Here is a 134120-nt window from a genome sequence, read left to right on the forward strand (position 1 = left end):
GGATACTCGGATCACCTGTTTAACTGGACCATTCTATCTTGCACATGCAGGACGACTTTAAAACGACATAATGACGAAAATAGATTGTGTAGACAATTCAGACCAGTTGTTATATTTCCATTTTTGGCGCACTGGGAAGAAATTCGTGTTATATCAAGATATATGAGAAACTAAAACACCAAGTAAAGCGATCTTGCCATCCTCACATGCAAAAAAAAAAAAAAAAACAGAAAAAAAAAGATCTGAAGGCTCGGTGCTGTCGTATATGGAAGAACACATTATTAAACACTGAAATGCACCTTATATCGGCACTATAGATCAGGAAACCTTGCAAACAACGAGAGAAGCTGTAGTGGTGTAACCCCAAGTGGCTCCTGGGTATAAGTTTTGTTCTTAAAGAGTGAATAAATCCGTCTTTATACTTAAGAATATCGAAGATAGTATGGGCATACATCGAAGAAAATGTGGCATAACACACACTTTCTTCGATGTATGCTACCAACAGGAGACTACAAGAATTAAAGGAACTAATAGTTTTTCACTTTCGTCATGTGCACTGTGAGTGTACTAGGAACATTGAAGGTTATTTTTTGAGAGTACTAACTGCCTCAGATAGGCATATTTTGTGATTATGTTTTGTCATTATAGATTTACTATGTTTATTTCTGTTTTGTAGTAGCCTGGTACATTTTGTACATTTATATTTTTGTTGTTGTTTGAAATGAAAGTAAATAGATGAAATGAAATGAAGAAATTAGTCCTGCATCAAAATTGTTCCCTTCCAAAATATGACAGGTTCAAATTAACATTGTGTATAATAGCGTTGCAAAACGTACATCACAATACATGTACAACGTAAACTCTCGAGACGATAATAAGCAAGGCACGTATATTCTTGAGAAGGTCACTAGGATAGTGAGCACAGTCAATGAACAACTGACTACAAGGAAACTGCAGAAAATTCTAAGGACAACTTGACTAGGGAGGTGATGGATTCCCCTGATTTGATTATTTTTTCGCCGACACAAATTATTGATTGTCTTATTTTCAAACAAATTCGGATAAACTAAATAGGCCTAGAGATTACTCTCCGGATAATCACATTTTGCCTATATATAATGGTATGATATTTACATAACTCGCTTATTTGATTAAAAAAAGATCCTCTTAAAACCATAATTCAATCTTTCTTTACGCACCTTCTCTTGGTCCTGTGTTCGAACATGTTCCTGCTGTCTAGCTCGACGGGGACCCCTTTCTTCAAGACAGTTATATTCTTGTAAAGATGGCTGGACCCTCGTTACGTGTCTTCGGATGGTATACCGGTAGGACTGTATGGCCTGTTTAAGATGAACCCAAAAGAGATCGTATTCAAGCACCAGATTATTTACTGTTGTAAAGAGAGCGCACACTCGGAAGCTCTGATCCGCACTGGTGGACCGAGATCCCGGACAATAGCGAAATTCCTGTGCTCTCGGGGCTCTTTTATTCTCTTTTGTAGCACGCATCGATCGAGTGAAGAGTACTCGAGCTCACTGCGACTGTGCGAGGCGACCTATCTCTTCCGCAGCCTTGGCGCACGCCCCCCCCCCCCCTTTTCCTTCACTGGGGTGGGGGAAGCTCGTTAGCGCATTGTAAGTACAAGAGTGTGTGTCAATAATCATTTCCACAAACAAGCAAGCACAATCTATATACATGTCCGACGTCCTTTTATTATCCATAGGTCTATTTGTATTTTTGAAGATTATTGGTTTTTGCAGCTTACTGTTTCAATTTCTTCACAAGAGTTAAGCTAAAAAAAAATGGAAAAAAAATGTATTGGACGAACTCTTTTTAATACAGTCCTCTGAATCATCAGCCACAATCTCAATGATAACTTCCGGTGATAACCGCGCGTTTCACTGTATGTCAATATTATGACAAGCTGTGTCATAATAATTGGCCTACACCATGGCAGTTCCAGATTTAATACAGAAAAATTTACACAAAACTAGGCCTAAAATGATATACATAACATTATAACCACAGATAAAAAAAAATTACATCTTCCTTTTCCCCAGTTTCTGCATTTTTTTTTTATTTTTTATTTTTTTTTGAGTAAGTACGGATTTCAAAGGGGATTACTCAGTGAGTTCCGCGTCGGCATAACAAGTGTGATAAACTTAACGCTCACTCACACACGCACGCAAAACACTGCGGCAGGAAAATACAACTAATTACTAATAAAAATGATTTTAAAAATGAATAAATGAATAAAATATACTATAACACTGGGCAACAATTTTTAACTTTTTGAATGTTGTCTTGATTTCTACAACTGATTCAGGGTATTTTTGTAGTGCTGAATCAGGAAATGGCATCCGTTTCTCTCCATCAGGTCAAGTTTTTGTGTTAACCCTTTGAATACTCAATTCTGTAATTCCCATAGACTTTGTACAGGGACCACTCGGTTCAAGTGCATGGCCAACAGGTTAAATTGATTTGAAAAAAAAAATAGATCTTGTGACAAAATCGATTACATTTTTGTGGTATTATCAGCTGATTTTTGTCACATATCACCCTAAATATATTTTTAAGAGAAAAAAATGTTTTTCCAACAACATATATTGATTACCTGATCTTAGAAACATCAAATACTGTAAACTGAATGGTAGGCATTGATAAAGGTAAGTATACGCGTAAATTGCATGTTGCTTCACCATTGTTCAAACTTCAGGGCTTGAACTTCCGTTTCTTCGAACTCCTGGAATGCTCAGCATCAGGGAGGTCTCTCTTCAGAGTCTAACATTAGTCAGCCATCATGACTGCGTCCCAGCGACCCTGATACCTGGTCTCCATCTCTTACATGTCCTGATGGAATCTCTCTCCCTGCTCGTTACTCATTGAACCCAGGTTCTCAGGAAACCGGTCCATATGTGAAAGTAGGTAGTGCATCTTGATGCTCATGTTGCAACCAAGGTTTCTGAAAGCAGTCAGCATGTTGTTGACAAGTTCTGCATAGTTTCTGGCTTTAATGTTGCCAAGAAAGTTCTTCACTACCAGAACAAATGCTTTCCAAGGTTCCAGTTCCACTTCATTCATTGAGTTTTCGAACTCTGGATCTCTGATGAGCTGACGGATCTGAGGACCATCAAAGATGCCAGCTTTATTTTTCTCCATGGACAATCCTGGAAAAGCCTGGCACAAGTAAGTGAAGCAGTCACCATTCTTGTCCAGAGTCTTGGTGAACTGCTTGATTAAGCCGAGCTTGATGTGCAGCGGTGGGAAGAGTATTCTGTCTCGGTCCACCAGAGGGTTGTTGATGACATTCCTTTCTTTGCAAGGCACCAATTCCTCTCGCACAGGCCAGTCCTTCTTCGTGTAATGCTGAGCACGGTCCCTACTATCCCACATGCACAGAAAACATGGGTACTTGGTGAAGCCACTCTGTTGTCCCAACAAAAAGTTCACCATCTTCAGGTCAACACAAATGAACCACTTATGCTGATCATAACCAATTTTCTCCAGCACATACTTCACCGCTTCATACTTCTCCTTCAGTGTAGTTGAGTGAGCGATGGAAGATTTCAAGGTTTTTATGACACTACAAACTGATCCCTTTTCGACATAATCACCCAGAACTATCGGACCCGAATACTTTTTATCATTAGAATAAACAGTTCCAGTCAAAACAACTAATCAAAATGGCATTTTACCCCCACCGACTTCTTCTAAAATGCTCCACACATGCGTTAATGTGAACAAAAACGTAAAAAAGGACATGTGGCCGTAGCTCAAAAACTTGACCTGATTGAGCAAAACCAATGTGATTTTTGGATTCAGCGCATCAGGTTTACCCTAAATCAGCTGAAAAATCGCAGACAACAAATTTGTTGTTGACCAGTGTAATGAATAGGTAAAAACAAGTCATTTGATACGTTTATCAACAGGGAGATCCTTCAGGATTCGCTCTAATTATTTCGTGATGCGCTCTACTGTGGAGATGAAGGATGACAAGTTATCTGGTTGAGGAATTTCTTCGAGGTCTTAATGAAACAGCTAAAAGGGTATGACCCGTTTTGTTCCCAATGAGCTGTCGAAATCACAGGAATTACTTTCATTATGTGTTGTCACTGAGTATCATTTCAACACCGCTGACTTCATTCTCTGACTCGGCAACTGACAATTCATAAGCTGATAGAATGAGTGCACAAGTTAACATTTATATCAAATTTATACTTTTGTTAGAGGAAAGTTTTTCATTAGAAGAAAGCAGCGGCTAAGCGGCTCCGATCATCCAGTTTATCATAGTCATGTACCTTTTTTCAATTCAAAATTCAATTCAAAAACCTCAAACCACGTGATTATTTTTCCCTCTGTTTTCCTTCTCAATTGCATGGCAGCGACTTAGTGTATGGATTTAGTTATATTTCGAAAGTCTTAGTTTATGTAAAGGGGTTTTATAACTCTGTTTTTAGGTTTTATCATTCGTGTATTTTGCATTATTACGTTTGGGATGAATGCACCCTACAAGCATTGCTTTTCTCTTTTATTTAGTATTCCTCCATGTCTCCAATATTTTCATATAATTATTCAAATTGTTTTGCAAACTTATTAATTTCGTTCATTGTACATTGTAATGTCAATTTTTCTCTCTGAATTCTGTAAAAAATTCATGTTTATGTTGGAAATGGAAAAAAAATATATGAACGGATGAACGAATAAAAGTTTACGTCAAAGGGATATATTGAGAGAGAGGGATGTATACGTATTTATCTATACGTACATATACATGTATGTATATACATACATAATACTCTGCGTGTGTGTGTGTTTGCTGTATCATTGATACAGCAAACACACACACACACGCAGAATATATATATATATATATATATATATGTATATATATATATATATACATACATACATGTATATGTACGTATAGAAAATTAATATGCACGTATATTATATATACGTACCCTAATCCACTCTAAGAATTATAAGAATTAATGGTAAATCAAATCTCTATATACACACAATCAACCACAATGACCGCATATATGCACAAACATACATGAAAGTAGGCACACACACACACACACACACACACACACACAATTATTACCATGGCACACATACCTAAAAAAAATACCAAAAAAACTTATCACACCACGTGTCACTTTATTGCGCAATACCACGGAGCTATACGTGTTGTTGTATTATAAGCTTCATGAGTGTATACAGTTTCCCTGTTCTTTTTACAAAGGACTGCAAGGTGGACCATCCAATTCAAGTCAGAAATTTCGACATAATAGCAAGACAACAACACTTTACAAACAATAATTGTTAACGCTTTTGTGTTATGATCCGGACGCTTACCGCGAAATGCCAAATATGCACCATTATAACCACCAATCGCGCTCGAATACCATAGTAGCCCAAAGGGGGAAATCCCTATAATAGTCCTCAAGAACGAATCAAATCGCTCAATGCATGCACCAGTGGAATGTTACGTGCAAGTATAAAGTGCAGAAACAATCTTGTCATTTACAGGAATGTTTATAGCACATTGTCATAAAGAACAATAAAACAAACATTCATTACTTTTCAAGTTCATACATAAAGTTGCTGGCGGAGTCTAATGCTGGGACGGATTTGACCTTCTTCCAAACACAAAAGAGACAACGATTTCCTTGAAGGATTATAATATGCATGGCAGGAAGGAAATCGGACTTTTGCAGAGTATAAGCCTTCATTAATGACTCTACACTTTAAAAGTAGGGGCATTTTTTTTTTATGTCGAGAGCCTGATCGAAGGAAATGAGGGCAGACATTTAACACTTGTGGATATTTTTTGAAAGTTTCCATAAATCATTATGTCATCAAAGTGTGAGCCCATAGGAGCATTGCGGTGTCGTGTGACGTGACTGATATCATTTAATTTGTAATTTCTCACTCACTTTAACAAGATGAAATAGAAATCTTCGTAAACATCGCAGCTTTTTTCCCAACCCTCTCGTTACAGCACTGTGATGCGATGTTACGCTTGGATTACCGTATAAGTTGCATGACTTTTAGTGTGGTATGAATATCATGGAACATCGACAAATTGCGATTAACGTTGATATCCACGTGTATTGCTTTTGCTATTGAAAAAAAAATGATGAGGTTAGTAACATATTGTTCGTTCCGTACAGTACCGAAAAGGGCAAACGTTGAAATAAACTCATTTTAAGCCACTGTTTGCCATTGGGAGCGGTGATTAAAAAAAAAAAAATGTTTGAGTCATTTTGATGCATGTGTGTAGGTCAGTTTATAACAAATCATCCTATCATACAAAAATTCTGCAATAAAGCCTAAAATATAAGGAGATAATTACTATTTTTCTCTATAAACCATATTAGTGTAGGCGTTTTATCCTAGAGAACAATTGTAATAAATCTATTGTCCACATTTTGTAAATTAGCAATACCTAACATTGATTGTACTGATGAACATTACTATTGTTTCTATCCCTATAACTCACATTTTAAAACTGTTTTGAGACACTAAAGCTGAGTTCTTGTTTCGATAGAAAATAATGTCTTTAATCTGTTAGTTCAAGAATGGAATATGGATTAACTCGGAGTTCTGGGGACTCCGATCACTTCTTGCGCTATCGATAACACAATAGAAGTGGATTATCGAAGACACAAACATGCATATTATACAAAGGAACTGTCGTATTTGTTTCTGGAAACTTATAGAAAAAATCGCAATTTTCAAGGGACCTTCTGATTTTCTTTAAACTTCTTTAGAGTGATGTGTTCCCACAATATTTCTGCTTTCACCGTGCACTAAACCCACATTTACGTTTGGAGAAAAAAATTCCCCTTTAAGCACACAGGCGAGGCTATCGTGTACGAATGCAACACTGATCTCCAATATTCAAACAGATCTCAGTATAGAATGCAATGAAATTTGGAAGATTACTGTTTACTCACCCATAGAGGGCGGACGCGTGTCAACGTGCTAACGTGACCATAGGTGTCATGAACAACGAAATAAGTTGTAAATTACTCCTCATATGATAATAAAGTCAATTTCTATTAATCATCATAGATGTGTCCGATATCGGCCCTTTTGTTCGTAACCGAGTGCTTCCACGTTTATCTCACATGTTCTGGCTCTCTGAAATCTCTCTGAAAATTTGCCATGAGAGAAGCTATGCTTGCTCGTTTCTTCGTTTTTGTTATATAGAATAGATATGACAATATTTATTGTCTTGGACAAACAACAGATGGTAATAGGTTATTATGTCAGCTAGGCCTTGCAGCCAAACTAATGAAATCAACCCAATTAAGTGGCAGTCCAAAATATTATTGATATCATGACAGATGCATTGGATTTAACGCCAAGATTCTATCAAATTTAATAGTTATTTGAAATGTTTAAAATGATTTATGTCATTATCTTGGCACATTAAATTCACTTTTTGTTGTTTATTTCTTTCCTCAACAAACATCAATTGGTTGACCTTTGACCTTTACCGGCAATGGATGCTTATGGCAACAAGAAAGTTCTACCCAAAATAGTTCTAGATAGCAACAGCGAATGAATACAAACTTGATTCCCAGAAAAGGAATCTTGCAGCTAAGTGGCTCTTTCTAAGGGAGACAAAAACAAACCGGTAACAGTTTCAATTCATATAAAATGACCTTTTCCCTGTACTACACTGAGTGGTGATCTCCTTTCTGTGTTGAATATTTATCCTTGATTTATTTCTGGCTTTAAATGAAAACAAAGAATCTGGCCATGTGTTCAGTAGCTTCATGGGTCTGACTCACTTTCTTCTTAGTAAACTCTTTATTGAAAAAAAATGAAAGTAAGGACATCGTATAACATCTTCACATCCTTTCTTTCACTCCTCATTATTATTATTTTTTTTTTATAGATTGAATGACTCAGTTACTACACTTTCAGTATCGATGCACCTTTGTTATCTTCTTGCGTTTTTTCTTTTTTAAACAAAATCCCCATGTGATATAGCCATATTACGATAATCATCAATATCATTGTTTATTAGCATTGCAATATAGTATCATATCATTGTCATTAGTAGTATAGTAGTAGTAGTAGTAGTAGTAGTAGTAGTAGTAGTAGTAGTAGTAGTAGTAGTAGTAGTAGTTGCTGTTGTTATTGTTGTAGTCGTAGTCGTAGTCGTATATACACTGCAAAAAGTCCGGTGTTAGATAGTGAATACCGAGCTGGTGTTAAATTTTCGGTGCTCATTTATGGTGTTAAATTAACACCTCCGGGTGTCATTTCCAAATTTTAAACTGTTTTTTGAAGAGTTTCTTAGTAACTGCACTTCTTGTTGATTTTTAATTTAAACAAGACGATCAAGAATTTTACATTAAAATACTAGATTTTTGAAAAAATTTGAAAATAAATTTACACCAAAGTAACACCAGCTGGTGTGGTCTCTTATTGAAGCTGGACGGGTGTTAAACCATTGATATTAACACCAACAAATATCAAATCAACACCATGTGGTGTCATTTTTTAATTAACACCAGTACAGTGTCAAAATAACACCAGGTACAGTGTCAACTTAACACCACGAAGTGTCAGGTGAACACTTTTCAACACCATCACAGTGCATTTTCAACACCTGTGGGTGTGGTCCTTTATTGAAGTTTGATCGGTGTTAGATTTAACACCCGTGGTGTTAAATCTAACACCGATGTTTTTACAGTGTAGTAGTAGTAATGATGATACTACTACTACTACTACTACTACTACTACTACTACTACTACTACTAATAATAATAATACAGGGTAGGCCTACTTATAATGTTTCAATTACATGACTGATTTGCTCAAGCGCATTGAGAAAAATGAATTATGAAATTAGTGTAGCAGAGGAAAGGTCTATCATTATCAAGAATAAGACACAAAAAAAAATCCACTTGACGAAACATCTGTAATCATTTTCATTCTCTGACTCCCTTTCTCTTACTTTTTTCCTTTTTTTCGGGGAAGGAGTCTATCTTGCCTCTTTATCTTTTTTTTTTCTTTTTTTATTGTGCTGTCTGTTGGAAAGATTTGTATATACAGATATTACTCGAATGTTTCTTTTGCTTCTCACATCTTATCTTTTTTAGTGATATTTTCCTCCTAGAATACAAGCATCAAATTACGTCTATTGCTGTTGCATTGTCTCTAGAAGTGAAAATATTTGCATTATTGTCAAGGAGAAAAACCAGTTTCTCATTGGCCAGTCTGGTCAGAGAGAGAGAGAGAGAGAGAGAGAGAGAGAGAGAGAGAAAGAGAGAGAGAGAGAGAGAAACGTGGGTTTGAGCCCTGAAGGGAAACATCAGCCAATATTCATGTATTTTTCCATGCAGCAAGTAATTTCAAACGAACAGAACCATGGACATTTTGTCAGAGAAAAGATTTAAAAGTGATGGAACTTGTCAAAGTTTTAGGTGTTTTTCCAGGAGACAAAGGCCTATCCGCCACACTCACAAATAAGCGAATGAGACGAGGCGACAATATCACTCTTTCCTTACACACTGTGGCTATGATTATTATTCATCGAATAATTATAAGAAGATATTGATTGAGCGAATAAAATTGTTTATGCCATGACTCCAAAGCTTCAAAATTGTTTGATGTAAAAGATAATGCAGTGGCGGATCCAGAGGGGGGGGGGGGGGGGGGGGGGGGCGCATTGGGCGCGCCCCCTCTTTATTTTTTGTTAAAACAAAAGAATACCAATAAAATATGGGGGGGGGGCCTCCACCTTTAATTTTGTAAAGGCGCCTCCCCTTTACGGAATTCCTGGATCCGCCTCTGTAATGTGTACTTTACAATTGATAAAAAAACAAAAACAAAAGGAAGTTTGACGCAGAGTTGAACTCGTGCATTTGAGAGAGGTCTGACCTTCCAAACTTATATACGTGTCCTATTGTACACCATAACTGTGATGAATAAAAATGAAAAAAATGACAGCAATTCAGAAATGCACGGATATTCTTGTAGATCTTACAGACGATGTGTAACCCTTGGTGGACTTTAATTACCAACTTTCGGAGTAACAAACCCTCGGAACAACTGAACTTATTTCATTTTCGGATTAACGAACTTTCGTAATGACGAACTTTCGGAACTATAAAAGGTGATAGTCAGAGAAACACCAGACACATAGGCCCTACAAGGAATCTTAAATTATGCTACCAGAATCGAACTATCAATCGATTATGACTGTATTCGCGAATGCTAAATATGAATAAATATTGTTCATTTTGACAAAAACTGTCATTGAGGATATGACCTTTTGTTAATGTCGTCAATCGCAGATTGATGAGCATCACATTTATTTGAAGCATTCAATGGTGTATGTTTTTTTTTTTCTACATGGGCCTAAAACCTTTCAGTTTCCCTCCATGTCTGACATGCAGTGGTATCCGGTCGGATCATGCAACTCATGTAACTTGTTTTCATGTTTTTGTGAACACAAAGTGGAAATAGATTCAAAACAAATAAAAAGTCTAATCAAACTCAATTTTTTCAACCTGCACTGTTAGAAAAAAATCAACAAGGTTGTTTAAAATTTTAAACAACCACAAGTTAACCGGTGAATCGCTCAACTGTTGTTTAAAAATTAAACAACACGTAGTTGTTTAAACTTTTAACCCTTTGTTGTTTAAAAATTCTAAACAACTGTTGTTTAAAAGAAATTTAAACAACTGGGTTGTTTAAAAAAGTTGTTTAAAAATTTAAACAACTGTTGTTTAAAAGTCATTTTATACAACTGGGTTGTTTAAAAAAAGTTATTTAAAAGTCTAAACAACTGTTGTTTAAATGTAATTTTATACAACTGAGTTGTTTAAAAAAAGTTGTTTAAAACTCTAAACAACTGTTGTTTAAAAGTCATTTTATACAACCGGGTTGTTTAAAAGTAATTTTATACAACTGGGTTGTTTAAAGCAAATATTAAATATTCATGTTTAGAATTTAAACAGTTCTTAATCCCATATTACTGTACAACTCACTTGTATATAAGCACAATAACACAAATGTTTATGTTTTTGGCCAATTATATATTTCAGCACATTTTCACTGTCTATATCACTGACAGCGTATCATTAGAAAACCTTCAATCGGTCAATCTGTCCATCGATGTGCAAACTTGTTGCAAATAACAAATAACAAATTGAGCCAATCAAGAATTGTCTCATCCATTTGCAGAATATATACAGAGTAGCAATTCTTCTTATACAGTTAACCTTTGATAAGTCGAAGTTCTCGAGAACCAAGAAAAATGTGTCGAATTGCGCGGATTTAGTAAAAATATGCAGTTTGACTGCAGAGGAAAAATCACGAGCTATTGTTATGCTTGAGTTAAGTGATATCCCAGCTGAATTGACCTCGACTCATCTAAAGCTTAGTGTATTGTCAAATGTACATTTTGATTCCACTTACATACAAATGGGGTGCTTAACGCCGTAAAAATCACATTTAACAATATTTCAACTAAACTGCAATGGCAAATTGAATTTGAAACATGCAATAATTAAAGAATTAATTACTATGCATAACATGGATGTGTTCAGCTTGAGATTATGTGTACAACTGTACCTGTGCCACATTAAATATTTTGTTGGTTCATTTCTCATATTGTGTGGGTGCATGGGGACCATCAGTTGCCCTCAGATGGGTCCAAAAGGGCTAACTGAATGAACAGTACACAGACAATGTAATTTTTCAGAATGCTTTTACAGTCCAATGCAGACCTTACAGACACATCATCCAGTTTTATAGTGATCATACCCTGACAAGACAAGATAAATCTTGAATGAGTCTTATTTCCTGGAATAATTATCTGATTTTCTTAGAACCACTGACTTTGTTCTTGAAGTGTTTGCCACTATTACATGCGCTTGGAAATCTCATAAGCGAAGCATAATGGAATGGCCCTCTAAGGATTTGCTTTTCTGTCCCAATACTGTACTTTGTTGCCCCACTAAGAAAATATTACTGAAGGTATTGCACTACACAGCTTCTCTATGAACTAGATCATTTTTAACAATGTTCAATTTGATGTAACAACATTTTGAATCATTTCAGTTGCAATGCTTTTGGGGAACATCTGCAATAGTAAGTCAGAGGTTATTAGTCAACTTTGTCAATTAAAGTTCTGATGACCACGAAAATCTCATTCTACGCATCTAATCTTCCTGATTTGAAGAGTTCAGGTGTGTCCTGATCTCTCTCACAGAATTGGACGTCACTTTACCAGGCATTTTGTACACAACTGTCTCCAAGCACTGCCAGGCAGCAAAACATTGAGCCTGGTACTCTACATCTAGGACATAATGCATTTTGAATGCACAGTCCACAGCCTTTGTCAAAGTTGGAAACAAGAATCCCTGTCTCTCTACAATAGGGAGTTTTCGCAAGCAAAACGCGGCCGGGAGTTAAGCGTGTCGTGTGCGAAATTTGCTTCTGCACATGATCAAATCCGAGGAACGTCCCGTCCGGGGGAAAACGAGTACGGTACTTGGCCAAAATAGCGTTCGGTCCCGATGCTGGGCAGGAGTGAGCCAGCCAGTCAGCCAACCAATCAGCAATCTTGTCCCCACGCCTCCGTCCTGTACAGGAAAGTGAAACTGCATAGATATGGGGACGGGAGTCAAGAGTACGGGGACTGTCACAAGTGATCGCTTCCTCGTATTCTCGGTCTTCGCGTCGTGTAGCAAAAACTTCCTAATGACAAAGGTTTGCAGTGGCTTCTTCCAGGATCCTCCCATCAGCAAGATGAAGGGCTGTGGTCTCTGCTTCCTGTCAATTTGTCCAATGTAGAAAGCCAGGTCTGTGCCCTCCTGTAAAATGAAATGGAAGTGGAAAAGAAACATGCATAATAACATCTCGATAAAATCTTGAAATAATCTACGCAGAAGTGTTCGGTTGAGGCATTGGTATAATGAAGTCCATCAGAACAGATATATTTCCCACACCTCTCCAATGTTCAAGGTAGAGTTCATAATAAAGTGCCTAGCCAAATTCTGCAACATCTCATTTGCAAACATATACCCTAAATTGGGTATTTTATGTAGTATATAACATCCATGTATTACATTTTCTATTCTTGCAAGGGCTAACCATGACCTGGCTGAATGAATTTTCAACTGTGTGGCCTATGGGAACTTCTGAAAGGCAATTAATTTTATTGCTGGCAAGCCCAGGCAAAAAGTATTCTCAAACAAAAACTACTTCTGAATTGCATTTCATTATTTTGGGTAAGTTACTCTTTCCAATACTAGTAGTATAACAATTTTGTCCACTTACATTGTAGGAACATTAAGGAGTATGCGAGGTCTTTTTTCTTTTTGGTATGGGGGGGGGGGGGGGGGGGAGAGACACCCTGTATCACATTGGATGTATACGAGTGGTATGTAATATATTTCCAGCATCTTGCAGAATATAATGATACCATAGGTCAAGTGCAATATTTATTGATGAATGGAATATTCCTTGTTGGCGACATTTGGGACCAATTTTGCATTTCATGCGAATGTTTTCCCCTTTTTATCAAAATTGAAAAGGACATATTGATATTGGACAAGTGTGTGATTGAGCAGTCAGGCACAAAATAAAGAAAATATGTATGTTGACTATGTAATATAAGATTTTTTTTTTCATTAAAAAAAATTATTGTGATTCACAGCATACATTAGCAACATAGTAAATTTGCATAAATATGTAGAATCAATGGACTAAACTAACAAATGAAACAGCATAAACTGGGAATTTCTGTAACTATGGACCACAGCTTGATGATTTTTATATTTTGTATTGCAATGTAAAGTCCATCTCATCATTTTAATAAGAGGGCAACACATCACTTGTTTTAGAAGATAAGCCTCCGAACAGTTAGGTACTTACAGGTTGAAAGTCGTAGAATAACTCCAACGACTCCTGAAAGGAGCACTTGCCCCACACCCCAGCAGTCCAGCCTCGGCAAACTAGCGGCAGCATGCTGAATGCAAGCGTCTCTTTTTCCTCTATGGAGCAAAATGTATGACACAGGGGGAGTATTTTGAATGATAAGTACAAATATACCCTTTAAAAATAACACAATTAAGGCTGATAAAGAGAAATGCTGACAAGTATCAGCTCATATTCAGATGCTAGCTTAGGTACTTATATTGTACTTGATTGCAACCAGGATTACTAACTGTGGTGGGGGGGGGGGGGGGGAGGGCTGTTTTAAAGTTGTTTGGAGGGTATTGTAGAAAATACTACACATTTTGAATGAGGGACTGATTCTGGCAACGGCATTTACTACCAAGACGGCAAGTAATTGTGGATGAGTAGAGCCAAACTTGTAAGGCCAAGCATTAGAATTATAATGCTGTAATAATCATCATGCTATTCTACAAAACAGCAATCAGAGTTACCATGAACTTGGATGAAAGAAAGTTGAATGGTGTTGACAGCCAGTGCGTTAATAAGAATAATCTTGCTCTACTGTTAAGTGCTTAACAAAGACTATTGCAATATGAATGACATTTGGGCTTTTGCAGGAGGTTCATGTCATATTCTGGCATTGCATAAAGCAAGATCAGTTGATATAGATTAGCAAGAGCAAGGGATGTTCAAGGTCCAGTGATTTTTATTCCAAGTAGTAGGAAAAAGAATGCAAAAACTTCAATAGTTCATAAAAGACTTCTCTGTTAATGTTATCCTATAATGACAAAAGCTTGATTATCATGTGAGTTGATCAGGCAGTGGAGAAGAAAAGGGGAATGTCGAATCGGCAACAAAACCAAATACGGGAACATGACATGCAAGTTGAATGATGGACAAAGCAGAGTCATCAAGAGCCCGGATGATCTCTTTGATATTGGCTTTGAAATTACAGATCCACTTCAGTTTTTGCAGGTTTTTGCGAAAGTCTTAGAAATTAATTAACAAGCATTGAATGAATTTTTCGATCGAACAATTCTTTTTTATATGTGACCGTGCACCTCAAAACGAACATAAAGTCGCACACACTGATTTTGCGTGAGGACTGAAAATAAGTGAAATGGGTCAACCTAGCCGAATTTGAATTTTTCATATTTTCTAAAAGAGTGGGTCTTCTTTTACATTATGCTAAAATTTGGTATCATAAAACGGGCAGGAAAGTGTGTTTTTTTAGCAGTTTATCTCAAACATTTTTGGTAGAATAGTGTAATTAGGTGTGTCTTTAGAATCCCTTTTTCATTTCTGAAAAACCTTGTCCACACTCTTCACTTTCAACTCTAATAACTTTTGAAAGGATAGTGCTACTGCTTAGAAAGTTGGCACTATTTATGGACAGAATGTGTTAATGAGGCATGCTTAATTTCAGTTTAATTTGATAATCCCTTCACTGTTGTTACTCTGGTGGTTTACTTCCTGTTTTTGTCCCATTCATCGCACAGCCAGCACGGTTTGGTAAAGATTAAGCGCTTGAATAGACACTGTACTTCCAGAGCCTCTTTTCTCAGTTCACACTTTTCCTGAGTTTGTGCTTTCTTTCCAGTATTTACTTAGATAGGTTAGAAGAGTCCATTTGATTTGAGTTATACAGCATTTTAAAGCTTAATTTAAAGTCTGCTCTTTCAGAATATGGTCTTAACAAAAAATTCATGTCTGGCGACTTTTTGTTTGTTTTGAGGTGCAAGGTCACATATAGTCATGTACATACTGTAAGTATTTTGTTAATGTTGTTAATAAATTCACCTCAACTCAAATGCAAAAAAGGAAAGGGTGGTACTGGGGCTGTAGATGATCTCTACACAGAGCAATACTATTTAAAATGTACCTTGGGAAAGGCCATCGGTGTCACCCGTGTGACGAATAAGCAGCATTTGCTACGATGGACATCTTGATTCCCCATACTAGAGTACTTTGTCAGCATACATGGCCATGCTGCAAACATCCTGTCTTCAGCCATGATCTCCTGGCTGAAGTCTTGCTTGATCTGTACAAATTAGCCAACAAGATTGCATTTGTAATCATATTAAGGGTGGCCCTGAAAGAATGCTATAAACCAAATGGAAAAAAATATATAATACTAAAGTTAATAACAAAAACATAAATGATGGAGTGAATTATGCATGATCATTAGCTTCTGCAAAAATGTTCATTCTATAAACATTTTTCTCACCAGTTTGTGTGAATTTGCACAATGTGCTTCGTTTGGCATGGAAATCTTGACAGACTGAGAAGAAAGCTCCTAATCTTTGCATAGAAACTTATTCAAAAGTGACAAAAGTGCCAAAAATTGGTTCCAAACCACCTACCTACACGAAACAAATAGAACTCTACTAAGGTGGTACGTGTGGTGCATAGACTATATTGTGCGTTAAAAACACCACAATCTGTTTTCTGTCTTTATCTTCATTTTCTAGTAGGGGTTCTAGGCCTTTTTTTCTACTGGAAGCTTACGTAGACCTTAATTCATCGAGCATCATTGATGGCAATGATGCTCAGTACAGAATGAATTGCTCCAGCAAAAGTACCAGAACTTAACTTGCACTTTAGTATTGGATTTTAGGGGGTTCGTTATGTTTACAGTAGATTTTGGTTATACGGTTGGACCTACTACCCATCGACCGCCTAATGTTTATTTGCTTGATAAGAATATTTAACACTGAAATTCATGCAAAAAACCTGACCTACGTGATTGAGAAAATCCAGAGCTAGGCTATCAGTAAATGCCTTTGTTCCCTTTTTGATTCGAAGTTTCAGTGCAAAAATATCGCCGTCGAACTTGCGGGGCCTCGTTTCAGCTCCCCGCGGTAACGCTCCTTATTGAGATCGACCGCTGTTTTTGCATTGACAATGCACGCAAACCGAGTTGTGAGCACCGTGTTGTACGAAGCTTTTTAGAAACTTCCATACTATAGACATTACATTACGATTCGGTAAAAATATTTATTCGAAATTTTGTCCTTGATTAAAACCATTATTAGCATTAACTTTGTTAATGAACGGTGAATTTTCGCGTTTTCCCACACCATCCTCATCAACAGTCAAAGCTAATCCATGTTTATGTGCTTTGCGTGCAGTGAAGTGCGTACTAATATTAGCGTTCAGTGCGCCAATTAACACACAGTCGGTTTATTACAAAAGGGTGGTCGATGTAGGGCTATCATACAGCCGACCATAAGTTCTAAATTATGAGGTAGGATTACTAGGAAATGATCGAGACAGGTCATTGTGTAATTATGAACTTAGTTAGCACTAGCAGTCTAAAATATAGGCCCTAGCCCTTGACTAGGCCCTAGCATTGCCTATAGCTAGGCCCTAACCGTCACGTTAGACCCTGGCTATGACTAACTAACTTGTTAGATTTCTACATCATTGAACTCGGACACTGCGCCTATTATTGTGCATGATGTGATACGGTGCCTGTTACAATACAACTTAGAATACTGTAACAAAGGTTACAACGAATAGGCTACGTACTGTACCGTGTCAACAATGGGAATATTCCGTACGCTGATTTAGATGATTAGTTTTTGTAAAAGAAATTCGTATTTTATGTGAAGTTTTGAAAATGTATGTAAGGATTGAATTATGCAAGTGTTTATACAAGCACCAACTACGAGTTGGTTGAAAACAGTACATAATGTACGTACCGGTACAGACGACCTAACTTAACGTTAACGTTAACATTAACAGTTTGTTAGATCTAGGGCCTAACGTTACATGCATGATGGCGAGGCGTAGCGCAGCCCGGCCAAGAATCCAAACTTTAAGCGTGAGCCGTGACTGGCTTCATACATCATGCAAATTACAGATGGGCATGAAGAGATGTAACTATCAGTTAAATAAATACCTTAAATACCTTGGAATGACTGGCAAAGTTCTTCTCTAGCTAGACCTCATTTGCTGAGAATGTTCGTGACTCCATATAGCTGCATTGCAGTCATCGTCACCGCCGTCCATCATGATGAATAGCCGCGCTACTGTATAGCTAGCTATAATACATACATAAACGTGTGATGTACGTGTGTGTGTGAGGCGCGGTGGCCACCCGGCGGCGGCGATCGATTGCGACGAAGGCCAAGGATACATGCAGGCCCGCTGATTGGTTCATGACTATCACATGACTTTTGCCCATCCATTTCTAAACAACGATGTTTAATTGTTTGGACAATCATTCCGAATTGTTTTTAAACAACCGCTGTTTAAGGCAATCAAGCTCCAATTTTCTATATTTAAACAACATTGTTTAGAATTTTAAACAACAATATTTTAAACAACGAAATTTTACACAGCGTTCTAACAGTGTGTAAACATGATTACACGACGCAATTATTGTCCTTCTCCGGATTTCAATTGACCTCAAGCATTACAAAAACGAACGAACAAATGCATAAACACAAACAAACAAACAAACAAACAAACAAACAAACAAACAAACAAACAAACAAACACACACACACACACACAATTAAAAAGGGACCTTGCACATGTTATAAAACAGGCAAAAACAAAGTTGGTCGCTGAAGGCCAAACTTTTACACAAAGTTCACCGGGCGATATAAAGCTCAACCGCGAAGGCCGAGCGAGTTAGGATCGAGGCTATCCAGACATGAATTGCCTCTTATGTCTCTTCTTTTTTCTTTCAGATACACTTTATCCAAGTGACACCAATTAGGAGGCGACTCTAAAATTAGTATTCTCCCTTATAGTACCTCCTTAGTCACACTGTCATGGTCACACTAAACCTCCATGATCAAAAATAAAGGAGGTTATGCACCAAGAATGGTAAACATGTACTTTCTGCATGTTCTGTGTGTTTGACTGTTGGCCATCTCGACGTTCTGAATAGAGCAATAACAAAACAATACAAAACGAAACAAATACCCCCCCCCCCTTGTCCAGTTTTTCAAAGGATTTTGTTTCTGGCCTACCACGTATGATAATGCCTTACATATTTTATTTTACTGATATATTCAAGCAACCATGTATAGGCCCTACATCCATGCAAGCAAATACATTGTATTCTCGAAAGTTCATGGTACAACACAAAACCATACAACATTCAAAGCCATTCAATCTAACGTCACTATGGTCACTACGGAAGAAAGATTATTTATATCTCTGCCTGTTTACAGAAATGGGATTAATCATTCATGAGCATGCACACTTCGTGATAAGGTATAGTCATTACATTGCATACGATGTCGTATCTAAATTGCATCTGGATGTATAGTAGGCCCCACTTGTGCATAATCATTCATCTATTAGGTAGATGACTCGAAATGCCGGGACTCAATGTGCATGTATTGCTTATCAGACACACGCCCTCTTGTGACGGTATTTGTAGTATATACCTCTGGCGTTCACTGACGAAACGCAACGTGTTCTCACGTGCGCCAAAATCACTCATCTGCTCATTATGGCGACATTTTCACACCTTCTTGTTTCCTGATAATAGGTCTACTCATGGTAGGTATCCTACATGACTTGAAACCCATAAGGTTCATATCAAAATATAATATGCTGACTTACCATGTAAAAGAAGAGCACTGTTTCTCACGTTCTTGATTTCTCTATAATACGAGAATATTGAATCTATAATGAAAGGAAGAGAGAACGAAAAGATAAACGAAGAAACAAAGGATTGACTGACTGACTAACTGATTGATTGATTGATTGATTGATTGATTGAGTGAGTGACTGACAGATTGAATGAATGAATGAATGAATGAATGAATGAATACGTGACTGAATGAATATATAAATGAATGAATGAGTGAATGAATGAACAAATTGAAGACCGAATCGATATAGAATAAGTGAATGAGAGAAAAATGAAAAAAAAAGAATAGCTTTGACTCGAATGAATGAATATATATCATGAAATTTATATCATTAACGCATATTGAATAAAACATTCTTTGAGTCATTTTTATTCAAAGGATGGAAAGGCAACAAACATTTTGATTCCCGGGAATGTATACCTGCAAAACTATCTTTGTCACTCATGTCCACTTCACGCACACTGCCAAATATATTAAAAACAATGCATCAAAGGAGAAATCATTGCAGTTTCAGGAGACCCTTATGAAATAATGTTACCATACATGATCACTTTCACTTTCAGCAATCGACTAAAAGAGGAATTCCAGTAGGCTGATCATCGGAAAGTAAAACCTTACAAGGGCAACTGTGAAATCATGTTCATCAAAATCGGATAGAAATTAGAGAAGTTATGACATCGCGACAGTTCGCTAATTCTGCTGGACAGTTCTCGTATACAGAATGTGCAAATGTAGTCATGAGTGAGCTCATGCTTTGATTTTAAACAAAACAGGAGAAAACTCAATCTTTCTGTTAGTGAAGTCAGATAAACATGAATGTTATTCAATTTCAGAATACTGATCAGTTATAAGATATTATCTGGATTTGAGACTTGGGCATAGATGAGCGTGTGTATAATACCGAAATGACTCTGATTTCTCTGATGTTATAGACAAAGAGTTATTATTTCAACTATGACTAAATTCTGGTTCTTCTCAGCAAAGGTGGTGATATTTTTTTATCATTGACTTGTCCACTTCATGTATGAGAACATGACAAAATACATTAAAAAGTGAACAATGTAACAAAATTCAGAATTAGCTTTCATCATCATCCATTTGAAACAAGTTCACAAAAACCAAAAACCAAAACAAAGCAAAACAAATCAACAAACCACACAAACCCGAATCAAGCCACGAGTGGGTTGAGTATTATTCAAATGTGATGAACTCTTACATCATTGCCCCCTGGTCAACATCTTAGATTCCGGATTTCACTGAAATTACACTGGAAATTTGCAATTGAAGTTCATTCATCTTGATAAAATTGAATTGAATTGAATTGAAATTGAAAATTAAAAATATATGACCGTGTCGATATAATAACTGACCTCTATTGAGAGTATTTGAGATAATACATCACCAGAAGACACTGAGAAATATCCTTATTAAGTTCTTTGCTGTAAGTGTAGAATGCAATAATATTGATACAGCATCCGTACATGTTTACGGTTAAGTTTTTGAATACAGAGACACGAAAAATACGCATTATTGTTCTGTACAAGATCGATAATACATATGCACTTCTGGCAGTATTAGACTAGCAATATACGGACCCCCAATTGATTGAATTCACCGCGAGGGGGTAGTAGTAATGAAACGTGAATGATTGACAGTTAACGTCACCACACCCATTGACAGCCATTTTGAATGAGAGGTACTACATCCGGTCTACCAACCGAGATCTCGGAAGTGGGTAAGTTCGAAAAAATGCCTTAATTTATCAAACAGAAGCAAAATACATTTGAAATGTTTGTGCTTTTGATCTTGAAATTAACATCGTATGTATTAAAAGCTGCATAATGTCGTGTCATAGGTTTGTAAATGCTGAAAAGTGATATCTTCTCTGAAATTGAACCGCCCACCGAGCGATTTACTGTACTGCGGCAGCACTCCCGTGTACGATCCGTGCTGCTGTCCGTCCGCGCGTGTACGGGGATTTCAGTGTAAAAAGCCGATCGCTTTCCTTCCCAGCGCATGTGCGCCGCGGCGCCTTTTGCTATATGAATGACGCCGCTTATTACTTCAGGGCGACCGTTAGCGTTAGCGTTGGCTTCCCCGATGTAGCGGTAGCTAGCTGGTAGTGGGTGGAGTGACGTGTGCTGTTCTCGTAGTGTGTGATGTGCGGAGCGGCTAGTCTGTACGATGAGTGTTCGGTTATGAATGGGGTGTGTGTTTGTTATGAATCATCTTGCATACCTTACTTGGACTAGTTGACTCCACCTATAACTTTTGAGGAGGGCAAAGCTGCGGAAGTCATTAAATGTCAGTCGATGGGATCACTGTAGCTACCATTATTACTGAGTAAGGCTTGAGCTGCAATAAGGTGTTTTGGCTACTGTCCGTGAGTCAGGCCAGATCGGAGAGCCTGATCTCTTTGGTAATTGGTTTGTGTCTTCCTTTTTCTGCAGGTGTTTTAACTGGTGGACAAAAATTGGATATCCTCTTGGTGCCTGGGAACCGGAAAGTTTCCCCAGTTTTCCTTTCCCTGCATCCTTGATGACAGATTCTACCTACTGGACAACAAGTATTATTGTCACAGTGGAACATCGCCATTAAAACAGTGACTGTTTATTGGGATCTTCTATTTTTGTTCGCAGCAGTAAAGGCCAACATTCAAGATGCCACGGCCAGGTGTAAGTTTTCATCTTTGCTACCCAGCTATAAATCTGTGATGGAACATATGGATTCTGTGTCATTATATAACGTTATATCACAATTCACATTTGTTTTTATTGTTTCTACATTAACACTCGAGATCACATTTTCCAGGTGAATTTGATTATGTAGACGTTCTACAATATATTTGTCAAAACTATTCTTTTCTAAGCATCTTTGGACATTATTTGGATCCCTTTTCTATGCAGCCATTTTCAGCAAACTAAGAAAAAAAAGTACTCTAAAAAATAAAAGTAATGACATTTTTTACACATTTTGTTTGGCATGAAACTAGTGTGAAAATTAGTAAAAGTAAGATTTGTTTTTTCCTCTTAAGCTTGTGATATATTAGATCTACACAATTTTGATATATATATTTTGATTCCGCTGAATTGAAAACACACTAATTTTTACTATATTCATCTGACCGGTGGAGCATGCAAATTTCTGCAGTGTTTATTCGGATAGAATATAGTAATGTATACATCATGCAATGAGTCAACTTTCCCCTTTTCATTTTGATAATGATTCTCCTTATTTGGTATGGATTGAGCCAAACTTGGGCTTTGGAAAAGGACGAATTGCCAGTCATACTAGAATCTGTAAATGGAAATGAAAATTTATGATTTTCTGTTCATTTGCTCGCAGTATACAATGTACAGAGTTTTTAACTTCATTCACAAATTGTGAAGCAGCTAATGATGAAGAAACTTCCTGTGACAATGACAAAATGATGCAGATGAGCTGCAACATAGATAGTATTCAAATAGTATGTAGAAGTCTAATCTTTCTTTTTTAGATTTCAAGTAAATCCATGTGAAATATTGAACCAACAGCAACCCAGAAAAAAAAAAAAGAAAAGAAAAAATGCCGAGTGCAGGTAGTGTTCAGGTTTGGAGATCTACAATTACGTAATTTCCAGAAAGATAATTCCCCACTAACTTTGGCATACTACTCAGCTTATGCACAGATGCAAACACACACATTCAGCAAAGATTGTAGTAAGATTTAAGGGGGGGGGGGGGGGACATAAGGAAGTCTCCCATAAATTTTATTATATGAAATATTAATGATTGATATTTTAATGATCAGTCCAATTATATGTGGAAAGGATGCGGACCATTAGTTTATGTTGACTTTTACAATGAATTGTGAGATGTGAGTCATTCATCAATTTTTCATTAAAATAGAATATATGATAATTGATCAATTTTTCATTAACATAGAATATAATTGATATTGGTTTTATGTTTGTGTCATTTAGGATTACCTCTAGAGCTTTAGTTTGACATACATTTTCGTAGTGAATGACACGTGAGTCTTTGCCTAAGTCCCAGTAATGTCATTTGATGTGTGGATTTTAATGGCAGGTCTCGGTTCGCGTCACCACCATGGATGCAGAGCTGGAATTTGCCATCCAGCAGAACACAAGTGGCAAGCAGCTCTTTGACCAGGTAAGAGAGAATAATGTAGCATATACAGTGTATACACACACACACACACACACACACACACACACACACACGTACACACACAAGCACAGCAAACATGGCATACATTCAGACACTCTAGATCCATTTCACATGCATGATATGCTCAAACATTCATACATGAGCATCATTCTTGATGGACTTCAGCGCATTGTATGAAGCCACTATTATTGATATTATTACATATGCCAGTATTTTATATGTTCGTACACACGCATTGATGCTTGTGTCTCTGTGTTGTGTATGGATCTATCTATCTGTGTTTATATCATAATATACACGCACAGACTTATTTGTGTTTCTCTCTTTGTGTGTGTGTGTGTGTGTGTGTGTCTGTCTGTCTGCCAGTCTGTCCATTCATGTATTACAAATGACCAACCTAAATGGCCTGTTCACAGCAAGTGAACTTCTTAACCTGTACACGTTCATTTCATGAAAGGTGAGGTAATGAACTAGATCTGGGCAATCGTGATATTACTGTAAAAGTGGAAATTTCCGCGGTGTTGAAATTTTCACGCATTGCACGCAACCAGAAACTAGCGCGAATATAAAAGCACGCGAATATTTTTGCTTGCCATATGTTCCAGTAGTTGACGTCTTGATTCCGCGGAATTAAAAACATGCGAAACTCTTCTAACCCCGCCGAGCGCGAAAATATCCACTTTTACAGTAATAGTTTGACACAAAAATGTCTGACAAGTAGTGTTTTACAAAAATTTCAGCTTGTACAGGTGTAATGAATACATGTTTTTATGGCCTTGTCCAGGTTCTTCCACACAAAAATAGTGTCAATGGAAAATACATTGTGAGAATGTGTGCCAAAACTACTGACAGCCGTATACACTGTACATGCATCAAGGATATTGAAATTGTGTGTTTGCCTGCCATTGGACGAGCGCACACTGATGCAGAGCTTGTTTAAAACTGTGATTGTGAGAAGAATTCTGAAAATGTTATGTTTTTCATCAGAGATTGATGTGTAAACAGCCCCATTTGTTAGAGGGTACAAGTGGAAGCCCCTTTGATAATGTGCTCTTTTGAGCGTAACAATGATACAAGGTAAGAGATGATTCTCTAAACGAATTGAAATGAGAGCTGGGATGAATGACATACCTGAACATTTTATTTCCTTTGAAAAGAATTTGATCCGCTCATGCTTGCATACATACTACTTTTAATGTTGAGACAAGTAACATCAACAAAAGCATGGCAATTACATACTATGTTCATGTTTGATATGGGCCTGTGTATACATACTCATCATCCTAAAAACAAGATGTAAAATGGCATTGCTTCTTGCCGGAAAGTATGAATGGATTTTACATTTTACCAGTTTGATGGTTGATGAGATATTGTAATCCCTTGTCGGCTCTCAAGTGGTTGCAATACTGGGATGTTGTTAGGTCAAAGGTCATGAAGGAGTGCCATGAGTATGAATGTATGGTACAATTCAGCAAAAAATTAACAATAAAATTTGCATGGCTGCCGGTTGAAATTGAGATTTGTAGACTAAAGAATGTAGGAGCAACAGTGACATCAAGTGTCTTGTTTTTAACAGTTTTAGGCTGAATCAAGACTAATGTGATTTTTTTTTTTTTTTTTTGGCAACATGTCTCTTGTGAGATGGAGTAAAGCAAAGTGGGCGTAGAACAGACAGCAGATAGTATGAGGGAATCTTGTATTCCCAAGGGCAGATGTTTCCAGCATCTTCTAGAACAGTTTGTCTAGCTCATTGATAGCAGTTTTTAGATGACATTCAGTCTTTATCTGCAGATGAAATGAAGAATACACATCACTGTACAGTAGTTTGAATCCTCTCTTATGTTGTCAGTTTGTTTTTTTTATCGAAGGAGATTCAAATCAATTCAGTTCATTTTAATCGTCCAATAAAAAACATTACAGGAAATTCAATGCGGGATTTTTACATATAAAAATAAATGACAAAGCACACTTGTATATACTGCATATATACATTGTATATATTGCAGTGCACATGATATATGGAAGCACTTTGCTACTATGCAGTGTAGGCTTTTTATTCTCATGAGATACATCGAGCAGAATTTAATTTGTCTGAAGGGGGAGAGGTAGGGTACATGACAAAGTAGAAATCTAACACTCTAATTTACTGATGTTTGCATTTAGTGAAAAATTGAGCTACCAACACTAGCTTTTAAAAGGCAGTTTGGTGTGTCTTTGAAGTAGTACATTATATTGTACATAATCATTTGCTCATCACAAAAATTTTGTGGCCAGAAGCATCAATTGGAGTATTGAAGTTCAATTGCACAGGCTTTTAGTTGCTGCAATATTGTAGACCTGGATTAGAGCTGCCAAGTCTCCTTAATTCTGTAGGAGGCTTCCTGTAAAGACAGTTTATGCAGTATATTATGTCGTAATGCCATAACAAGAGAATATACATTCCTTCTTAACTAAGGGAAATAACATTTGCCTAGACTGGAATGCATGTAACACACAGGTACAGTGTACGTATCTCCTATATTAATCATTGGAATCTCCCTTATTTTGATCAGTGAATGTTTAGAACCCTGCAATGTTAATTCAATTGTATTTATTGTCCAAGATTTTAGTGACCCAGTGACCCCACCATCAAGAAGTCATTGTGTCATCAGAGACTTCCGTAATGTGAGCCCTTGCTCATGCAACACACGCTATGTCGTGTGAGCGCAGAGTGAGCTATTGATAATAGGCATACCTGAACACTCCAGGCTTGAGTAATGAAATGTGTGCAGTGAAAGATTAAAATAGCATTAGTATGTTGAAAAGGTCAGGTATTAAAGAAAAACTGAGAAAAAAAAATCATTGAGTGAATGCAGCACTTGGCAAGCCACCTAAATCTTTGATAGTTGAGCCTGGGCGTAGCTGCCATTAAGATAATATATCGCAGGTTGCCTGATACAACGGTAGTACCTAGGATGAATACTATAAATGCTATTTGCATACTTGTAGGTTTGACATTTGTGTGCCATGTAGTACGTAGAAACCTGTTCTATAGCTGCACAGGCAGAGGCAGTTGTGTGGTGGGTAGTGGAAAAAGTAATTGTGTTTGGTTATTTTACATGCATCGTACATAAGAATTGACCTGAAAAAAAATTAAGGGATCTTCAGAGGATCGCGGTAGCTTTCGTTGCATACATGCAGAGTACTGTCGTATGCATCAGGATAGACTTCATTGGTCTCTATTAACGCAAACAAAAGAAGTGACTGCATTTAAAAGGAAGGATGCAGCATGTTGCGCGCTGATCTAGGTAAAGCATTACCATTAAGTGGAGGCAGTTTTATCAGTGCTTGTAAGTGGACATCTAATCAAACTTGATTTGATATTCAAATCCATTACTTGCAGAACAAAAGTGGCAAATTGATGTAATTTTTCTGTCAGATTTATAACAAAATACAGTTTTTTGTTTTTTTTAAATGCCTCTGCTGTGAGCCACTTATCTGTGATAATAAATGTTGACATTTTCGTACAAGTAATTTTTGTGTACTTAGCTGATACGGTGAATTTCATGTGTTGAACATGGAATTGTAAATATACGTATTTTAATCTCAAACAAAAACTTTTTGATCAGAAGTCTAATATTTCTTTGAAGTACTGTATGGGTGCACATACATTGTATTCTCAGACATTGTACTGTATGAGATAACCTTTCTGCATTATTTGATGGATTCACCACTCAATGTCGATACAGGGAGCAACTCCAAACAGTTTTCAAAACGTGTGAAAATTTGTGGGATAATTGTCGGATAAATGTGCCCTTGTCCAAGCTGATACCGTGGTCATCTGTCTCTCTTGCGCAGTTGAGGGTCAAGAACAGTTCTGTAATAGCCGCTATACTGAGGGTTGCTCTGAAGTCTGCTATGATAATTGATTCCACCTGATCTCTCAGTATCATGGTACTGTACATTCCTGTTAAATGTCAGATGACAGACTTGAGGAACATTGATATATTGTCAAAACAGTGATATTGCTATGAAGCCAATATGATGGATATTGTACAATCATATGATATATATCATGATCAAAATTTGTGATAAGTATCTCTGTATCTAACCCTGATATCAAACGGTATGAAAAGCACTTGTTCATGAATTAAGATTTAAGTACAGCATACGCCACATATTTTAGTGAATTTCGCGAGTAGGGTGCTATGTACAAGATGTATGTGCACATTTTAAAACCTGTGATAATATTGATTCTGATCCCAACATGAATGCGACATGCATTTGCACATTTCTTTATCCATTGGTGCATTCCATAATCACAAACTTAACAACTCACAAAATTGATAGGAAGTCTCGATTTGCAAAAATTAGACTAGCTAATAGGCATTGATTAGTACTATCTACTACTGCAGTCAGTAGACAGATACATGTAGATCCTACTGTTCAGCAAAATGATGATGTACAGCACTTTACCACCTTGCAGTTGAAAGTTAACCTCTCCCATAGCTTTATACCATGCATGTACACACCCAGTTTTTGAATCATTGAATTCTAGAACACATTTCTCAGAGGGAGACGGTTGCTATGATACCATTGTGATGTCAGTGCTTATTTAGTATCATGCCAGGCAGTCAAGATAACATGTATGATGAGGGAAAGTTACCTGCAACCATTGAAGTCAAGGCTACTCAACTGCGGAGGGCACAGGTTTTTAATTTTATGAGACTTTGTAAGGGAGGGAGAGAGAGAGAGAGAGAGGGGGGGGGGGAAGAAAATGGATGAGTTGTACTTTGAATAGTCTGTGTGTACATGTATGGTGTACACAGGACATAACTGTGTTTTCATGTTAATGCATCAGAGTTGTGTTTTGTGTGCAAGACCCAGTAGTGTGCATTGTTTGTGGGAGCTATCACCTTTCTAGGCTAAAGACAGAGGGGGTTGTTGTGCGCTGAAATAGTAATCTTTGCGAAGTATAGCCTGATCATGCATTATTCAAAAGAGCTCCAGTCCAAAGCTATAAACAGCAGTTGGGTAGCATAATGTGTGTAGGAATGTCACCCACGTAGTGGATTCATTAGTACCATGTTCCCCCAGAGTAGGTGGATTTTAAAATGTGTGTGCTCTATAGTTTGTTAACTTGCAGACAGGGAAAGCACTGTAGCATGTCATGAGCTTTATTCCATTATACAGTATACCAGCATTAATGAATGTTTTCATATGAGATGATATATTCCATCCATGGAAGGTATCATCAATGAAAATGTACATCTGTAGATTTTTATTGCTCAAAATGTCAATTTCTCAGGATAATTAACATATGTGTATGTTGACGTGAAGTCATTCAAACAGATACGGTGATGTGTTTTCGTAAAGTGCAATTCTGCTACACATACAAGTTGACTTTGATTCCATTGGATACAGAAAAATGAAAGTGACTATTTAGTAGAGTTTCATCCATATTTGACATAAAACAAGACAGATACGTACATGTATCCTCCACTGTTTCCTTGTAGTACTGCACATGAACTTCATGACTCATACAGCTGTATCTTATTATTAACCATTGGTGTCCTCTGAGTTCTGATTAGCACAGAAAACCACATACTAATACTAGTATCGAACACTCCGACCAAAGTGCCTGGCGCAGAAAGAGTTAAATGGGTCTCATGTCTTCAACTTCTTCATCCTATTCTCTTCAGGTGGTAAAGACGATAGGTCTGAGGGAAATCTGGTTCTTTGGTCTCCAGTACACAGATTCAAAAGGTCTGAGCACTTGGCTGAAACTCAACAAGAAGGTGAGACTCTCATTTTATGTATCCACATTTCCCCCCTCAAATCCATTTCCAGACTAACTGTCTCTGATGTCTAGACTGGTATTAACTCAGTTTTATTCTCTTGCAAAGGAGTATAAAGAAGGAAAATGTGTGGTGTTCAAGGAGTTTACAATTTTGTGGTCCAGAAATGTTTGCAAATTTGGTGCTGTACTGGACTAGCGCAAGAAAAACTACACGGACATTTTTGAGTTGTTGAAATACATGTGTGAAGATATCTGTATGCTCTCATCAGCAAGAATTATAAACTTCTGTAGTAAAGGTTGCTGAAATTGGCTTTTAATAGCACACACACACACACACACACACTGTAAAAAAGAATAATTGCACAAGAGTATTAGTGCTTTTAATGAATCTGTGTCTTTTCATAGCATTTTCAAATTGAAATTGGTCTTCCTGGTTTTGCAGAGAGGTACATGCATTTGTGTGTACTGTATGGTGGGAAAGAAAATGGTATGCCAATTTATTTGTCCGACTGTCCCATAGGTATAGAGCACTTACATATTTTATAGCTTCTCATTCCGAAAGGATCATTGACTATAAGAGACGATAGTTTATCATGAAACTTTAGTGCCCACCGTGTGCTTGGATGTTGGCGAGGTTTTGGTTTCGGAATTGTCTCGGGACATGATTGGCTAGGGCAATGCGCTACAAGGATGGAAGTCATCGAAAGCTTGACACGCGAGAAATTGAATGGTTTCTTCTTAAGGCTTTATATGTTTCCGTTCATCAGGTTTCTGGGTGTTCCTAGTTTGTAATTTTATATGAAGTAATGAATGATCTGTGTATTTGATAGCAGGACTTGTAATCATATTTGGTATGATTGCTGCCCGTTTGCAATTTTGCTGTTGATTGGACAGTCCTTAATGCTAACCAGGAAATGGTAGCTTGTGAAGTGTTGCCACTGTGAATTTACAACCTTTACTTCTACTTTCATACATATAGTGTACACATGACTGAGCCTACAACTTCATTTGTAGAAAGCATGAAAAGCTAAATCTTGTGTAGGTTTTGCCTGGGAAGTGTTTGAACTGCAGTGTGTGTTCAGAGAAACATTTTATACAATACAACCAGCAATATTTACATCATAAAACTTTCATGAATTGGAGCCGACAACCTTTTTTTTTCGTGAATTACTAACCATGAAAAAATTTATGAGTATTCTCATACTTTTGCATGGCACTATAATGGCATTCAGTGCATCATGTAGAAGAAAACTTACAATGCATTTACTTTTGTGAATCTCTGCTCCTTGTGAAATTTCACAGAAATTTCATGCATGCAACAAATTTTGGTTATTAAATAATACAGTAGTTATGGAGTAAGATGGTCCTTGGAATTACCCAACCTTCAAGGAATATACCCTGTCTGCAGACAAGATAGGCTGTGTATCATGACACTAGATTCCCTGTGATAGGACTCAATATCTTTTGTTCAGATGGCGCAGACTTACTAAGATATTCCCCGTTTGTTGTTCAGTAAGATAATTCTGATTGTTCGTCTGTCGTTACACCCAAATCTTGGTGGAATTATTGTTGACATTCAAAGATATCAGACTTTAATAGCTGACAAGAGTGGGCTGAAGGGAAGGGTTAAAGGACCTCACTCTGTCTTCAATACAATGAATCGTCAGGTGGCATTCCGATGTTCATCGAGAAGGAATGTCTCATAAATTTATTGCTTTTTCTATTTGGCACTTGTTCCACGAGGACCCAAAGCAATACACACGTTCACAAAATACAAACATGGTGCCATTTTCTTCTCTGGTACAACTGTACTTTGTAGTTCATGTAACAGTTGTTGCGGCATCAAAATATTTGGTATATTGATACTCCTTTACATTTTGGATTATTGAGTGTTATGATATAGGTTTTATTGCACCATGAAGATTATGGTGGGATATTAACATTTATAATACTGTTTCACTTTCTTTTTAAGCTGTAAATTCTCTCTGGTATTCAGATTACCTGCAGATTACAAATAATTCAAAGCTTGATGAGATGAGCTACATGTAGATGTCAAATTCTACAGCATGTTGAAGTTAACCTCAATAATGGAGTCAAAATGGAAATTTTGATGGCCCAAGAAAAATATTGGTATATAGTCTGCCGAAATAAAGCAAAAAGTAAAAACCCATTTTGAATTTCACTTGCCCAATCAGACCACCAAAAGATAAATTTGGTGCCCATACTCCTCAAGTTTTAGTGTCCCACGGCCAGTAGGCTACCGCCAATATCGAGCCCTGATTAAAGAATGGAAGATTTTGAGGAGCTAAAAACTTGAAAAAAAAAATAGGTATTTCTTTGTAGCAAAATTGTAATAGTTTGCTAAATTTTAATCTTTTGAAAGCCAACTTGATGTTTAGAATTGCAATGAAAAGTACAAAATATTATGTTTCCAACCCATTTCCAACTATTGTACATGCCAGTATTTTAATAGATGCCTGGAACAGCTGACATTGCGTTGAAATTGATGGGGTTGGGGAGGGCAGCTGAGGGCTGATGTTTCCACCCTTTCTTGAGAGCAAAGTTTTATGACAGAGCATCCTTCTGGTGGAATGGCATCTGAATTGAAGGTGCAAGATTATCAAGCAAGATTGCTGAATAATGGCAAACGTGTGAGATAACCAGAGTATGTGATACCATAGATCACAGTGTAGCATATTTGAGTTATGCTGGTACGTTTGTATTATATGTGGGACCATTTAAAAGCCCGTAGTACAAAGGTCAGCTTTTATAACATACCCACCCTGATAGCAAGGGGCAAAGTGTGCAGTCGCTCAAAAGCTTATCACAGCGGAGTGATAGTGAGTGTTGATTTTGAGCAGAAATATTTCCTTCAAGTGGACTCTTTATTAGCAGAAGATTTTAATGTCCATGCCAACAAAAGCACAAAAAATTACAATTAAAGCGAATCAGTATTGTACAAATACAGTCAATGAGCCCCTTGAAAATTTGATTAGCAGAATTGGGAATTGTGATTGTATCTTATGTGCATTTTAATTTTCAAGAGGAAAGCTGAAATGGTATCAATATCCTTAGATATTATTTGTGAAAACAATAGTATAACTTGATATTAAATCCAAATGATATTCAAATGGGACATTTGTTGGAGGTGATGAGTTTTGTAATGATGTGTGAAAATTTAATTTACAATTTTTTTTTTCAGAATCGTGAGAATGTGAAATAACTGAAAGAGGGTACATACAAATTCTTTAACAGTGTTTTCTAGTTTGAGAAATCTGAGTTGTGTGCCTGTTAGTGCCCCAGGGTGGGTGTATTATTGGATTGAACAGAAGCTACGAGAGATTGCAGTACAAAGTGAACACTAAATGCTTCAACAGAAATAATTATGGAAATCTGTGGGCGACTGGATTAATTCACCATACTCAGTTTTCCCATTTTCACAGTTGATTAATGAGAATCAAACTGTTTTTGAGCAGAATAAATTTGCTCATAGATATTTTGATAGTGATGGCACATTTCAAAAGTTTTGTAAGCTTTTGATTTTTTTTTTACATTCATTTTTTATTCACCATTGTTTTCCCACAAAGTTGATAGTCATATTCTGTAGTTTTATCAGAAATAGGTATTTTGTTGGGTTATTCTGCTTTGCAAGTCTGTTTTCACCTTGAATATAAAGTTCCAAATATTCAGATTCATAATTTAGATGTACGTGTATTGTCATAAACTTACCTTGTCAAAGAAGAAATGCAAACTGCAAACAATCAGGTATGATATTACACTAAATACACACTTGAACCATGAAGTTTTTGCCATGATGTACAATTGTAGCCTACCCTTGCATGGTTCATACATGTACAGTGTACAGAAGCAGCGGTGAAATAGGAATAACGTTCAAGAGCAGAATGAATGAGCCAAGTGCCCTACTTATTTAGCATGAGTTTTCTAACCAGTGAAGCAGTGAAGCAGTGGGTGGTGGCATTCCATCGCGGAATCGCCCAGTCCCACAAACTGAACAAAAGTAAATTGGTTCTCCCCTCCACTGCCTGTGCAGGACACTGACTCAGTACCGAGACTCCAAGGGGGGAAAACTGAGAAAGCACAACGCAAACTAACGTAGAGAAAATTATGAGAAAGAAAACTCTCGTGATATCTCAGTAGGGATCCAACCTCGGTATTACTTACGTTCTCCAGTGTTTCTGTTTTGTTTCTTCGACAGTCTGTCTTTTGTGTGCTCTTTTCTCTTTCTGTCGTTCCTTTTTTCCCCGTTTTTTCCCCTCGTGTTCCCACAGATGTTAGCCTTGGTTCAGAGACTCTTTGGATTTCTTTATTCTTTTGAAAAATGAAACCAACACAGTTTTTCTTGGTGTTGTAAAGTGGGAGTTTTAAGGGAAGACATGGTTTTCCATGCTTTAAGGCACTGTGTATATTGTCCGCTTGAATCATTTCAGGGGGCCCTATCATCAATCAAAAGAATGTGATTTTCCTTTTCAGATTAGGAGAAAAACTGGTCATGTATGAGGAGAAAATATGAACCTTTTTTTTTTTCTGGCTTCAAAGATATCATTAGCCGGAACAATTTAGAAACTGTTTTGCTGGGAAGGCAATAGCAAGTAAATGGTGAGTTGCAGGTGACACTACTGAAATTTAAAAAAGAAGAAAAAGTCATATGCTACAAGACCTGAGACAGGAAAGAGTGCCCATCTTAAATTCTGGAAGCTGCGGTGCAGTTTTAGTCTTGATGGATCATCTCTTTGAAAATATGAAACAGTGACAAGTGTATGGCTGCTTCAAATGGCAAATCATTCTCTTCTTTTGATTGTGTATGGGATACGTACCAGCAAAAATTATATGAAGTGCCACAAGTCATTTGAGCTTGAAAGCAATGAGGTGCTATAATGTACATCCTTGATGTATCAGGATACACAGCTAGCAATGTGCTGGCCTATGTATATCTTTAAATACATTAATATGAGCCCTCTTCCAGCCTGGTAACAAGATATCACTAATTCACCTGTTCAGGGATAGATACCCGATACTTGATACCGCATGCGGGTTTACAGCATTACTTATTTGTACATTGTATATCAGTATTCCAATCCTCAGGTGACCCTCATTGTTGAGTTTATGAGAAGAACTTTCATTGAGCTGGAATTTTATATGTGATTAAATGTATTCAAAAGTGTCATAATTTCATGATTCGATTCCAGAGTGATAACCATTTTTAGCTCACCTGAGCCGAAGGCTCAAGTGAGCTATTGCGATCGCTCTTCGTCCGGCGTCCGTCGTGCATCGTCTGTCGACCGTCGTGCGTCGTCCGGCGTGTGTAAACTTTTACATTTTCATCTACTTCCTGAGAATCCCTTGACCGATTTTCACCAAACTTGGCAGGTAGCATCCCTAGGGGGATTGGATCTCAATTTGTTCAAGTGGGCACCATAACCCACCTGGGGGGCCCCCAGAGGGGCCCAAACCCCCCAAAATTAAGGAATCTTAAAAAATCTTCTTCTCTAGAACCAGAAGTGTAGAGCTAAGTTAATACTATGAATTAGTACATTGATGACTGTAGTTTCAAGTTTGTTCATGGCGGAATCAGGGGTGCCCCCCTTGGGACCCAGGGGAGGGGGTGGGGAAGGGTCCTATTGGGGCCCAAATTGTACATTTTCATCTTTTTCTTGAAAATGCCACGATGAATTTTCACCAAAGTTGGCAGGTAGCATTCCTAGGGGGAAAGAATCTCATTCCCATCAACTGGGCACCATGCCCCACCTGGGTGGCCCCCAGGGTGCCTAAATTTGGACCAAACGTCTAAATGTTCATCTTTTTCTTGAAAACCCTATCACTCATTTTTACCAAACTTGGCAGGTAGCATCCCTAGGGGATAGAATCTCAATTCCATCAAATGGGCACCATGCCCCACCTTGGGGCCCCAGGGGTCCCACCCCCCCCCCCCTCTCCTGTAAGGAATCTTTACAGATTTTCTCTAGAACCAGGAGTGATTGAGCTAAGTTAATACAATGAGTCAGTATATTGATGACTGTTGTTTCAAGTTTGTTCATGGGAGAATCAGGGGTGCCCTCCCTCCCCACCCCCCTTGGGACCCAAGGAAGCGGGATGGGATGGGGGGGGGGGGGTCCAAATGCGAGCCTAAATTGTCATCTTCTTGCTGAAAACAACACAATGGATTTTCACCAAACTTTTCAAGTAGCAGATCTCAAAGTGTTTGAATGGGCACCATGCTTTCCTTGGGGGCCCTAGGGGGTCCAAACCTCCTAGATTAATGAATATTCAATAATATTTTTCTCTAGTTCTAATCAAAAGTGATAGGGCTTTAAGTCTTTTATTCACAAGCTGCATAATCCAACATTCTATAAAGTACAGTGTACTTGGCAGGTATTTTTACCAGTGTGATGGAATATGTAAATTATGGACACCATGCCCCCATTCTCAAAGCTACCCCCACCATAAGTTTCCAATGTTCTCAGGTAAGAGTCTGCAAGAATGCATGGAAGGTGAACTTGCGATACTCAGGTGAGCGTGTGACCCCCGGGTCTCTTGTTTTTTTTTTCAAAATTTTCGAAATTAAAGTGTTTTCCTTTTATGTAACCCCAAATTAACCCACACTTTGTTTTCCTCATTTGTTTGTTATCATTCCCTGTCACAGTCCATAACTAATTTGGGGCTTTTGATGTATTTCCGGCCACTGGATTCCTATGGTTTTCATGGTTAATAATGATATGTTTACATCAAACCCTCCATATGTCCTATCAGGTGTTCGAAATTTTGTGAGCCTATTGTCACGCTGGTGATAATACCTGTATCACCCCAAACTAACCTTTCAACCTACTGCTTCTATATGGCGGTGGCTTGTGTACACAAACTTATCTTGGGCTGGGCAGTTTAGACTGAACTCTTGGCAAACATTGAAGGATTGTTAACAAAGCCATTCCCGAGAACTAAGTACAGGTCATTTAGATTTGCCCAAATTGACCGTTGGTGATTTATACCTTTGCACTACTGGATAAGCGTTCTTGTTTGTGGCATAGTTTGTAGCATTATGATCATGAATCAAATTTTTTGCAATAATATTTTTTTTTCCATCTCGTGTTTATATGTGATATCCACAATGGTATGCACATTTTAAATCATCCCTATGAAAAAAAACAACAGTGTTCTTTGGACTTGAGATCGGAAGTGTTATGATGATAATACAGTTACCCATCTTGTGTGGAAACGCTTTACAGAGCCGCCAAATCTCCCTGAAAAGAATTCACTTTCCTCACATCCTGCCAAAATAATGTTTAGATAGTCTCCCTGTTTTGGAAATAATCATTGCATGTTGAGATGCATGCAAGACATCATTGAATGTTTTTTAAACAGATGCATGGCCCCATACAAATGCTGTGTATCATCATCATCTTCATCATCATCATCATCATCATCTTCATCATCATCATCATCATCACCATCATCACCATCATCATCACCATCATCATCATCATCATCACCATCATCAATACACAATGATTTCCATGAGGACTCTGTGGAGTCTCTCTAATATTTTAATGAGTGATTATGTGTGCAAACGTTAGCATGGTCGGGGTGGATGCGATACTCTGCAAAAACCATTAATGGTTTAAGTCATGCATTCATGCCCGATTGGAAAGGATCTGGCTGGGCTTTGCCGGCTTCCCTGCAGAGGATCTGTACAATGTACACAGTGGGTGTAACTGCAAAGGCAAACACCTGATCTTCCCATCACCCTTGCCCCTAAAGGAGGGGACAGTATTGCAGCAGTTTGACATGCAAACATGGAGGGAGGGAATCACTCATAGGCGATGATAAAAGTGGAGTGTGATTGAAGATGAATGAACACACAGTAGGAACACAAGTGCCCCCCTTTATATTCTAGTCGATGCACCCCAAGTTTGAATTCGAGGAAAGCAAGTAAATGTGTTTCTGGTTCAACTTAATACTACAAGTGTAGGTACAGATATACTATGTACTTACATGTGTACCCTATTTCTGCAGACCATGGGTGTACGTTTTGCATTGTTGTTTTTTTTTTTGTTATAGACAATACACAGTGGTGTTTTGTGACATAATTGATTACTTGAAACTTGTATACAGGTATTTTTTTGGGAAGTTTGAATTACGTGATCTACCATCCTAATTTACCACGGTATTTCGTAATGTCTTTTGCCATGTACAGTATATAACCATTCACACCGCGTAATATACCATGATATTTTCATTTAAATGTGAATGCACCTCCAGTGATAAGACCCTAAACTCTTCATATTAGCCCTCAATCATTTCCCCACAACAACCATTTTGATAATGAGAAAAGCAAGGCGAAACACATGCTTCATTCTCTGCTATTCCCATCGATTCGGTCTGTTTTTCCTCTCGTGTGGCCAGAATGGCAGGTTGTCATCAAAATCTCCTCTCATCTCATTAGTCAGTTCTGTCGAGCACACCCCCTTTCGTCAGAAAACAATATGTGATGACGACAGTCAGCAAATGGAATTGTGGGACACAAAATTATCTCCTGAAAAAGATGTCATTTCCTCCTTTATAATTGTCAACATCAGCTTTGTAAAGTAGACAACGGCAACAACAAAAACAGGAAAGACAAACATTACTGGTAAAAGAAAATGACTTTATCTTTCCCCTAATCTGTAGGTTTAGAAAAAAGTTTTAAAACTTTCGCTTTAATTCTTAAAGTCCATGACCTTGTGTGAAACTTAACATTTTCATTCCCGTAGCGTAGCTGTCATTTCTACAGCCAATTACCAGTACATAGATTGTAGGATTTACACGTGTACTATCATTCTACTTTGGAAGTGCAAATGTACTTCCTCTTGTGCAGTATTTCACCTGACATGAAATGATCAATGTATGTCTGAGAAGATATGATTTCCCAGTGTCAGCAAAGACACCAGGAAACTTCAGAGTTTGTGTCATAATTTCTGTCCACGATACTTTTTGATAGATAGACCAAAGAGCAGAAAAAATGAACAAAAAAAATTATCTTCCAAGTTGAGATACAATGTACCATGGTTCATAAAAGGAGACTAAAGTATGATGATTAAAAAAACAACAGTAAAAGAAGAACAGAGGAGTTGAATCAATATGTGGTAATTATTGTCCCTGAGCAAGCAGCACTGCAAGTAGTTGCAGGGGGCTGTTTTAAATGTGTTGTTACCATGGCAACCTATTTGTGTATATCATATGCGGGTGCTGAGATTGTCAGTGGCTAATCGTAAAATTATTCTGCCAAAAAAAAAAAAAATGGCAGCTTGTCACAATAATCCTTTCACATTTGCGTAGTGACAGGTGAGTTTTTGTGGCTGTTTTCTCTTTTTTTATTTAATAAAAATGTCAATTCTGGACATGGTAGTATTTGTATTCCTCTCAACCTCTCAAGAAGACCATATTTTAGTGTATGAAAATGTCTACTGTTGTGATGCAACACACTCACGTCCACTGTACACAATCTGCTGGATACTGGAATGAGTATGGGATACTGTTAAACCGGATATATTTCCAGAATGAAATCTTTGTGAATTTTAGGTGACAGCCTTTTTCGCAGTATGAAATAGTCGTGAATTGCTACTGGCATTCAGTGCATCTGTGTAAACAAGAACTTTTAAGGTTCATTTTACTTTATATTGTGAACCTTGGCTCCGCGCAAAATTCGTGAAAATTTTTTGTTTAACAGTAGGATGCTATATACTGTAAAAGTGGATATTTTTCGCGCGACTAATTTTTCGTGCTCGGCCGGATAAGAAGAGTTTTGCGTGTTTTTAATTCCGCGGTATCAAGACATCAACTACAGGAACATATGGCAAGCAAAAATATTCGCATGCTTTTATTTTCGCGCTAGTTTCTAATTGCGCGAAATGCGCGAAAATTTCAACACCGTGAAAATTTCCACTTTTACAGTACTAGTAGTCAGTTTGGGTTAGCATGCTCTGCTTGCTTCAGAATTCTTTGCCTTGGAATGTACCTGGTATGTTATGGACATCTTGGGTACATTGTATTGTGGAAGATAACTTGTTTTTGGCTTCAGTCTCTCCCCTCCTGTGTGATTTGTGGGTGCGTGGGTAGACAGGGGGCAGGGTCCATGTCAGTATGTTGACCTTCAAGATGCCCCTGGATTATGTGACACCTTGTGTATATATACCACGCCCTGAATGACAGTGATGATGTATGTGAACAGGAGCGTCATACTCTTGCCATGCTGTTGCTGTTGTTGTTGCCATGTTGTGGCTACAAATTCTTTATACAACGTAGATAGTGACTTCATTGGATTCATGGTTCCATCTGGTAGAGATACGTACCTGTACTTGTGTGGTGGGGCCGATGACATTCTGAGGCATCTATTTTCAGTATCCAAGATCCATCATGACCTCAAAAGGTGAAGGTTTTCCTAAAGTTGCAAAGCAGTGTGGGATGGAAGAAATCTCGGAGGAATTCAACCCATTGGTTTGCTGGATGTGATGAACTTACCCAACTGATAAACATGTCCTGTAGTCATGGTAATGTGAAAGTCATGAGTTTGTTAGGTTGTAGTTGCCCTCCATAACTCTCTTCACAATAGGAAGGCACTCACCCTCATGAGTTTCTTTATGCACATGTAGGCCTATGTCATAGTACATGTGACATGTTTTACATAAGTATGACAAATTATGAGTGGCATGCTACATACTAAAATGGGGTGTTGTGCATGCATGCTAGATTTTATTATTTAAATTCAAAACAAAAATTATAAAAGATAAAAAAATCTTAGATTAATTGAGTAAAATCAAGCAGAAAATGTTTCACTTGAATTGAGGATAAACTGCTGTAAGTTCAGCCTCAGGAATGTTAAAGTCTCACATGTTGTCGAGAACAGTGAACTACGTAAAATTTTAAATTTCTACAACTTCCTATTTCTAGTTTGATTGATTCAATTTGTAAGTACAGTGCATAAGAATCTATTTGATAATTATTTTAATGAAACTTTATTTCAGTGTAATTATCAAGTTCAACCACATCATTGACTGGGTAGTTCACACTTTATTAAGCACTGATATGAGTATCTTTATAGTATTTTTTCATTTTCCAAGTGCCTCAGAAGCTGTTGAGTTACTTTGTAGCAAAATGTCTACCCCTGCTTTTACAGTGATTGCTGTAAAGCTTCAAGAATTCAAAGTGAAAATCTATGAGTAGATCTTTGGGAAATTTGTCACTTTCAGTTGCCATAGTTTAAAGGCGGCAGGTTTGTTGCGAAAGTTGTCTTAGGTATTTACAAATGTAGACTACGGTGTATATTACGTCATTTACGTGGAAAATGTTTGTGGCAAATATTGGCAATTTTAGAGGGAAGCATATAAGTCGGAAAACAAGTTGGAAAGCATCCAGGTTTTGATTGTGATCCTCTGTAAAAAGAAATCATGGAATTGTTGAGTTCCTTATTGGTCCAGTTCTTTTGAAACCTATGTTTAAAGGGATGGTACAGTATTGGTGGAGATAAGATATGGGCTTTAATTTTTTTGTGAGGTACCAAGAAAACACTTATGAAAAAGTAGTTAGTACAGAGCATACCATTTTAAGAGGAATTCAAAGTTTATTTGATGAAAATCGGGTTGGGAATAGCTGAAACATCCAAAAACAAAAAGATCGTAATAAACGGTGGGTCCCACACTTTATTATGATCATTCTGTTTTGGATATCTCAGCCATTTCAAAACCAATTTTCATCAAATAAACATTGAAATCCTCATGGAATTACATGCTCTTTCATATTTCATAAGCGGTTTCTCTCTATCTCACCAAAAAATGATAAAAACCTGAAGTTAAGTCTCAACCAAAACTATACAATCCCTTTAATAGTGAGATGTCAACTTGGTATTCCAGGGCATTCTGGAATGAGATAAGATGTACAATGTAGGTCTCTTTTTAAACCATATTGGTGGGGGGGGGGGGGATGCTAGGGATCAACTACAGTAGCCATGTGCACTCTTGTAATCACACAGGATGTACATTATATACTAGTGTGATGGGAACCATATCTCTAACGGATAATGGCAGCCATTGATGCGGACTGCCCACAAGGTGAAATTCTTTGGCTGATGAGAGGGCACGTTCATATTGCTTGCGTTAGGTCTCCCTTCGCCAACGCCAAATGGCTTCGGCAGTAAAGACATCCATATGTAAGATTATGAGAGAAGACGCTTTTCTCTTGCTTGACGAGGATTCATCGGTTGTGGGCTGTAGGTTGACTCCGGAGTATTAATATAAGAATGGATATCAAAGCAAATGCGGAATGATTCTAATACTGATATTTTAGTGATAAGTAAAGATTGTGTGGGTACGGTCATTAGTTAGAATGCAATAAAGTGAAAATCTAAAAACATACTGGGGTTTTTAAAGCATGTTTCTACTTATTTAAATTATATTTTTATGTGATGTGTAATTAATTGTTGGTCCATGAGAAAACCCTCTGGTCTAAAAGAAGAGAACAAATATTTGAGCACAATGTAACATTTGGAGAGAATGTCTTCCTGTATTAAAAAAAAAAAATGAAATACAAGCAAATGCAATTCCTTTGGTGAGTAGGCCTACTGCAGTCACAGTGCATTACATAAATGTTATGACCGTGTGAAGTTACCATCAAATGCATTGTCCTTGGGTACAGTACATTCAAATTGAAGTCGTGGTAGGATGTCATAACTTAATGACTGACATTGAAATTGATATGATATTTTATTGCTATGGTATTGCCATATCATTTAACAATATTTTAATTGTCACATGTTATGCTACAGTTTTATATTTGCCTGTTTCACTCTCAGGTTTCACTGGCTGCATTTATTGCTTTACACTTCAACATTCAAGACAACTCTACTATCTTTCCTATTGCGTATTGGAAGGAGAGAAAATTACAGCAGAGTTTTCATTTTGTTGTTGTTGCTAGAGATATCCGTTAGTCCGCCCAAGACTTTGGACCCGAGCTTATTATGATGTCTGTGCCTTGCACAAAGGAAGTGAAGTACGTAGGTACCTAGATTTTCCCTGCTTGGAGCAAGCCTGGAAAAAAGGAGATTACAACCTACCAGTTTTGACAGAATACTGTAAAACATGATATATTCGCGGCGTGATTTTTTCGCGAATTGGAGCCGACGGCTTTTTTTGCGGCATGAAATTTTCGCGAAATGCCACAGGCATTCAATGCATATAGTGTAGACGAGAATTTTTGCGTGCATTTTAATTTCGCGAATCTTGGCGCTCGCGAAATTTACGAAATTAAAATGCACGTGAACATTCCTCGTTTTACAGTACATAGCCAAGTCAAATGTTCATATTTTAGGAAGCTGGAACAGTGTGAAAGTGACATAAACCTACTTTAATACTATGAGTTCAGTGCAATATACCAGCTGCATGTACAGTTGTATGCTCTGCAGTATTACATACATGTAGTGTTGCATTTCTCCCAATATTGGGAATATGTACTCAAGAAATTAGGCCTACTTCTTTTTAAATCATATTTGATGGAGGTGTACACTGTAAGCGGACTGTTTGTGTGCCTGAAGGATTTCAGTCGCTTTAGAACAATCTATTTTTTATTCCCACATTAGTTTAAATGTGACTATATATAGACATCTGTGCAGATGTACATGTAATTCCAAACTGTTTCAGGAAAAGAGAGAAAAAATAGAGAGAGAGAAAAGGGTAGTTTACTTGCTCATCGTTGTGTGATGGCATGGTTGTCAAATTTACGTTTGTCCGCCCACTGGAGGGCAGCCCACTGGAGGGCAGCCCGGCCACAACTCAACCTTGTAGCAGATTGATTTCCACTTCATTGTGATCGGACTGCTCTTGTCTCCCACATTATGGTAGAACAATAACAACAATGAGCGGACCATATAAAGAAGCCTCGGCATATCTTACCAATATTGTCGGCATGCAATAATGCCAGTTAGGGCAAAGTGCTGTGTTTGTTTAGTTCAGTACAGGCACAGTGTGGGAGGAGGAGGGTACTAGGGGGGCGGACTTTGCACCCTGCAAAGTCAAAATGATTTACCTTTCTCATGCATGCAGGTTCAGTCTTGCCTTGGCGTGTAGCCCACACCAATAATCATCATAAGAATTCCATAGATAGTGTTCTGTCATGCAAGCGAGAATTGTTCCAGAGATTTATATACCACATTTTTGGCTGTTGAATGCATACTGATACTCAGTCTAGTTTGCCGTTTAATGCGTAATGTGCCAGGTCTACAGCATGCTAAGTTCGCATATTCTGCTTAAACGCACAAACCCGCCCAAACCGATCGATGAGTTGCCAAATTCCACGGTACAATGAAAGCGTTTCTCGCGATTCCATTCCTGTCACATGTAACTTGCATTTTGTGTGGTGACTGACTATCAAGCAGTGTTCCTTACTGGCTTTGAGAGTAAATTCTTAATTTTCTGTCACTATTTTGTGTGCAAAAGTCATGCCTCTACAATATTCAATATAGCTACTGGTCATTTGAAAGAAAAATAATCATAGATTTGTTGTACAATTTACATCAGCGAAAAGCTTGGAATTTTCTCTACAACTGTACTCATTACATATCCAGGGTAACAAAAATCTGTAAAAGTTACATAGATTTGAAAAACAGAATGTTTTCCCAAAGCATGACTACGTTACTGTCTCAGAATAATGTAGCACACAAGGGGTTTACGCAGTATGGCACATAAAGAGTTAACTATTTAACTGTTTGCAGTAAAGTGACCAGAACTTGAGTATAAGATGTGGAATGAGGGTGATCGCGTAGTACCTAATTTTATTACATACATTGTATTCTCTTAAAGTTTGTTTTTGGTGGGGGAATAGGAATAGAATGCTGCAAACCAGACACATTCGTGGCATAAAGCTTTCATGAATTGGAGCTAATGGCCTTTTTCACGGCGTGAAACCTTTGCAAATTGCCACTGGCATTTGTTGCATTGTGTAGACAAAACCTATTGCGTGCCTTTTACTTTCGTGAATCTTGGCTCATCATGAAATTCATGAAAGTTTCATACACGCGAAAATTTCTGGTTTTACAGTATTATCAATAGAGAAAGATAAATGCAGTCTTGTGTGTTATATTTCTGTTTTGGGAAGGGCAAGGGACACGAAGGGAACTCATAGAATGAATTCTTGTGATACATGTACGTTGAGGCAAAGAAAGATGAAACAGTGTTATATGGATACCAGGAAGTACACGATGTAGAATTGCACTTGAATTGTGTATGGGTGGACCCCTCCTTATCATCTTGCATGTGCTGTTTCCAAACGCACACGGGAGATCGTATTGCAGTGCTCAAATGTCCCCTAGAAAGATCATTGTTGTGCTGGGGAATGAGTGGTGGAACGCTTGTTGGCTATTTGTCCGGATCGTATTGCACCAGAAAGTCTACGCACTTACCTGTGCTTCAATGCCATCCAGTCTGTGACTTTCCCCCAGCCGAAGTGCTGTCATGTATGAAAGTGAGAAAAATAACACTGCAATTTTAAAGCATAACAACATATTGTGAAGATACAATCACTTTATCTCCCTTTCTTCCTTTCCATGGTATTACAGACTGTCTCTTTCCTGATAATGAGCTCATATATTACCTTAAATGTTTTTGTAACAGCACATTAAACGATGCTAACCAGTATTTTTTTTTTAAAGTACATAATTGGAAATATAGATATGAAATGTGCATATTGAGACAATTGCGAATCAACTTGTGACTGAAATTAAATAGTCGAATTGAAGTGCTCAAATCCACATCTTTGGTAACAAGTGTTTGCATGTTGGTGTGTTATTGTTTTGTCTATACAGCAAGATTAATCTTTTGTTCTTGATATTAATCCAAAGAAACTGAAATGTTCTGCCTGCTACCATTCAGATTAAATTGTAGTCTACTTCTATGACTATGTTATCATACTTAGTACTACCAAACTGTACATGGTTTTGTATTTCTGCTGTGTGCCCTGACCACTAGTAATGGTATAAAACGTCGGGTGAGAATGAGAAGAGTGTTAAGTTGCCGATAAACCCATAGTGTTCGAGACAACTCGCCGCCCTTTTCATTCTCAACCGATTGAAAGTTGTAAAAATAGAAAGACTCTATAAATGATTTTCCAGCTTTCACATTTGATTGATTGATCTGATAAATTTGTGTTTGATTGATTGATTTGATTTGTGTTTCCTCCGATCTGCAGGTACTGCAACAGGACCTGAAGAAAGAGAGCCCTCTGCAGTTCAAATTTAGGGTCAAATTCTACCCGGAGGAGGTCACAGAAGAATTAATTCAAGAGGTCACACAGGTGAGCCCCTCAGGAAGAAAAACAGGGTGGCAGCACTGATGTGTTGTCTCCCACGTTTCAGGTTGCAGCAACCATGACAACAGCCAGGCAACAGTGTATTGGTTATGAGAATTTTGGTTGTTATTGTAGGAGCTGTAAATAATTCAACTGCCTAATGCTGTGTAGTCATTATTGCTTTAAATTCTGTGTTAGCCTTTACTTGGTTTTTTTTTTTATAGGATTAGGTTCATGTACAATGTACTTGATCGATTGATAGGACTCAATTTTTGAGTTCATGCCCTCTTTAATTTAGTGCCATGTTTCTGTCACTCTGCTTATTAAAGATATCTTCTTTTTGTTTGCGCACATAAAAAGTAAAATATAAAGTAATTCTTTTGTATACACATTAGTGAAATTTTGAATTGCACAATATCATTATTCTGAGACATATTCATGAGTATCTTATTGCAGCAAAGACTGTCAATTGTACAGATAGACTGATGGTATTTTGTCAGTAAATTCGAATCTACAGTTGAAAAGACGGGGTAGTGAAAATTTGCCTAGTTTCGCATAGTGTGACAGTGCTAATACGAAACAAACAAAGCAAAAGAAGGCCCTGTTTTCTCTCTTTCCAGCGGTTGTTTTTCCTGCAAGTCAAAGAAGCGATCCTGACGGATGAGGTGTACTGCCCACCAGAGACCTCCGTCTTGCTGGCGTCCTACGCCGCCCAGGCCAAGCATGGGGCCTTTGACAGCCCGAAGTGCAAATTTGCAGACGACAGCGTCATTTTGCCAAAGAGGTGAGCAGGTTTCACAGAATGAGTTATGAAGGGTTTGCTGATCGATGGTACGAGCAAGCACATTCTGCAAAGGATTATTATTAGTTGTTGTTTTTTTTCTTATCATTTCCAGTGAAGATTTGTCATAAAGACAATGATGCTGTTAAATTCACACACAAATTACAGCTACTGTCTCTCACCCAAGACCCTGTGCAGATTCACTAGATTTCTTCCGTTGCGATGAACTTGAAAAGGAAAATTTATTCTTGACACTAAAGTACGCTTGTTAAAACAGTGTGCTGTCATACTTCTTTTAACCACTTGCCTGGTCAGGCAAGCAGATTTTCAAATTGTTGCAGAACACCTGGCTAGAACGTGAATTTTACTTGCCCAAAAAGAAAGTCCAAAAACAAAGTGATATGGAAAATCACTTGTAAATCAAGGGCTTAATAAAACACAATTATTTGAATAACACAGCACATATTGATATGCATGCTTTAACACAAAGGAGTGACAAACTTGGTTTGATCGAGTGTTGGTGTTGCATTGCGTTAAATTTCATCATGTAAGTGTTTGAAAGTGGCCGAAATGAAATTAAAGTGCTTTGTGTGACCTTACAGTCATTATCTTTTAGGCTTCTGTGTGGATGACTGAGGTTGGGTAGGGGGGAAAAACGAAAAAAAAAAAGTGGCTTCAAAACTTTTTGCTTGCCCAATTTGAGCAAACATTTTTTGCCTCTGTTTGAAAACACTTGCCCCGGGCAATCAAGCAAGCGCTTATGTAGCACCTTATGCAGGAGTTGTAATGATGCATCAGTCAGTGGTGACTTTTTACAAGTTGAGCTGTGGTTGCAAAATCAATGATAGACATGTTAGTTTGATGTTTTATACCATTCAGTTGTTGAGCAGTGGCATTTGTCGTTTCATCAAAAATTGCATTTTTTGTGTGTTCACTTTTGTACATTGGAGTAATTTGATATGTTGGATAAAAGTTCAATTTGTCACAATCAGTTGAAAATTACCTGTTCAATGAGACTTTCGCCTTCTTGATCTGTAATCTCACCAAATAGGTGATTGCGACTGATTGTGACAAAATGAACTTTAATCCAGTTGATATTCCAATCAGATGAATCTTTTCAGCAGTTTGATAAGTTGCCTCTGAGAAGAAAATGAAGTCTGACTTGACTCGATAAAATCAAATTCTGTTTCAGCTGGCTTCGCTGTCAAGACAACCTGGCAACATCGCCTGTGTTTTGATGTTCTCGATGTTCCTTTCTTTACTCTGTTGCATTTTTTTACGTGAAGATCTTGTGTTTTACCCTTTATTTCTTGAACTGCCTTGATGATGTCTTAATGTGGTGTGATTGATTTCTTACAGAGTGGTGGACCAACACAAAATGTCTAAGGAGCAGTGGCATGACCGTGTCTTAAACTGGTACAAGGAGCACAAAAAACTGCTAAAGTAAGTCCCATAGAAAGAATCATCACATCATGTTTCATCATGTAATTCATACCGTTATGAATCATTCACTTCTTGAAAGAGGATTTTGTCATCAGACATACAGGGCACTCCCGTTATAGCGAACACAGTTATAACGAAATACTGGTTACAACGAAGTAAAAATTCAGGCCATAACATTATCCTCTCTACATGTTTTTATCGCTTATTTGTTCGGTTATAACGAAATTTGGATATAAGAATAAAAAACCGCTGGTCCTGAGGACTTCATTATAATGGTAGTCCACTTTATTTAATGTTGGAAGAATGTATCCAGCCTATAAGAATTTAAGGAATAAAATATAACATTTTTTATTTATTTTTTTTTCAGAAAAAAAGTTTTTATGAACGAGTGAAATTTTGCAAGCTTGAATGTGCTATTGATTCATGGACAAGACTGACCCTCATGTGTGAGAGTAAGAAGTGTACTATTTCTTCTAAGGAAGAAACAGCGCTATAAAATCTTTCTGATCACGATAATAATCGATGAGTATGATAACTGTCATGTCTCCACGAGGGAGCTCATAGTATTATTAAAATGTCTCCATAGGGGAACTCATAGGGAAGGAACGGTACCTGTCTCTATTATTAATCCTTGTCTTTTCTCGCTTTCAGGGAAGAGGCCATGATTGAGTACCTTAAGATTGCCCAGGACCTTGAGATGTATGGTGTCAACTACTTTGAAATCAAGAACAAGAAGGGCACAGACCTGTACCTGGGAGTCGACGCCCTCGGACTAAACGTCTATGAGAAGGACGACAAGTAGGTTGCCATGACAACTGCAGTGTTGGTTGTGAACCAGATTGATCATGAAGAAAGCAAACGTCTTTAAATGCTTGTTATTTGTAAACCAGGGCCCCGTTTTATCAAAAGATAAAATTGATTTTAAATTTCCTTACCACACAGGCTGCCATAGATTTACAGTTGAAATCAACTATATAATCAATTTTAACTCTTCATAAAACATGGCCCAGAGCTGCCAGGTTTTCCTGATTCTACAGGAGAATCCTTGAAAACTGAAATTTCTCTTCATTTCTGTACTAAAGCAGTCCTCTGATAAAGGGGGGGGGGGGGAGAGAAGAGAACTTTAAATATTGATTCTGATTTGTGTTTTCTTTTGTAATATGTTGGTGAAGAGCTCAGTACTTCAAGTGTGTTGTATGCACGAATTATTTGATGAAAGGATAATTGCTCATTTGAGAACAGTTTGTGTTTTGCTTTGGTGGCCATGTTAATGGCCATGTTAGGTGCTGAATCTATGACGAAGGGGATTACAAAGGGGGTGCAAAGGGAGATGCAAAGGGTGCAAATGGAGGTGCAAAGGGATGCAAAGGGAGGTGTAAAGGGGGATGCAAAGTTAGGTGCCAAGGGGTGCAAAGGGAGGTGTAAAGGGGGTGCAAAGAGAGGAGCGAAAGGAGAAGTTGCAAGGGAGGTTCAAAGGGGGTGCAAAGAGAGGTGCAAAGGGAGGAGGTGCAAAGTTTGGTGCAAAGGGGATACAAAGGGAGGTTCAAAGGGGGTGCAAAGAGAGATACATGAAGGGAGAAGGTGCAAAGGGAGGATCAAAGGGGGTGCAGAGGGGGGATCAAATTGGGTGCAAAGGGGGATGCAAAGGGAATAAGAGGGGTTGTTTCAGGTCTGAGCATTCTGTGTGGTCTGTACGGGTAGTGAGCTTTGTGTACCTACTAGCTTTGGGTATTTACGCCACCATATGATTAGGCAGAGTCTCCCTCAATCTACAGGAGGTGCCCTAAAAACTTAATATCATGTCCTGACATAAGCAATGTCAGGACATTGCTTATGTCCTGACATTGCTTTCTGATATAGCAATGTTTTCATGCCCCCTATACGAAGTTGCACAGGAGACACTGTGTTTTCAGGTTGTCTGTCCGCCCGTCCATAATTGATTTTGTGGATGATGTAACACAAGAACTGTGTGCACAAATCTCTTGGAAATTTCTCAAACTGTCTTAATGAAACTTAGGTATTATACATGTATTGCCCGACATCAATTTTCAGAAGTATTCGGTCAGAGGTCAAAGATCAATGGTCAAAGGTCATGTTAGAATGGTGAATTACACCACTTGTTACTCATTGAGATGCTTGTAATACACAAGTATCTCCCCGCTTGCTCTTTGGAGCTTTCTTGATTTTGATATGAGCACGTTGACTGCCATTTTGAAGACTGTTTATAACTTAAAGGGTCACCCCCCAAAAAATATGATTGCAGGTGGAATAAAGGACTGTAGAATTCTTGTGGGGAACAAACTTAGCACTTGCAGTACATGCAGAAACTGACATACATAAACCGCAAAAGAGAACTATGCCTAATTCTGTAGGAGATATGTTACCGTTATTCTTGGCTTTGCGTTCTTCTTAAAGTGTTATTTGCTTTGGGCTTATGACTCATCCCATACAGGCTCACACCCAAGATTGGATTCCCCTGGAGTGAAATCCGAAACATCTCATTCAATGACAAGAAATTTGTCATCAAACCAATTGAAAAGAAGGCTCCAGTAAGTGTTGTGATAGCCACTTTCATTTTGTAGTTAGTGTTAGTAGTAGTGGTAGAAGTGTAATTATTTTTAACTGAATTTGTGGAAATCAACTTGAATTGATTTGAATTATTGTTATTATTGTTATTCTTCTTCTTCTTCTTCTTCTTCTTCTTATTATTATTATTAACTGAATTTGTGGAAATAAACTTGAATTAAATTATTATTGTTATTATTATTATTATTGTTATTATTATTATTATTATCATTATTATTATTATCATTATTATTAACTGAATTTGTGGAAATAAACTTGAATTGAATTATTATTGTTATTATTATTATTATTATAATTATTATTATTATTCTTATTATCATTATTATTATTATTGTTATTATAATTATTATTATTATTATTACCATTATTATTGTTTCTGTAATTATTATCATTATTAGTAGTAGTAGTAGGAGGAGGAGTAGTAGTAGTAGTAGTACAAGTAGAAGTAGTCGTAGTAGAAGTAGTAGTAGTAGTAGTAGTAGTAGTAGTAATAGTAGGAGAAGTAGTAGTTGAAGTAGTAGCAGTAGAAGTAGTAGTAGTAGCAGAAGCAACAGACTTACCAGTAGTTTATGATCAGTGCCAACTTTCGTCACACATAATGCGGGCATCCTGTTCCGCACTGCAGAGTCGTTGACTGTCGAGCCAAACTCTCTGTGGCTTCCGACAGATTTCTTCTCTGCAGATATCAAAGAGTCTAGAACGATCGCTGCGTCACATGCTGTGTGATACCAGTTTTGCACATCTAGCACATCTTCATTTACAGAATTGAGCCAGAAAATTCCACGGATTCATTGATCTAGAGCTGTGTGTTATTTTTACTGGCCACATGTTACTTCACTTATGATAGCCACTGAGATGGCCATTGGCTAGCTAACCGCACATCTAATAAATTTACCATACATCCAGTAGTTATCACTGGATTTTGAAATCAGAACACACCCTTTTATTGAGATATGATGCCCCCCCCCCCCCCAGTTAAAATGTTAGAATTTTGTTGGCATAACAACATAAGCGGCCCCTTCTCAACACTAAGTGAACTGCCAAAACAATGTATCTCCATGCAATACACTGTTTTGCCGTCCACATGTTTACACAATAATACGTTGCGTGGCTGATTGACATCCGTGCACCATTGATTAGTGTTAGATTGGTTAGGTTCATATGGTAAAACAATGTACATTTTGTTTTATACAAATTATTCGAAAGATTAAGTGTCTGGTGAAATCAATTTGCATTCAATATGTTATTGATACTGTTGGTCCTTTCAGGGTAAATTATGAAATATTAAAAAAAAAACACGAAAAGAAAAGAAAAGAAGTTGCATATAGATACGTTGTTTTGCCATCTCACGGCTGTTGCTGAGGGAGGCAGTGCACATGGCTAAACATGTTAGTACTGTAGTGTAGGATAGATGAAACATTTAGGTAGAACTTATGTTTTTCCCCTGAATATACTAGTAAAATAGTTTCTTAGTGACGGAAGACAATAAAATCGAATTCACGCTCACATCAAAACATTGCTTTGTTGAGTTTCCGGGCGATGTCAATAGAGCATTCCTAATAAAAGGTGGGACCCGCCTTTTATTATGATCGCCTTGTTTTACTTTGGTTGTGGATGCCTCAGCGATTCCAAAGCCGATACTCATCAGACAAACTTTGAATTCCTCTTAGAATGATATGCTCTGTACTATTTAGTGGTTTCTTGGTATCTCACAAAAAGTTAAAAGCACAATTCTCATCTCCACCAATACTAGACAATCCCTTTTAAGTAGTTCGCTACTCAGTATAGACCAACCTGGATGTGGTTGCAAAAAAAATTCTGGCTTAATTACCTACTCATTTCTTATCAAGGCCCCTGATCACTTTTCTGTCTCGATCTCTGCACACACGCAGGACTTCATATTCTATGCACCTCGGCTACGCATCAACAAGCGCATCCTGGCCCTGTGCATGGGCAACCACGAACTGTACATGCGCCGACGCAAGCCCGACACCATCGAGGTACAGCAGATGAAGGCCCAGGCCAGAGACGAAAAGGCTGCCAAACAGCAGGAGAAGTGAGTGGCCCTGTGGTGGAGTGAAATGGAGGAGGGTAGGGGAAGGAGGGATGGATGGTGGAGGGGGGGTGTTGATTTAAGGCGGGGGAGGGATACGGGTATGGGGCAGGAGCAAGGAGGGAAAGGGGTACAAGTAGGGTTAAGAAGAAATCCACTCTAAAATTTATTGATTTCTAAAGAAAGCGAAAAAAATCCCTGCAGAACAGTGCAAAGATGATCAAAATCGGATAAGAAATGAGGAAGTTATGACATGCTGAAATTTCAACATTTCTTAGTAAACACTTCTGGAACAGTCGTTATGAATATTCAAATCAGCACATTGATGATATCATGATTTCACAACTTCTTATTCATTTCATATACAGAAATGACAGAAATCTCATATTTCAGCTGTATAGATATAAAACTTGCCATTATTATTATTATTATTATTATTATCATCATTATCATTATTGTTAATAATAAAGGATGCTTAATATTATTATTGTTATTCTTATTATTATTGTCATCATCATTATCATCATCATCATCATCATCGTCGTCATCGTATTTGCCATTTCAGACGTCTCTACATAAACAAACACCAAACAAATTTGAATCAGCATGACTATGAATACAATGAATCATAACTTGGCAACAAAGCAGAAATGAAAAGATTGTTGTAACCGTTCAGTTCTGAACACATCTTCCGTCCTAACCAGGGAGCAGCTGGCAAGGGAGGCCGAGCGACGGCGAGAGGCAGAGAAGCAACGAGAGGATGCGGACAAGAGGCGGGAGGAGGCGGAAAAGAGGGCGCAGATGCTGGAGGAGAAGATTATGAACATGGAGGAGACGCAACGGAAAAATGATGAGGGTGAGTTTGCTTTTTCCACTGCAGTTTGTGAGCAAACATACTGGCATGAAGTGACAAACTTGCCAAGGCTTCTGTGTTTTAACTCTTAATGTGCCAGGCCCAAAACCCCTAACGTGCCAGAGGTTTTTACTTAACGCCAGAATGTTTCGAAAATGGACTGACAATGTAATTTAAAACTACCATATCTTTGAAAATATCGATTGTTTTGAATTGAGTTCTACACAACAAATATTGAGAAATGATTGTTCTTTCGTGTCATGTAGTCAGTTTGCCGTAATATCTATCTGAACCTAAAATATTGCAGAAACAATTAATATCATCAAAAAATTATTAGAATTTTTTGTGTAGTATGAAAAGAAACATTCAGTCGTGGTTTTTCTTCAATAGAACGCTCCCTTGACTCTGTGAGAAAGTTTTAGAGCTACATCTCCCCTTCCAAATGATAGCAAAATTGTCTTCTAGAATTGTATGATTTCAAAGATGCAAGCAGTTTATTTTGTCTTAGCAATTTCTTTTTCTGCCTCAATAATTCATTCCCAAATCTGAGTCCTTCAGTCCCAGATCCTGTATTTGAAACTAAAGTAATTGTCCCGGGCCCTGGAAGAGTGTCTTTTGTCCACTTGAGAAGGAAGCACTTACTAATCCTTCTTTTGTCTATGCGGACTGCGGGCGGGCGTACTCTATTGAAATCGGCAGGCCTTTGTCAGCGAGGGATTTGTGCGAGCGCAATTCCTTGGTAACGGCGGAGATAATCCGAGTACTGATTGAGTACAATACACACTAGTGGTTGCTAGGGGCAGCTTGAAGGATGAACATATCTCCTGAAAGCGAAGATGCTGCCGTGATCTGACTGATAAAATTGTACACGCCTTCCGGATTTTTTTTTCTAACGCCGTATCCAATCAAGAATGTTGATCCGATCAACCTATCGCCAGCCACTGTCCTTCCGATCACAACATTACTAAAATATTTTAACAAAGTTAATTCACGATAGTATACCACTTACATATTTATTGCAAATCCAGGAAAATCAAAGTAAAGTGGGTTTTGGCTACAAAACCAGTTCAATCTCAGCACCACGAGGTCAGTCGTTCGGAGTAACAAACCACGTGCTTGCATGACCAGCGCTGGTGTTTGAAGCCACGAGCGTGCAACTGAAAAAGCTCACCATTCATTTCATGATTGGGGAAAAGAGCACTACGTAGGGCTGAGCCCTCTCATTCTCGAAACGATCACCTCACTTTGAAATAGTAAATTTCAATAACGCTGTACTTGTGAACTATTCGGCTAGAGTTGTGAAGTAATCTTGCAAACAAATAAATTCTGTCGGATTTGAAATTTTCAAAAGTCAGATCAGAACAGAACAGCGAAAATAACAACGCATTGTGACAAGACACTGAAACATGACACAGATAAACAGTGAAAGGAAAGGCAGCTTGTGCATATCATGATGAAGGGGCAAACAATGCAATTACATTCAACGAAATTATTACGGTAAAGAATAATCAAAATACCCCTGAGCAGGCATGATTTGTATAGCAAAATTGGTAACAAGAAGACAAAACTGAAGGTGGTGTTATATTGAGCCTACACTTGTGTAAACGACAAATATGAAATCAAGTTTTACATTGCTGGTATGCTTTTTCGATGTTTGCTGTCTTTGATTGTCTTTAGTCTCATTCGCTAATCACATTTGATTATCTGAATATGACATTATTCAGCGGCACATTCCTTACTTTCGCATGGCGTCGGAAATCTCTAGCGCCTGTCAATATTGGTTTCACCGAGCGATTTGTAACCATCAGAATCATTTTGATCTTTCATGGAAATTATAACATCACTCTACTTCTGAAGTTCCTTCATTGGTTTATAATAGCAGATATAAATAATATAAATACGTGAATATACTTTAATTCTGTGTCTCACTGAGCGATGAATGTTTGGAAACCTATCGGATTTTAGGTTTCGAGCTTCCTAAACAGTTGCAATCAAAATCAAATAAGAAAACCCGTTTGCGAATTTGATATCGGCTGTCTACGAATTACTGATCGAATTATGTTCTACTTTATCGAGTCTGTGCTGCAGGCACGCTACTCTCTCCAACATTGTGTCTGCATCATCGCTTGGCGATAAACGCTACTGCTTCGATTTTTGTCTCATGAAATGATAAATTGATCATTTTGCGTGGTTGAATAAACAATTACTATGATACACCAATCGGCTGTCGATGGTTTTTTTTTTTGTTTTTTTTGTTTTGTTTTTTTGTTTTTTGGCCAAAAGAAATGAAATATATATTCTTGACGTTCGCAACGATTCCGGTCGCTAATTCGAGAGTACGTAGTTAGAGACATTTGCTGTTCCCATACAGCCAAAGTTTTTTTACACGCTATTTATAGCCGGAAAGCTACAAGAACCAAAACATCCTTCAAAATACGGCAGCAAAATGACAAATCATACGGAGAAGGAGACATGCACAATGCGTGAAAACTAATTTTCTTCAAAATGTAAAGGGAAAAGAAGAAGCTACATAATAAGAGAGAAGGCACGCCGTAAGGGGTAGTACCCTACAATTATGAAGACCAACTGAAGAGAAACTCTAAAAGAAAAAAATGCAACGGTGAACGCAAGCACAAAAACAAATACTAGTACATGGAAAACATCATAGTTTGGCCGCTTTTCACGTGCACATCGTCACATAGGCCTACAGAGAATCAGGCGTTATAATGTACTTTCATATCCGTGGAGTTGAACCAATACAGCCAGTTTGCCCCCAAATCACAGAGAATACTAGATAGTTTTTTTTTTTCTAGTCACTTTTGTAAGTTGATTAGTATTGGTACTATTCGCATGTCGTCGCTCAAAACAACAGCTCTCTTCGCGCTTTGAGAACGCTGCCTACAATAAATTTTGAAACTGAACTGAGCAATATAATGTTCATCTTCAATGCTCTATATTTTGTCTGAAATTGCGAAATACTAGATTTCTACTTTGATTTTCATTTCGCTTCGAACTAGGAGACGACGATCACGCCAAAACAAACTAGGAACTACGTGCGGTACCAAGCGGCATAGTTTACAGGTCTACTTTCCGTTCACTGTACACGTGCATAGACAAGAACAAAAGCGTTTTCTTCTTTTGTATGCCAGCGTGGGGACGATAAGTGAAGTTCACCAAAGCAAAAGGATGAAAGACTTGACCGACGAACGAAAGCTTACCGTCTTTGAGGGACAAAATCAAAGTAGCTTCCCGCCGGACAGCATCCAAGCGGAACAATACAAGTGGAACCGCATAGACAATACACGCAGATTCAATAGCATACACACGCGTGGTTTACCAATGAGTCTTTTGATCTATACACATCACGCAGAGGGTGCGCTCGCTGCGGATTTTCCCGACGCGAAAAAAATACGTCTAGCCGAAAAATCACGTATTTACTCGAAATTTTCCAATGTAAGCATACTCATATTTCTAGTGGAGACAATGGCTATGCTAGTCAGCTACCAGTACATATCACTGTCAGTTTCTTGGTGTAACACATTATGGTCCCACAAGAACTTAAATGACCAATGTTTTTCGTGCTCTTCTTTGTCGCCGATCGGCGACCATGGCACGTCAGGACTAAGGTCGCCGTTCGGCGACCATGGCACGTTAAGAGTTAAAGGACAAGTTCACCTTCACAGACATGTGGATTGAGTGAATGCAGCAATATTAGTAGAATACATCAATGAGAGTTTGAGGAAGATGGGACATTCTGTTCAAAAGTTATGAATCTTTGAAGTTTCTGCTTAGTCACGGCTGGATAAGAAGACTATTTCAGCTTGTGATGTCACATGTGTAGAATGATATTAAGAAAATATAAAGAATATTCAACATATTTTCACTTTTGTCGCATAATAAGAGAACACTTGACTTCCTCTTTCAGAAGGCAAGGGGGAATAATATTACCCTTAACATACGTCAGTCACAAGTCAAGCAAATGTGCGTTTTTTAAAAAAGAATAAAATTTTCTTCGTATACTTTCCTTACTGTATAAGCTGTTATTTTCGCGATGGTCTAATTTTCGCAAATTTCGCAAATCACAATTGGATCGCGAATTTAACAACACGCGAAAATGTCTCCTTATGCTAGGGTAATAGTGCATTTACGTTGACATCGGCGTTAATTCGCGAAAACACCATCTTGCGAAAATGTCTTTGACCTCTCCATTTGCGAAAATATCTGTACGCAAAAATAACAGCGTATACAGTATATTGTTCTACATATGTGACATCATACACTGTAGTAGTCTTCTCATTTAGCAGTGACTGCACTGATACTTTCAAAATGTATAACTCATGAATGGATTGTCCGATTTTCCTCAACCTTTTAATGATATGTTCTACCAATATTGCCGTATTCACTCAATCCCCATGTATATGGAGGTGGGCCTATCCTTTAATCTGTTTTAGACTGTCCCACTTGATGACGCTAAGTCTTCATTTTGTTTACGTGGTGACATTTCTAGACTGACTTCACTTTTTGAGGGGCCAATTACACTCTGCTAGAAGAAATGAATTCTGTGATGCTCTTGCTACCTTTAGCCTACATTTAGGTAGAACAAGAGCAGGGACCTGTTTCATAAAGAGTTGCGATTGATCTTATGCTTGATTTATTGAGCGTAGCTCATTGCAACGAGCATAAGTCCTATTTCATAAAGACAATTACGCTTGATTTCAAGTAAAATCAAGCTTGACTTTCAGTAGATTGAGCGTTACTTGCGATCAATCGAAAAGTTGTTTATGAAACGCAATTTGTGATTGATTAACTAAGCCAAATCACCGATATGGACCTTACAGCATTTTTGATAGTGGAATGCCATTTATACTACAAGCCTCTATTTTGTGGTGGAAGATGTCATGCTCATGGACCATTTCTGTGATACTGTCAAGTTTCTGATATGATGTAGACCCTTTGTATATGAAAGTGGACGGATGTTCATATGTTGTTGGCCTTTCCATATTGCTTTTCAATATCATACATGTAGTGGTGTATGAATAATTGATTGATTTTTCACTTGGCCGCGGGGGGTGTTTCATAAAGCTGTTCTTCAAAGTTACGAACGACTTTAGAACGACTGGTGATCGACTGTTCTTGTGCTGAATTATGGAAATTGATAAGTATAGCACATCAGAACTGATCACCAGCCGTTCGTAAGTCGTTCGTAATATTAAGAACCACTTTATTAACTTGGCCTGGTATGATACGAGCCTGTGCTGCTTCAGAGTGGAATGACTCCTCATCTCATGCACTCTTTCCATTTTGCCCTCTGTCTCACTAAAGAATTGAAGAAGAAGGAGGAGGAGGCTAATGCCCTCAACGACGCTTACCGCACCAGCATGATGGAGAGCCAGGAGACGGAGCGCAGGCTGGCCGCACTGCAGTTGGAGATCGACCAGACGAAGTCGGAGGCGGAGATGTCCGCCCACGATAAGATGGAGATGGAGCAGAAGTTGCGGCAGATGGAGGAGCAGGAGCAGCTCCTTGCTCGGCAACAGGAGGAGGCTCTGCGAAATCAGGAGGAATTGCAGGAGAAGGTGAGGAGAGCGCCCTCTATCATGAGTATTGTCAGCGTGATGTGTGTGTGTGTGTGTGTGTTTGTGATGGAGAGTAGAGCACCTTCTGTCATGAGTATTGTCAGCATGATGTGTGTGTGTGTGTGTGTGTGTGTGTGTGTGTGTGTGTGTGTTTGTGTGTGTGTGTGTGTATGTGTGTATGTGTATGTTGTGCCCAGTGAATGACAAGCGCCTATCACAATGTTTTGCAGCTTGGGGCTTTCGTGAATATCTTCCTAAATTTCTTTCCTAGGTGCATTCTAGAATACCAACTTCTTCCTAAGTCGGAAATTTGCATATCTCATCCTCATTTGCATATCTTCAAAAGTTTCTTCGTAAGTTTAGGAAAAAAGTTAGGAAGATACTTAGGAAGAGACTTAGGAAGATTTTCAGAATACCACTTAGGAAAAAATCCTGACTCAGGAAAACATTTCTTCCTAGGAAGGATTTTAGAATACCACCCTTGATGCATATGTGTAGGTCAGTTGTATCACAAAACATCCTACCATATAAAGATTTCGCAATAATGCGTAAAATATACGGCGATATCACTATTTTTCTCATTAAACCTTAACTGTAGACGGTTAAGTCTAGAAACAATTTTTTTATAACTAACATGGATTATAATGAATAAAATTGTTACATTAGATGTTTCTATCCCTAATTCACATTTTAGAACTATTTTGAAGCACTATAGCTGAGTTTTTGTTTCATGTGCAAATGGTAAATAATGCCTTTAATATCTCTTCCATATTTTTGAACAGTTGAAAGAGTCCCAAGAGGAGCATGAGAAATTAAGAGAAGAGATTCACGAGGCCCAGTTGGCAGCTGCCGCTGCTGTCATGCCAGCCACCAATGAAGCAGTGGAAGACGATGATGCACAAGATGCCGAGCAGGAGCTCTCCGAGGTGCCCGATGTACGGGACCGCGACGAGGAAGATAAGACCCAGTACCTAGTCCAGAAGAATCTCATGAAAGAAGTTGATGTAAGTGTTTTTGTTGTTATTGTTGTTGTTGTTGTTGTAGTTGTTTTTGCTGTGACTTCTGATTTGGCACAATTTGGTGTGCATTTGCTCTCTTTACCTCCTTTTCGGTAGCGAAAATTTGATGGACAGCGCGTTGAAATCTGTGGAACATGTTTGTACGCTCAAGGTAACGAGTCAAAACTTTATAGCAGTCCACACCAGCAGTACCCAGAAGTGTTTCATATCACTGTTGTGCAGCCATAAGGGGTTTTGATTTGTATGATGAGTCAAAAGGTGTAAGGTATAACTTCAGGAATATCTGTTAATATAGGTTACAAAATGTAGATTTGGCTATGGTCTGGGTATGTTTTTTGTTGTGTGACTTTTGCTTGCTTGTACAGTCTGACCTTGATTATCCGGCCATCTCTTATCTGGGTGTGTTAGTACTGTAAACACACACATAAAAAAAAAAGAAGTAATTTAACCCTATTCTAACGGCTATTTGAGACCAAGTTTTTACTGGGGGGGTCAATTTGACCCCCCCTTCAGATCTCGGCCACCGATCGCGCGATAGCCGCAAAATTTTGCCTAAAGATAGAGCTGAATGTCAACTATAAGATTACATGGTCATACAATAGAAAAATATTTCCTTTCTATTTTCAATAAATTACACTGTAATTATGCAAATTTGTGCATGAAATTATATTTTCACCTATAACTCCATCAAAAAGACTGAAGGATTGCTAAATTTTTGTGTCAGAATTCCTCAAGACATATCAAACAATTTTCATGTAAAAAAATAGCGCAATCAAAATCAATTTCTTGTGTTTTTTATTGTTTTGTTAATTTCTTATGTATTTTATTGTTTTTTCGACCTTTTGTTTTCTATTGTGTTTTTGCCAAAATTTGTTGCAGGCACTTTTTCAGGCTTATCTACACGTCTAGAATTGATTAATTTCAATGGTTAAAAGTTGAAATAATCCAATTTATATCAATTTAACCTAAAAACACAATTTGCATTGAATTTGCACACGATATCATGAATTTGAGCTGTTTTTGGGTTGACATTCATATATGCAAAACATTATGTAACTTCAGAACGGTGTACCCGGCCATCGCAAATTTGGTCTCAAAATTTCCGGGAGACTTCAATGAAAAAAGTCGTGAAACGACGCGGCAAAATCTTTGCGCGTTGCGGAATCGTGGCGCGAAAACGTCGAGGGGGGTCAATTTGACCCCCCCAGTTAGAATATGGTTAAGACTCTATTAAAACTCCTACAAAACTCACATAATGTACCTTCGATATTCCCATCAGAATTAACATACAATGTACACTCACACTGAATTATCATCGTAACAGTCCACCGACATGATCAGAAATTTAGATATTCACAAATAGAACAAAAAAAAAAAAATCATCCTATATGAGCATGGACGGAGCTAACAGAGAAATTAGGGATGCAGACTGATAGATCATGGTCCTTTCCAGTCAGCATTGCCATCACCTGATCTCCTCAGCCTTTGATGATGCGGATCTTATCGAGTTAAAGGGATCGTATAGTTTTGGTTGAGACCTAAATTCAGGTTTCTAACATTTTTTTTTTGAGATAATGAGACACCTTTTATGAAATATGAAAAAGCATGTAATTCCATGAGGAATTCAACGTTTATTTGATGAAAATTGGTTTTGAAATGGCTGAGATATCCAAAACAGCGCGATTCCAGTAAGTGTGGGACCCACACTCTATGACGATCACTTTGTTTTACTTTGTTTTTGGATGTTTCAGTCATTCCAAACCCGATTTACATCAAATAAACTTTTAATTCCTCTTAAAATGGTATGCTCTGTACTATTTTCATAAGTGTTTTCTTGGTATCTCGCAAAAAGTTAAAAGCCCAATTCTCATCTCCACCAATACTGTACCATCCCTTTAATGCCCAAAATAACCATCACATACCATGCACAGCATTAACTCGTTGAGGATGAGTCCCGAGTATGCTCGGGTAGGTGTGTATGGGAAATGCGTGTTGTAGCAAAATCAGTCCGTCCTCAACGGGTTAATGCAAACACATTCACAAATTGCACACACTCAGTCAACATACACAACTTTTACCCAGTGCATGCTGTGCTCTCGTTGTTCGACCATTGCCAAGAGGTAGCATGTGATTGCGCAATTTCTGAGTCGGTCTTTACAATGGACTGAACATGGATAAAGCTTATAAGGGTACCGTCAGACTTTCAGCCCTGCAAAAAAAAGGCATTTGCAAGTTGCATCAAACCATATGTGACAGTTCATTGTAAAAAAGGGTGTGCTTTCTTAAAGGACAAGTTCACCTTCATAAACATAAGGATTGAGAGAATGTAGCAATATTAGTAGAACACATCATTGAAAGTTTGAGGAAAATCAGACAATACGTTCAAAAGTTATGAATTTTTGAAGTTTTTGTGCAGTACCCGCTGGATGAGAAGACTACTGCAGTGTATGAATAACTTAGATGTCACATGCGTACAACAATATAAGGAAAATATAAAGAGAATTTCACAAAATTCCATCTTTTGAAAAAAGTACAAATTCCCCTGATTCGTTACCGATAAATGTTATGGGTAATATTATTCCCCCTGCCTTTAGAAAGAGGCAAGTCAATTGCTCTTTTATTATGCGAAAAAAGTGAAAATATGTTGAATTTTCTTTTATATTTTCTTTATACTGTTGTACGCATATGACTCACAAGCTGTAGTAGTCTCCTCATCCAGCGGTTCCAACACAAAAATTTAAACAATTCATAACTTTTGCATCGATTGTCCAATTTTCCTCAAACTTTCACTGATGTGTTCTACTAATATTGTTGCATTTTCTCAATCCTTATGTTTATGAAGGTGAACTTGTCCTTTAAGTCTGATCCCTATGAACAGTTAATTGGTCATTGTGTCACTTTCATATTGTTTGGTTTCAAACAAGACTACACCTTACTGGAGTGCTTTTGGTCACAATCACAAAGTTAACCCATTGAGGACGAGTCTCAAGTATACTCAGGCAGGGGTCTATGGGAAATGCGTGTTGTAGCAAAATCAGTCCATCCTCAACAGGTTAAAAAGTTTGATTAGGAAGTCTCTCCATATCCTTGTCAACTGTAACAGTGCCCTCTATTTCGTAGCCAATGGTGTGTGTGTGTGTGTGTGTGTATATGCTGAGTGTGGTATTTGCCAAATGGCTTGAGTAGAGTGAGATTAAAGGCTATTAGGCGGTGAAGGGTCACAGTTTGATGTCAAAACACCAAATCTGCATGTTTAGATGGTGCAATTCCTGAATGGCTCAATGAGATTGCATCAAATCTGTGAACATAGGGTTAAGTTTGACTAGAAAGTTTGCCTGTCAGGTGCTGTGTAAGAGTGTTTGCAAGGTAAGCATCAAGTTTGGACACATAATCGTGTGCGAGAATAACTGGAGACATACCAGGTATACACAGATTGGTTTTATCGACAAATTTGGTACCTGAATAGAGCATAACTGTGCTGTAGACCTGTATAAGTGTGAGCAGTGTGATGTGCTAAAGCCATATTGCATGAAAATAGCATGGTTTATCTACTGACATATTGATGCCACCAGGGTTCCATTTCATAAAACTTGTTATCAATAACAAGTTACTAAGTATATAGTTGTTATAAGCTACTGAAATCCTTGCATCTGATTGGCTGAGAGCAATTTTGTCATAGAAATGTGGCAGTTGTTAGTGATAACAAGTTTTATGAAACGGGACCCAAGATGCTGTGCAGTTTTTTTGTTTCTTTGTTTTGTTTTTTTTGTCTTTTTTCTGCGTAAACCTTTTCCCTGGTCTCATGGTTGTTTGAATTGTTTGCTTCTACCCCCCATTCTGGATTGATTTCATATTAAAGGCGCTGAGGAAAGAGCTAGAAACTTTCAAAGATTCCTCTAAGAACACTCAGAACGACATCATCCACCAAGGTAACAAGGCCGCTGGACGCGACAAGTATCAGACCCTGAAGCAGATTCGGCAGGGCAACACCAAGCAGCGAATCGACGTGTTTGAGAACTACTAGAAGGAGCTGGGACAACTACTAATGTGTCAGACTCTCATATGAGCAGGTGAGTGAACTTTGATGTAAGTGACCTTTGATGTGAATGACGTCTGAGTGACCCTTGATGTGTGACCCATAATGTGGGTGACCTTTGATTTGAGTGACACTTGATACAAGTGACACTTGGTGCAAGTGACCTTTGATATGAGTGACACTTGATGTGAGCACCCTTTGCTGTGAGACTCATACAATGTGAGTGACCTTTGATTTGAGTGACAATTGATGTGAGTGATCTTTAGTGTGAGGGACCTTTGATATGAGCACCTTTTTATGTTGCTGAAATTTGATGTGAGTGACCTTTGATTTGAGTGACCATTGATGTGAGTGACATTTGATGTGAACAAACTTTGATGTGAATTACCTTTGACTTGAGCAACCTTTGATGTGAGCAACCTTTGACATGAATGACCTTTGACTTGAGCGACTTTTGATGTGAGTGACCTATGATGTGAGTTGACCTTTGATGTGAGTTGACCTTTGATGTGAGTGACCTTTGATGTGAGTTGAACCTTTGATGTGAGTTGACCTTTGATGTGAATGACCTTTTATGTGAGTGACCTTTGGTGTGAGTGGGCTTTGATGTGAGTGAACTTTGGTGTGAGTGACCTTTGATGTGAGCTCACCTTTGATGTAAGTGACCTTTGGTGTGAGTGACCTTTGATGTGCTAACCAAGATTCTCAGCCAGACATGTCATCTTGCATGAGCAGTGAGCGGTTGGATCTGTTTTAGACTTAACCCTAAAAAGACTGGGCTATTTTGGTAGCTCGAAAGACTGGGGGGGGGCCTAAAGGGCCCCCCCTTAAGATCTCGGCCGTGGATCGCGCGATCGCCGCGGAAATTTGCACAATGATAGTGTGCAATGTAATCTACAAGATCGTATATTTAAATTTTCCAAAATAGTCTTCTTTTATTTTATTTTGATTAATTATACTAATTTATGCGAGAAATCAGACTTTTTTATCTAAATCAGTAAATAAAGCTCCAAAAGTGCTCATTTTTGGTCTAGATATTCTTTGTAGCATTCTTAGCAAATGTACTTGAAAAAAAATTCAGTATCAAAATTGATTTCTTATTTATTTTATTGTTTTATGAATTTCTTATGTATTTCTTTGTTTTTTCGACCTTTTGTTTTTGTTGTTTTTTTCAGCAAAATTTGTGGCAGACCCTTTTTGAAGCATAATACTACTAAAACAAATTGATTTTAGCCATTGAGAGTAAAAATAAGCATATTTATATGAACCATGTGATAAAACTCAATTTGTATTGACTTTGTACACAAAATCACATTTTTGAGCCATTTTCGGTCTCACATGCATGTACAAAAAGTTATGTAACTTCAGAACCGTACCCCCGGGCGTCACAAATTTGGTGTCAAAATGTGCGGGAAACTCGAAAGAAAAAAGTCATAGAGCATCGCGGCGAGAGCATTGCGTGTTGCAGAGTAATCGCGCGAAATGTCGAGGGGGGGGCCTTTTAGGCCCCCCCCCAGTCTTTTTAGGGTTAAGCCCTTTTATGAGCAGGAAGGTCATATGTGTTGTATGGCTGGAAATTTGGACGACTTTGCAGCTGCTCGTAAACTTTGATTTAAGTTGATGTGATGTGACCCTCACTTAATAATTCATTCGTAAGGAATTGCAGAAAAATTTGCAGAAAAAGAAATCAGCTGTTACATTCATAGCAGTTACAATATATAACCATGGGACTCTGTCTTAAATGAGTGATCACCTGTTCCGCTATATTGGAACTTGGCTACTAAAGTCAACATGAAGCAATCTTGTCATTTTTTTTCTGTATTTTTCAAATCTTTTCTCAAACTGTGCAGGTAATGACAGATACTGAATGCCTTCACCCATTGATCAGCCTCGCAGAATCAATCCTATTTGGGAGGTTAACAAGAGCATAAGCAACAGTTGGGAGAGAATCCGACATCCCATGCAGCAGGACTAGAAGGACATATTTTAATAGATATTCACCAATGAGTGTCTGTATGTATGTATATATTTATATATGTCTACTTAAAATCCTACAGGGGCACTTCCATAGGAATTAGGAGTGTATGATTGATGAGTTGAAAATGAAACACTGAAATTACATAATGGATGACACAAAACACTACTGGCGAGAAAAAAAAAATTGTTGATAGTTCATAAATTAGCAATGGCTAATGTAACAGGAATGCAAATACGTGAGGGTATATATACAGTTCTAATCATATGCGATTAACTCTTGTCATCAACATTGGCATCCTACTCGTGCGCAGTGTTAGGGTGTTGATGGGTAGGTAACCAGTAAGAAAAGTCTTGAAATGAAAGAAATAAAAGCATAATGCATATTTTAATTTGTGTATGCACAATTACGGAGGCCCCCCTATCGACATGAGGTTTTGTTGTTTCTTACCCAGCATGTCATTTTTTTTTTTGTCAATAGGGGGCGCCAGCTTGTGCTGCTACTGACACGACTACGCTCCGCACAGCTCTAATCAAACTGTAGATTTTCCATCATGTGACACATTATTGTAATTCTTTTTTTTAAAGGCCCACGTCTGGAAAATGTATTTTGATGAAGGCTAACAACTCTGTCGGGGTATTATAACCGCCTTCACACTACTTCTTGTTTTTATTCAAAATATGGTCAGCCAATCACAGCATCCTTTTCAGGACATCCCCAGTGGCTTAAGCGGTGCATGCGATGTCCGGCGTGATATATATACATATACATGTTGTCAAATTTCATGTAGACTGCAACATTTTTTAGAAGCAGTTTGTTCCTCGACAATCCTTGAATAGATTTTGCAAATTCTCGCTAAGCATGCTGACAAACCAGCTGTTGTCTAACCTAAAACATCACATTCCGCTGCCCTCTACTGCGCCGCCTATATTATGCGATCATGCACTTAACAGGAAAAGCGGTTGCAGTAGATTGCTGGTGTCATCTTCTGTAAACTTGTTCAATTCTTGTTTTGTGGTCACTTTCATTTGTTGTCATTTACTGCATAATCTGTTCGATGTTGCAACTGTTTGAGTATTGACTTTGAGTGCCTTTTAATACATTGCAGATTTTGTCAACCAAAAAAAAAAAAAAGAGAGAGAGAAAAAGAGAGCAAAAAACCTTGTATAAATGTTCTTGTTAGCCAAGAGTTTTTCGAGGCACGGTACTTATTGGTCCTCTTGTGCTTTATCCCCTTGTCTGGGACAAGAAGAGGGGACTGTGCGTGTGCCATTCTTTCCCAAAGAGTAACAACTTTTCTGATATGTCAGCTTAAACTCCATCCCAATGAAATATTTCGTCTTGTTCCATCTATGTTCTATCTTGCTCATTGAAATAGCTTCATGGCAAAGCCAACCAAGCATAGGGGGACAGGGAGGCAAAATTTTGTTTTATGCAGGCTAATAAGTGTAGCACCAACCTGCTGTAGTGATACAGTTGATGCTCGACATACCGATATGTCGCACGCAAACTTAGGACCAGTGCCGGAGAATGACCTTTCATGTATTACTGCTGTCTGCCCCTTCTTCGCATGTACGTAACCTACGTAACTTGTACATATGCCAAATTTTTCAGTTGAGCAAGAAGCATTATTTCTTTGAGGAGAAATTTAAAAAGACATTCATCCCCAGCAGGGACAAGATATTTTTGTGGGTTTTTTTCTTCTTTTTTTCCCCCAATATTGGTTTGATACAGTCTAAAGTCCATTGAAGAACCACATTACTCTATGGTGCTGATTTTTGGAGAAGTGCAGATTCATCGAGTTTCATACTTGGGCTTGTTTTTGGTTTTGATTTGAAATCAAGAATTGATGTATTTTGGACCTAGAGATGAAATTCTGTGTGATTGACCAATCTAAAAAGAGATTTCATGAGGCATGTCACTTGTTAAATGATTTCGTTATCTATTGCGCTAGATTTCGTTGATATTTTTTTCAACACCATGTATTCCTGTCAATGGCTTTTGATGTGCATGTGTATTATGTACAGCGTTGCATACAATTGACTTGGTATTCAGCTAAGCTTTCTGATTTATGCGTAGATATTTTTGTATTTTGTATGACATCTGCTGAGAGCGTTCTGTTAGGGAAGTTATTTGTGAGAAAAACAACATAAATCACAAAGAAACAAATGAATTAATCATTCATTCTTTATTTTGTTTCTTTGTCATGCTCAGTTATTATTTTTGTATGTATTGTGTTTTCATTTCCTTTTTTTTTTGTGCAGTTTCTCTTTATTGCAAGAAGAAACAAATACATAGAAATATTTTCATTGATTGCATTGGCTAAGCTGATCTGTATATTTTAGTGCATTTTAAGGGAAAATAGTAGATTAGAATTCTCAGATTCAAGTATGGAAGGCGTACAGTTCATTTTGAGATCACATATATTCCACATTGTTTTATTTTTATGTATGTTCATTTATCAACGACAGAAGTTATATCTAGATTATATTGTAGCATCACAAATCTACCCCATGTATACTGATAGAATTATGTAAATTATTGTTTCTGTTTTTACTTTGTGTAGGCAGTGTACTGCTTTCTAGAGAAGAAAAACTACTGAATCTGTGTTAGAAAAATGTACTACCTACAGATTTGTCCGGTATTAAGTTGCATTCACTGTAAAAAAAAAAAATTGTCCTGATTTCTGGGTGCCATTTGGTGCCATTTGCTTATTTCTTGATTTTGTATGTTCAACGTAAAAGCAAACTCTTTGATATCTACGTAGGGAAATGACTGGTAGATACTGTGTTTGTTTGTTGTTGTTTTTTTTGTCCGGAAGTTTTTGTCTTATTTTCACTTATATTCATAATTATGTTTTCGAAGTTTTATTTTTGAAGGGAGGAAAAGTGTGACATAAAAGATAGAAATCAAACTAATCACAAGATTTGTATACGTTGTGTGTAGCGTTCACGGAGAACATTCCTGTAATTATGCATTGATAATGGTATGTATACACTATTACTGTATACTACACTGCAGTTGTACAAGAAATTTTGCCATGTCACACCTGTGGAGGCTATAGTTAGGTGACCACGCTTCTTACAAACTTCTGGTGAACCGTCATGTGTCCTGACAACATGCAGAGTACTTATATATATTTTTTCTTTATCATTTTCAGAAAGGAAAGTACTCTCTTTAATGCAAACCAGTACTCACTACTTATCCAGTTGACATCAATTTTTCATTGGTATTCATGTAACGGTACTACTGAAACTTCTACAGATAATTTTTTTTTTTAAAGCTACTTATACTCTCGTAATTTTGAAAGAAAAACACAACATCGAGAAGAGTCAATATGTTTGCGTGGGGAACATGCGACTATGTAAGTCCAAGTGGTTACACACTGGGTCATTTCAAAATGTCTGGTTCTATATATGAACCAGTCCTATGTTAGCTGCTGTTAGTGTATATGTTATTTTATAGTACATTAAAAATGTCTTGAATAGGATTCCACCCGTATATAGTACCCGATAGTACTCCTAATCAAGCAGGTGAAATTGCTAATGCAAAATATAAAAGAAAAAAAAAAGGAAACCAGGAGGATTGGTTACAGTACTTGTCACTTGCACTTCCACATTATACTGAATGGAAAAGAAGAAGAAAAAAAAATGTATTAAAAAGATTAAGTGGATTATAAAAGACTTGGATGTGATGTGGCTGTAATAAGACATATTAATGTAGATTATGCAGAGAGAAAAAAAAGTACCAGAGGAAAATGTCGTGTAATCATGTCAGAATCGCATGGAATAAAAAACACCTTTCGATGATTACGAGCGAGGTGTCCCTCCCGATCCATTCTTGCTGGTTGATTCTTGGCGATGACTGTGCATCGTATCCTTACAAGTGGACATTTTTGCGGTCTGGAAATTTGTGCACATTTCACAGAACCTGAAACTAGCTCAAAAATAAAAACGACCTTTTTTTTTTTGCTTGTTATATGTTTTACTCCTTCATATGTATATTAATTTTGTGGAATTAAAAACAACCCAAATTTATTTTACCAGACCAACCAAAAATTACTCCTGCAAAAATGTCCACTATTACTGTATTTGATTGAGATTGCAGTGTAGTGCTACATTGTATTTTGTGTTTATACTAAGACGTACAGTTACACACTGAACTTTCACTACAGCCAAATTTCGGCAGTCACCGATAATGATCCCAATAACAATTCAACAACATCCCAGCCACGTCTCTCGTGCAAGTTTTGCTGGCAATATATTTAACTGTCCTTGCACTGCCCCGCCATGTTCTGGTTTAGTCCATTGCTGTGTGTGTGTGTGTGTGTGTGTGTGTGTGTGTGTGTGTGTGCAGTGGCGGATCCAGAGAGGGGGGCAACTGGCGCACGCCCCCCTTTGATTTTTGTGAAAAACAAAAGAAATAAAAAGAAAACAATGAAATGAAACCCGGAAGTGCCACCAGAAATATTAGTCACGCCCCCCCTTTACAGAATTCCTGGATCCGCCCCTGGTGTGTGTGTGTGCGTGTGTGTGTGTGTGTGTGCGTGTGTGTGTGTGTGTGCGTGCGTGTGTGTGTGTGTGTGTGCGTGTGTGTGTGTGTGTGTGCGTGTGTGTGTGTGTGTGCGTGTGTGTGTGTGTGCGTGTGCGTGTGTGTGTGTGTGCGTGTGTGCGTGTGTGTGTGTGTGTGCGTGTGTGTGTGTGTGTGCGTGTGTGTGTGTATGTGTGCGTGTGTGCGTGTGTGTGTGTGTGTGTGCGTGTGTGTGTGTGTGTGTGTGTGTGTCTGTGTAGAATTTTGAACAGTAACTACAGTCTTTGTCAAGACTGACAAATCAGGTGATCCGATATATTCTGAAATAAATGTTTTGAGTCCTGGGGCCCGTTGCATAAAACTTACCGTTGAATTTCAATGGTAACTACCGTCAAAATTAGGCGTCACAGCCAATCAGCATCAAGGATTATAAAATTTACCGCTAATTTGAAGACTTACCGCTAGAAAGGAGCGGTAAGTCCAGCGGTAAGGGTTTTACGCAACAGGGCCCTGATCCCAGTACAGTGGTATAATGGCCCGATCGGTTTCATCTGTGTTTAGGGGTGATTGGCCATGTGATGAGATTTTTATCCAGACAAGGGACTCTAAGCTGCCATCTTGGGTACCGAATTTAGACCCTTGACTCTACCTTGCATATAAGATTAAAGAAGTATAAACAACAAAATCGGAGACACGCCTTCTTGACCATAAACCCATGATCAGAGCAATAGCATCAAGTATAATCCTCGTACCAGGGCAATTACCCCCCCCCCCCCCATACTGGTTAGTGATAAGGTTAGAGTAAAGATCAGGGGTAGGGTTAGGTTTTAGGGTTAAGAGTTTGGGTTATGGGTAGGATTAGGTTCAGGATTAGGATTAGGGTTAGGTTCGGGGTCAGGGTCAGAGTAATCGTCCACAGGGTAACTGCCCTAGAACCATTATCCAGTACAATGTATGATGAAAATGATGATGAAGATCCTTGAAAGTACACGTGGCTAAGCATGCAGACTTTTACATTTTGCTAGTTACCGGTCAGAAGTGAAGTACTCTGAATAATAACCGGTCATTAGCACTTTCACGTCGCGATGGTGACCGGGCGAGATTTCGTCGTTTTATTTACTCACGAAAATGGCTTCCCTCAAGCTTCACACGTAAAGGATCTGCTTCATCATTTTATAAAACAAATAATGCACATCATTTATCAGACATCAGTAAACTCACCCACAATCAGTACTCTGTAACATCAAAACAGTCCAAACGCTCTCGAGTGCATTAGACTATTCCAAAGGTATCTTGGGTGGGTAATTTGGGATCATCCCACTAGACCGACACCCTCGAGTCATACAGCCCACGAGTTCGACATTGAAAACAGGTCCATGAGTCATACAGCTCACGAGTCATACAGCCCATGAGTTCGACACTAGGCAAATAAAGCCCATGGGTTCGACACTAGGTAAAAACAGCCCACGAGATCGGCAGATACAACACGGGGCTTAATGTGTCGGTCTCGTGGGCCTTGTTAGCTTAGTGTCGAACTAATGGGCTGTATGACTCGTGAGCTGTATAACTCATGGGCTGTATGACTTGTGAGCTGTATGACCCATGGGCTGTATGACTCATGAGTGTCGGTCTCGTGACGTGCACCCGGGTAATTTTTACTAATGTTCTCATCACTGATGTGCATTATTTGTTTACTAAAATATAACACCCACACACACACACTCACACGCACACACACACAAATGCAATCATTAATAGACAACATAAGACGACAATTGTAAAGATTCGGTGGTTCAGAAATGAAACTCTTTTATTTAGAAAAGTAATGCCTGACTATACACGGACATACAAAAAACTTTTGATAATAGAGTACATTGTCCTTTAGTACAGGCTTCAGTGAAGACATCGAGATGTGTGTCTGTGCGCGTGTTTTTTTTCCTTTGTCGTTTCATAAACTTGTACAAGGTGTTCCAATTTAGAAAACCGCACGCTTCGACAGTGGAAGGTCAGAATGAAGAAGCACGGTATATGGATAGGGAAACATGACGAATAATAACGTTTCACAAAATTGAAATTCGATCAGAATGATAAAACGAAAGCACACTGCATCGACTTAACAGCAGACAGACTACACACTCTGCTATCACAATAGGTACACTATGTGTCTTTTCAATACTGCACCATATTGCATCCAGTGTGAAAACGTTGAAATCAAGCAAACGTTCAAAGCTTATGAAGAATGTATCGTATAAATTAAAGGAGGCAAATGATAACGATTCTACATCATCTGAATTCTCAATCGAGGGCATCCCTCGAGGCAGAAAATCTTCACAAATCTTTTTTAGCATACAGTGACATAAGACAAGATTTGTGAACTAATTCTTTTAGATCTCATGCGGATAAGGTACAAAATTGACTAGAATATATTCCTAGACGAACATCCGTACACAGTTTTTTTCGCAAAGTACGTTCACTGAAGAGAGGTTGCAAATCCAACTTTACTACAGGTTGCAGCTCTTCACCACATGCTAATAGGCCGTCTGCCATCTGCCAAACAACAAAACAGCAGGTGTGACAATTTATAAACATAACTGCACCGTGGTTGCGAGATTAGATATAAAAACACATCATAAATAAACAAACAAATACCCACGAACAAACAAACGAGCAACCAAAACTTCGTCTTAACTCATCTTAAAGGGGAAAAAGCAGCTTTGCTTACTCGACAACACTCACAATCTGTGACTTAAAGCAATGTGACATCCGAAAAAAAGTTACGTTCTCGATCAGAAGCATCTTCCCCTGTGCTTGACAACTGCGCAGATTATACATCGTATGTAAAGCTACAATTTGTAATAACTGAATCAGATGTAACTATATATGATTGATGCTGGAAAATATTACCTTATAGGAAATCCACCATGTGCTCCATTAAAGTACAACTGAAGCAAACAAAGAACAACAATTTCCCCCCAATTATCTGTATTGAGTGCCATCGTAATCACGCTGTGTTTTGTATAATAAATTAACTTGTGCCGATAGCTGACTGAACGCGTGAATTACCGGTAAATATTATTTTTCATATAACAACGATCAATTTTCAAGGGCGCCACCATAAGTGACGTTCACGTGTCAGTCATTCAGAACTTTGTATGCACGTATTTCCCCATGAAGTATTCCGTCGTTAACCAACTCATGCCCAGACTTAGCAACAAAAGTTGCACGAAAGCAACTGCAACTCTTTCGCCATGAAAACACAAGGAACACTTAGCAAAGTATTTTTTTTCGGGGGGGGGGTGTGGGTAGCTGTAGTAGCAAGAATAACCCAAAAATGTCTTTATGAATCTTGGTATCTTTCTGTGACACTCGATATCCAATTTGATTTGACCCCAGCAGGAATATTTCCAGAAGATGAAAAAAAAAGTATGAAAAGTTGGTCTAGTGCTTCTGAATTTACATAATATACGATGGACCAACAACTTATTAACAGACAATAATTAATTGTGTTAACATCATTATGTATTTCTCCCGTCTGATATACAATGTCCATGACAATCCCATAGGCTGTGCAAAGGGTATTATTTCCTCAGCCATGCCTGACATAGCATCAGTGTATAAGCGAAAGTAAATCAGTAGGAAAATAACTGAGAGACCAAGCAATGACGTTGGTACATTTGTCCTAGAAGCATCCCCCAAAATTCGAATTGCTTCCACTAAATTAATCGTTCGATCGGTTTGTATTGAGCCGATTAATCGATATTATTTTGTGCCACTGCTTACTGTATCATTATCATAGTGTAACAGTACATGAGTCCACGACAATACTTGATCGAGTCATTGGCAAGACAGTGGATAAAGGCAAGATGCAGACTGCTGATCGATGCAAACTACGATGATTTACAAATGCGAAATATCTGTTGCTGAAAATCATACATAGCTAAAACAGGCATATATATATCTCATAATTATATATAAATAAAAAATAATAATCATGCAAATAATAAGGATAAGGCGCAGTACATGATGAAGCCTACTGAAATAAGAGCAAAAGAAATCAGATTGGGTACAAAATGAAAGATTCAATAATAATGAAAAGGCATTTTCAACTCAGTTACACAGATATAATGAAAGGTTACATAGATTGTAGTCCAAGAAATATGTGAAATAAAGTACTTTGTACAGTTATGATATTGCAGCTAAGAGACTTTCAACACTTGCACATTGTCAACTGCTACAGTACGTGTATAAGATTATGAACATTTACGCGAGTGTGTGCCGATGTTATATGCCATAAAAGACAGAGGTGCACATTGAAAGAAATGAAAATAAATATAACTCATAGATTATAGAGTGCATGTATCAAGAATAGTACTAGCCTTTGATATAAACCATAGTGGTCTGACAACATACGGCGTATCGAATCCCAAATATGAACGCTCCAGCTATTAAAGTCAAGTCGACGAGCATACAAAGAGTAATGGGATTCCCCCTTCCAACATCGACCCCATACTTCAGATCATGGGGACGTGCTCTACATGACAAACAATGATGCCGCAATAGAATCTTCACCAGTCTTCGTAGAAATGTGAGGAATGAATGGATTCATTCAAAACAATCACGTTCGTTTGTCCAATCGCACGCGTTCTCACTTCTTTGGTAAACGCTCTGGTGTGCTGCCGATGTTCGTGCGGGTGTGGTCATTAGGTGATTATGTATGATGTACCCAAACGTTTCGGCGGGCGGATGAATTCGGCTACGACACCGGAAGCCCGTCGCAGAATTATCTCGTCAGCCTCAACATGTCCATGGTACTCAGTCAGGGAGATGATAAGACGGCAAACTGGTGTATGCCCTGTGTTGCAGAGCATAGTGCGTTCTAATAATGTCACCGCCTTGAGGGGAAAGTTGGGGACATAACATTGTCAGGGGCCACACATTATCTCATAGAATACATGCACAAGACATTTTGCAGTCTGACACCGATCTTACAAAAATGAAAAGGGTTTTTTAAAAAAGGTAATCAAACATCCCCTTAAACACATTACATGTGGAGTCACTACTATATACTAAACAGACGTTTCCGAAAACACAGGTGTTCTGTATGTGTGCGTGCGCACGCTTTCGTGCTTTTGGATGGGTATGGTGTAACTTTTTTTTTTCTAAAGAAACATGGCACTTGCAAATCAAAATACATGTATTATATACTCGCACAAGCTATCAGCTTTTGTGTGTCATGCTGAGCAACACGTGGTTGAACACAACCATAATGTGTGCATTTTTTTGACATTAAATGTCATCCACATCACATGTAGTTAATCAGTAAGAGTAGGTCTACTCTGTACTCGAAATACCCGTATAATTGGTACACGGAATATAGCAGAGGGACCTTTCAGCTCTAGCGCCATTAAAAAGATCTGTTTCACAATAAAATTCTAATATGAGCCATTAACACAATTATGAAAAACGAAACATAAATCGCATGTCCTCCCCACTGAAATTTCCACATCATTCTAAATTATTTCGGCACATATTCTCCTCTAGACAAGACGGGGGGGGGGGGGGGGGGAGATAATTCTTCGGACTCCAGCCGAATAATGGATGCTATACGGACTTGTCTGAACGAAAATGGATATCTTATATTGCATCGAAACTTACAGAAAGCGTGACAGAGAGATAGATCCAAAGAAACTGTATGCAATCTCTTCGGGCAGATCACATTTCTTATTCATGCATACAGGCGTAACGTACGGGACAACAGCGAGCTTTAGATCTGCGACACGAACGCCAAGACAACGCTAATTAGGCAAAAATCGTGTTCTGCACATGCGCAAGACGCTGTTTCCAGTGTCAAATCGGGGAAACTGCGTCATCCTTGCGTTCGCGTCGCAGATCTAATAGCTAGCTAATATTTTGGCCGAAACGCAAATTCACACACAGCATGTAACTGTAATGTTGGACGAAAGTAATGTGTAGGATGCTCTGGTTATGAACACGACTGTTTGTTTATTTGTTTATTAAACTCTGCCTGGTACCTAACTGACGTCATCTTGATTGGAATGCACTTGAAGCTGACACTACACCGCGCCATTTCTAGGAGCTTGAAGGCCTGAATCGAATACTAGTACTCGAGTTTTTTGTCACCCTTCTTGTCGCGTTCGATGGATACCGGCTTCTGATTGGCTACACATTCCTCGTGATGTCTCCCAAATCAAATAACAACCAACAGACAAAGAAAAAATAGACAGAAAGGAAAGAAGGGGAGAAGAAGGGGAGACAGAAAGAAGGGAACACAGGACAGAAAGAAAATTCAAAATGAAAGATAAACAAACAAATAAACAACGAACCAGTCAATAACTAGTGTCTGGCCATCATAATCCACAGCAGCACGAAATCGTGTTAAACCTAGCGGCCTCGAAGACTATTACTACAACGGATACGAGCATGTGGGCCTAAGAGTAGGCCCTAGAGAAAGAGTTGTGTTTTCTTTGAATTATCTTCATTACTTGTGTCCTGTTGTTCCTTGGTTTGTTGAAATGATGATACTGAAGCGATATCCTTCTTATACAGTTGTTATGCATTCTCATCGGCACATCTGTTTTATCTCGAGAGGGTGGCATGAAACACATCATTTTTCACAGTGAAAAAAGGCAATGTCCAAATTTACTTAACGTTTAAAAACCTTTTAAATATAATAGATACAATATAACCTCATCTAGGTTACATTGATTTCTGCGACTGCATTCGGTGAAACGCCCGTAATAATCTTCAAAGGAAGCCAGCGCTATCAAGAACGGCACACGATTCCACATGTCCGTGTAATATGCCCCAGATCACAAAATTATCGGCAATGTGACGACATGCCACAATGACAGTTAATCTCATGACGTATCTTGTATCTTACTTTATACACATTGGGTAGTTTATCTGCACAGAGGTCAGAGTGCAAGCGAAACTGGTGCATTGTGGGAATGCGACGTGGACAAAGAAAAGCAATATGAAGACGTCATGTTACACTAAGCCAGTTGCACTGCTCGTATATCCTTCATAATGGCATTCTTACTTTCCATCCATACGGGAATATTAACCACATAATAATATACACGTCTATGAAAGCTTGAGGAAAATACGCCACCATCAACGACGCGCTGTCAAATACAGCATGCCAATCAGGCAAGATGAGTACGTTTTTCACATTCGATGTCGTCTTCGCCAGTGAGCTTGGCACTAGCTGAGCAACAAATATGTTGTTAGATACAAGAACATGCTTTTTGAATTGCCTCTTCTATGCAGTAGTGTTGTAAGCCCATGACTGAAAGTTTACTAGGGGTGCAATACTAGACTAGAAAGAGAAGGACCTTTGGAGGAGTGAAGCTACCGACCGTGGGGTAAGGGAGGACGCGTCCCCCCCCCCCCCCCCCCCGGCCGAAATTTTGACATAAATAATATTTCGATCTGAAAATCAAGCACTAATTGCATTTAGGTGCAATTTAATAAGGAGGTCACACCTACCCCATAGTAACAGGATGTGTCATATGTAGATGCAGACTTTGTTCAATAGTTCAACAGAATTCACATGTTTCTAGCTTCTGAAATTTTGCGTGTGTTTTTGTTTACCACACAGTTAACCCCATTCCATTGGTATTCGAGCGACTAAACGACTAGAATTTCAAGGAACAATCGTAAGTTCTTGTGCTAACACTCCCACTCGTCTTATTGGACTTAATTGGACCACGGCACACTTCATCAACTGCCTTTGGCAAAAATATTTGTAGGTGCACGAGGAGCGCATCTTTCCTAGTGCCACGATCATTCTAAATGTCAAGGCTTTGCTTAAAAATTCTGTGGGACGTGACTAGAAAATAATATGATGTGAAGTAAACGTGATAATAATATGGTACAGTAGCAATAGCATGAAAAGAACAAAACAGCGAAACACATGGATGGATTGTTCAAACCCGTGCACTTCTGATTAAATGCATCATTCCAAAATCGTAATACGACTGCGTTTTAGTACTAGTGCCACACGGCACGACATGCTTAAATAAATACCTAGCGGTACCTTATCACTTGTATTAACATACGAGAGAAGATTTAGAATAATTTGTTATCACTTAATCTGACAATAAAAAAATCTTGATGTACGTGACAATAATTTGGCGATACAAAAGTGACATTTTAAAACTACGATTCTATCTTATCTCCATCAGCCACCTCCCCGTTAGTCAGTACAGGTTCCTGGTCGTGTTCTTTGTCCCTCTCCACGTTCTTCATTTCTTTTTCCTGGTTTGTACTGATTTTGCTTTCTCCATCACCTTTCACCTGTTCGCTGTCGGCCTGCGTCTCCTCTGTGAGTTCTACAGTCGATGCACCTCCATTCTCCGCCTTCTTATCCTCCGCTTCCTCCTCACCTACTCCCGCGGAGCTGTCGGCTGATTGCACATCCCCGTCACCATTGGCAACCACCGACTCCTCTCGGCATTCACCATCCTCCTTCTCCGCCCCCTTCGCGGATTCGTCACCACTCACAGGTTCCTTCCCCTTCTCTCCACTCTCATCCGCCGGCTGAGGTGTGTCTGACGGGCACTGTTCTTTTGTTTCCTTGTTGGCACTATCGCCCTCAGGCTGGTCTTTTTGATCTAGGATACTGTCTGCATCACAGACCGCCACTGCTTCATTGGCTTTGCTCTCAACCTCTGCAGAATCACTGGGCCTTGGTGTTTCCGAATCTTCCCTCCGAATATCATCCTTTGTTTGGTCTTTGATGTCACCCTCTACACCTTCTTTTGCTTCTTCTTTTGCATCACCCTTTATTCCTTCTTTTGATACATCTTTAGCATCGTCTATCACTCCTTCTTTTGCTTCTTCTTGTGCTTTATCCTTCACATCTTCTTTCGCTTTTTCTTTTGGATCATCCACCATTCCTCCTTTCGCTATGTCTTTTGAATCGTCTTTCACTCCTTCCTTTGTTTCATCTTTTGTTTCACGTTTATCTTCGTCCTTTGCTTTGTCTGTGGCTTGTTCATTTGGTCGTTCCTTGGCAGCCTCCGATGCCGAAGGCTTACTTTCCTCGGCCTTTTCGGTGCTCTTCGCCGAGTCTCGTCGGGATCGTGATTCTTCGGCATCCTTCGTTAAATCTTCGTCACTGGCTCCCTTCCTTTTTCGGATGGCTGCCTGCAGGGCGTCTGATTTCATGAGCTCTTTGATGACCATACCGTGGCCCTCTTTGGTTTTGGTTGACACCTCCACAACTGGCTCCTGAGGAGTGGAAGATTTAGCCTCGACGTCACTTCCGGCATCAGAGTCACCTGACTTCGCTCCGCCGTCTGATGTATCGGAGGGTACTTTCTCCACCTTCTTCCCCGCGTCAGGTTCGGTTGTCTGACCGGAAGTGGTGACGGGACTACTGGTAAAAGCACGTGAAATTCGCGCACCAAGACGAGACATCAGCGAGGAAGTTTTATCTGCTTTGGGCGTCTTCCCTTCGCCTCCGTCTTTTTTCTTCCGCCTGAGTCTCTGTAGGGCGGACATCTTGTCGGGTTTCTGGACGGCGCCATCTTCGTCAATGTCCATCACATTGTCGCTGGGAGACGACACCTGGACAACGGGGGTCGTCTGGGGTTCCTGGCATGGCGATGTTGCGTCCTGGCATGGCGATGTTGCGTCCTGGCATGGCGATGTTGCGTCAGGGTTTCCATCTTCTACCTCGATATCGTCCACCTTGTTGATCTAGAGAAACAAAACAGAGATCATGTTGATGCTTTATAAATTTATTTTGGATATCACACATGATGAATAATAATTGCAGCCTTTCACAACAAATATTAGCAACTGAATACCAGGACCTTTTACAGATAATGATGTTATGGTTATGAGGTGGTTTTGTTCAATAATGTTGGTGTCCTGACAGTTTGCCCAGCGTGGAAAATGAGAAAAATAAAGCTCGGCCCCCACTTTTTTTTTTTTTTTTGCACAAGACATAGGAATACATAGGGTGTAACCACTTTGCCCCCCCCCCCCACTTTTTTAACCCTGGAAGTGGCACTATTTTCGTTTTTGTTTTGTTTTTGTGTTTTTCTTTTGTCAGCCAATGAAACACAAGGCCTTTTTAGTAACCCGGTTGCACCATAAAGTTGCGCTGAAGGCCTTTTTTTTTTTTTGGCTTGCTAGCTGATGAAACCCGGAAGTGGCAGCAGAAGTTGCGCTGAAGGCCTTTTCATTTTTCTTGTTAGCTTTAAAAAAAACGTGACGCCGGCCGTGCATCATATTGAAATATGCTTGTTTTGATGTTCCGTTCACTTAAGATGAACCAAGGTAGTTGAAGAGATGGGGTTCCAACTGGCTGTAACTATTCAAACAGTTGTCAGTTTCCTATTGGTGTACAAAACAATTCCACAGGTGCCTAATTAATGTGCTCTAATGATTGCGGTTCGATGCTGCCGTCTTTCTGAGCAATCTGAAGATTCATTTTGAATGCTAGCATAATGTCGGCTATATTTTGCTAGCTTATTAATTTAGTGAAATGAAATTTATCCTGATGATAAAACGTATGAAAGAAAAGCAGATCCCATCCGGATATACTTGCAAAAACGTAAATCTGAGCTGTTTGTTGTGAAAATAGTTGAAACTGTACCCTCACTGAAAAGCCGATATTATAATTTTTCCGACCACTTCCGACAAAACATCAAACTGATATGTTATCATATTCAGGTATAGTTTTTCATTCATTTACATGTGTATTTGTCAGATTGGTGTAAAGACATATAAAGACGAGCAATTTGGATTTTTATCTTATCAATCTTTTATGCGTGTGGCTTGTATGTACCAGCTACCGCTCATCTTTCAAAGTAACTCCATCATAAAGACATATTATCTTAGAGAGTGGCTGGTCATTATGCAATGACACATGAATCAATATCGTCTTCCTATCTGTGAGGCAGCTCCAGTTTGGCACATTCTTCAAATATTTTTGAGTGACGGCATCAAACAAAGGATCAAAGAGACTGTTGCGACTCCATCTCCTGAACCTCCTTGGATGAACGTGACATCAATCAAACATTTCATGCAGCATGACCAATAATGTTGACACTTGCTGGACTGGAACCGTTTCATGACACGTGGAATGCACGCAGAATAGGAAGATTCACTCACCGTGGCTTGGGTTGCAAGGAGCTCCGACGACGCACCCACCCCAGAATCCGCATCCTCCCCATACGTTTGTATCTCCGTCGTGGGCGTGGTCACCTGTATGACGTCAGATAGGAGGAAAAATCACAATCACTGTTGCGATAAACGCACGATCGCTGGGAAAACAATAATTTAATAGGAACAACACATAAATGTTGTTTCTTGCTGGTGTACAGGGAGTTTTTGAGGAGTGTGCTTTGGCAAATAATAGTCGCAAAGACAGAAACCGATGGTCAACCACACCACAAAAGGGTGTAAACCTCATTCTCAAAAGTAGACATCAAAGTTAATCGGGAGTCGCTTCCATTGCAATAAGGGTTCTATATCGGTTTACAAATACATTAATAACGCCAGAACCGTTGAATAACATGCACAGTGTTACAGATTGGGTGAGAAAATTTGACCCATGTTCAATTGCTTGCAAGGATCAGGGAAGCTAAAGGCAAACTTTGGGTTGTTATGAGTAATATTTGAGAAAGAAAAGGTATGCGTTAAGTTTTCATAACTGGTAAGCTAATCTGAGAAAGCAGCACCATAGGTTGTCGATATGAAATTCCTCTTGATTATTTTCGGTTATCTGGCCAAAGGCGAAATATCATTATATGCAAAGCTTCCCCGACTACCGACGACACTATCTGGTTCAGACCTTGAGTCAGGCTCAAGCTGGATTTAGGCTAATCCTGCGTGGTTTGAAGCATACCTGAAAGTGTTCTCTAAGTCCAGAAAAACAGCAAGTTCACGTCAAACTCGGACGTATCGCAATGATTTGCTAAAGGGAGTGAAGAGACGTGCTTTCGTTTCAACTCGTTGTTGAAAAGGTGAAGGACTGAGTAATAGTGATATGAACGGGATATCAACAACCACATCTTTTTGTCTTAAAATAAGTTCACTTATTTGAGATAGTGTGATGCTGATGTTAGTAGCCATGTTTTCTCTTGATATCTTAGTCATAACACCCATCTTCCGATACTATATGTAGCCAGGTCTTCAATCATGCTTTTGGGTATGATGAATGATATAAAAAATATGATAATATGAATTTAAGTATCCAGGCGAAGTATACTGACAACACTGATTTATGTTCAGTTCAGTTCAGTTCAGTTCAGTTTTATTCACCATCAATTTAGGATTATACAATAAAAAGATACACAAAGATACATAACTATATATAAAGTAAACAAAAACAAAGCAGAAAACAATTAAACTTGATGGTGGGAATCCCAGTAGAAGCAGTGCTTATAAATAGGGGCCCCAGTAATGCTTAAATATTAATATACATGTAAAACAAACAAACAAAAGAATTAATATACATTTCAAGGTTGTACATTTGGTTTGGTGGGAATGTTGACACTCAATAGCACAGAAAATACTTGCGACGAAGATTACGTAACCTCTGTGATGTATGCAATATTTTCATTCTAACTTGGTGGTAAAGACAGCTGTCATTTACGTCAAATCATTGTTTATCAGAATGTGAGTGTAAATATAGCTATGGTATAAGTCAGATATGTTCGCCAGTGTGAAACTGACAATGAGATCCACGTGCTCACGCATATAGTTCTAACCATGTGCGCAAAACGCATATTATTAAACACTGATCACGAACCAAATTAATTATGCCCCCTCTCACTTGATACCCTTGATTTTTGCCTCGTAAAAGTGAGAGATCGGTGATCGTGCGGGCCAGAGTACCTCACGCGATTAATAGGGTGAGCACGCATGGCGTGTGATTTTGCGAAAATGAAGTTTATTCTGCCTGTCTGGGCAATGTAAGCAAAACGTAATTACTCAATATAGTGAAATCTAAATGCAGATCGGCACCTACCATTCGAAAACGCTCACATAAGCCGAGTTGTTAATCGTACCAAATTATTAGCATGCAGGGTCTAGCCGCAGGTCACCAAACGCAGGACACTTATCACTATCATGCGATATAATACAAGTATTTTCATCTAGGACTGAGGCGCGCATGCGCGGTCAAGACCGCTGCGAAATATTGACTCCTTCATTATGGTATAGTAACTATACGAATACCTATGACTAGGCGCCTTGTGTGGTGACTGCTATCAATAGAGAGGGAAAGTACACTTTAACTTTGAACATGTTGCATGACTAATAATGATCTCATAGTCGACTTTCAACTTATGTGACGGTCAGTTGAGGGCGGGCTTCAGGAAGTATCGAACATCCTTGTCGCAAAGTGATCCTACGCTGATTTTGACAATGTGCCTCAAGACAAAATGAAGAAACTGAGCGTTCATGCATAATTTCAGTTTCTTTTCCCATGTCTTCCTAATAATTTTGCCTATAATTATAAATTCATTGTGACATGAGGAAGAAAAGAATGATTTCACAAGTGTGCACGTTACTGAATGTTGACCCCATAGTAATGCATCATCAATTAAATGGAAAAAGGAAGGGCAAAAAACAAACAAACAAACAACACCAGAATGCTATCAGAACAGATACGGTGACAAGCAATTAGTAAAGCTCAAACAGTCGTTTTAAATTTCAAGAATGGAAGGGAAAAAATACCCACAAACTGCAGTGCAAAAACAGACAAAATGTATGACCTTGGAGATATCATTTGGCATCGTCCATTATACCGTCACTCAAAGTGACAAACTTAGCCATAATAAAAATAATAAAGAAGTTTGTCAAAGAAGAAGAGTTCTCATGAAGTCACATGAGCAAGACGGTCACTAAGGGTACCATAGCAACACCAAGTGATTGAGTTGGTGCCCCAATATCAAATCATCGCGGTCACCATTTCTGTCGTGAATTTGTAAAAAGGAAAGTCACTCAAATTAATATCTATTTAACTTTTCCTCCAAGTATTCGTTGTAGTTGCTGTATTTGTTGATGATGATGTTGTTGTTGTTGTTGTAGTTGTTGATGACGTTGTTGTTGTTGTTTCATGACGAATAACTCTCTCTGGTGAGGTTGGCATCTCCTTTGAGACTTACCCGCGGCTTTGCCCTCTTCCCCGGGGGTCGTCTGCCTTGGTGCTTCGGTCTCGCCTTCCCGAGATGCGTCAGCGCTTCCGTGGACACGACCACGTCGTCAAACTAGAAGAAAAATTAGAATAGGTATACCTCATCATATTTATACGCTTTTATGACACGTTACGACGATTGAGAAGGTAGAATACAATCACGTATTATTACAGCATGAGGATGGTGACTGTAAATCAATGAAACGTTTATACCACGGGCGAAGAAGACGATGAATTGCATTTATTACAACCACACTACTGACACGTGGTGTGATTTGCAGGAGTGAAAATAAATTACAGTGTACATCTCATAAGAGTAATCTACAGGTTTGCACAGCCTCTCAATCTTACAATCTTATGAGAATACTGCTTTCAATAGGACACGATATTAATGTCAATTTGAGACAAATCTACGAGCTATTTCAAGAATATCAGAACAAATTGCTGACTATTAGTGATTTTTTTCTCTTCTCCGAAAAATGTAAGACATCTACCAACTGTTGTATAAGAAATATCAGTATATTGTATCAGTACATTGTATCAATGATCATTAATGCTTAAAACATAGCTATGACATGAATGCTTTGATAATATTCCGAGTCGGATGGTCGCAGAAGGAGACTTTTTTTCTTTCGAGATCCCGACGAAAATTTTCAGAAGAACAACAATTGCATTAATGAATGGAGCATCGCCAAGTGAATTTGGCTATCATTTAATATCTCAGCGGTGCGCTTAAACGCGGATGTAAAAATAATGTGCAGTCGCCACTGATGCACAGCACTCTGATGCCAAAATAAACCGCGCGAACTGATTTCAACTCGACTGTACTTTCAGTAGTCGGACATCCATCATCAATATTAATAGCCCTTATCCAACCTTTCATCGTTTTTTTTTTTAAATTCTGTTCTTTAAATATCTTGGTCCTTTTACAGCGACGTGCTAAGAATATAGTTTTGGCCTTAAATCGATAAACACTTTTCTTGTCTATTTTGTTTGTTTGTTTGATTGTTGTTTTTTTCAAATTTGCTAGCATCGCTTTTTCCTTTAATTTGGATTTAAAAAAAAAAACACCCCAAGACGGGGCATTATGTTGACCTTGGAATCAATGATTAACTATAGAAATATTCTATGACACTTGAAGGTACCACAGAAGCAGAAAGATGACATTCTTGCCTGAAATATAGATGAAGCTGGAAGTAATTCCTTAGAAATGAATAGCAGCCAGGCGAGTGAACTGTATGCTTCGGAATACTAGGGAGGTGGAACGCTTCCGCCTCCCTGGGGATACCCCGGTGAGGGCGCAATATACCAAGGATGCCAATAAGAAGACTCCTCTCCGCCTCCTTCAGCTACATCAACGCATTGAAAATTACTAATGCTGGTTCCGAGTCTTGCTGACATGAAAAGTGATGGCAATCTTCTTTTGCCCGACAATTGCTATAAACATACAGTATTCGTTATCGCGAAATCCAACTTGGGCAGATTTTTTTTTTCCCCGGGCGCCATTCCATAGCCACTATTATAATCAAAGGCAATTTTATCCATCTCGGTTTTCTATAAACAAGACCGGTCATCCATTTAGCAAATAAAAGCGCGGGATAAAACAACCGCGTGAAAAAGCCCCCGATTTGGTTAGGAATGAGTGCCCGCTTTCCCTCTCTATTTCTCTTTTCTTTCTCATAGGTCTCTTCTTCTCCTGTCATCCAATTTCTCTTCCCATGCGCTTTCTTCCTTACAGTGTGGCACACACTCATACACACAGTATCTAGCAGTGACTCACTATGTTTGCAGATAACGCAGATGAAACAGAATGCCATGATAAAGCGTCGCGCACACAACACACGCACGCACACATACACACGCACATAAGATCCCGTATATGGCTCACACGGGTTAATGTTTCCCCATAGAGACGTGTGTTAAAATTCAAAATGCAAAAAAAAAAAAAATTATAAAAAATAAAAAAAATAAATCTGTAAAATAGCTGGGAGATATGAGGTGTTTCATCTTCACTAACCTGAAGAAGTGAGATATACCCTTTCATCCATCAAATTTCTAAGAGAAGTTCTTCAGCTCAAACTCTGTCCAAGGGTTCGCAAAGACAGACTACCAGTTCTTTTTACTCAAAACATCACATATTTTCCGTACAGCATGCACCGATAGATAGTCCCTTCAAATTCCATGAGAAAAGCTTTCATATTCCAACCAAAATGCAGTTTGTAGAGGAATTCATACTCAATATTTGCAGCTATACATTTTTTTTTTTGGCCAAACTGCATTTCTGAATTTTAATTAATTTTTTTCTTCCTTTATTTTAGTATCTTTGGTACGATTTTGTGATGCGGTCAGGGATATTCCATTATATTTACAGGTGTGAGCCCTAAAACGTTGCACACACAACACACGCACGCACACACGATAAGATCCCGTATACTTCAGAGCATCCATGCCAATTCATGACGTCCGTTATCTCAGTCATCCCTCGTTCTCACCTCCCTGGTTATCTCGACAAATGAGGAGGTATGTGTAGGCCTTAATTATTTCTATGAGGTTTGGGAGAACACCATTCCAACGTGTCCCTTTGTTTTCGTACACCACCTCCTAAAGAAAAAAAAATCCCTTAAAATTTGTACGATATGTTTGACTTCTGAATGCCAACCACATCCCCTTTCTTTTTCGTTATCTTCCCTTCCTCCTTTCTCTCGTTCCTTTCCCTATTTTTTAACTCGTCCTTCCTCTTGCACATTCTTCTGCTACTTTTCCCTTGTGTCCTTCTCTTCCTCCCTCTGAAGATTTGTTCCGTTTCCTTGGGTCAATCTTCACATTTCTTTCTTCCACGATTCCTGCCCCTCTCTTCCAATTTCGGGATCTGTCCCTCATTAGACCTATCAGTTTTTTAAAATCATTATTTAATCATGCTTTCAATAAAAGCACATGCTCTTTTTATTAGTCTGTTCGCCCATCCGTCTATACCTTTCTTTCTACCGAAGGATTTTTTTTTTTTAATACAGGCGAAACACTTTCGGCCTTCATTAATTTTCCCAGTTACCTGTTGATAATCCTTTATTTCATTGAGGGATTTACGCGAAATATAACATTTGTGCATATCCATTCTTTTTTTTTTATTTCACTCCCCATATGGGATTCAGGAATCTAGGTTTTCATTTTACAAAATTGATTATAATGGTTACAATCATGCACTTTATAAAAACCAGTCATTCTAAATCGCCAATAAATCGAACGAAATTTTCGTTCCTTCAAAACATTACCATAGAACACAATCCGCTTTTGCAAGGTACGCATTGAATGCTCATGATAATGTGTGTGGACACATTTCTCACCACGAAATACATGTGGCGAATTTCATTAAAAACTTACGTTTCTTGGTACAAACTAAATAAGACTATTGAAAAGACAAATTCGTTAAAGCTAATCACGTCGTTGCGTTTTAATCAATCTGTGAGATGCGTGTAGCTAGTGGAGTTATGGCCCAAAATGGGTGATGGTGATTTCTTACTTGGATGACCAGCAATCGGCGTTTGTCAAGTAATTAAAAATAAAATTGATGGGACGAGAGAAAAAAACGGAGTTTTTACGAGTCAGCCAAAATCTTGGAGGCGTACGAAATTGACTGATGGGCCACGTATCTAGACTGTGCTCAATGAGGATGAATTAGTGAGTAAAATTAGTGAGTAAACTTCATCCTCGTGTCTTGACAGGATGTGATGAATGAGATTTTTGAAGGAAATTCACTTGTGGCTGGAAGAAAAAGAGATGGAGGAGGAGCTAGAGAGCAACGAGAAAAAAAAAACAACCGTGAAACCATATACCGGTAGATGGGTTGAATGAATAATTAAGACAAATTCATATCAAGTCATTTTGATCTAAATATCAATTTTGCAACTGTCACTATCTCTTCCATGAGATTTAATTCAATGAACTGACATAAAAAGTGAGATTTACTGCGCCGTATATACTCTGAAAACACACATCGATTTCTTATCGTACCCGCCTTTGATATATTATGAGAAACAAAATAATGTTAATATAAATTATTTCGCAGGGCAATGCGACGGAATATGCAATGTGATGCGAAGAAAGACCGATGTATGTATAACGATTTACACATAAACTATACTTATTTCAGTAACGATTATAATTCACTCCAATCCCGGTGGCAACACGCTACGTAAGTAAAGTGAGTGTTAATCGTAACAGCTATTGGTCTTGCTGCACTAATAAATAATAAGATGACCTAGATAATGATAATGACCAGTAGTGATAGTATGGAAAGAAATGATAATGGAAGTGATAATGATAATGGAAAAAGGTCATGAAAAACAATGCTATTATTAAGAAAAATAATGCTGTACATAAATTATAAGTTAGTCATTAATACAACCGGTTTCTCCACTGTTTGTTTCAAAACATTATACCCATATCTATGTTCAGTTGACCAACAGTGTTTTATTCAAGAACGAAAAAGGAATGCAGAAATCAAAATAAAGATACTAATGATTTTGATGAAAATTAGATGGCAACAACGATAAGGATGACAGGATGAACACGGGAGGGGAGGAAGAGAAGAAGAAGAAGAAGGAAAAAGAAGAACAAGGAAGAAAAGATGATGCAAACGGAGGGCCGAAGGGGAAAGTAGGAGGAGGAGGAGGAGATGGAGAGAGAGAGAGATTGAGAGGATGATGGTAGGAGTAGGGATGAGGATGGGATGAGGAGAGGAGTAAATTATTTCATCGACCGTCGAAACGGTGGCATTTTCTCGAGGCGCAGTGTTTACCCTTGACCGTTACCTTTCCCTCGCCTGACAGCTCCCAGCGCCTTCGCCACAACCTTCTCGCAATCAATTAATCGCTGCATCCCAGTCCCGTTTGACGGATGCGACCAATGATTAGTCTACGCCTTATCAGACAAGTGAAATGATAATCTAATACTATTTTGAGCGACAGAGAAAATCAACTTAGCTATACACATTACTAGTACAATTTTGTATTTAGTTTCTTTTGTACCTCAGAGTGAAAGGATGATAAATTGATGCGTAGTTCACCATAGAATATGCTGAAATCCATCCCTACTAATTCCAGAGTGCGTTTCTTTTCTCTCTAAAAAAAAACAAACAGTTTTCATTTCTTGACAAAAACTCGACACAATTTTCACGCACGCCCAACCCATACCTTCACCCGACACGAATTGTTTTCATGTGGAGCCTGCGACAGAGACTATTACGTAAATTTCTTTTCCCACGGGGTCTTGAGCAAACATAGCGCTGGGCTCGCGCGAAGCGGCAGGCAATTTTGGAGCGCGTACACTTCAATGTAGGTGGATTATGAAAATGAGATAATGACAATTTTTCAATGAACGGGGGACGCGCCACGCTGTCAAGGGATGTGTGAACGCCAGAGCAGACGATTTTAACCTTTTGTGTGCTTTGAGCGTCGATTAGCGCAGAAAATACCTTAGCATTGTACAAACTGTCATACGTCCCTGACACAGAAACGAAAAAAATCTAAGACCTGTAACAGCTGTGGTTTTAAATGTTGCACCACACCTCTTTACGTTCCATTTTTCGTTGACATTTTTGTGGAGCGGGATGACCCATTTATATTAATCAATTGTTGATCTATTGTTTACTTTGCATAATATTATGAAGTAAAACATATGACCACATACTATGAGCAGTGATATCAAGTCATTCACATTCTGTTACGAGTCAAAGTGATTACCCGTTTATTGGCCATAAGCCCAATCCAAATGTTCTCGTCATTGCACTAGAAATAGTTCGACCACTCTGATATCTAAAATTGAGTCAATGATACAGGTGTTTATAAAATTGGTTTAAGAATGTATCCAAACAGAAACTCTGATATGAGTCATTGTTTCCTTTTTCTTCATTTTTTTCAATGCAAGTGTGCAAAAGAAGAAGAAGAAGAAGAAGAAGGAGAAGAAGAAAAAGAAAATATAATAACAAAACTGCACCGTGTGTCATCCCTTGGCAGATTGCTCTGTGGAGCTACCTGTGTGCGTGGCACGAACCCAAACAATCGCCTTGATTCACTGAGAGCGGCCCCATTGCATTGAAAAACAAAGATTTACCAGCTGACATCATATAGTCATATTTTATAAAACAAATGACGCACAAGTTTAAGTTCGTGACGTTACTACAAGATGCAGCACCCTCTCAGATATTGTATTCACAATGTCGTGCAATATGTACTCGGCTTCGCCTTGTGCATGTTGCACCAATATTGTAGATATACCCTCGAGTTCGCTGCATATCCACAATGTAACACACTCTCACCTGTGCATTCACTCTTGTTTCAGTCGTTTGCTTGTTAGGTTTTGCATAGTAATGAATCAAGACGAGAAATCATTACATAAGAATAATGAAAAGGTAAAAGTCCTTGCAGTCCTATAGAACCTCTGAGGATGCCCCATAATTATAGTATAGAGAGAACAAATTATCCTCTGTCAGAGCGATTCTTAGTCTCATTACATAACAAGACGTAACTGAAGATGAAACCCTGCAGCCCACTGATTATGTGTATACGTCCTTTCACCGTGTTGAACGATGATTACTTTTCTCCACTCAACAGTGTTCTCCAACAAGATCATAATTATTGTAATCGTTGTGCAAAAGCGATGGTGGTGGAGGCGTTGCTCCTTCAAAACTGGTCCCGAGTTCTGAAAAGGTTTACGAACTCCATGCATTTCGTCTGATCGCTGAAAGTGCGATAAGTTCCGCTGTCTTTCTACGCATATCTGAAGCAGAACATGTGTGTCCTAAAATACCATTGTCTCTTACGCAATGCAGTTACCAATGGCAACTACGGAGACCAATTCATTGGTATGACAGAATAAATTCACGATTATAAAGAAGGCAACGCTGTCTGATTGTAGTGATGCGATAGTAGATTTTATGTATTTACATTGAAGTCCCTTTGGTATACACGTTAATCCCCAGTTGGCACTGAATACAGTTTTTGTATCCTCTTTTACATTTTTCAGATTCGCAAAAACGGTAACATACACACGCTTTGATGCATAACTTTATGAATATGCGAAGTTGGCATTTAAGGCGTCTACTGAGTCCGGCATGCGAAACGAGACACGCAAAGAAAAGAAACATACCAAGTTCTACATCCTACATGCAAAAGCACACATTGATACATTCGTAGAATACATTTGATTATCATGTTGTATAATCTCGGTGAAAACTCTTACCTCCGCAACCCTGCAGCTGATCTTGCCGTTCATGACGTCATTGATGACGTCGATCCACTGATCACAGTCAGCCGGGTCGGCACAACGGAATATTATCTGGGAAAAAGCGAAGGAAAAGTATACACATTGAGACGAAAAGTGAACAGACTGGGCAGCTTTATAACACGATGACCAATAATGAACAGGTATTCGAGCCTGCAACACTCACTGATCATTCAACCAGGTAATAAGGCGCGATGTGTAAGCAGACATACGATCCACTCACACCACGGTCCCACCAAGTGCACTTCATGTCCGGCCTTGACGGCGGTGTTTTGCTTTACACAAGATAGGTTTACCGGCAAACGCGCAAATAAAATAACACGGAAGTTACACCGAGGGCATGAACTTGAGCACAAGGCAGTGAATGATAACAAGATGTCCATTCAGGTTTCAACCTGTAGTTACCGTATCGTCTTTCTGTTAGTATTATGATTGACATGTGTGATAATAAACTTGACGGGTCTTCTCTCGCTTTGTTCTAGTCCAGCGAGAAATATCGATGTCATATACTGTTCTAATACAAAGAAGGCCAGAGACCATTGTACAAAACGATGGAGACAGTCATATTAATATTGATGCTTCTTATATAGGCCTAAATGTTATTCTGTCGGATCTCTGTCGGATTGAGTGATGCTCCGAATATCGCAGACAGATACTAGCAATTAAAGGGATGGTATAGTTATTAGTTGAGGTGGGAATTCATCTCTTAACATTTTGTGAGATAATTAGAAACCACTTATGAAAATTAATGTCAAAGATCATGCAATTACAGAGGTATTCAAAGTTTATGTGATGAAAATCGCTTTTGAAACTGTTGAGATATAAAAAAAACAAAACAAAGTAAACAAAGTGGTCCTAATAAAATGTGGGTCCCATCTTTTATTATTAAAGAAGTTGGACACCTGAAGCCCCATCTCAACCAACACTTTACCACCCCTTGGCTTTAGTGACCAAGAACAAATTAATCTAGAGGTTGTGACTGATCTCCCTCTCTCTCTCTCTCTGCTGTTGTTGTTGAAATGCACTGCTTATTAAAGTAAACGTTATGTCGAAGTAAATTCTCTTTTCATCGACAGAAATGCGCAAGGATCGTCCATGAGGCCAGAGAGGTGTCTCACCTCACTGGTGAGGCTATAGAGTTGGGGACACAGACCACAGCAGGCCTTGCCTGCAGCCTACTCCTTTCCTGCCGACGAGATAATACAAGAAATGTTTTCATGTGTCTTTTAGAAGTCATAACCCTCGAGCTTCAAGGAGAGCTAATTTCCGGACCACTCGGAAACCTTGTATTGACGTCTGACGGTAAAGTGTTATCTGAAGTAGTGAGGGTTTAACGCTGGCGTAGTTCCTCTTTTACTATGAGTAGATAATTATGATGATATAATGTGGCAGTTTTTTACGGCACGCGTGCAACGATCTCATTGGCCTGGGGACTAGGGGGCGACGTCTCGCGACGTCTCCACGACGCATCCTGGAGACTAGAATCAATTGTGTTCGAATCTTTCGAAACTTTTTCCAGTCTCCAGCTGGTCTCGGAGACGTCTCCGCGACGTTTCCATCAGCTGCGGCCGCGTGACGCGGAGACTAATTTTGTCCGCGACGTCTCCAAGATGTCTCCGCAACCTTGTGGAGACCCATGGCGCACTAACGTCAAAGAGACGTCTCCGCAACTGAGAGGACGTCTCGGAGAAGTCCCCGCGCTTGCCGGAAACGTCGCTACGACATCCTTGTGAATAAGTTGTCACCTTGTGTGAAGACGTCTCGGACGTCGACCAGGAGCATGGAGCCTCGTTGATGAAAGCTTAAGCCAAACTATTTTGTCGCGGCCCTTTAAAAGGCACCTGTTCATTATCATATAGATTACAGGATCCAAAGCGAGAGCTCAACCACACCCACGTCTGTTTGGTATATCGGTCTATGACAGCAAGTTCAACAAGATTTATCTCTTTCATGTCAAAGTTTCGGATAGAGATCGACGAATACGCACACAAAAGCACAAACACACACACACTTCCACACTCCCTCCGACACATACACATACTCACACATAGAATATGCATATTTATTTCAGGGTCTCGACATGTACAGGCACACTGGTTTACTTCAATACACACAGACATACAAACAGGCACACCAATAATGATCAATCACACACGGTGTATATGATAATAAAGAGCATACAGCTGGCAGTGAAAGCAAGCGAGAGAGCCGAGATTTGATCATGATTTGTCTGTATGAGAGAAATGTGACATTCATCTTCATTCTTCGAACGTATAGGTAATGACGCTATGTTAATGACGACTGTCGCGGTGTCTATCCGATGACTCTGTGTGAACCGTTTCATATTACTATACCTCGTGAGTATGTGAAATGAATAAACAAACAAAGTATCACGTGATAGTGTTCTGGTGAATGAAAAAAAAAGAGTCATTTTCACGCCATGATGTAGGGATGAGCTTCATCCCCCATAGATCTCGCTCTCTTTGAAGTGATTTGAAACGAAGCGTTGGCGGTCGTATAAGGCATTGTACATATCAATGACTAAAAACACCCCAAAGGACGTGTGACTTGCATACGACTCGCAAAATCTGCGAAGGTCGCCGATCCATGCGGCTTGGAAGTAGTAGATGAGATAAACGAAACGTTCTTCTATACTCATAGAATACTCGTCTGTTACACGAAACTGAGCAGGGGCGAGAGTTAATGGATAACGACTAAACTTGGGACATCAATTCATCATAATGCAATAAATAGGCCTACAGAACGCACGGTTCAGACATTAATACATGTACACGCTAAAGGAGATACGTCACACTTCCTTAGTAGTCCGATAGAGTCGCAGTTGTGCTGTATAGCAGTTTATTGGAGCTAACTTATTGGCTCGTTACCAAGGAGAGATTGTTATTAAGAAGCGAAAGCATAATCACACGCCTTCATTTATAAACAGCTGGACTTTTGACGATAACTTGCTGCCAAATTCAGGGACTTTTCTTGTTTGGGTCATGTTTGCCGCGTTTTTCCGACTTCCTTGTCAGGGGGAAGTTGGCGCTTCCTTTCGAATTCTGAATCGCGTGCATATCGTAAAATATATGAAACCCGTGACCGGAGTCAAGGGGCTCTCCCAGAATGCGTTGGATTTCAGACCACCAACCGAAATGAAATTGATATTCAGTTCCTTGGACCAAGCAGTGAGCATAGGGTATGATGTCCTGCAGCTATTAAGTGACAGTGTTACAAAAATCAGGCCTTGCCATAAGAAAGAACTCCGATCACTGCCGATAGGTAAACATTCAGCCAGGATGAATCATTATTATATACCGTGAGGTATCCAGGCGAACCTTTAGTACCTCCTTGATTACACTCAGCAGATATCAAGACCCGCGCTCTGCCCCCTCCCACCTTATTTGCACAATACATAGGAATACATAGGGCGTATTCACCTTGCCCCCCCCCCCCCCACTTTTTTACCCCGGAAGTGAAATCAGAAAGTTACGCTGAAGGCCTTTTCGCTCTCTCTCTTTTTTGTTTTGTTTGTTAGCTGATGAAACCCGGAAGTGGCAAACTGCCCCCCTTAAAAAAAGATCAAACCAAAAAAACAAAAAATCAACCCCCCCCCAAAAAAAAAAAATAAAAAAAAAATAAAAAAAAAATAATAAAAAACGTGGCGCCGGCCGTTGATATATACGTGTGAGTGACAATGAGTAAAATGTAGAAAGGATAATGTATTCTAATGTGTGTTGGGGGGGGGGGGGGGGGGTGGGGATTGGCATAGAAATCGAGACTAAAACCCAAGGGAACACGAATATGCGTCGCTATACTTTTTGCCCTCTGTCTCAGAGGTGTATATACATTCAAGCAACACATTATGCAAACAATTTGCGGCAATGCATTTGTACCTTCGTTATGTTAGCCCGTTTGCGCTTAATCTGTCTGGCGTGGAAAGTGGTTAAGCTAATTAGTAAAATGAAATTATTGAGAAAATGGGCCAGTGACAGGTGACTATACCCAAAATGGCAACGTAGCACATTGGTCAACGACGTGGAAAAACAATGACGTTTGTTGCTGCTGCGGCACAACCACGGAATCTGATCTAAGACAAGAAAACAAGGAAATTCCTGCCAGAAAATGCCGGTCTTTTGAAGTTGTAGAGGTTAAACAAAACCACTTGACTGGGAATACGATAGCCAGGCGTTTTGCAATGTATCCCGCGGCATGGTCGGATTAATGTCTTGATTTCAAGGATCCTCACATAAGAGCGAAGCAGATGATATCAAAATGAAAACAAGCTTCCGGTTATCATGCCTGAAGTACTGTCACTCATGTGCGAGTCTTGTAACGATGGTGAAACAGAATAACAAGTTGCATGCTGGCCACAGCAACCTGGCATGAAAAGTGTCTTGTATATAAAGAAATCGCATAAATAATGATAACAATGATAAAAGGACAAGGGGTCGTTAAAGGGATGTACAGTATTGGTGGAGATGAGAATTGGGCTTTTAACTTTTTGCGAGATACCAAGAAAACACTTATAATACAGAGCATACCATTTTAAGAGAAATTCAAAGTTTATTTGATGAAAATCGGGTTTGGAATGACTGAAACATCCAAAAAACAAAGTAAAACAAAGCGATCGTAACAAAGTGTGGGTCTCAACCAAAACTGTACGATCCCTTTAAGATCAGAAATCATACGCTGTCGATCAACCTAATGCTACAGTCACACACGGCCGGGTCACAAAACGGATTTGATCCGGGTGAAAATGAGCCGGATTAGTCCCGGAATGGAAGGTAATTTATGCTACAGTCACACACGGCCGGATTTCGAACCGGGTCCATAAGGAATTAAAACCGTATCTACCCGGTTCGAGCCGTAGAGTAATATGATATAAACTTTCGAATCGGTAGCTAATAATTGGCAGTATGCAGGTCGAAAAAACTTCACAATTAAGTTTCACCCATTTTCTTGTTGGAGGTGACAGTCACGTGATAATCACAAAGTAAATCATGTGACATTCACAAAGTAAATCATGTGACAATCACAGGGATTCGTTTCTTTGCATTTATGCTGAATCGATCAAGCAAACAGCCGACTTTCGATCGTCTGCTGTATGGATTACGGTCGCGAATTTTTAATTATGATTCTCGATATAATTATCGTCACTGCGGTCACTCACTTGGTCTCTTCACGATAAGTACGTTTAGGCCTACTTAAAGGTCCAGTTTACCTTTGGGAGTAATGATTTAAAAAATGCAAAAAACATCACACTTGATGGATATGTGTTAGTAGGTCTGTTGTATCACAAAACATCCTACCATATGAAATTTTTGCAATAAAGCCTAAAATACAAGGAGATATCAATATTTTTCTCAATAAACCATAACTGTAGACGGTTTGGTCTGGAAGCATTCTTATCATAACTGTTGTTCACATTTTGTGTTTTTAACAATACTTAATTATACGGATTCAAATTCTTACATTGGTTGTTTCAATCCCTAACTCACATTTTAGAACTATTTTGAAGCACTAACGCTGGGTTTTTGTTTCATCTGCAAATTGTAAATCATGCGTTTAAGTCGTCTATTTCTGCAGTGTTTTGACTTTAAAAAATAACTGCTCGGGATTACAAACAGACGATATACGATACAATAATTATGCTAATGAGTGTCATCTTTCGTTTTTCGTCTGCTCCTTGTCTGTTTGTTTGTTGTCATTTCGGTTGTTATTTTGTTGGGGGGAGGGGGGTCAAGCCGATGTGTGGCTTGGATGACAAGCCATTTTGGGCTCAGTACATGCATTATAAGTGAGAAGTGATTATATATAACGCAAAACTGCTTGGTCGTTATATCAACATTCAAAATAGGAAGAGGATATCTCTCATGTCGAGACAAAAAAACGCTGCGCCTTGTGTGTTTGCTTTTAGTTTCGATTCTTATCGCGTTAATGACACATGTCATGTATCTATCATGCCTCTTCATTGGTCCAAGACTTGTATAGAAGAATGTACAGCTTCAATTACACTTGCCCTATCTTGCACTATTGACACACACACACACACACTCTCACACACGCATTTATTAAACATTAACTAAGAAATTTATGTACACGCAATGACAAACCACTGACACACTCAATCACACAATCACACACTAACCTCCCTAAGCTCGCCTATACATGTACGTAAGAAATATCCTGGCACATAGTGTTCCGGTAACCTTTCAATGTGTTCAATATGCTTATGCCAAAGTTTTGTAGCTGTATATCTACACGAATACTCATTTCATGTTTATCTTTGTTCGGGCCGCCATCCAAGTCCAGCTCTGTTTGTTATGATGGCGATCACGCACATATTTTTCTTTCTTCTCATACTCTCGAATAACCATGGTGATACGCATTTTTCTACCAGGGAGGGGAATTTCCATATCCCTGTTGCTACCACGTCATGTCTTTTTTTCTTTTTAAATCAATAATAACACCCAGAACTATCCTTTTAAATGGACTGTTCTTACAGTATTCAGTCTCTCTTATTACTTGAAAATGTTGTCTCTCATTCGTCACTGTGCTCGTTCCTCAAGAAGTAAAAAAAAAAAAAAAGCCAAAACTGAAGCGATCAACACGTGACGTTGATATTGAGAAATAGTGAGGAATACTCGGGATAATTACATTCTAATTTCTTCATCCCCGTCAGTGGTCATAGGAATAAGGAACAAAGGTGACGCAGGAAATCTGTCTATTCTCAATATACAAATAGTAATTACAGGAAGTTTGTACTATAAAATTCATAATGAAATTAGCTGCTGAACATGGATGAGTAGGTATATATATTTCCTTTTCACCTCGTCAATATATAGCCTTCATCGAGAAAGCTGGATAATCATACCCCGTGTCCTCATGCGACGTGCGGATATGAAACATTGGGTAAAGTGAATATACTCTTTTCGTTTTGCCTGAAGGATACAAATTCGCCTTATGATTTATATGCATTAGAACAAAGAATAATTGCGTTAAATATTTGCCACAAAATGAAAAAGCTACCTAATTTCGATCGATAATGTTAAGTCACTGGAATATCTACCGGGGTCTTTCTAACTATAGTCGAACTTCAAAGTACGATCACTTGCTGTTGCTTATTAGCAGCTGTCATTTTCATTCGACGAAATGAATCTTTTCACTAACAAAAAGGCGAGTTGAAATAATATTTCTCGTTCTCCCATTTGCTACTATCATTATGTCGACAGCGGCACTGAACAATATCGAGTTCAATGGCTTGCTGTGGTTTTATAGTAATTTTTCCTTTTTTTTTCTTTTTTGTATGGGGTTGTGCTGCCGAATTGTATTCTAAGTAGCTCTTACCACTTCACCCTCTGCACCTATGTGTAAATATCTGTTTCTCCAGAATTTAGCCAAGGAAGTTCCTGGTTGGCAAGAAAACATTCAGTAATGTGGCAAGGAGTGAACAACATGGATAAAAAAAGAAGAAAACCACAATATACTGGCGTCACAAAAACAATTACAAACTCACGTCATTTTTATACAGATTTAAAAACTCATCGTCAACATCAGGCGCTACAAATTGTATCGATTTTGACTTCCTTGAACAGGTCACCACAGCAGATGTGGTTAAACACTTCAAACGTGCGATGTCACTCTATCGTTACTGTATACGTTCGTGATCTGATCTTCCCTATATTGTACTGTGGTGTAGGTTTAGCAGTCAGAGACATCGCCACTACACACGGAAGATAAACATGTAGTAAGTGTGTACTAATAGAAGATGGATAGAACGAGGAATACCCCCGTTACTAACTCCATGCCTTTCAAAACCAACTATCTACCTGATACCGAAAGGTATCTTCCTGAAAGAATAAGTCCAGGACAATTATCCACAAATCTTGTAAGGATATTTGTCAGAGAATTGATTGTCAGTGACATGCTGAGTATTAATTTTAGACTTGGCATTATTGTCGTTGTATCTGTTCACAATGAGTGAGATATCAGGGATCACTGTCCAGGTGAATAACTGACCATAATGAGTCAGGTACAGGGGTTGTCATGGTAAGTGGGTAGGCTGTCCACAATGAGACAAATACATACCGACGATCACTGTGCTATAAGTACTTCCGATTGTTGTTAAATGGACAGCACAAGATTCCCTAGAATGGGCATTAACTTCCTTAGGTGCACATTCATGTCCTTGGGAGTGGATGTATTTGGAGGGCAAGCATTTTTTTTTTTGGTGATAACTGTCCTCATGGGGGGGGGGGGGGGGTATTTTTCCTGCAGTTACGAGTGGACAATCCAGCAGGAGTCTGTTGGGGAGCAATCTATCCCATAATAATTGTCCCGATGAGCAGCTGCCTTCAGTGGGTCGGTCAGAATCTGACCAATATACAGACGTGTATTATTCCATGATAATAGTAGGCCTATTGCTCCTGAGGCCAATAGTCCAAGACAAAGCTGTTTCTTTACGGATCAACCGCCTTGCAGTAGGCCTAATTGTCTGGGAGTATATAGTAGCCCTTGTCACTCGGGTCAGATGTCCTGGAACTGTCTCTCATGGTGGGCAGATATCCCTGATGGGCGGACTACTTTGTCCTGGTAAATAATTGTCCTTCCCCAGCCACCTTCAGGTAACTATGTCCTGACAGGCTGGTACTGTCCATGTCGCGGGTCAGATATCATGGTGTATATGTCTTATCATGATTCAAATTCAAGTTGTTTGATTTAAATCATAATAATTATTATCATCATCATATAAATTATAATTGTAATATCATAATCATAATATAAATTCAATTATTATACTTTTATACTAGGTCACTCTTAAGAGTAGCTTTCCATATTGGATGAACTGACATGTGTTTGCGATAATCATCCGAAGGGGAACTTTCAACAATGAAATCAAGGACTTATTGTCTAGTTGGTCTTTTATGCACACGATATATTTAGTGCTTGACGCATCTGCCACCATTTTGACATCATACACCAATCGAACACGGAAAAATCCATGCAAGACACAGTTTTTCTTTGAGTGATAGTGATAAGAATTGGCTGTCTGATATATTGTATGAAATCAAAACATAAATTTCCCGGCTCCAGTATTATTGCATAGTGTCATATATAGGCATTATATGGATTGGTGTATAATTACAATTTACAACGCTGATATCACATTCAGTTGCCAATGCATGCAACATTACTAACTGAACTTCTGCCATAATTGAGCATTTAAGGTGAAAACATAATTAATTCGTGGAAATAATACCGTATCTAGGGTCTTGGAAAGATGAGAGAAACCCAACATGCAAGGTTAATGTAAAATCAACGACTTCATTATGAAAATATGCAACTACTTAAAAAGGGGCTGAGGTTAACAGCATTAGATTCAGGACATTGAGTAATATGATACAAGCAATTCGATCTCTCCATAGAGAAAGTGCAATGTACATAAAACCAGTCAGGGTCTCGTTTGAGTATAGGGGGACTTGCGAGCATAGAATCAGTTTCTATTGTTGTTGCATGTTTTCTGAGCCGTGCCGAAGGGGATAATAATCATGTCTGGGAGAACGTGTTATAGACCGAAATAAGCATTTAATAGCTAGAATTTAGTTTTGTTTTGTTTTACACTGCCGCCATAGAAGCAATGGATACTGACTAATGGCTGCTAACTAGAAATCATCCACAGGACCCATGGCTTTAAGTCCCCATAAGGACTTGACAATGAGGATGAAGGGGCGGGGCACACACGGCTGCTCTCTGAAGACTCGAATCTCTCCTTCAGGAAAAAAAAAAGTCCTTCGAAATTGCCCTCAATCTTCTTCTTCTTCTTCTTTCTTTTTCTTTTTCTTCCTCCTCCTCTTCTTCTTCTTCTTCTTTGCTCAGACTGTATGATCCTTCGTTATGTCAATTCATTCATGACATTCACTTGCTATAACAAACGATATATTCATGTATAAACACGTCCATAATTTGCTCCCCTTTTTCAAATGGTCTTGATTACTAATAAACATTATTTATCCATACCCAAGCTATCGTTCTCAAGATTTTCATCCAAGCAAGCCAAAGCTCCCATTAGCTCAGAAATCAATTCGACTTCGTAACGGTCGGGATATCTGGAATACCCTAATTCCTGCGAATGCAAAATCTTGTATTCTTCTGAATTGTCATTTAAATCAGTCTCTAAGAAGCATATTTTGTCGCAATGTAATTTGATTGATTAATTTTATTATGACTAATGCTGGTCATACAATGTAGTATGCTCGAGTGCATCCTCACTAACACGTGCACGCACAAGCACCACTTGCACTTTATCATATTTTCTGCACGGGACCTCAAGCAGGATTTATGATTCATACATCCCTCTTTTAGTCATTATCAAGGTTGGGAATTTCTTCAAGCAATGTTATTATGGCGGTCATCTGCACCTTCTGGCTATCATAAATACCGATATCTGTTCTTCCATATTGAACGATCAACTCAGGTTTATTTATGTATTTGAATTTGTTTCCAGTTATCGTTTGTTATTTCTGTACTTCGTTACATTTGTCTCTGCCTGCTGTTAATGAAGTTTATGTCAATATTTTGCCGAAACATATCAAATATCATTTACAGAAAGCGCAGAAATAAAGTCCTTTCTTTAATAAGGAAGTAAAAAAAATCTAATTCAAAGGCAAAGCGATGACATTGATATATTTATGCTTTCATACGTATGTTATAGGGCCTGTACACACTCACCCATAAAACATACATACTCACACACATACGTACACACACATGCACGCCAGATATAATCACACTCATAGTCATACACGAACGCACATAGGATAAGAACGAGCGCACACAGGATAAGACAAAACGTTTCGAGTAACATGCTTACAGAGGACAGAATTCGGACATTCATAATTCTATTTTGTGCATGACATATATGTGCTAGCATACGGGCACGCAATCAGAGCTTTGTGTTGTGCGCCGACCTAAAGAACGGCTAACAAACGGATACTAATAATACACCGCACGCACGCGCGAACGATACACACATCCCACGAGCTGTCTTCTGTGGATAACGATGTCTTCAGTAATTAAAATGCAAACACTGAGAGTTTAATCATTCCTTAAAAGGAGACGGGCGTCAAATATCTGGTTACTCTCTCGTTTCGTTTTACCAAACCTATACACTCACATACAAAGGTGCCACTGGAGGAACCCATCTGTCTACGTTTGCAGCAATTCACGCGATTTGTAAAATCACTGGAAATGCAAAGATTGAGATAAACACACCCCAAATCAGAGCCGTGATATTGAGCACTTACCTTTCGGCCTGCCCCAGCATTGGCGCTCTTTTGGAGGTAGAACGAGCGCCGTTTCTTGCTCGTCTCGACAGCTTTGCATTCGACGACCTGTCGTAGCTGAATGATCAGACACTCCCCTCGTTTTCTCGCCGTGCTCGCAGACGACTGCTTTTATCCCGGGTTGGGGGTAGTTGTTGTTTTTGTCGCATTCGCGTGAAAATGGGACGTGTTCGTCAGCCACCCAGCCAGCACACGTAAACGAATGGGCAGCGGTACACGGGCAGACGATGAGGCAGGCATCCACGCGATGAAGTGACAGCGAGCCCGCCCGCCCGAGGTGGGATGGGGACGAGGAGGAGGAAGCAGGAAAACAAAAAGACACGAGGAAGAAAGATCAGTTTATTAACATACTCATGAATATGCATGCACTAAATCAGACCGAGAGCAGCGCCCCCTGTGCTGTGTTTGTTTGCTTCTTATTTTTCCATCCTTGAGGACAGTGTCAGTGGCAAAGCAGAATGTATTGTATATGCATCCATTCTGCATAGCTGTATTTTTTTTTCGTAGGATGTATAACAATTAGAAATGAAAGCAATCTCAGCCCAGGGGCACAGAACGTTTTGTCGAGTGGGAGGGGGAGAGGGGGAGAGGGGGAGAAGGGGAGGGGGGGGGGGCAAGGATCACTGGTAACCCTCACTCACCCTTAGTTTTCACGGGCATTGTAGTCTTCATTTGTAATTTAATAGGTTAGCAAGATTCAAATGGTTCCATAGCATTTGCTCCTACGACTATTACTCCCATGAACTATCTACATAGATTGTACCCACAGACTTAACCCTAACCCTAATCCTAATCCTCACATCAAACCAAATCTAAAACCCTATCACCACCCGAACCCTAACCCTAAGTCCTTGGAGAAAATAAGACCGGAGCAATTGTCGCAGGACACCCCCCCCCCCCCCCCCCCCTAAAAAAAAAAAAAAAAAAAAAAGTCGTGTCACCGATTCAAATACATCTCTTTGAGGGATCAGTTATAGTTTGTTGACCCCGTTCCAGTGTATATTGACCAATTGAGTATACGGTAACCCGGTGAATTCTGTATAGAGTTTCTGGGGATTTTAGAATCTCTAGGAAACGAGTTCATCACCACGTTATGTCCGCTACAGTACTATATTGAATGATCATCTTTTCGAAATTCCTTTGTTTCAGTTTGAAGTTTCAGTTTCAGTTTTAGTTTGTTTGACTAAAACGTACACCACAAAAATACCCTCCAAAAAAAGAAGCAAAAAAAAAAAAAAATCACCCCAAAATACAACAGTATACTCTGATAAAGAATAAATGGTTTTAGTTGAGTTGACTCCAGTTAAATAATGCAACATAAAAATAAAAGAAAAATCGGCAATGAATGCAGGTTTTTAAGGTATCCTATCTCTTAATGCTATTAACAAGTTTGATTAAACCACTTAATACTTAGTGAGACTGAATACTTAAAAAGACAGAAGGAAGTATCATACACTCTGAAATGAATATCTTGTTAAAGGGGAAATCCAGTCCAAATGTGAGATAAAAAAGAGTAAAATCTTACGAGTTCAACGGTAAAAATTTGACTGAAATCGGATGAAAAATAAGGAAGTTATGACATTTTGAAATTTTCCTAATTTCTGCAAAACAGTTCTTGTACAGTGGATATGAATATGCAAATGAGTAAGCTAACCATGTCATAACCTCACAATTTTCCATTGACCCTGTACAAAAAACAAAAAACAAAAACGAAAATTCAATGTTTCTGTCATTGAAGTCTGAAACATGATGTTACTCCTGAATGAATAACTTCAGAATAGTGATCAGTTGGATATACCAGGATTGGAGCCTGCTTGGTGGGGCATAATTGCGTTTGAATGAAAAATTGGAAAATTAAAAAATTGTATGTACAAACTACATGTCAAGTTTTGAGGGTATGACATGCTCACTTTGCTATTTGCATAATCATATTGACCGTCCAAAAATTAGCGAAACTTCAAAATGTTATAACTTCCTTATTTTTGACCCGATTTTGATCAAAAGTTTACCGTTGAACTCGTAATATTTTACTCTTTCTTATCATGCTAACTTATATTTGGACAGGATTTTTCCTTTAATGAAAAAGAAGAAGAAATACACACTGAGGAAAAGGATGTTTTGCGCTTTAAAAACTGATGTCTCCAACGAAATCTTATTTTATCCAATAAACCCAATGTCTGGTCTGTTTTCAATATATATATATATATATATATATATATATATATATATATATTTTTTTTTTTTTTTTTTTTTTTTTTCATTCCAGTAAGGTAGTGGCGTAGTGAACAACATCCGTTCAGGTCCGTACTTGAAAACGCTTCCGTGATATTCGTATTGATTTGGTATTTTTTGCTTTCTGTGCCTATTAACAAACTTACTGAGAGAAAGTCGCAGAAAGCAGAGATATCGTTGAAATATCGCAAAATGTCAAATACACTATTTACCATGACTACAAATCATGGGTTTACATGCATGCAGTATAAGCAATGGAAAAGGCGTTACATTCATATATTAATATTTTGACATAATCTTTCCTATGTGGAGACGCTGTTGCTCGTATATTGATATGGTGTAATAGATGTGGGCATGCGTAAACTGACCTGTATAGCTTACAATGTAATTTCGCCTGACAAAATGACACACATAACATATATAATATTATATACACGTGCTTTGACTTTCACCTACATACAAACAGACACACACACGCATGTATATCTTAATATATTTAAAATACACGTACAAATATATAATTATAAAGATAGGCCTGTATTTTAACTTTTCTTGTGAAGAAGTCACATTTTCAAGTACTATCGTTTTGGAAGTAAGATTTTGCATCAACTTGAAAATCCAACAACTGATATCCAACCATGTACCGAATTGAGATTTAATATCGGTTGTGTACGAAAGCTTCAGATTTCTACATGTCTCATTCAATGTCAGTTATAATTGTTGACGGATAGGGTAGCTATGTATTGATGAGTTTATTTTGGGTATATGCTTCCGAAGAGGAATTGTGGGTAAATTTCACTTGTGAGGTTGTGAGTATAAAATACTTTAAAACATAGCGACATTTGTTTCTAATTTATATTCATAGTGGCCACTTGACCAAAAAAAAAAAAAAAAAAAAAATCCATCCATAATTGTCAGCCTGTCTCAAAGAAGCAGGGAGATGGCGCTATAACGATGGTTGACGGGCTGTAACTAGAGTTCTTGCTTTATTATCTATTCTGTCTTTCCCTTCATGATGTATATTTGGGGTTTTGCCCTTCTTGTGATCTTGAACTACACCTACAACAAGACTCGACGTTAATAGCGAGGCCACATGTCGGGCAACAACTTTTTAAGAAAATGTACTTGGTGGCCCTTATACGAGCAATATCATTAAATTCACTCCGACTCTGCTGATAATGTTAAAAGATACAAGATAGATCCCCGATGTCATTTTCCAATTCCCTTCTTAAAGTCTGAAAACCAACCCAATGGTCTTTTATTGGAAAGTGGGCAAGTCCCAACTGACCACACTTCACAGATCCTTCGTTGTTTTAGATGGCCGAAAACACCTGACCACCACATTCCATTCTGGTGATGGCTGCCTCAAGACATGGTCATTCACAAAATTTGATGACCATAGAATGATTTTGTTTGTTTCATTTCCATCTTGACCTACCTTGACCTATGCCTTTAACTCCTCACCAACAAAGGGTTGAGTGGTGGCATCCGCTTCATGATGTCCCGCGGCATTCTTGGCGGTTGCTGACGAGATGGCTGGCTTCTACGAGTAAACATACTGTTTTTTGCTCCTACAATCTGTTTTTACACATTTTGTCCATCTCTTGGGTGGTCTTTCTTTTGGTCTCTTACCAGAGATTCTTCCCTCCATTGCTAATTTAGGAAGACGTGTTACCAACATAGGTTTTAGATGTCCATATCGTAATCGTCTTTTGGGAGATTGCATTTAATACCGCTCTTGTTATATATGATTGATTCCTTATTGTGGTGTTCCTTGTTCTGTCCATTCGTTGTTACACCTCTTATTTTCCGCAGACATGTCATTTCAAAAGCTATTAGGCGGTTTTCGTTTTCTTTCCTGAGCGTCCATGTCTCTGCTCCATATAGTAGTATGGAGAGAATTAGTACCCTGTCTAATTTGGTCTTTGTTGATGGCTCCGATTTCCATCTATTCAGCTGCAATGGCTGGTCTTTCATGGGGTATGTTAGGCGGGACCACTTCGCCGGGTTAAACACCCTGCTCTTTGTAATGAATGAATAAAGCAGGATCTTAATTTACGTTAATGAATTGTGACTCTCTCATATACGGGACCTCCATTTTATGTCTTATCCGAGGGGCAGAGTGTTTTGCCTCTTACTAGAGGGGACTGTATGATTACACACATCATTGCTCAGTGGGACTCGGGAATCGAACTCGGGTCCTTTGGATCGTGAGGCAGACGCGCTATCGACTGAGCTAACTCACCGCCCTTGATAAGGTATGTAAACTTCCCATTCCCAAATAGTTAACAGTAGTATGACTACGCATGCCACCAAAATATGCTATCGGTTCTCGTTTGTTTTTACTGTTTCATATTCCACATTTTACAAGTAGATTGAAAACTTGAATGAAGAAATGAATGTACAAATTCTCAAATACAAGAAAGGAAGTGATTATACATGTGTCCGGCCAGTCCACTCGCCATCCGGAAGGGACATGATCCGTCTGCACTCACCTGACCAGCAACGATAAACAGCGCCCTCAGGAGTGCCGAGTGCTGTAGTTCGTATCATTTCCTACTACTGATTATTACCCTGCTTGTCTTTTCGATTGACTAAAATGTGCCAATTTCTGGCTAAACTGGACTTTACGTGTGTGAATTCGCGTCACATGTCTTTTGGAACTCCTCTGGGCCACGTCGCCTAAAACGTTGGTAACTTTACAATAACTCGGGAACTCTGCAATCAGTGAATAACTATCAGTGATTTTTTTTTTGCCTTTATGTGGCTAAGGAATAGTGTTGCCATAGTTACCACTGATTTCAGATTTATCATCATAAAGGTACCACACTTTACAGGGAGGTGGCAGAGATCCACTTTCCCGCTTCTATGCAATAGGGCCCTGGTTAATGTCCTTCTGTAACACTCGCGATCTTCGCTACCGGTGTTCACAATCAGCCTCTTTAGAGAAAGGAAATTTATCTAGTAACTACTAAAGATAGAATGTTGAGATGGCAGAATATATCTTGCACCAGCTCTGTCTTTCATTTATGTGCAAGCATATGAATTTGTTTATGCAAGTACATACGTACACACCGGGGCCGACGGAGCATTTTCAAAAGTGTGTGTGTGTGTGGGGGGGGGGGGGGGGGCACTTTCGGGTTTCTTCAGCTGACAGAAAAAAAGTCTTCAGCGCAAAAATACTTCAATGTCTCTATCCATTTCTTTCTAGTGCCACTTACGCACTTCCGGGGTGGAAAAAGGTGGGGGGGGGGGGGGGGGGTAGGGGGGGGCAAAGTGGTGACACCTTATGTATTCCTTTCTATGGTGCAAAAAAAAAAAAAGTGGGGAGGGGAGCGAGCAATCCCCCCGCCCCCCCCCCCCCCAGGTTCCGCCGGCCATGCACACAACTAGAATATTCATACGATAAGTTCAGATTGCTTTTGTTTTTGTTTGTTGTGCTTATGTTTTTGAAGACACCATACTCGTACCTGTTTGTCGTAGATTGCTAGCTGTCTCGTGTCGGCGCGCACTGCGACGTATTTCCTCTTCCACAGGGTGCAGCAGAGGATACGTCCCCGGAGTCTCAGCGGGCCCTCGCGGGCCACAGACGGCTCGTCCATTGTCGTCTGACGCCTCACGGGCCTTTCAACGTCCAGCAAAGGTCAATGAACTCTGCAGGTAATAACAATAACAGAAAGATGGAATCAAAACTCAGAAAGATACTAAAAGACGCAGCTTATGATTGAGAGATGCGCTGGTTTGAAGCGTTACATTTTATTGTTATATCTTAATCCGGGCTTTTAGGATTTACATCGATAGTGCTTCTTTTGGGGCTCTTTCAAATGGCCGTGTAAAAATGCTGTAATAAATTGGCAACACTTATGAAATTAAGAGGAAGGCAAGTTTTACAAGAGCAAGTCAGCTCTGGTTATCCAGACGATGAATTCCTCTGTAAAACGTATCTATAGACTGAAAATGTCTTCCTTTGGAGGACATCGTATGTATTGGACTACATTGACAAAATCAATATAGTGCAGTTATTTGTTCAAAATGTAGTTCTTTGACAAAAACAGATTTTTATCATGTTTTTGTTCTCTAAAAAATATCTGCGGAATGATGACTGACAAGACATTTTATTGTGTGGTGTGTGTGTGTAAAAACCAAACATCAAGAAGTTGCAAGCTGATTACACATTTTCACCTCTTCTTGTTTGTATCGTGCAATCAATCTATCAATATACATGTATCATGCTGATTTGATATTTCACTATATACGACAAGTCGTGTCTGATAACTGAAATCAGACGAAAATATACCCAGGTAGACAAAAAAAAAAAAAAAATTATTCCTAGGTCTTTACACGGCAGAGCGCCCTCAACCGCCAACTGCAATTTAATGTTGCATGCCACATCTGGACCATTGATTGTGACGGTCCGTACTTATTCGTTCAAGCCTACCGTCTGATCTCTGTTAAGTTGTGGAAACAATGTGCCCTGTTTATGATTCGCGTTTCTCTTTTCATAATGTGTTTTCAAGCAAAAGAAACCAGGCTAGCATCGTTTGCTATTCAAATTGTCAATGAATATGCAGTCCTTTTACTCAAACGTATACAATAACAGCGACTAAGAATCAAGATGGGTCTACAGTCTGTTGCAATACGTGTTGATACACTCTGTCAAAACGCCAATTAATGAAAAGAAACTCTGCGGTCAGTCGTAGCTCATGGGTCGAATCAAGGCTTTGGGCCACGTGACAGCTGCCACTTCGAGACGGACCATTCTATCAATCTTCATCTAGTCTCCTTTACCAGTCACTAATATAGCGGCACTATAAAGATTCCGGACACTGCAGGGTATGGATAATTCACAAAGGTGCTATGTCTATTTGTAGTTCACTTCACTAATTACAATCTTCGTCTGTACCGTAGGGCGGCCAGCAATCATCCATCAAGATCAAGAGGGTTCCAAGGAGCAATCAGACTACTGTATTACTTGTATATTACATGAATCTCACTGGGCAAAATAATATTTATGAACAAGGAATTCTCTAACATAGGCCTACACATGATGATGATACATGTATACATGTATTGCAATTTTCAAAACGCCTCCTGCAAAATCGGGGAAACTGGACAGCTCTGTCACCCTACATGAATTTAATCCGTGATTTATACATGTATATATATATATATATATAAACGTAACTTGGACAGTGCGTTATGTAGGTACTGAAAGTCAAAACTTATACGTTCTCTATAATGCGATCGCATTCTTGCTTTGCAGAATAATTCCCGACGAGGATGTGAACAATGATTGGATAGGTTTAATATTACCCCTTTTTCCAACACCGTTCAAACTAGATGATGAATTCTTTTTTGAGCCTAAGTATATTGCTAATGATGATGCTGATTATAATGACAATAATGATGATAACATCACTAATAACAACATAAATAGTAGTAGTAGTAGTAAGTAGTAGTTATTTTTAGTAATAATAATAATATTAATAATGATGATCATCTTTATAAGAACAATAAGAAATATGATGAATGATGATGATAAGTTGTTATCATCATCATCACCATTATCATCACCATTATCATCATCATCATCATCATCGTCATCCCCAAACACCTATTTCTAGAGTATGAGTTAGTTATACAGATACAATCTATTGCCCAGCAAATTCAGAGAGCTATTGTATGTACGAGCTTCATCATGGTAAAACCACGGAAGCACATGGTACTATTGTTATCTCCTTGGTATAATGAGTTGCGGATGTAATTTATATCATCAAATACACTACAGATATATCATTGAAACTATGATTTATATGAGCTTTTTATTCTCAGTGAGAGCGCTTTAGCAATGTTCAATATCGAATTTTGTTGGCAGAGCTGATTCATTCCAGTTTTGGTATGCAAATGCCATATCTGCCAGAAATCTGTTACGTTATGTTTTATTTGAGATATGATCATCGGGCCCATGTCTTGGCAGTTCACTGATGTCATAATATTGATTAATTCCTGTAATTGCTGTGACAGTAGATTGATATGTTTTATGTTATCTTATTATCTATTTATTTCAATTGTTTAGTACAGTGCAGCAAAAGAGTATTGAGGAGCTCTTGCAGCGCAGTGGAAACACATAGGCCTATATACAGACATAGTTTCCACGCTCAGTGAATGTTATACTTTTACATTCTTCTTCTTCTTCTTCTTCTTCTTCTTCTTCTTCTTATTATTATTATTATTATTATTATTATTATTATTATTATTATTATTATTATTATCATCATCATCATTATCATTATTCATATTATTATCATTTCTATCATTACCAGTACCATTGTCATCATCATCATCACCATCATTATGTTACTCAGGGTTGATTTGGAAGTGACTTGTTGACGATAAAAATAACTGTAAATGATGAGCTCCGTATAGCGGCAACCAATGCAGAACACTATATAGAGAGAACACTAAAGGGAGATCTTTGAAAATTTAGAGCAACCACAAATCAGTCTTGCTAAAGTGTTTTGAATCCGCTAAAGTGCAGTTCTCCCATTTGAGACTCAGGTTTTTGACTCAGGTGGTTCATACAACAATTCATTATACAATAATCTAACTTACTGATGACGCACGCATGAATGCAGCTCTTTTAATATACATACTGCCATGTATTTCGGATTTAGTTAGGGATTACATTACTTTATAGGCCTACAGCGTGCAGATAAACGCTCAATAATTACTTGACTGTGTGTACTCAGTTAAAATCCATGTTCAAATCCGTGTTAAGCTATACTTCTAAACTTCTTCAATTGGCATATGTGACTGTCCAGCTGACACCTCATTAAAACGGTGTTTAGATAAAGGAGATGTTCACAAGGTAATCAATCATTCAATTTTACTGCCGTTACGGAACTATTGCAAGCTTCATAAACCGAGAGGTTTTGATCTCGAGTTGGTGAATCAAACTTAAATGACAAGTACAACTGTTAAATCATCTGCATGGCATATTATGACAATTCAAGATACACAAGGGATTATGTTTTCCAAGACCTTGTAATATATGCTGCATGTTTTAATGTGTTACATTATTATTATTATCATTATTATTATTATTATAATTATTATTATTATTATTATCATTATTATTATTATTTCTACTTCTATTATTATTATTTTCATTATTATTATTATCATTATCATCATCTCATCATTTCTCTTACTTCAATGAGCTCGTAACTCCGCTAAATGAACTTTTTTATTGCGTTTAAGAAGTTCATACTCTTTTGCTGTTTATAAGATAGCTGCCTGGAATTATACTCTTTGGTCTGTTGGTGATTTGATCTTTCGACCCAACATGCCTAATTAGGAAATGTTCATGTACCACACCCACACACTGATGACTACGAAACAAAATAATCGTCGTTAAGTTTAAGTTCAGACGGGAGTGGCTTCTTCACTGACGAGTTAAGAATGCTGGTTGGATTTTCCTTTTACGGGCATTCAGCACATATATACATCGGAGCATTTCTATTGAACAACGACTTTTATGAGTGTGTATATTATTCCTTTTAATGCGTGTGTATGTGCTCATAGGCCTATACTCGTGTGTGTATGCAATCTTTCATATCTTTCAATATGACCACGATATTGATAGTGATGGCAAGGCGAAGGCCTCGAACTATATACTTTCACTTTCGCATACCAGACAATCGAAGACATCCAAGATTTCTAATTACACAGCACATTACGCTGGGCAATAACGAGTTATGACAGTACATCGTCGGTATAGTTGTCTCGATGTCGTAAGTATCAATTTGTTTAGATGCCCTCATATGGAAATTATAACTCAGCACTGCTATATCACGTGTGTGTCTACGTGTGTGCGTGCGCGCGCACGCGTGTGTGGAGATCTGATATTGTTTGATCAAATTGACACATTGTCATCTGCAGGACTTGAAATATAAATCGTAATCTACTGTATCTCACAAAGTATCATAACTATTATTATGATGATGACATTCATTTTCTGAATCTACCATACTCATACGTATGTATATAATTATATCTTTTTTTTCCCTGCTATACTATCGCTTCTAGCAATAGATTGCTATTAAACGTAAGTCTGGTCCTCTTCATAATCAAAATTGAATTATTTAATCAAACCAAGTTTTGTATCGAAAATAACAATTTCTATTTCATTTGTTTATCATCTCATCACTTGGTAATCATTATCATAATGTTGTTAAAATTCAATTTGAAATGAATGCAGAAAAGCATCTGCGAACGATATCTGCGAACAAAAATAATGATTTATTATGTTCAATATAAATGAATATTCGGTATCTAATGATCATAAATAATTATATTAAATATTCACCGTTTCTTGGTGATTATCTAGGCCTACACTTCAGTACTTGAATCTATAGTTCACACATCATTCTGTCGCACAAACATTTTGGAAGTGAGGAGAAACTATTATAAAGGTATGCATGAATTACATGAATACGATTATCATAAAACTGAATGCATATATTTCATGTGAACTTTATCTGCTACTATAGAGTTGGAACACTGGTAGGCAGGTGACAGGGGTCGAACTGAGGGGAAGATAATACTAATTACTATATGATACACTGTACAATATATAGCTCTGCTTGTCCTGCCCACGCCAGGAATGATATAGGGCCTACAGTGTAGTATATGCAACACACGAGCTTGTCAACACAGACGACAGATGCTGTTTTCACGCCAATATAATCCTGATGCGCATTCCATGGACACTTTAGCACTGATTAATACGTGGCCACCTCGTCTGTTTGTCTCATCAGAGGGGAAATACCGTCCTCAGCTGCGACTAACGATTTGCTCAAGCGCTGCTTCGGCGAGCCACGGGCCTAGAGATGTGGAGGGAGCCGTGCCCACAGACAGGTCTGCATGGGGATGCTTAAAGGACAAGCTCACCTTTATAGACATGTGGATTGAGTGGATGCAGCAATATTAGTAGAACGCATCAGTGAGAGTTTAAGGAAAATTTGACAATCCGTTCAAAAGTTATGAATTTTTGAAGTTTCTGCTCAATCACTGCTGGATGAGCAGACTACTATACAGCTTGTGGTATGGGTACATGACTGTGTACAACGATATAAAGAAAACATAAAGAAGATGAAATTAAATGAAATGAGATTTATTTACCAAACAAACGTTGTCAACAAAGCCACAACAGTCAATAGTTGAAATATAGTTTGGTAAAAAAGAACTGGCAATAGCGTGCAGGCTATTCAATATATTTTCACTTTTCTCGCATGATAAAAGAACGCTTGACTTGCCTCTTTCAGAAGGCAGGCGGTAATAATATTACCCTTAACTTACGTCAGTGACAAGTCGAGGAAATGGGTACTTTTTTCAAAATATCAAACTTTGTGAAATTCTCTGTATATTTTCTTTGTATCGTTGTACGCATGTAAACATCATACACTGTAGTAGTCTTCTCATCCAGCAGTGACTGCGCAGATACTTTAAAAATTCATAACTTGTGAACGGATTGTTCGATTTTCCCCAAACTTTCACCGATGCATTCTAATGATATTGCTGCATTCACTCACTCCACATATATATGAAGGTGAACTCTACTATGTCTACGCCAGTTTACGTTGAGCTCAAAAGAACAGCACTAAGACATAAGTCCCACCAACGTATAAGCCAAAGAGAACGAAAAAAAAACCCAACAACAACCACATTTGTGCTACATTTGTTTCTTTGAAACATTAAACTATGTAGGCTTCACAGTTTGAAGACAGTGTTCTTTTTTTATATCGGATTATATGAATACTGCTATTATGCTTAGTAATACTACTGATATTATTACTATTATTATTGTTATTGCTATTATTATTATTATTATTATTATTATTATTATTATTATTATTATTATTATTATTATCATTTCGTTTTATTTATACAGGGTGGCCCCGTCAGTAATCAAATAGGCCTACTGTTTTCCAGGGGGCCCTGATACTCCGAAAACTGATCATAGAATGTAATAACAATAATGATGATCATTATGGTGGTGCATGGTGATGACGGTGATGATGATGATAATAATAATAATAATAATGATTATGATAAAATAATGATACATGGTATTACTGATAATAATAAAAATATCAACAATAACAACAGTGTAACAATGATGATGACGATGACTATCCTCTATACTAATAAATCAACAACTCATACACTTTCATAATGTTCCTGATACAGCGCTTCTAATCGCTGGCGTGAGGACATAGCAAACTTCACTAGGCCTTAATTGTTAGATATCATCGAAACCACGCAATTAATGACAAAATTAGCTATAAGAACTAATAATACTTTTCCTTAACCTTGCCCAATCAGAATGGTTGAGCTCATCAGTTCGAAACATCAAATTTACATATCTTATGGGTCTCGAATTAAGTCGCAAACCATAATGAACTGTCATATATGCGTACTCCATGGAAGATGAAAGCGTTTGGTTTCGAACCAAGACTATTCATTGAAGCTGTCTAATGTATCTAAGTTATGGAAACGAGGGCCTACCAGTGACATATTCGAAATAATGATCTATTTCTATTATAGACTGAATCTGACCACACGAAATTCAGTTTGTTTTGATATTATAAACTCACATTCCTGACCAAGAATCGAATGTGCGAGACCATAACGATATTAATATTATCTCGTAGATAAATACAGTGTACTCTCTAAAAAAAAAAAAAAATCGAGTGAAAATATTCACTCTTAAAAGAGTGAATACAAAAAAAAAGTGAATATAGAGTGAAATTAGAGTGAATTTTGGGTGAAAATGTTCATTTTCACTCATTTTGGAGTGACCTCAGGGATCACTCGAAGATTTTGGAGTGATCCCTGAGGTCACCCTGATCCCTGAGGTCACTCTAAAACGAGTGAAAATGAACATTTTCACTCAAAGTTCACTCCAATTCCACTCTAAAATCACTCTTTTTTTGTATTCACTCTTTTAGGAGTGTTTCACTCGATTTTTTTAGAGAGTAAAGCATAATGACATGTGAGAAGACGGACTAAGAATTCACGTAGCTACAGGCCTACGTGTTGTATGTGACGAAACATGTAATACAGAAGTAATGCCAAGGGGAAAATAAACATGGTCTCGCTGTTTACATACTGTGTTTGAAACCTTTAAAGCTGTTCTAAGAATTTGAATGCATTGGCATACTACTCCACGGGCGATTGTGTGCTTTGTGACGTACCGGGGAGACAAGTGACGACGTGTTTCGTATCCTCTCAATAACAGACAATCATAATTTGCATATATCTATTGCAACGCCATTATGATCATCAATAGTATAGGTTCATAAATTACAACAAGCGCATCAAGGGATTGTCTATGGGGATATTAATGCCCGCCAGAGGTCAAATTTATACGTTACTATTTATAGGTCTATGCTTATTTATCCATTATCTCTAGTGCATGTGACAATTAAAGCCCTCTAACCATTACAACATTGTGAAAATAACGGGCAATACCCATTATTTCGCTGCGAAGAATTCTGCATCAGAAAACGCAAAACATAATGCCACTGAAATCGACTTCAGTCCACTGACAAAAGCGTTGATGGGATGGCTTCCGTTTTTGACGTCGAACTGAGCAATGATAAATTGAAACATATTTGCTATAGCTGATGGCATTACTACTACTAATATCATTCCCTCATTTCGTCTTATGTGGATCGATAATAACGTGGGTGATAAGTGTTGCGTTGCAGCTATATGTGCGACCTTATAAGGTACATTAAAATAATGCGTCTGATGATAATGACTTTAAAAATCTATTCAGATATCGACTCGAAGAATAATGATGATAACTGAAGTTTGTGACATGAATCACCATGATACATTACCACTTTATCACCTTATCGCAATACAGATGAAATATACGTGTATATGTATCGAAGTGAAAGAAATTATAAGATATACATCATCCGTTGCATAATACTTCGCGTTACTTAATGAATCCATATTCATGAAAGAAACATATGAAACATTCAGTGTGTATAACATCCGAACCTGTTTTGAAGCACCCTACACTCCAAACCAAAAGGGAATTGATAAAGAGAGAGTTGTCCTTCGATAAAACATCCATCATGTTGGTTGCATTTTCATGTCGGCGGATATATAGAGTTTTACCACAACCAACACCCGTCTTCCATCAAGCAAGAATTGTTCGATTTTAGGTTCAGACCAGTCCGTATCTACACCAGCGAACTCAGACAACCAATTGACGCCAAAAATTCCAATCATTTCCTCTCAGATTAATATACTTACATTCCTAGGTCGGAAACTTCAGGCCACGGGACAGGAGTGCTATATCGATGGTATATCCCGTCTATCAGAGTCTTATAATATGCCAGACTTGCCACAAGGTCTATACGTCTGTTCCATGACATATATCAGGTGATCATACTGCTATCTTACTACGAGATATGAGAGCGAGGAATCACAAGACGAGCTACAACTGCTATGTATGTCGAGACCTCTGCGTGTATTGGTCTGCTATAGTTTCATAGCACACGCCCACTTCAAATGCCACGAGGAAGAAAGCATTAAAAGATCTGTGAATCGACGATGGCTGAAACAGAAACTAGTCGCTTCCGTTGATACATGTGTGTGTGTGAGGGGGGGGGGGGGCTAGGGCTGCAGCAGCCCACACGCTTTTAGCTCTAACAAAAAAAAAAGAAATAGAAAAAGAAAAGAAAATGGGAAAATATCGAAAAGAAACCGCACAAAAAAAATGGCATTCAAATGCTCCGCCCCGAGATTTTGCCAGTCAGATAATGTTCTCCATTTTCAAAATGATTTGAGAGTTGAGACCTAATTTCAGGTTTCTACCATTTTTTTTTGTGTGAGATAATGAGAAACCTCTTATAGAATATGAAAGAGCATGTAATTCCATGAGGAATTCAACGTTTATTTGACGAAAATTGGTTTTGAAATGGCTGAGATATCCAAAACAGAGCGATTCTAATAAGTGTGGGACCCACACCTTTTTACGATCGCTTTGTTTTACTTTGTTTTTGGATGTTTCAGTCATGCCAAACCCGATTTTCATCAAATAAACTTTGAATTCCTCTTAAACTGGTATATGCTCTGTACTATTTCATAAGTGTTTTCTCGGTATCTCGCAAAAAGTTAAAAGCCCAATTCTCATCACCACCAATACTGTACCATCCCTTTAACCTGGTGTACCAAGAAGAGGCAACAAAATGAAGTGAGAGTCAACCAACAAATGCAGGTTGCCAAACATAATCATCAAAGTATATACAGACCAACCCTTCCCTTTAGTTTTCTTTGTTCTTTGTTCCTAGCCCTTCCATGACTGTTCTTGTTGTGTGTAGTCCTGATTATGTGATTACTTTCCCTGCCTGTTTGTCATTTTGCATCTGATGAAGATTCTGCTGGGATCAAAAGCTCAGGCCATTTTGATTCCATTTTACTCCATTGGCTCGCCAATAGTGGAGTTTTTTCCAGCAGCTTTTTTGCTACAAGTTTGAAAAAGTTATTACCCAAGGATCACTATCATCATTCATGTAATTATGGCCAAAGCTTAATAACAGGGTATTGGGATCATTATCGACAATTGGTGAATTTTGACCACCGTGACGGCATTGTGTATATAAAAATGCTACGAACACGAGATTTATTTATTCAATTATTTATTTTTCTATTCAGTCTTATTTCAACAAGGTGGCCCTATCAGTAAGCAGGTAATCTTCTTCGTGGGGGCCCTGCACATGCAACGACATAACAAATGACAAAACAATGACATTAACACTAAGTACAACATACTGTACGTGGACAGATGGCGCCATACATCGCGGTACCCCGGTGTATATAGGACGGTACCCTGGGGTTCATGGTGCATCTTTATCAACTTCCTGATTACAATCAATGTATGACAAAATAGGTTCTTGATACCTTGCATTTCTTCATTCAAATTCCTAAAATTAATGATTAGAGCCTTTTCAAGTCACATCGAAACTTTTATATTCAAACAAATTAATCTTGAGAAGGATTCCGCCATCTCTATATTTAAACTTCCTGTGACGTCATTAAGTAGTCCGACATTGAAGCGTAGACTCCTTCCCAGGATCTTGATACAGTCTTTATAACATTTTTTTTTGTTAGCTATCGGAATATGCTCTGGTGAATAGGCATTGGAGAAATGCATCTGTTGTTGTTTGATGACTTTGTAGAATGGATGAACTCTGCTACTTAGTATGTTGCAAGTTTAGATTATGGTATCTGAAAATATTTTGTGCATGCTTGTTCTAGACTAAATCCCTCTCGGAAAAGGAGGAAAGAAGAGATAGAAAATAATTACTGAAGGTACAGTTCTTGCTGTTGTTGTTATTTCCTGATTTTTAAAGTACATCATTCAGAAGCATCAAGGAAAGATACAGATTCGCCGGCAAACAATGGGGTCAACGCACTATTCAACCATCCTTCAGGTCTACGAGGATGGGTCTCATACTCATCATTCGAACGTTTTTTGATGTATTCCAACATCATTTTCATAATGGACTCCCAGGCACAACCTCGCTGTACTATACCCCAGTGTTTTATAATGTTTCTCGTTGCTATGGTTGTACAATAAATGTTGTTGTCGTGTCTAATGCACCAGCTACGAGCAAGGAACGCTGGGTAACTATAGTAGAGATTAGATGTCAATGACGGACGTACGCTAGAGGGAAAGAAGAGGACAGATATGATATGATGACAGTGAAAATGATTATGATGTTTATATTGGCAGAAGTAATACACCTGTAATAGTAGTACCTAGTAGTAGTAGTAATAGTAGTACAGCAGTAGTAGTAGTAGTAGTAGTAGTATAGTAGTAGTAGAAATGAAAATGACGATGATGATAATGATGATCAATCATAATGATCACAAAAAATAATAACAATAAACTACTCTGAGAATAATGGGTAAGATAAATACACAAACACTGATAAAGAAAACAATATGGAACAAAAGAAGATATTACACCACTGACAATGATAATAGAATCATCATCATCATCACCATCATCATCATCATCATCATCATCACAGCCCGCCTGCTATGTGAAGGTCAGGTAAGATGATTTGGCACATGGTATCAACTGCTCACCAGCGTATCTCGCGGACTAACAAATTGAACTGCACTCATGGATAATTTGGCTCGAGCACTTTGATCTATTGTAAGTCATCTATTAATGGATAGATGTTCAACCTACAAATCTAGTCTATGCTGTTACCTAAACCTCCCCTTCCCCGATCTCACTCTTTTGTCTGCCTAGTGCGACATGGACCGACACACCTCACGATGTTATTGCGGGATAGGGTACGTAGGCCTATCCATTAATTAACTCATGGACCTACAACACGATAAACCCATTCTGTTCATGTAGGCATGGAAGAGCGTCTCGTATTGACATGATGATATGAACGCGGTTAGGAAAGGTTAACTGGCCACTTCGCATGATCAAAACACAGCACTAATTGGTTGCATCTTTCATACGTCCTAAATGTTCGTAACATCCTTGCCACGTCATCACTGGTTGACCTCAGGAAGCATGTAGCTCACCACCGAGTTACAAATAATAATGTATGAGTGACCGTTGTTTTTCCTTCCAACTTCCAAGTTGGTTCAAGGTAGGCAGCACGCACAAAAAGGTGTTTTCCCGGCATCACCATGATCTATATCGTTTGGGCAATAAACCTGATAAGGCCGGCATGTTTACATAATTACTCATTCAAAGGAGCTGTAATAAACAATCATGCACACGTAATAAGTGGATGGACACAAATATCGTGTAATGTATGTATGTATGTATGTATATGACACGTATGTATGTATGTATAGATAGATAGATAGAGATAGATAGACAGATAGATAGATAGATAGATAGATAGATAGATAGATAGATATATAGATAGATAGATAGATAGATAGATAGATAGATAGATAGATTAAAACACATAGATACAAAGATACATACATACATACATACATACATACATACATAGGCCTATACATACATACACAAAGTCAAACCTGCCTATAGCGGCCACCCAGATGAAAAAGGTGACCGTAATAATCAGGTGGCCGTAATAAACAGGGTATTTAACATGACTTTTCTCTCAGGTTTTTTTTTTCTTTTTTAGTGGCCGCATATGGCAGGTGGCCGTTAAAACAGGTTTGGCTGTATATTATACAACACATGTATTTACCCGTGTAAATATTGTAGTGACATATTATTATATCATATATTCATTGCATCTTAAAATGAAGATAGAGAGAAAGACAACAACAACAACACCACCACCACCACCACCACCACCAACAACAACAACAACAAAACCAACCCAAAACAACAACTTATGTTAAAGGTGCCGTTTACCTTTGGGAGCAGTGATTCAAAAAATGTTCAAGATTAAACATCACATTTGATGCATATAGTGTAGATCAGCTGTATCACAAAACATCCTACCACGTAAAAATTTTGCAATAAGCCTAAAATATGAGATGATATCACTATTTTTCTCAATAAATCATAACTGTAGACGGTTTAATCCAGAAACGTTTATATCATAATTATTGTTCGCATTTTGTATATTTCAATTCAACAATACTTAACATTAATCATACTGATTCATATTTTTACATTGGTTATTTCTGCCCCTAACTCGCATTCTAGAACTATTTTGAAGCACTAAAGTTGGATTTTTCTTTCATCTTCAAATGGTAAATTATGCCTTTAAATGACTTTGTAATCATGTGACAAACACGAAGGCGACGAAAGAGTCATTGAGTGCCATCGAGGTGGAGGACGGAAGAGTCTACAATCCCACAAGTAAGAAAAGAGGAGAAAAAAATAGAAAAAGAAAGAGTACACAGTGCATTATAGCCGACTGAAAATCGTACGTTCTTCAGAAGTATAATCTCTCTCTCTCTGTCACCGACAAATAACATACACCAACAAGATTCACCGTCGTCGTGTCGCGAACGTGTAATCATTGGAGCTAGGATCCTGAGTGGATTCTGATGAATTCGGGAGAACGAAATGATATCACCCCGGCTACAAGAACTGATGAGGAAATATAATCGAAACTCACTCAAGCTCGATATTGCCTGGAGTTGATGGACAACATGCGTTGTGAATAGAGAGGTGGGAAATGCTTGAAGGTGCGCACAAAACACGAATGTACAAAACGTTACACACTCATTACATAGACTTCATTATACAACACACACACGCACGCCCACACAAACAACGTATGCAAAAAAAAAAAAAAGAACCCACACACACCACATCGCACACACACATAAAACATACACACACTAGCATTAGGTACTTGTGATCTTACACTACCAAATGATTACAACAATAATTATGATTTATCGCAAGTCTACAATTACTATTGTAGCGTTATTTTGATCAGAAATCTAACAGTGCATCTAATACTGATAATTATGCAAATGCTATAAATATTTCACTATAACATTAATATTTCAGAAAAGCCTGCCAATGTGCATATTATCAGCACTATAGATGCATTAGATGCATTGTAATAATTGTAAAGAAAATTAATCAGGCTTTCTTATGATGTCACATCTGAATGAAACGATGCAGTTTTCAAAGATATGTGATACATTAAACTGAAATTGCAGGACTTTTTGAGGGGTTCATTTTGGTTTGATCTAATTATTTCATGTAACATGACAGGTGCGTGTGGGTGCCAGAATACCACATGGGACATTCTAGCAGCAACAAAGCACGGACGATGAAACTGAATTTTACATACGACGTGAAAAGAGATTGCACGATGAAAATCCCATCGAAATGTCGAGCAATTCGCGCGTGGAGCTGCCTTGTTGAATTCCGATATATACATGTAGGCCTTTACCAGCAGAAATTGAGAGCAGACATCTAAAAGGTTTGCCGCATTTTCTTGCTTTTGGTTTTCTTTAAACAGGATTGGACATCATGAGATATCGCGTATATACCAACTATACAAAGCAAGTAAGTATAGAGACGGATATATAGGCCTACAGTCAGTCAACCGGTGACAGTATATAACTCAAATATTTATGTATTCACATAATTATACATAATACCATACACGGAGAGAGAAAGGGAGTGGGAGAGATAAGAGAGACAGATAGAGATAACAATATATATATATATATATATATATATATATATATATATATATATATATGAAGAGTTTGTTCGCAAAAAACGATAAGTCCATTTTTAAAGATTTTGAAGTACGGTCTCTGTCATAAAGTACAAAATAATACCTTTTAAATGATATATTGACCACTACATATAAAGGTACATTTTTGAAGGTATGGTCAAAAGAAGCAAAAATTTTCTTATCATTCCCTTTATTTTTCTTGACCTTTAATCGCAAATTTCTCCATTTGGCAAATATGGACTTATCGGTTTTTGCGAACAAACTCATGGTATATTTATATATACTGTATATAAAGAGAGAGAGAGAGAGAGAGAGAGAGAGAGACAGAAAGAAGACAAATAGACAGGGGGTGGGGCGAGGGAGAGAAAGAGAGGGAGAAAAAGAAAAGGGAAAGAAAGGGTTTGATAGGTCAATCTCATGATTTCAACCGACACACGTCGTCCATCAAAACGATTATGAACTAGAGTGCCGGAGCCAGAGAGAGGTTATAATGATGAAAGCGATATAGCCCTCATTACTCGTAATCAATGTGCTATATTTATCATTCAAAGTCATTCCTCTTCGACGACTTCGCTCGTCGCTTTGCTATAATTGTCTGCTCTTGAATTGAGTAGCACCCAGGTGCGACGAGTTATTTATAGACCCTTCATGCGCAGAAGATGGACGAATCTATAACACACCTTCGAGATGTCCGCAAGGTTGTATACAGCAAAGAGGTACTATAGGCGAGCTCGCCTGGTACCTACTTCTTTTTTTTTTTATAAAGGACGGTTATAAAACACTCCTCCCCCTACCCATCCCTGTTAGGAAGTGAAGTGCGCATTTCACACAAATTCATTTTTGTGTGTGTGTGTGTTTGTGTATCCATGTCATCATGCGACAACATTATTTAGATAATCTAATGAAAACTGAAAATTCTATACTCTAATCTCTATAAAATACGAGTAGATGGCACGCCTTACGTATTACCCAAGCTGCAGTTTATAGTAGAAGAGGAACGAATAAAGTCCTCTTTCTGTGGAATTACTTACACGGTGAACGCAACATCATGGCGTTGTATCAAGCTGGCCAATTCATATAAAAATACACGGAATTTTCAGTCGCTGTAAATCAGACAATCAACAATGGTGCACGAAGGAAAATGTAGATGTGTTTCGTTGTTTATGACAATCATTTCCCCATCACTTTTGCGTGGCAATAGATCACTACGGATTTGGGGGGAATGGCGGCAGTGCTAAAATGTCATCTTCTCACAAACATTCGCACTCACTCATTGCAGAACGCGGAAAGGCAGCACAATGGGCAATTCAGTGTTATACCAAGGCAAAAACAACGATGCCGCAGCACGCACGAAGAGTGATGTTGACGATAATTTTGAGAATTATGTGAAGTAACACCAAAGAAATAGACCTGTTTGTCGGAGTTTCACGCACATTTATCATAAGTTTAAATTGAATGAGCCTTCATCGCCCTGATTTTGTTTCAAGGCGACTGAAAAAGGCTAAACTAGCACTACTTTATCAAGCACTTTCAAGTTTTGTTAAGTGCAGGACAAGGCAAAAGTGAAAATGCTTGAATTCATTGAAGTACTCATCCAAAAAATAGACATTATAAACTGAGGAAACCGCAGACAACTCCTTCTGCTGTTTGTAGGCGACTTATTCTAGGGAAAACCCACACTCATTTCAACTTGACGTTAAATAAGCAGAAAGAAATAAAAATTAATCAAACAGCCGGTGGTAGTCTTATTCATATCTCATATGAAATATTCTAAGAGACTAAAATCATAAAATTTCATAGTCTAAGCTATTCTGATGAATTATTGGTCACAAGCACAGGATATGCAAAATACATGTAATACATGAAGTCTACACCTCACAATTCTCTAATCGGCTTGCACTCAAAGACATCTCAACTAATTTCAGGTTTCTAACATTTTTTGGTGAAATAATGAGAAACCTCTTATGAAATATGAAAAAGCATGTAATTCTATGAGGAATTCAACGTTTATTTGATGAAAATTTGTTTTGAAATGGCTGAGATATAAAAATAGCGATTCTAATAAAGTGTGGGGCCCACACTTTATTACTATCGCTTTGTTTTACCTTGTTTTTGAATGTTTCAGTCATTCCAAACCCGATTTTCATCAAATAAACTTTGAATTCCTCTTAAAATGGTATGCTCGGTATATATCATAAGTGTTTTCTTGGTATCTCGCAAGAAGTTAAAAGCCCAATTCTCATCTCCACCAATACTGTACCATCCCTTTAACATGAACCTACATGCAGAGTAGAATGTCTTCACATCAAATTGCTCATACAGAGTTGCAGCAATGTAGCAATGGTGACTCTGGAAAGGGGAAAAGGGATACAGTCGCTTATATCGGCAAAAATTGATTTTCATAGCAATATTGATGAGTATACATTGTATTGTCCAGACCAGTATAATAGGAGAGTTGTTTGACGAATATCATCTGCACTTTGTCCAAGTTGTATAAAATGTGATGGCGAGCATTCACTGCTTCACGGAAACGAGCCAAACTTCTATAACTTTTTTAAATTCGGGGTTGATTTCAGTGAAACTCTTCACACTTCACGCTTCTTCATAAAAACACAAAAGAAGAATCAATTCCCGCACGAAGTGGACTTATCCTTTCAGAGCGCCGTGTGCTGAAATTATGGGCTCAAGCAGTTGTCAGGGAATAGATAGTGTGTCAAGTTTGTTACTTTACGATTTGTTGCGAACGTTTGTAAACATTTACTCCTGCGTTTGTCGGCATTATCCGTGGATTTACGCGCGGACTGTAACATAATTCATATTCTCTGATTGCCATTTGGGGGCGAAATTTAAAACGATGAATATGAAGACAAAAAGATTCGAGTTTGTCGCCGCTTCCTGCCAGCCATAAGGTGTCAGAAGTAATTTACGATCATGAAAAACGAAGTAACCCATGTTTGCTAAGAGAAGTACTAGGAAACTATCAAAATTGATTTATAGAATGCTTGTGGCCCAAGATACGTGAGTGACTGTAAAATCCCACGTTCGAGAAGTCAAGACATTTATTTTGTGTTAATGACTTGTATGAACATCACGAATACCTTTAATATCTAGATTTCAATCTTATACGGCTTTCTTCCATTTCTATTGACATATAGCACTGCTTTTATTTTTTCTGTTTCCTATATCAGTTTCTCACATAGCTATATACAATGACATGAGCACCGATACACGTTACCACATCAGGTTTTTCGTATTAATATGAAGACACTATTCTCTCTGAAGACATGGAAGAAGGTGGAGTTTATTGATTTTCATAAAGTATATGTATTGGATGAATATACTTTTATACCCCTTCTCTATCATCAATGGAGTTCTTCCTCATTATTATGGTGGCTGACGTATGTTTCATATTCTTGATTGCCAATCAATATATTTGGCTGATTTCGAAATTTACAAATACATCCAATGGATGAATTTAAACACATCATTCGCATATAAAACGTGCTGACATGTTGCTCTGGCGAAAACAAATGACGACTCTGTAATGTACAGAGTGTGCCTGAACTTGGGTCTGCTCGCGAAGTGCAAACGCTCCGGCATTCATTCGTGCGATAGGTCTCAACGGACTGCACAATCGCCGCCATTATTGACGTGAAAATCTAATTTACGACGCGTCCGTCCCTCGACGCTGAAAATATGCTATGCATGCGCGCGATCCGGCATACCGTGCGCTCATCGCAGACAACACACGCTGCCTTATCGTAAGTCAACCGAACAGGGGTCTGTAAAATTATGTCCTCCTGCGCGTCTGTGTATTGAAAAGGATATCACCAGCCCGCGCTACAAAGGAAATTGAATCTCTGTTGAGCAACAGTCCTTAAAACCTTATGAGAAACGTTGATTCAATACACAGCGGCCACATTATATGCTGTCAGATATTGCCAGACGCCGCGTGACTAAGGGGGATTGTGATTGACAAATTGCGCCAGACAACTTATACAACAGCTTGCATTTATTAATGTTCTTGCGATCTATCAACGGGTGGAAATGTCGTTCAATGAAAGGAGAGATCCTCTGAGCCCAGCGGTGATTACTGCATTGCACATAGCATACTGTCATCCGTCTTCACAGTAGGACCATGCAGCTTGCAGAAGGGGCATTGAGGGGTGAAACGTTTAAGAGCCCATTCAACAACAGTCTAACCTAGATATGAAAACATTCTAAAGTTGTCGGGTAAAGAAACCGTAAAGCCATGTAGCTGATCAGGTACTGGAGAACTGAGAAACTGTGAAACATTGGGTGACTCTATGAGCTAAAAAAAAACCAAAAAACAAAAAACAAAAAACAAGCCTGGGTTCAACTCCTGCCCGTTGCTTACACATCTACATTCTAAAAAATGCGGAATTAAAAGTGACCCAAAACGGGGTAAAATTGACCCCGCCAGCTTGGTCAACTATGCACTAACCCCGTGCGGGGTCAACCAAAACAACCCCGCAGCGGGGTTAAAATTTGACTCCGGCAGAGTCAAATTTCACCCCGTTGCGGAGTCATTTCTATAAATGACCCCGAATAATTCATGTATGATGTCTGTATAGCTAGGGTCATCTCAAATATTACCCCGTATGACGTGCGGGTTTATTTTATCATAACCCCGTCGATCTCCAAAAAATAAAATGGTCATTTAATCCGACCACGCAACGGGAACTTCTTTTATGAGCGGTCAACTTTGACGAATTTAACAAAAAGGCTAAGTTTTCACAGGCAAAAGGCAAAGAAGCATCGGTTGGTCAGCTTCGCGCCACTCACTTGCTCGTTCTCCTAACAATATTGGTCGCGCCAAAGTGTCGAAAATAATATATCTCAATCATAAAGCCTTGATAAAAGGCTACATCCAGGATTCATAAAGTGCTATGGCCTTTTCGTGCATATCTCATGACATCATACATGTCACGATCACCTTGGTCGCCAACTAATACGAAGGCGAAGCAATATGCACCTGTGACATTTTCTTCTTGTTTATAGTATGGCAGCATATCAGTGATCAGTTGAATGTTGTATTGCTCTACTCACCATATTGTGGTCTAGCAAGATATTGGTAGACGAACCATACGCAAGTGATTTGTTTTCCTTTTTTCTCTGTCTTTTCTTTTTTTAAAGGAAGCATGCCTCACTAGTAATAACTGCAAGCAACATGCACAGTTAACCCCCTGCGGTGTTTGTTCTGGTTTTTTTTTTCCAATCTCGAACCGATTACAAAACATAAACAACAGCAACGCAAATCAACATTATATGGTGGAACCGCAGAGAGCTGAAACGGCATAATAACATCACAGTTATTTCCAAGTGCACACGACCAGGGATCAAAAGAGTGGTTGCCATGGTGACAGAAACTCTACCGCTAGCGAGACCCCTCAGCCATTGTCGTGGACTGCGTGACTCTTCTATCATGTCTATCTGCTGTCAGACCACGAAAGATGCCACACAGGAATATGAAATCATTTAATAATATGAACGTTTCGTCAAACCAAAAGGCAAACGTCAATTTCCCCTGAATTCCATGTCCGCTATCAGGACTGTGAAAGTGTTAAAGAGATGCTGTATAGTTTTGGTTCAGATGAGGATTGAGCTTTTAATTATGTGCGAGATACTATGAAACTACTTATGAAATAATACAGTTCTAAGCTATCCTAAAAAAAGAAAAAGAAAAAGGGTGGGCCCCATCGTTTATTAGAATCCCTCTGTTTTGGATATCTCAGCCATTTGAAAACCAATTATCATCATCAAATAAACTTTAAATCCCTTTTAGAATTATATGCTCTTTTATATTTCACAAGAGGTTTCCCATTACCTACTAAAGAAAAGTTGGAAATCTGAAGCCCCATATCAACCGAATCTATCCCTTAATATGTTTCGTTAAACTTCAAACACCACGCTCCCTGCACAAGTCCTTACAAAAAGGTTTTTAGAGTTCCTCACATGAAAACGCTCACAGAAAGCGTTGGCAAAAACATTAAGGGAACTATATTTTCGTGGTTGCTATGTAGCCACAGTCGGTATCAGCTTACAGTTTATTGATAAAATGATGCTTCGCGGCGAAACGGACAAAAGACTTGTGGATCCCATTTCACTTTTTATTGGTAATCACTTGCACACAGAATGCAGTCATCATGCGCGATTCTGAATTACTGACCAATCATATCACAGTCATGCAGGATAAGGGAGTGGGGGTCGATCGCTACGATCATAATGTTTCGCGATTCGCTGACGCAATTCACAGCATACTACAAGGGAGGGAGACATTATATTGGCCTTCTTCTACTTATAGTAATAATAATAATAGTAATAATAATAATAGTAATAATAATAATAATAATAATAATAATAATAATGATAATAATAATGATAATAATAATAATAATAATAATAATAATTATAATAGTAATGATGATAATGATAATAAAAATAGTAATAATAATACTAATAACGCTAATAATAATAATAATGATAATAATAATACTAATAATAATAATGTCAGTCTTATTTACCCAGCGTAGCCTCTTCAGTGTTGCCACTGCTCTAGAGGGCCCTGCTATCATTATTACCCTAGCATTGCCAGGTATCCATTTATGCACCTTGGTCAAGAGGGACATGGTGGGTAAAAACATGTTGTCCAAGGACGTAAGCACTGGGCGGGATTCGAACTCGAGTCCTGCGATCGGGAGTCGGGAATCTCATTCACTAGGTCACAGCGCCCCCACATACTGCATCTTTCGCGCAATGGGTATAACTCAAGATAAAGTGTGAAGGTCCCTGCACTCCTTCTCTATCTCATAGTCCTCTTTACAAGACATGCGATATCTATTCGTGATAAGTGCTTTCTTTTGTTTCCGGTGTATGATCACACAATCAAGCTCTGTTTTGTAGGACAGTGACCTCTACAGTATATGCAACATCTCATCTTGCTAACTGAACTAAAACGCACAGGTGATTATGATGAGTTAGTATTTTCCCTCACATTTTCCATGTATTTCCCATCAATATACCTTTTTTTTTTGTCTTGAGAATGAAATTTTACACTATTTGATTATGTCCATTTGTCAAAGAAATTGTGCAATTTGTTTTGTTTTGTGACATTTTGTTAAATATCAAAAAGCAAAAAAAGTCACAAAATAAATCGAAATCCAAATCGGAAGCTAACAACACTTGAAATAAACTTTTTCTTCTCTCCCCCCCCCCCATCTCTTTCCCCCTCCAATCCCCCCTTCCGCTCTCCCTCTCTTTCACTGAAGTTCCCGCAACAGCACCAAGACAAACAAACAAACAAAAGGTATTGGAGGAAGATGATTGATTATAAACTGCAAGACATGGTGATAAAACGTCTCGGCTGCCAGTAGAAATAAACACTGCTGAGAGGACAATTCCGGGACATAATAATGAAATATTATCATGCCCAAGGCCGCAATACACTCTCTAATATGGCGTCATATTTCTATAAGGACATCAACTATCTATCTACAGTATAAGCTGTATGATTGAATTTCTTTAGGAAAATAAATAAAAGGTACTTCTTTGTCTATTTGAACACGGTATTGCATTCTAACCTGAGAGAAGCCTATCTTGATACGATATAGTTTGTATAGATTACGCGAGCTGTGGGTTGCAACCTTTAAAGGGATGGTACAGTATTTAAGGTGAGATTCAGCTTTTAACTTTTTGCAAGATACTCAGAAACCACTTTATGACATTTTTTGTTAAAGAGCATACAATTTCAAGAGGAACTTAACAAGTTTTATTTGATAAAAATCGGTTTTAAAATGGATAAGTAAAACAAAGTGACCCTAATAAAAGGTGGGTCTCAACTTTTATTAGGAACCCTTTGTTTTGGATACCTCAGTCATTTCAAAATCAAGTTTCATCAAATGAAATTTCAATTCCTCTGAGAATGGTATGCGCTTTCATATTTCATAAGAGATTTCTCATTATCTCCGAAAAAAAATCATCATTAAAAACATTGGAAACCACAAACCCCATCTCAACCGAAACGGTACCATCTCTTTAACCGTGTTCGAGTAAACATTGCAAAGAGGGTAGCCTCTCGGCCAATGGCTATCATATCTCGTTCGCTCGTTTGTGTTACGATACACCAGCGTCGAACTCGAAAGGTCACTAGGCAGATATAAGATGCATAAATAATGGTCATCGAATGACCAGTGCGACGTATAGAGTTCCGTATTGTTGGCAATGACAGACCACGGAGCTCCATGGACAGACGAAGGAAGTACTAGGCGAGCTCGCTTAGGATACCCCCTTGGTCAGACACACTCGATCAGACTATAATGCGTGCCTGAGACGCACCCTTAATGACCATTGTTAAAACAACACCACCTTATAATGCGATCGACGGAAATTTGTCTGACTGGTAAATTACGCGCCGATTCACTGGAACACGTTGCAAACAACTTCACGAAAAGGTACACGAAAAGGGAAACGACACATTATAGCAGCAAGCAGGTCACTTCGAAGAAAATGTTAGAGCGGAAATCAAACAGAATTGTAGCACCTAGCGGTGCCCGGTCGACATCCGGGATGTGCCATAGGCTTATTCATGGATATCAATTCATCCAGAGTGACGTGCAAATAGCGGGTGTGATGATGGTGAAAACATTCCCAGTAACTTGAGCCTGACAACTTTGGTTTTCTTGCGGGTATTTGAAAACGAAAAGCGGCATTAGTTTTCCGATTGAAGGAAATCAATTTTCTCCAGAACTGACCTACTTCATGTAGCTGCAACCTTCATCTTATACGCACGATCACACACTAGACTAGGTGTCAAGATATTAGAAAAGCGAGAGTCAATGTAGTTTAACTATAGCCTGAATGATGTCTAGATTTTTTTATTTTCTTTTTTTTTTGAGGGGCAATATTAATCAAAGCACACTCCATCGACTACATAGGGCTATAAAACAAAAGAAAGCGAGATAGAGTAAAAAAAAAAGGAAAAATAACATATTAAATGGCATTTAATAGTGGAAAACAAACCTACACAATTAGGCCTACTGTATGATGAAATAAACTGGCTTGTGCTGATGTCTTCGGCTAACAAGGCATTGACAAAATGACTGCTTAAATAATATTGTCTTCTGCAAAACCATAATAGGTATAGGCCTAGAGAGGAAGCTAAGACCCGTTACATGATTGTTGAATCCTTGATGCTACTCAGAGAGACGAGACATTAACACTGAACGATTTTGACGCATTCATTGAAGTGTAGCAAAATTAGATGATTAGAGACATCAACCTGTATATGTTATGCCCATAATGACGTTCTTTGATGTCGGCAGATCTCATGCACTCTTCTCTTTAAGTGTGACGTTATCAATTGAATTCAGTTCAAGTAAACTCATTTTAATGCAACATATTTCTTTTTTGATCCCATAACACATAATATTAAAAAAATTGAAATGAATTTGAGTACACATTGGTTGACTGCAACGTGAGAATTATAGAAATAAGGAAAAAATGTATGCAGTTTAAAACCAAACTTGGTGCATTCTGAATGCATGGCGCTCCATTTTTTTATTTTATTTTATTTTATTTATTTATTTATTTTTTTTTTTTGGGGGGGGGGAGGCTCGAGTGTCACTAATTTAGCAATTTGTTATCATCTTGTAATTGCTTTTTGGCCAAACTTTCTCTCTCACTCGGAAAAAAACAATGTAAAGGACATTATGATGCTATTGTAGCGCGTTCTCTAAAACCAAGGAGGCAATAGGCGGGTATACCTTCTGACTTGGACCGAAAGATCGGTCTGTAGGCCCTATCTTGTCGGGGATATGTTACGCGGAGACGTCTGGCTTCATGGAATCCCCACCTCTGGCTTCACGGAATCCCCTCCTATCTACGCAACAGAGCCGTAAAAGTAAAGAAAAAAAAATGATTAAAAAAATTCCTCCGGACAAACGGATTTTTCTGTCTACTTCTGGCTCAGACCACGAAGGTAAATAAAACAAAGTCTGCGCGTCAGGAAATCAAGAAAAGGAGAAGAAAAAGAAAAAGAAGAAGAGGGAGAAGAAGAAGGAAAAGAAGAAGAAGAAGAAAAAGAAGAAGAAGAAGAAGAAGAAGAAGAAGAAGAAGAAGACTTTTGACTTTTCAAAAT

The 134120-nt window shown here is 38.4% G+C and overlaps 3 protein-coding genes across 4 annotated transcripts in view; 1 reads left to right on the top strand and 2 right to left on the bottom strand.

Annotated features, from left to right (window-relative positions):
• Positions 1–1440, bottom strand: part of LOC139723796 (uncharacterized) — a 13308-nt gene extending 11868 nt beyond the window's left edge. Inside the window, exon 1 of the mRNA XM_071635005.1 lies at positions 1200–1440. Coding sequence (XP_071491106.1) covers positions 1200–1225 — 26 coding nt within the window. The 5' untranslated portion in view covers positions 1226–1440. The remainder of the gene's footprint in view (positions 1–1199) is intronic.
• A 19807-nt stretch (positions 1441–21247) lies between these two features.
• LOC139724795 (moesin-like) lies at positions 21248–66726 on the top strand. 2 transcript variants are annotated; one of them, XM_071635916.1, is made up of 15 exons: positions 21248–21291; positions 22007–22231; positions 23624–23707; positions 29407–29502; positions 45729–45833; positions 46448–46611; positions 47968–48051; positions 48703–48849; positions 50504–50600; positions 52530–52693; positions 53395–53546; positions 58866–59119; positions 59902–60123; positions 63998–64208; positions 66025–66726. In XM_071635916.1, exons 2-14 carry the CDS (start codon positions 22217–22219, stop codon positions 64160–64162), a joined length of 1749 nt encoding a protein of 582 aa, XP_071492017.1. In that variant the 5' UTR covers positions 21248–21291; positions 22007–22216; the 3' UTR covers positions 64163–64208; positions 66025–66726. The 2 variants fall into 2 exon arrangements, with proteins under 2 accessions (XP_071492017.1, XP_071492027.1); XM_071635926.1 differs by lacking the exon at positions 21248–21291 and having other exon boundaries at positions 21853–22231.
• An 11401-nt stretch (positions 66727–78127) lies between these two features.
• Positions 78128–109360, bottom strand: LOC139723806 (uncharacterized). The gene is made up of 6 exons (XM_071635016.1): positions 109184–109360; positions 103443–103586; positions 92095–92190; positions 84830–84931; positions 81828–81920; positions 78128–80405 (listed from the first exon to the last, which is right to left on the bottom strand). The coding sequence occupies exons 1-6, from the start codon at positions 109313–109315 to the stop codon at positions 78861–78863; spliced, it is 2112 nt and encodes a 703-aa protein (XP_071491117.1). The 5' UTR covers positions 109316–109360; the 3' UTR covers positions 78128–78860.
• Between the last annotated feature and the right edge of the window lie 24760 nt (positions 109361–134120).

The sequence above is a fragment of the Diadema antillarum genome, unplaced genomic scaffold, assembly GCF_040938485.1.
Source record: "Diadema antillarum isolate AM-2024a unplaced genomic scaffold, OU_Dant_1.0 scf00000015, whole genome shotgun sequence".
NCBI classification, from domain to species: Eukaryota; Metazoa; Echinodermata; class Echinoidea; order Diadematoida; family Diadematidae; genus Diadema; species Diadema antillarum.

What these genes read in the sequence shown, in the direction of transcription:
- LOC139724795 (XM_071635916.1), top strand. An exon ending in GGCTGAAACTCAACAAGAAG is followed by an intron (nt 29,503 to 45,728) that starts GTGAGACTCTCA and finishes TCCGATCTGCAG; the next exon opens with GTACTGCAACAGGACCTGAA. An exon ending in CAATTGAAAAGAAGGCTCCA is followed by an intron (nt 50,601 to 52,529) that starts GTAAGTGTTGTG and finishes GCACACACGCAG; the next exon opens with GACTTCATATTCTATGCACC.
- LOC139723806 (XM_071635016.1), bottom strand. Translation starts at nt 109,315, where the DNA reads ATGGACGAGCCGTCTGTGGCCCGCGAGGGCCCGCTGAGACTCCGGGGA. An exon ending in ATGCTGGGGCAGGCCGAAAG is followed by an intron (nt 92,191 to 103,442) that starts GTAAGTGCTCAA and finishes GCTTTTTCCCAG; the next exon opens with ATAATATTCCGTTGTGCCGA. An exon ending in GGAAGAGGGCAAAGCCGCGG is followed by an intron (nt 81,921 to 84,829) that starts GTAAGTCTCAAA and finishes GACGTCATACAG; the next exon opens with GTGACCACGCCCACGACGGA.